Raw genomic sequence first — 143094 nt, 5'->3', positions numbered from 1 at the left:
TAGCTTGATTTGGTTATGCATTCTTCATTTATCTACCTTATTTTGTAATTTTGTAGAAGGAGCTTAGGCCATCTCCAATAAGGAGGGCTACATGTGACCTTAAGCCCTTTTTGCTAAAAAATGGACTCCTACAAGGGAAGGTCCAAAGGGCTAGAGGTGGAGAGGTGGGTGGCGAGAGTTAAATTTAGCCCTCTAGCCCTTTAGCCCTTGGTGGGACCCACGGAAAATCAGCCCAATCTTGCTCTTTGTGATGCAATACATTAATCCAATGGCTTCATAATTTTTTATTTTTTTTAGTATATATGTATTCTAGCCGTTGGCTTCGGTAAATGACTCTATAATAATTAATCTTAGACACTATATCTAATCGGGAATCTACATATTTGCTTCCAAAGTGGCACGTGGCACTTAAAAAACTTATCAGAAAATGTTATCAACAATACCACATAAATACCTCATCCAAATATACACCTTAAAAATTATTTTTTTCCTCATAATTAATTTTAGTCTAAATTAAAATATTATTAAAATAAAATAAAATCATAAAAATTAAAAAACATAATATAAAATCATAAAATACTTGATAGGGCTAAAATTTAGCCCTCCCTTACTGGAGATGGTTAACTTGTTCATGAATAAAGAATAATATTTCTGGAGACTAAATTATAGCCCTGACCCCAATATAGCCCTCCCTTACTGGAGATGGCCTTAGGTTGGCTCTGTTCAAAATTCAAGCAAGTGAAAATCATTTTCTCGATAGGGTAAGTTCATTGAGAAATTTTTTGCCTAATTCTATATTGAATAATTGATTTATGGTAAACTTTTCTATTTGACATGCATTCTAGCTCATCTTGATTGTTTCAAGGAATTTAGGATTTATGGGTAGTTGAAGTTATAGTCTTTTATAACATAACCATCTCTTTGATGCTGCTATTTTTGTTTGTCTAACTTGAAAGGGGAGGCAAATCTTCATGATGGGAGAATCCCTCAGAAAGGGAAATAATGGTTTTATAGGAACACACGGTAAATCCATGTGCACTAAGATGATTAAAGAATCTGATAATTTCTTTAATACACACCTAGATGTGCACACCCCGTAAAATTAATTCATGATATGTACTCAATTCATTGCTTTCTTATCTGTAACTATGTGATTAAGTGACCATGTGGTCTTTAACTCCGAGTGAGTTATTTGAAGAAATATTCAAAAGCCAAGGGGTAGGTACACCACTGAGGTGGAAGGATAGTGTGTATTCCAGATTGCTGCATTTCATTTCCCTTGTTTTAGTTGATGATATTTTTTTTGTTCTTTGTAATGTATTAAGTTGGTTTGGCATCTCACTCACCTTCATTGCATACCTTTGTATGCAGGTTTATTTGGAGGTTCCAAATGGCGAAGAATTAGCAGTGGCACTTCTACCATTGTGCTTCAGATCACTAGATGGTGACGTCACCTTTTTTGTGCAGATATATGATGCAAGTTATCATGATTTTGTTGGATCATCGTCCTACTTATTATTAATTCTACCATCAGTTTTATAGAGGAGAACAATGCAGGCAATGTTGCTGCTGCTCTTATGGCTCAGTTGGCTCCAAAAGCAAATGTCATTCTCTTCAAACATAACTTTTAAATAATGTAGTCTAGTGCAGGTTTACATAAGAAGATGCAGCTAGATTGGTTCCTGGAGACATATGCAGCTAGATTGGTTCTTAGAGATATTCTCTCTATCACTTGTAGTTTGCTCTATCACTTGTAGGATATACATGCAAACAAGGAGAACTTTAAGGAGTTGTTATTGCAACTGGTATCCATACTTTCTCTGGAAAGTCAGCTGATCTTGTGGAGAAAACGATACATGTTAACCATTTCCAGCAGGTTTATTTCACATTCTCCACCTTGTATTAATCATAGATGAGCTAATCTTATGGGTTAATAGATGGGAACAATTTCTATACATTGTATTAATGACCAATTCGAACGTGTATAAATGTTAACAAAAAGTAATGTTTGTTACTTTGTTTGATGGTTGCAGCTTTTAACATCAATTGGAAACTTCTGCATCTATTCAATTGCATGTTGTTGGAATGGTTATTGGGATATCAGTTGGAACTCAGAGAAGGGCTTCCCATTCTTATTGGTGCCAACGCCACGCTAAGCAACATGGCAAGTATCAAGGATGTGTCCCAAGGATCACAGACAGTAGCTCGACTTGTAGACATGGAGCTGCAAGGTACTCGACCATTATATGATGTTGAAAATAGCAAAAGTTGACAGAAACAGAGAAAGAAGACAAATGTACAAATGACCCTCTTAAATTTGTGTATGAATATTTGGGAAATACTCCCTATTTGATATCAATTTACTGAATTCATTTTACATATGGTGGGATTTGAATTAATTTGATTGTTATATATTTTGTCCAACATGTTATAGCACAATTGTAAAAGCTCAATGTGTCATCTTAAAGCACAAATACATTTAATTGTTAGTCTTCATACCACACTTTTTGTCAAAAGAACTGTCGAATGTATACAATAGTCATGACGACTACAAAATAAAAACTGTCATTTGAATAGAAGTCACATAACAGTTTCTAAAGTCGCCTGTTGTCTGAATAACAGTCACACAACAACTAATGCTGTCGACAGGCTGCCAACAAGTTATCGACAGGCTGCCAGCATGCTGCCGAGCCCTTTACACGACGGTTCCCTACAATCGACTTTCATCAGATGGCGCCTCGATATATGACGGTTAACCTTCATATCAGACGATAGTTTTTACCCGTCGTTTGTTTCAATTTCTGTAGTAGTGAAGTCAGCAGACAACAAGTCAACGTTTCTTCATGATCAAGTTTTTCTCATCGGCTAGAGCAACATGTATCACAATTCTGGAAATTAGTTGTGCAGTTTGTTATTTTCTCAGTTTTTTAATTTTTTCTTAAGCTAATATTAGAGATTCTCTCTCTCTCTCTCTCTCTCTCTCTCTCTCTCTCTCTCTCTCTCTCTCTCTCTCTCTCTCTCTCTCTCTCTCTCTCTCTCTCTCTCTCTCTCTCTCTCTCTCTCTCTCTCTCTCTCTCAGAACTCTTACAAATCACATGTAAACATAGAGTTGTTAATATGGAGACTGATGACTAAGAAGCTAGCTACTTTGTTACTCATTATCAAGCCTCTAGTTTATATAGTTTCCTTTTCCCATTCACTTTCTGTTAGCAGAGAAAGATTTGCTAAACAAATAGAAAGGAGTTCTATCAAATTATTAGTTAGATGGACTAATCAGTTTATTCTATTCATTATACATAGGATGCAACTAAATGAAGCAGTAAGAACATAATAAAAATACAGAATAAAGCAGAAACATTATGTGGTTACAATATATTATCCATGTTGTTGGTTTTACTATGCATCAATTAGTAGTACCAAGAAGACCCTTAAGTTTCTTAATCTCAGCAATGTCAAGGAGAGTAGTCTGTGCTATCAATTCAGTATGTAAATCGTTTTGAAACAGTGCAGTCTCCAAAACATGCACACCTGGGTCATTACTACTGAAGCTAGCAAATATAAGGGCTGGAGTATCACCTGCATTTACTTGGAAGTGAAGCAAACCTTGAGGTAAAACCATAATATCACATTTCTTCAGTGTTTTAACATAAGCTTCGTTATCAAATATAACTTTGCCTTTTGCAACAAGTATGGCCTCTGAAGCTCCACGGTGAGAGTGCATTGAAGAAACTCTACCAACCTCCAAATCGCCATGAGCCGGTGAAATACCAAGGCCATTGAGACCAGGAAATTGAGCAACAAATGTAGTTTAGATTCTAAATTTGTTTATATTTGAGCTGTTACTAGGAACTCCTAGGCCAGAGTACACGAAATAGTCTACCTTAACATCTGAGGGGTTTTTGCAAAAGTATCATGCAGGGCTTGGAGGAGCTGTATAGTCTACAACACAGAAATCGCCTACATCAACATCTGAGGGGTTTTTGCAAGAGTATCCTGCAGGGCTTGGAGGAGCTGTGTAGTCTGCAACATAGAAATCTTGGACAGTAGCATAGGAAGAGGAGAGAATGAGAAAAAAAAATATGAAGAAGCTAGAGGAAATCATTGTGATATGTGAGGAGATTATAGTGAAGATGAATTACCAAAACAGTAGGATTTTATTCAAGATTGATTACAAAGCAAGATTAGGTACAAAACAAACTATTTAATTTAGGAACACTCCTTTATGCAAGATTTCTTACCAAAAAGATGTTACCTGAGCTGCAGCACACAAATCTTGACAAAGTGCAGCCTTATAATAGCTCTATATCCACCGATCTTGACAAAGCTATCCATACTATATTTATGCTTTGACAAAGATGTATTTGTACACTTCCCAACTATAATATTGGTAGAATAGTTATGGTAACAGCTCCCTACTTCCCAACTGTAATATTGGTAGGATAGTTATGGTAGCAGCTCTATAAGGGGACCTGGTGGGGAAGTGGGAAGCTACTACCATAACTAGAGTTGCTACCTTAACTGTCCTACCAATATTTCAGTTGGTTTCACTACACCAATAACTTGAACACACCACACTTTTTGCACAAAGAAAAAAAAAAGTGTTGTGTGATGAAGAAAAGTGAATCATACAACACGTTTACAAAACTTGCGTTGTATAAGGTGGTTAAAATTCTGAACTTTTTAGCTAGTAGGTCATTGCACAATAGTTATAAGAATAGTTTGTTATGTGAATGAAAAAAAAAATAGCGGCAAATTTCCCTCTTAGCCTAACTCAAATTTGGCTCTAAATTGGTACTCCAAAGGACAACAGAATAGTTATATCTGTTGTATGAGTGTAGCTTACAAAATATCATACAACAATTTTTTACTTTGTGTTGTCCAAGTAATGAAGATATATACTGGCAAGATTTCAATGCATCCAAAATGTCATTCATTCCCCCAAAATGAACAAACTTTGATCAAAATATAGGTTACATATATGTACTCCTACAACGTAATTTCTTATTTGTGTTGTCTAAATGAGAGATACCTATTCCTAGTGCCAAAACTGGTACTATGACTGCATATAGGCAGGAACTATCCCTCCTTGCTCCCTCAGCTCAGATTTAAACTATGTATAATCAGACAACATAACTTTATATATGTGTTGTCTGATTCATGAATACAAAACAAAACAAAAAAAACAAACCCCCGCGCCTTTATAGCTATTATCTCCCACTTGCACAAAATAACACTTCAACAAAATAACAAATGACCTTTTCTTCGAGCATCTCTCCTCAAAACATCATCTCCTCTCGCATTTTACTATCCTTTTTCCTAGATCGCTCCTCTCCCTATTGTCTCCGCAATCCCTTCCTCCATCTACATCATGATCTTCTCCTACACACATCACCGCTGAGATTAGGGTTCTATTATCTCGACTCAGCCATCACTCAATTTCATTTGTGAAGAAATAGGGTTCTGCGTATTAGGAACTGGAAAGAAGGAGGAGGTTCTTCAATCCGCTGAAGATTAGTGTTCTTCGATCTCTAGGTTTACAACGTCAATTTGGGGATTTGTGGGCTACTCGATTTGGGGGTTTAACAGCTACTCGATTGGGGTTTTTACGGCTCTTCGTCCTCTCTCCGATTTAGGATTTCTAGGCTTGTGTTGGTCTTCGAATGAGAAAGGTAATGGAATTTGAGTCGCTGGGTTTTCGGTGTTTTGGGTTTGTTGCTATGGTTCTTGGGGAAGTGAAGGTCGCTTCATTACCTATAGTAGTGCTTCCATTGTTTATGATTCATTGTACTTGAAGGTAGTTCAAAACCCCTACATATTCCATCCTCATACCTATTTATTGTCTTTTCCTGATGTCTTATGTTTATGAAACAGGGCAAGAAGAAGACCACTTAGCTCTCCTCTCCTCTCCGCGTCCCACATTCCCTCTTCTCCCCAAGTCGTTGGAGATTGACTCCGCTGTCCTCGAAGCCGAGTTTCAAGCTCCCGGGCCTAACGCCGAACCTCTTGCTTCGGAGGAGCCTGCACCTGCCGCCTTAGAACTTACTAAATCCTTCATGACGGAGCTAGCTCAAAAATGCAAGGAGATTTTCGCTGTTGTACTAGCTTTCTTCCTTCCTTTTCGAAATTTATGCTTTTTGGTCAAATTTTAATTGATGTTAGATGGTGCAGCAGCTGCTTCATCAACTTAAGGCCTTGGTTGATGACTACAAGAGGACCTTCCAGGTTATTTTCTTTAGGAATCTATTTGATTACTTCTACTGTTAGCTTGCCATTAAATTGTTCTATGCTCTGTTTTCAAATTTGAAATGGAAAAGTTAGGTTTGTGTCATGGTGAAGCTTAAAGAAGGCTAGAACTTATTAACAATTTGATAAAGTGGTTCAACCCCAATACATAAACATAAAATGAGTTGAGAGAAGGTAAGAGGACTTGCTTATCTTCATGAGGAGTCAAGCCCAAGGACTGTGCATAGAGATGTCAATGCCAATAATATTTTGCTCGATGCAAAACTCTGCCTAAAAATATCATATTTTGGATTAGTAAATAAGCTCTATGATGATGACAAAACCCATACCAGTACCCGAGTTGCAGGGAAAATGTAAGCACTATTATTTTTCTAGTCACCTATTGGCATTGCATATATAATGTACACTGAACGGTTTTATGCCTTATATGTAGTTGATCAGAAAAAATACAGTGAGGTGAGTGAATATAGTCATCGTTACGTGTGGGTCTTGTAGTTTAAAAATAAACTGGGAGCATTTGTGTTTGTAATAACATTTGGGTTGTGGTCTTGTGGGCTAAAGCTTGTGCCATAGCTGGCATTGCTTGACTAAAGAACATGTACTTGAGAACTATTGATGTCCTGACATCAAGGCTTTACTTCTATTATTCTCTTAGCTATGAATATACTGGTGATCTGGCAGAAATTAGAGGGTGAGTTGTATCTTATGATTCTTTTTTATGTACAATTGTCTCGATGTTAAGAACAAGGTCAAATTCAATGGTTTGTAGTAGAAGAGATTGAATTTGAACTGCATAAGAATAATGAAGGTACCTTCAATCTGAGTCAGATGGAGCCTCACCTCTCTGAATATATGGGTTTGTAGTATACCAATTTTCCATGAATTGGGTGTAAATATGCCATGTTGTTGTTAGTATTTCTTTTCTCTGTTGATACAAACACTAGTTACTAAGGTGTTGTAGTGTACTTGCGTTTCCAAATCATATCAATGATAATTCCTATCTCTATCTCTTTCTGCCTATTTATTGATTTTTCCATTGTGTGGAGTCCAATATTTGAAGCTATAAACTTTTGGGTTGATGTAAGACATCTAATTTAAGATGCATTCATACAAAAATGGTAGGCTTGGTCGCCAACAGTTGTGGTATACATTACTGAAAAATGACCCTAAACCTTGTTAGGAGTTATTATACCATTTCCAGAATTTATATTATTCAGAATTGGGTTATGAGACTGAATTGGGTTTTGATCAGGTGGGCATGCTCCAGGATGGCAAGATGTGCAACCTCATGATCCTCAAGTTCAAGATGCAGCCAACCATGCTGTGAAGAGCCTTCAGCAAAGGTCCAATTCATTGTTCCCTTATGAGCTTCAAGAGATTGTCCATGCTAAGGCAGAGGTCGATCAATAGTGATTTCCTTCAATGTGTTTTTTTTTTTTGGCTTATCTATCATTGATATGTTGAGCTCGATAGTTGGGGTAGCTATTGGTTATGTTTAATTAGCTGTCAGCTTCATTGAGTATTGGGTGATATTTTGTACACTTGTTCCTTTCTCTTCTCCCAGGTATATATTTCCTCTATCTATAATATCTGCTTTTCGTCTAATTTATATAATCCAACCATGTTTTTTTTAGGGTTTAATCTTGTAAGAGGGTGATCCTAGGGGCCTGGTCATTTCTGTTTTCTGCATGATTTTAGGAATTGTTAATTTGCTGAGCATTTTTCTTCTAGTATTACTGATAATGGCTTAACATCTCTAGGTTCAAGTATCTACAAGCATTTGATATGAGTGGCTTAGCCTGTTTTGATATTCTTACTCTTCCCGTGTTTGACACCCAAGCTGAACCAGTGGGGGCATTTCATGATTTTTGAAAAACCTATACTTCTTGTTTTACTCTCAATTTTTGATATCTTAAAGGAGACTCTTCAATGATCATTTTGAACATGGTTTCGTGAAAAAATGAGTTAAAAGGAGATACTTATGCTATTTTGAAGGTACTGCACTGTTTTAGGATTTCTACAGAATTCAGCATTTCAGTCACTTTGGATTCTTGTTTGACCATCCATTTGAACTGCAAATAGCATGAAACTATGTAAAATAGTAGCTTTGCATGTCTACTTGAAATCTGGAAAGTTGTTCTTAAAATCACTGAAAGAATAGTTGTTGATGAATTTTTCTTTCATGTTACCAGTTTTCTGAAACTGTCTCAAGCTTATTGTTACTCATAGAATGCTTATGAGTATGTTTGTAGGATTTTGGGTATTTCCGGCAATTTTTATGGTTTTAGTTCGTGTTTTTTCGACTTGAAAATCAAACCCTTTTGATTATTCTATATAACTGTTTTAGATTTGAAAGGGGTTTTCTTGGTCTTCATAGATGCAGTGTAGTTCTGTTTTGGACTGGTTTTGGGGTATGTCTTGCGCTTATGATCGATCTCTATTTTTTTTACAGGGTTTGCGGAAGCGACACAGCTGGGTTTTTAGGAAGCTGTTTTCGTGTGCTTTTAAGGTAGTATTTTTTTTTTTTGGGCCGTGACCACTTACCTAATTTTAGCCCAAAAATTGTCCACTTACTCCACCAAGAGTTTTTTTAACCCCATTTACCCAATCTAACAGTGTTTGACAGTATTGCCCTCATTTTAATTAACAAATTACACTCATATATATCTCTCTCCTCCCCCTCATCTCTCTCTCTCTCTCTCTCTCTCTCTCTCTCTCTCTGCCACCACGCCCACCACTCCACAGTCGATGTCGGCCTCCACCGTCACCGCTCTATCCCACCGTCGGACCACCAGAGGATGATGCCATCCAACTCCACGATCCCAACCCCTCTGGGCTTCGCCGGTTTTGTTCGTCAGATGTCCGGGAAGCTCCGAAGCTCCATGCCAGAATCGAGTCTGAGCTTCGCTTGCAAGTCTGGGACAACGTCAAAACTGTGGTCTATTGGGGGACAATAGACAGATTATTGCATTCCAATAATTTCTTAACTGTAGTTAATTAATCACTGAAATTAGAGTTTTGATAAGTCTTATGTTGTTTTGAGTTTATTAAAGTACAATAATCTGTCAATGATAGAAACTGGTGATTTTTGGGGTGGTCTATTGGGAGGCAATAGACAGATTATTGCCCCGCAATAATGTCTTAACTGTGGTTCATTTATTACAGGTCATTTAAACAAAATGCTGCTAGATTCATTAACCAAAATAATTAGGTTTATTGGGGTCATAAATGGTTTATTGCCCCCCAATAATTTTTTTATAGATGGTCAGAAGTAACTCAGTTTGGTTTTAAATTAGTTTACAAAAGTACAGGTATTCAAATTCAATACTTGGTGAATTTAAGTCCACAACGAATTGGCTTTTTTTTTTCACACTCTCCACTTCACTTGAACCGCTTCACCCTAGGCCTCCCGGGTGGCCTCTTAACAAGAATAAATGCACCTAACAACAAAAGGATCACCCATATTCCTGCAAAAAATAACAAAACAAATATATTATTGCCCCGTAATAAACAGATTATTGCCCCCCAATAATATATCAGAAATACCAAAACACATTAGAAGCAGTCTTTAAACTCAAAGAAAAATATCACTGAACACAATTATAGAGACTTTATAACAATTAAGACACATTATTGCTCCCAATAGGAAGATTATTGCCCCCCAATAATATTGCCCCCCCAATAATCTCGACTCCGGTTGACGATTTTGCCCACAATTCCAGTCATTTTGCAACAATTTCGGTTGACCATTTGCCTTCACACTGATTTGACTCCGATTGGCGGCGGCGTTGGAGATGCCACTTGATGCAAGAAAAAAAAAAGTTTATTTGTGTTACCACTAAAGGTGGGTGTGGTGCTGGATGTAACGAAGTAAGTCCGCTACCCTAGGAGCTGATGATATCCAAGAAGATTTAATCATCATTAAAGAAGTTGGGTGCTCAGTGAGCGACGAAATTAGAACTCAAAGAGGGAAAAAAATTTCTTTGAGCTTTGTTAAGTTCACTTAACGCATGGTAATTAACGAAGCCTTTGTTTCGGCTTCTCAAAGACGGCGCCAATGTTAACGTTAGAATCAAAGGCTCTAGTTAGCTTTAGAGAAAAAGAGAGAGAGAGAGAGAGAGAGAGAGAGAGAGAGAGAGAGAGAGAGAGAGTGTGTGTGTGTGTGTGTGTGACGCGAGATGTATAGTGGTTCGTCTCTTGCCTTAGCGGGAGACTACGTCCACTTAAAATATTTAACTATATGTGTTTGGGCCTTGCGGCCCAAGTTGATTACATGAGTAGAGTATGTAATGGAGTGGCTTCTAAGTGTGAGGAGGGGTCCCTTTTATAGGCAATTAGGGAATGTAGACCCCCTTACTTTTCTTGTTTATTTTAATTTGTCGCATAACATATGAAACTACGTATTCGTAAGGTACACAAGTATCGAGGCTTAGGACAAGCCCGGAAAATTTTCCCGAAAGGATTCGGTGAAGTGTCGGAGAAATAAGGATGTTTGAAGATGTATTTTCGGAGTGAGTTTAAGGGAAATTAAGAGAAAAAGAAAATTGAAGCAGCCCAAGCTCACTTGGCCCAAAAGGAGGGGCAGATTGGACATTTCACACTCATTAAAGGGGAGAGGTATTTAACGAATACACTCTCTCAAACCCTAGCCTCTACCCTTATTTTCTCACTTCTCACTCTCTCTCTTCAGCTCTCCCTCTCTCTCATCTGTCCCCTTCTCTCTCCGGAAGCCGTCAGACCACCGTCGTGCCGCTGCAGTCACCGGAACCCCATTCTTCACCAAAATTTCCAGATTTTCTCCTCTCCATTCCCTCTTTCTATTTCTCCAACCAAAATCATGAAATTTAGCCATTTAATCCTCCAAAAACACTAGAACCCGAAGCTAAAATTGGGGGTTTTTGTGATTTCTTCTTTCCAAGCTCGAATCAAGGTAATGTTCCTCCTAATCTAGCCTCTATTCATCCAATCTATACCTATTTCTTCCTAAATCCGAGTTTTTTTGTTTTGATTTGTAATTTTGATTGCATGAACCCGATTTCCCCTAAACCAAGAGGCTAGGCTACGAGTTTGGCAAGGATTTGTGGTAAGGATCTATCCATGCAACCTTGTTTCGAGTTTTGGTTGTGATATTGATGATTGGACGGATTTGTAGGTGAAGAAGGCCAAGGAGGAGGAATAGGTTGTGGGTTTTGAAGAAGAAAGGGTAAGGAATGGGTTTTGGACAAACCCTAGAAGTTTTGGAATTTATTTGGTTGATTTTGATTTTGTTGAGCCATTGTTGTTGTTGGAAAAATTGTGAAAATTAGATCTTTGAGAAGGGTTTAATTAGTAGGATTTTATTAGCCTAATTTTGGAAAGTGTTGGAATTTTGTGTTGAGGATTTTGGTGATTGTTGTTGTGTAATTTTGGCCAAAAGAAAAATAAGTGGCTGAAGAAGAAAAGAAGTAGCTTTGTTTTTGGAAGAAAAACAAAATAAAGAAAATGAGTAAAAGTTGGATTAAATGAGTTTTTACCGTGGTAAAGTGGTAAAAAGTGAAGAATGTGAAAGTAAAGGTAAATTCGGTAAAAATGAGGTAAAAAAAGGTAAAAGTGAAAGTGTGGAGGTGAAAATCACGGTAAAAATAAAAAGGTGAAAAAGGAGTACGTAAATGGGTAAAAGTAAAAGTAAAACTTTATTTATAATTATTTACTTATTTATTTTTAAATAAATAAGAAATAATGCTAAATAAAGGAATACTTGGTCAAAAGTCAAAGTCGAATGTCAAAAGTCAACTTAGAGAGTTGACCAGGGTTGACCGACCTCGTAAAACGTGAGAATCGACTCGACTTTGGTCGCTCGGATTGGCGAAAGTTTAGCGGAGTGATAAGGATGTTTTCCTTTTTAAGAAAGCAGTTAGTTTCCCAAATTGGTAAAGGTTGAAAGAAATAATTAATGACCTTATTGAAATAAAAAGGATTTAATGTGCGCGATTACTTAAAGTTGATCATGATGTTTACCTGGATAATTACGTACAAACTAAGTAATGGTTCAGGGAACACGATCGTTAAGGAAGCTTAAGCGGAAAGCATCAGTGTGGAATACGCCGGCATTTTCTAGGTAGGGTGAGCTGTCCCTTCCTTGTTAGAGGCTTTTCGATATATGTGGAATGCTATAGTATAATATTATGTTGCCTGCAAGTACGTTTTTGGTTGTTCATTAGTCGATGCCTAGTGATACCTGTGTTTTCATAACTGATAATTATTGATTACGAAAACCGAGGCTAGACTTGCATGTTGAGATACTGTACCCTTTGTATGTTTGTACTTGTGACCTGAAAAGTGAATGGGACCTAGACGCGTTGATTCCTAGGGATCCTACAGTGTCGATAACCGTGAACTCCGGAGGGGGCTGTGCTCCTATGTTTGTCAAGGAAATGTGAGTACAGACAGTGAACTAATCATAGGAGACTCATGGCCAGGAAATGGACACTTTCGCTACTTGTAGTCACAAGGACTACAGAGTAGTTGGCTGGTTCTCAAAGGATGAAGAACCAGGTCGGTCACCGATTAATTTTAGTTTAGCCAGCAGGTAAGTATCTCAGAGCTCCAAGTTGTGTGAAGCATGCTGCATATGATTTCTTGAAAAGAAACAACCATGATTGTTTTTGTTTGCATTTGTTTTACTCGATTTTACAAATGCGCGCAATCTATGTTCTAGTAGCTATGTTTTACCTATTAGTTTTCAAATATAACTAAGGTTGGGTCGGCCCCTATTGGGCTAGCGAGGATGAAATGCTCACCCCTACATTTCAGGTTACAACGAGGTCATTCAGGACGATTTGGATTAGAAGTGGGTCATTGGCCGAGTCCGTGTGTTGTTGATCTTGTTGCTTGAAGTTCTTCCTTGTTGGTACTTTAAATATTTATTCGCTTCTCTTTCAATGTTGAACTCTGTGAGGTCTACCTACCTGAGAGTGCGCCTCACCCCTTTGTTTTATTGTTGTTGCTGAACTCTGTCGATTCAGTTATGATGTAAGCCCTAAGGCGTCACAGTGCACTTGCCCACTTTATTTTTAAGCATTTCCAGACTTGTTGATTTGAATGTTGGGTTGTTGATTTAAAGTCTTTCCTTAAAAGTTTTCTTGGTATCCTATTTTCTAAAATTTGCATTTTCAAAAGGACTTGTAGTATTAAGTTGGTAGGTCTACAGTACGTCTACGATGTATCAAGCTCCTATTGGCTTAATATTACGGCGCTGTGGTATACCCCTTCAAGTCGCCACAGGGAACCCTCTCCTTTACATTTTCTTCCATGTGAGATGCTAAAACCACTATTCTAGTCTTAGAAAGCATGTTTGTGAAGGTAACTTGGCAAGACCGGGAAGGTAGTTTCCCGGCAAGGTCTTGGCTGCTTCCGACTACCACAGGTTAAGTTGGATGTTAGGTTACAGGATGTATATCGAGGTTGGGTCCCACCATGGCTTGTGGCCCCACAAAGAGGGTGTTACTTATGCTTGGTGATGTAGTAAATCCTTCATTTGTTGGAGGTATGTACACCCCCAATAAAAATTTATTGGGTTTCATTGGGGGTAATAAAAGTCTCTGGCAACCTTTGGTCAATGACCGGAGTCCGGCAACTGGATTCCGACAAAGTCTAAAATAACTTTTTAATTATTTGGAAGGCAAACTTGTCTTTTTATATTTAAATGAGGTAAGTGGGTACACAAATTTTTTAGTGGAGTAAGTGGGCATTTGTTGGGTCCAAATTGGATAAGGGTGCGGCTATTGTCACCCAACCATTTTCTTTGTTCACCCTACTTGCTCATTACACCCTACATTTTAATTTTAATTATTATATTTACTTATTTAACCCATTTCTCTTTCCAAGAATATCCTTATATGATATATCCAATTAAAAAATAAATATTTTAAATGAAAATCTCTCATTTAATTTATACTCATAAAAAAATTAAAATTTATTAAAGTTTCCTAATAAAATCATAATCTGATTTACTCCCTTTTTTTTTTCTTTCAATTTCAATGTTCTCTATTTCAATCTATGTAAAAATATTAGTAAATTTACAACTATGATCAATGAAGAAGAGATTGATTTTTTTTTCTTCGTGTTTTAAATTTTTACTTTCGGTGTTCACAAAGAATAATGCAAAGAATTTGATGAAGATAAAGGTAATGGTTTTGTGAATTGAATAACGAATTAACGATGAGGAGACAACAAAAAGATAAAAAAAAATAGTAATAAATTCAAATTTGGGTGGAGAAGATAAAGATTAATGTTATCCAATGAGAATTTACGTAGTCTTTGTATTTAATTAATTATTTATATATATATTTTTTTTCTTTCATATTTGAATTTTAGAAAATTAGTGTACTTATTAATCATTTTGCACTTGGGTAATATAGTCTTTCAATAATTCAAATGTTTGTAGGGTGAACTAAGAAAATGGTAGGGTGACAATAGCTGCACCCGTTGGATAAATGGTCCAGAGCCTTTAAATCAATTGCTAGTAACATAAGTCATAGTTGCTGGTGAATATATATATATATATATATATATATATATATATAGGATTTTTCTCATGTAAAGATATCTGTACCTAAGCTTATGGAACGGATTTCCAGTTTTTGGCCACTTTTCAATCACATATTCATATCTTAACCGTTCAGTTTTTAGGTCCTGATGTATAGATCACGTACTTTAATTAATTTTGAATCCATTCATTAATTTTGAATCCATTTGATAATAGTGTATTATCAAATTTCTCATGCCATTACTTGGGAGCTTGTTTAAGTCCGTAAAGTGACTTAACCAATTTACAAACTTTATTTTCTTGACCTTTAACAAAAAACCCTTTGGGTTGTTTCATGTAGATTTCTTCATCTAGTTCGCCATTTAGAAATGCGGTTTTCACATCCATTTGGTGTATTTCTAAATTGTGTATAGCCGCTATAGCAATTAACTTTCTTATTGATGTAATTCTTGTCACCGGCGAATATGTATCAAAAAATCTACACTTTCTTTTTGACGATACCCTTTAGCTACTATACGAGCTTTGTATTTTTCTGTGGTACCATTGGGTCTCATCTTTCTTTTGAAAATGCATTTATGGCCTATTGATTTATGTCCCGGAGGTAAATCAACCAATGTCTAAGTATTATTTTGTATAATGGATTCCATTTCACTTTGAATAGCCTCTTTCCAATAAGGTGCTTCCGATGATTCCATGACAGCCTTATATGTTTGAGGTTCTCCTTCAAGATTAAAGGTCATGAATTCGGGTCCAAAATCTTTGGCAATTTTTCCACGTTTACTTCTTCTTGGTTCTAGAATTTTTTCTTGAACTGTAGAAGTATTATCTCCACCAATTTCAGTACTTTTGTTTAATTCAATTTGAGGCAACGTATCTCCATACATTCTCTTCCTTGGATTAGACTTATCCTTGTAAGGAAAAATATCCTCAAACAATTCTGCTTCGGCAGATTCTAAGACTGTGTTTATGTTTATATCTGCAACATCAGATTTGTAAACCAAAAATCTATAGGCAGTACTATTATTGGCAGGGCCAATGTATATGCAATCTATTGTTTTTAGTCTAAGTTTAGTTCTCTTTGGAAAGGGAACTTGAACTTTGGCAAGACAACCCCACACTTTCATCGTTTTATAAGTAGGCATTCTTCCTTTCCATAGTTCATAAGGAGATTGATCACTTAGTTTATGAGGAATACTATTTAATATCATATTTGCAGTAAGCAAGGCTTCTCCCCACAGATTATGTGGTGCTCCCGAACTAATTAACATTAAATTTATCATATTCTTCAATGTTCTATTCTTTCGTTTGGCAACTCCATTTTGTTGTGGAGTATATGGCGCTGTAATTTGATGCACAATTCCATGAGAAGAACAAAATTCTGCAAAGTCTTTGGATTCATGCTCTCCACGTCTATTAGACCTTAGAATCTTTATAGTTTTCTCAAGTTGATTCTCAACTTCTGCTTTGTATGTTTTGAACATATTTAAAGCCTCATCTTTGCTATGTATCAAATATACATAACAATACTTACTGCAATCATCTATGAATGATATGTAATAGTTCATTCCTCCACGAGTTGGAGTTGATTTAAAATTACACAAATCACTATGAATTAAACTAAGTACTTCATTGGATTTCTCTACAGATTTATGAGAACGATCTGCATATTTTGATTCAATACAGATTTCACACTTAGTCATTTTGTTCATTGAACACTTTGGCAGCATGCCTAAATTTACCATTCCTTGTAAAGAGCAAAAATTAACATGGCCTAACCTAGAATGCCATAAAGAAGAGGACTCAATCATGTACATAGAAGCAGTGCTAGTGCCTGCATTATTATTATTAATAATAGCATCCATAATAGGTACAACATTTAGTTTAAAAAGCCCTTCACTAAGGTAACCCTTCCCTACATACACCTGACCTTTGGTGAGTCTAAATTTGTCAGATTCGAACACTAGTTTGATTCCCATGTTGCTTAGAACAGGACCAGACACTAGGTTCTTACAGATTTTAGGCACATGAAGTACATTAGTGAGTACAAGATCTTTTCCCGAAGTAAATTTGAGAATCACTTTCCCTTTTCCTTCAACTTTGGCAGTTGTGGCATTCCCCATGAACAGAGGTTCTCTTTCCTTGATTGGTTGGTATGAAGTGAACATCTCCTTTGCAGAGCATACGTGCCTTGTAGCACCCATATCAATCCACCAATCGGTTGAATTAGTCACTAGATTTGCCTCAGCAATGAATTGATCTTCAGCAAGGTTTGCTAGGTTGTTGGAACTTCCAAAACCTCCACCTCCTTGATCTTTCTTGAAGCGACACTCTTTTGCTCTATGCCCTAGTTTGCCACACACCCAACAACCTCCAGTTTGTGGCTTTTTGAAGGCCTTGTTCTTTTGTGGGGTGAGTGGCTTCTTTGCAGCAACATCAAGAGTTGATTTGGCAGCAGCGTTCTTGCCCTTGTTTTTATGAAACTTAGCCTTTGATGGACTCCTTCCAATCATGTTAGCAGTTGGCTCCATAGAAGTAGCATCAACCCTTTCATTTTTCCGGTGGTCCTCTTCAACACGAAGTTTCAGAACCAATTGCTCAAAATTCATGTCCTCAGTTAGGTGTTTCAGATAAACTTTGAAATCTTTCCATGAAGGAGGTAACTTTTCAATAACAGAACCAACAAGAAAATTCGAGTTTAGTCCCATACCTTCTTCATCTAACTCATGAACAATGACTTGGAGTTCCTCCACTTGCTTAACAACAGACCTGGCATCGACCATCTTGTAGTTCAGAAACTTGCCAATGACAAACTTCTTTGAACATGCAACTTCAGTCTTGTACTTGTTGTCCAACAACTCCCACAATTCCCTTGCTGTTTTGAAGGATAAGTAAATGTCATACAAGGAATCGTCTAAGGCATTGAGAATATAGTTCCTGCACAGAAACTCATTGCTTGCCCAAGCAACAATGGCCCTCTGATTTTCGGCCTTTTGAGCAACAGTTGAAACATTCTCTCCATCTCATTCGGGAAGAGCCTTTGGAGCCTCGGTTGTGAAAACATCTGCTACATGAAGAGTTGTCAAATAGAACAACATCTTCTGTTGCCAGCGTTTGAAATCCAAACCCTTGAATTTCTCAGGTTTCTCCACATGATTTTTCACAGTAGATCCTGATTGATCCATCTTGAATTTCTGTCTTAGATTGTTAGAACAAATCAGTATATGCTTGTAACGAACAATATAATTATATATATGAATAAAAAAAAAAATCTATATAACAACTAATAAACAAAATTGAGATCAAATAGTTTTGAACAGAAATTTAATTCACTAACTTGATCAGATAGAGGCTTGCAACGCAGTGACCTAAGACAGAAATTCGCCCCCACTTGTGCTGTAGTTTTCCGACGTCTATCTAGAGGATACAACTATCTGGTCAAGTTCTTGCACAAGAACTTAATCCTGGCGAATTTTACTTTATGTTTATCTTAGAAAAGATTTAGGAGGAAGAAGAAGAAGAGGATTTTCGATGATGAATGACGACCTTGGTTCGTCCATATATAGAAGCCAAAGCGAATAGTTGCGTCGGCAGTTTCATCGTTGTTTGATTTCATCCGATTGCAACTGTTCGATTTTATCTGAATAATTGAATAAAAATTCAAAAAATAAAATCATATTTAGTCAAAAGAGCCCCAAGGCCTAAGGCCCATCTTTGACTTATATATATATATATATACTATTCCTATTGGAAACCCAATAGGAAAAGCCCACCAAAGCCACCAAAGCCCACTTCTAGGCTTTGTCATCTATTTATTTGTTTGGAATGATGTGGTCTTATAAAGGCCATAACCCTCAAAATTTTCTTCCATGTGGGACTAAAGTCCCACAAGTTCCAACAATACCCCACATTTTCTATTCAAACTCAAACCAATAGCCCACATTTGAATAGAAAATAAGAGAGTTAGGAACCTATCGTTACGTTGGAGAACTTGGATAGGAGATGCATCAGAAAAGGTGTCTTGTGGACTTGAACCTTTCGTAGTGAATACTTATCGGATTCACTTTGTGAAGTAGTGAACGCAAATCTTGAACTATTCACGTTTTGTTGTAAACCGAGACAATAAGTATCACACATATCATATCTATACATATTTCAAATTCTTACGGTTGTGTTCATTTTGGTCCTGAACAAATCCTTACTTCATAAGAGTTTTAGAGAACTTAGCCATGTCGATTCTCATTGATGCGACCCCACATCAGTCTCATATAGGTAATGCCAATTAAGAATAGTCTGTACTATCCCACTTAAAAACTATTAGCATTATTAAGAATATATTAATATTCACCCCTTAATCGTCAACGGAATACACACTTTGTTTCATCTTAGGAATGAGCATATTAGTGTGTGTTATGCATCGTGAGTCTTCCCCAACTAGTTTGCCTATTGAACCTAGACCATGGGATCTCCAATGTTGCTAGGTTAGGTTTCCGCCAAGTAGTGACTCATTGTATTGGCTTTAAGCTCATTCCCCTCGATGTAAATAGTACTTGCTCTCTATTAAGGCCTTTAGTCAAAGGATCCACTATATTTTCCTTTGATTTTACATAGTCAATGGAAATGATTCCATTTTTGAGCAAGTCTCGTATTGTTTTGTGACGTCGCTTTATATGCCTTGATTTGCCATTGTAGATTTGGTTATTTGCTCTTGTAAGAGCAGCCATACTATCACAATGTATGCAAATGACCGTGACAGGCATTGGCCATAATGGAATACCTTCTAGGAAATTTTTAAGCCATTCCGCTTCTTCGGCGGCTTTATCTAAGGCTACAAATTCTGCTTCCATTGTTGAATGTGTATTCACAGTTTGTTTCGATGATTTCCAAGATACGGCAGCACTTCCAAGTGTAAATACATACCCACTTGTGGACTTACTATCTGAATTATTGGAAATCCAATTTGCGTTACAGTACCCTTCTAATACGGTAGGATATTTGGTATAATGCAACCCATAGTCTATTGTATGCTTTAGATATCGTAAGATTCTTACTAAGGCAATCCAATGTTCTTTTCCCGAATTGCTTGAGTACCTACTAAGTCGACTTAAACTATATGCCAAATTCAGTCTTGTACAATTCATTAAGTACATTAAGCTTCCAAGAACTTGTGTATACTCCAATTGAGACACACCATCACCTTGATTTTTCTGAAGATGACTAGAAGGATCAAATGGAGAAACAACCGGCCTATCATCATAGTGTCCAAATTTTCTAAGGACCTTTTCTATATAATGATATTGAGTAAGTATGTAACCATCTGAATTCCTTTTAATTCGAATACCAAGAATTCCCATATCTTTCATATCAAAGGAGGAATGCAACATTTTCTTTGTTTGATTAATTACATCCTTACTTGTTCCCATAATGAGCATGTCGTCCACATATAAGCATACAATGACAAATGCGTTTCTACATTCTTTAACATAGACACATTTGTCATATTCATTAATTTTGAATCCATTTGATAATAGTGTATTATCAAATTTCAAATGCCATTGCTTGGGAGCTTGTTTAAGTCCGTAAAGTGACTTAACCAATTTACACACTTTATTTTCTTGACCTTTAACAATAAACCCTTCGGGTTGTTCCATGTAGATTTCTTCATCTAGTTCGCTCAAGACCCATCTTTAACTTTTATATATATGCTATTCCTATGGGAAACCCAATAGGAAAAGCCCACCAAAGCCACCAAAGCTCACTTCTAGGCTTTGTCATCCATTTACTTGTTTGGAATGATGTGGTCTTATAAAAGCCATAATCCTCAAAATTTTCTTCCATGTGGGGGAAATCCGTAGCGCCTTTCAGAGCGTGCTACAACTCAAAGAGGATTGGCAGCACATGTGTCGGCCCGAGTGTGCCTGCAATTAGTCCCACAAGTTCCAACAATACCGACTAACAAACTCTTTTCTCACTTGGATTGTGCTGACCTCGCCGACCACACCGTCTCCAAGTTTAAAAAGGTCATGTCCTTTCCGACCGCCGTCGATTCATGTGCGGAGCTGGCGCAGTTCCAGCTCATAATTAGTTCTCTTCTCAGCCGTCCACCTTTTCCTTTGCATCTCTCCCCTTCCTTCCCTTGCAGACCTTGAGCTTGGCTCCAATACTGGTTGCTTCGGCAATCGTGCCTTTGGCTCCGGTCAAGATTTCGGAGACTAATTTCGCTCATTTCATGACGCTCGACTTCATCAGGCACCGATATCGAGTTCAGCGTCTCGTCTAGCTCATTGTTTATGTTGTCGACCATCACCATTTCATGAAGAAGAACGTGCAACGACCTCTGTTGGACTTCGCCACCGACGAGAACGCATCGTAGCTCTTGAACACATTGCATGAACCCCACAAGTTCAACATACTCGGGGATATCTGGCAGAAAGCTTCTGCAGCTTCAATGGGACCTTTGGGCTAGGCCTTGTATTGACCAAAAAGTAGGTACTTCGAGGGACGAAATTCGTTAACCTGACCCAGTGGATGAAAAGGCCTTGAAAATAGGTCTTTGGAGAACTGAGGGTCTGAAAACCAACAACGCCAAGTTTGCGCGCACAAACCGTGATCAAGAGTGTTCTAGTAGACAATTTGCAAAAGATCTCCACCATTACGTGTTCTAATACCTTAATGCGTAAAATAAACGAGACCACAGCCCTCAAGTTTTTATTTTTAAGGCATTCGTTATGGGCTTCCAACTCTAATTGCCAGAAGCCCATGTTGTAACAAGCTGGGCCATTGCTCCCTCTTCTGAAAACAAAAGGGGTTTCAGGGTCGCATTTCCACGCTTTGTTTTCCGTCTGGAAATAACAGAATACTGAACGCGAGCTGCTCAGAGATAGAAAATGGCGATGGCGATGCTCCGATCTGGTGCGCTCCGAACCGCCCTGCGCGGTGGCTCTCGGTCTTCTGCGCCTCCCAAGCGCTCCTTCTCCTCCTCCGCCGGTCACGACGATGCTTGTAATCTCCAATCTCTCTCTCTCTCTCTCTCTCTCTCTCTCTCTCTCTCTCCAATAGTCACAGCTCCACGCGCACATATTCATGCTTATTCGAATTTGATATTGGGCTAGTTTTTATTTTTATTTGAATCCTGAAATTTTGTGAATCTGAGAGTTCGATTAACATGATTAGGGTTTTCTGTTTGATAATATTTTGTTCGATATGGATAGTGTGGAAATGTTTGATAATTATATGAAAATTTGGGGATCCTATCAACGCATTGATTGAATTGAAAGCTCCTTTTTCTCTTTAGCTTGAATTTGAGTTGCGTATTGATATTGACAAAGACATATGAAACTTTGAGGTGCATTAGGGTTTGTAGAAAAAAAATATATATCAATGGGCTGCCGAATTGTTTTGTTTTTGCAATTTTGTTTGATCTGATTGTTTAACTTTTTCAGATGAGACGGCCAAGTGGGAGAAGATAACATATTTAGGCATTATTTCATGCACTGGGCTAGCCGTTTACATTCTGTCGAAGGGCCATCATCACTATGAAACACCTCCTGTGAGCTCTCTTCTCGAGCTTTGTGAATAATTCTTTGTATTTTTAGAGTGTTATGCCATGCTGTCTATGTTTAGATTGTTGTATTCTAATTTATTGTCGCAATTTAGATTCTTTGGTATGCTTTACACCTTCACCTTTAGGTTTTGGTAATAATTCGCATCCTGTATTGTGTATGTTTGCAGCCGTACCCATATTTGCGCATTCGCAACAAGGAGTTCCCATGGGGTATGCTTCTGAACATTATCATTTCCCTGTATTTATAGTTATCTTCTATTGACCAAGTGGACTCTCTCTGTGTTTTTCTTTACTGTTAACATTGGTTAGATTTAAATTGTTGACTCATGTAATAAACAACATCCAAAATTTCAATCTTCTCCTAAGATGGATTCTGTGTTTAAAGTAACTGGGGTTTTCAGGGGTACTTGTTTTGTTTGAAGTTTCTTTTAAACTATGTGTGACAACTATATGGCATTTCCTTTAGCTATCAGTTGTTGCTTTAGGTTTTCACTAACCATTGGTCCGTTTGTCTAATGAAGAACACGAAGTCTCTATGTGGGTTAGGTTGGCATTGGAATGAAATGTCTGAACTGTTTTCCTTTCTATGAATTTATGTTGTTGAATGGAGGCCAGTGTGTGATGTGGCCCCTATTGCTGAGGTTTTCAAATAGATTCAGGGTTGGTGAATTGGTAGAATTGGCAATAAAAATAATATGACATATTCCATTTTAACCATTAGGATGACTCGGATATCACATATTTCTGTATTAATCTCAAATAGATGAACAATATATGAGCCCTATACCAAAACCAACAATAAGTTTTTTTTTTTTGATCAAAAAACCAACAATAAGTTAAATTGCTCCTGTGGTCAGTAGTACTGCTTGCGAAACTGGCGCACTTTTCTCTCTACAATTTTTGTGATGTTGGTTGTGTTTCAAAATCTCAATATCCTCAGAGACAAACAGCTTATAAAAAAGGAAAAGGATTGTGAAATCTACACTCATTCTTACCTGCACTCCCACTCATATTTTGAAACTTGAATTTCCAAAGTTGCCCCTTAAATCAATAACATTAAACACTCTGCTCTCCAAATTTAATGCAGAGAAAGTAAAAAATTTATCCTTTTAAGCAATGTTCATGTCCTAAAAGGTTCATGAGAAAAATTTCTGTTCTACATGTTCTTTAGTTTTTCTGTTTCTTTCTATTCTTCTACCTAAGATTGTCTGAAGCAATGTACTGATATCTAATGTGTCTTCTCTGTGGTATACAGGTCCTGATGGCCTATTTGAAGCCAAGCACGAAGACCACCATTAAGCTGGATTGTGGCACATTTCAGTGAGATACCATTTGGAATAATTCTCGTTCTTTTTCATGTCAAAACAGAGTCAGGCTGGCTCTCTTGGAATTGTTGGATATCAATGCCTGCTCTTATTTTGCATTATGAAATCTGGATCAAGACCTTTTGTCAAATTGTTCAGTCTCTTGCTTGTAATCATTAGCACACAAAAATAAGATGGTTTTGATGGGTTGTCTCCTTTTAGTTGACTGATTATATCACTTGATGGGAATGTTTTGTGACTAGCTTGGGCAATTCATTTATTAATATGTTCCACATACCCTGCATTGGTCACCCAGTCATGCCCAGCACAAATTCCACCATTAACAATTTTGAAGCCAAAATCATGTACCAGACCAGACCAGAATTTTAATTATAAATTTATTAGTGGTGAAAGAGGATGAAAATCAGGCAAATATGCAAAATTGCTCAACCACCAAGAACGGAAAAGGAAGGAGAAGTGTACATGTTTGGATTTCTTTTCCTTTTGAGATCTAATGTCCACAATCAAGTAATTTCTCCTTCCCTATCTCAGTATTTTGTCTTACAATCCAAGTAATTTCTCCTTCCCTAACTCGGTTCAGACATTATTTTCATGTCAAGTTGAATATGCTCGAGTGTCAATTTTCTCAAGTCTCTGCTTAGATAGGGGTCAGTCGGTTCCACTGCGCATCTGTCAAACAAAGATCTTGAGAGAGAGAGCACCCTTTAGGCTATGAAGCAAGACTTTGATGACGCATTGAACATCTTGAAAAGCATATGCGATGATTTAGAGCATTAGCACCAAACAGAGGAATCAAATATTGAAATGAAAGATTGAAGACAAACTTCAGAAGATAGAAAAAGAAAAACAGCATCCAAATTGTGCATTCTCAAAACGTAGAATTTACAACTCAAACAGCACCTTGAAAGTTGATTGATATTTAATCTTTAGCACTATAATCACAATGAAATATAATGAACAAAGAACATTACAATTATCCCTAATTACCTTGGAAGAAAAAGACGAAAAACAAATTGACATACAGGCGTGTTCAATAAACAGTGACCAAGTGTGTCACACTGCAGCATCAACTTTGCTTTCTGGCAAAGTGTCCAGGTCTATACGAGCCTTTTTCTCTTCTTCAGGGATCGAAGAATTTGAAGAATCAACATTGACATTCTGTGCCTCAGTGTTGTCATTTGTGCTTGTTGAAGCTTCATTGCTCTGAACGACATTCTCATTTGTGTTGCTCTGGACCACATTCTCATTTGCGTTGCTCTGAACGACATTCTCATTTGTGTTGCTCTGAACGACATTCTCATTTGTGTTGCTCTGGACCACATTCTCATTTGCATTGCTCTGAGCGACATTCTCCTTTTGACTATCCCCCGTCTCAGCATTGGTGTCTGAGAATACTGAAGTATTAACTGATTCCTTTTGGCCCGCATCTGCATTGTCATCAGTATTGCTTTGAACAACATTCTCATTCTCTTTCTGTTCTGAATCAGCATTACTATCTGTGTTTTGAGATGCCTCTTTCTCTTGTGATACAGAAGAATTGGAAGAGTCACCTGATTCTCCATGGTTTGCATCCGTATTGCCATTGCTATTTGCATTGTCGTTTGTGTTGTTCTGAACAGCACTGTCATTTTCATTCTGGCCTGCATCAGATTTGTTATCTGTGCTTGAGGATGCATCTTTCTCTTGCTGTTCTGTAGAATTAGAAGAATCAACTTGTTGCCCTGCACCATTATCTACATTGTCATTTGTTTTCTGCGTAAGTATACTTTCTTGTGTTCCTTCTTCCACAGTGTCACTATTTGTCTTTTGAACAATGTTCATGTCTGAAGATGCAGAACCACTCTCTTTTTCTGTAGATGTATTGGAGTTGACAATCTGATTATCTGTCACAACTGATTCAGAATTAGTAGAAGTATCTGTGGATTCTCCATTAGTTGTATCTCCCTTCTGAGTTGTGGTGGAAGCTGTTGTGCCAGAGTCTTGTTGCTCACTGTTAGCAGCTACATCAGATCTCTCGGTTTGCTCTGTGACAACATTTTGCTGAGCGGAGTCATCTTTTTTGGATTCTCCATTAGTTGTATCTCCCTTCTCAGTTGTGGAGTCTTGTTGCCCACTGTTAGCAGCTACATCAGATCTCTCAGTGTACTCTGTGACAACAGTTTGCTGAGCAGACTCATCTTTTTTGGTGTCCACTTGCTGCTGCTCTAATGATTCTGTGGCCAGTGTTGAACTGGATTTAGAACCATTCTCTGTTTCAGAAGGATTACCCTCAGAAACCACTTTGGTTACGGTAGCATTATTAGTATCATTCTTTTCACCGCTTTCCACTGCTTCCCCATTTGAGACCGACTTGTTTTGGTCTGTATCCACTACAGTGCTATTTGCATTGTTCTCCCGCTCAAACTCCTGCTTTTCTTTGTCAACTGACTGCTCTGATTCATTAGTGTTTTCTGAACCACCTTGTTCATTATTGGCTGATACATTTTGAGTTTCATGAGCCACAGCACTGGAAGCATCATCAGCCTTGTAATGCTCTTCTCTTGCCTCCTCATTATGTTTTTCACCTCCATCTTGAAGCCGGTCATCAGCTAAAATCACCTGTTCAATCTTATCACCTTCCTTCTCTTCTGCCTCCTTTTCTTTATCTGTCTCATTGTGCTCTTCCCCCTCCTCCTTATTGACCTCCCCTTGACTCTCCTCCGATGTTCCTTCCTCCTTGGTCTCTTCATTCTCCTTCACCTCTTCACCTTCTTTTTCTTTGGTCACTTCAGTCTCCTTCACCTCTTCACTTTCTTTCTCTTTGACCTCTTCAGTTACCCTTTCATTGCTCTCCTCAGTCTCATTCTCTTTGACATCTTCATTCTTTGTGTTTCCATCCACATCATCCTTGATCTGTTCATCTTCATTCACAGTGCCCTCCTCATTAATAGTCTCTCTTGTCACTTCCGTTTCTTTATCTCCTTCTACTGAATCAACATGATCATCCCTCGTTTCTTCAACTTTAGGCTGATCATTTTCATTTATCTGGTCTTCTCCACTGCCTCCTCCAACATTATCGATCTCTACAGGCTTGTTTGGCTCTTCCACATTCCTGTTTTCTTCTTCTTCCTCCTCCTCCTTGTGCCTTGCATCTTCAACAACAGTTTCCTCCCGAAGAGGGTTGAGGGCCTTTCTTCCTAAATTTACAATTCCATTGCCATCTTTTATGCTTGCAGCCAACTGTGATTTCTTGACTTGAGACTGCTTGACTTGGTAAACTAGCCAGATGCAGACACCCGCCAAAAGACATATTTGTAGTACATGCTTCACCTTGAAACCTTTAGATCTCGGGTTCCTGCGAGGAGATAGCTTGAACATCCTGAATATCTTCAAGGTTCAACCTATATATCCTCTTTATAACACCTGCTAAAAGTTCAATGCTTGTAATCAGAAAAGGGAAACAAAAATACAATTTTCCCTTCAACTCAAAGAAACACATACATTGTACATTTCTTAGTTTCAAAAATCAAGAATCAGCGAACCAAATACATGTTCACTTAAGCTTATCTACATATCATGGCAGAAGAAAAGCGTAAGAGAATTTAGCATAAACTGTGCACATCAAACTTTAGCCAAGCACCATGATTCAACTAGACCATAACCGAAACCCAACTAGCAACCCCATAAACAACATCCCATCCACCTTGTTTGACATTGTTCTCACCAATGAGAATTTTCAAAATCCTTAATAAAATCCACTTGAGTTCACCCACAAACATACACTCTCCAACTAAATCAATCCAAAACAAAGTCCCACTTCTAGTAATTGCAATTACAGCACTAAATAACAGTTACAGCAAGCAGAGCAAAACTCAGATCTAAACATGCACAACACCAAATCCAATTGCAGCAATTCCAATTCCAGCAACATTTGGCAAAATCTCACAATGTCAAAGGGAAGAGTGAAATATTAGTACGGAAAAGACATACCAGAAGAACCTCCAGGCCCTTGGATTCTGCCAAGCCTAAAAAGTAAACCCTTTTTTGGTTTTGGTAAGGGAAGTTACGAAAACTGAAAATATTTGGAAGTACGCGAACAATGGCGGTAGTTAAACTATAAAGACTCCACCTTTTGTACTAAACACAAGGTGGGTTTTTGAAGAGATGAAGGATTGGAAGCAATGGGTTCTGGTTAGTGTATCTTCTTCAATCTCCTTCTTCCCACACCTAAATTTTGGATCTGAAATCTGGGTGTGCAAAAAGGTGTAGAAAAGAAGTGAAAAAGATCGAGTCTTTGGTGTTATTTAAAGCAAAGCGAGACGTGTCCCAGAGGGACCAAATCTATAAAACGTTACCGTTTTAGTAACCCAGGGTTCACAACCTCCCACGTGTTCACTTTCATCTTGAACAAAGTCGGTGAAGCTTTCTATACTGAAACCCCTTTGCCGCACAGAGACGGAAACCAAACCCCCCAAAAAACCCAAACATGGCTTCGAAGCTTCTAGCTTCAGCTCTCCGCAAAACCCTAACTCCCCATGCCCCCATTTCCAAACCCTCCTCCTTCTTCCGCGCCGCCTCCACCGCCGCGGCCGCCGTCGAGCCGTACGAGGAGGCCGCCGATGGGGTTTATATGAAGGGGGTCAAAATCTCCGGCCGGCCGCTCTACCTTGACATGCAGGCCACGTCGCCGGTGGACCCCAGAGTCGTCGACGCCATGCTCCCCTACTACCTCACCCGCTACGGCAACCCCCACTCCCGGACCCACATGTACGGCTGGGAATCCGACTCCGCCGTCGAAGCCGCCCGCGCCCAGGTCGCCGACTTAATCGGCGCGTCCCCCAAGGAGATCGTCTTCACCTCCGGCGCCACCGAGTGCAACAACATCTCCGTCAAGGGCGTCATGCACTTCTACAAGGACAAGAAGCGCCACGTCATCACCACCCAGACGGAGCACAAGTGCGTCCTCGACTCCTGCCGCCATCTCCAGCAGGAGGGTTTCGACATCACCTACCTTCCGGTGAAGCCCGACGGGCTCATCGACCTGGACCAGCTCCGGGCCGCGATCCGGCCCGATACCGGACTGGTCTCAGTTATGGCAGTGAACAATGAAATCGGTGTGATTCAACCTATGGAGGAAATCGGAGAAATTTGCAAGGAGTTCAAGATTCCGTTTCACACTGATGCTGCTCAGGCGTTGGGGAAGATTCCGATTGATGTGGATAAGTGGAATGTGAGCTTGATGTCGTTGAGTGGGCACAAGGTGTATGGGCCTAAGGGAGTTGGGGCATTGTACATGAGGCGGCGGCCGAGGATTCGGGTGGAGCCTCAGATGAATGGGGGTGGGCAGGAGAGGGGGATAAGGAGCGGGACGGTTCCGACGCCGTTGGTTGTGGGGATGGGGACTGCTTGCGAGATTGCGAAGAAGGAGATGGAGTATGATCAGAAGAGGATTAGTCAGCTGCAGGAGAGGATGCTGAGTGGGATTAGGGAGCAGCTGGATGAGGTGGTGGTGAATGGCAGTATCGAGAGAAGGTACCCGGGGAATTTGAACTTGTCGTTTGCTTATGTGGAGGGGGAGAGCTTGCTGATGGGGTTGAAGGAGGTGGCCGTGTCGAGTGGGAGTGCTTGCACCAGTGCTAGTTTGGAGCCGTCGTATGTGTTGAGGGCGTTGGGGGTGGATGAGGACATGGCACACACTTCGATTAGGTTTGGGATTGGGAGGTTTACTACCGAGGAGGAGATTGACAGGGCGGTGCAGCTTACAGTGCAGCAGGTGAAGAAGCTGAGGGAGTTGAGTCCACTTTATGAAATGGTGAAGGAAGGGATTAATATTAAGGATATTCAGTGGTCACAGCATTGAGCAGTTGTGTGAGAGGAAGTTAGTGGAGCAGTTAGTATACATATATACTGGTGAGCTGCAGCTGATCAAATGGAGATGGAGAATTCAAGGTTCAGTTTGCTAGCCTTGTTTGTAAATGCCTTTTCACACCTCTCCGTAGTTACTCTTATCACTAAATTTTGCAGACACAGTAGTTTTTTCTACATTTGCCCGCAGCTGTTTCAGTTCCTTGGTATGGAATATGAGCAAGATAGGTGAAGATGGAGATTTAGGTCTGATGTTTTATTTTCATAATTTGTGTTTACGTTTCATGTTGGATAGAATACTTTTTACTGCATAAGTTATCGTTTGTCACAATGATAATGTGGTGAATAAGTAATGATTGAATAAAGGTTGGTAGTTGAATTTTTTCCTTTCATAATCATTCATATGTGTTTGGATTTGTTGGATTTGTGTGGATTAACATTTTTCTTCGGATGCTAGTAAGCTACTTTCTTATACAAAATATTCTTCATATCAAAGTCGGCCTCCTTACATATTGTGGGAAGACTTAAGTAACCAATCTACTCACTGTTTACGGATCTATTTCAAATCAGAACATGCATATTTGAAGTTCTGAGCACCTTCCATTGTTCAACCAAGACATTTTTTTAGAAATTGAAATGATTGATCCAGGTATCATTACCAAGTTTTTCTGGTCTAGTACCACGACCAGATCTTTGGGGTTTTGCTCTTGTAGCCCTGATTTTCGTTTAAAAGAAAAAGGGATGCTACAACTTGCAACCTATGATAGCATTGGAAACAACCTAAAAATGCTCTGGGTTCTTTGACTAGCATATGTGTTCATCTCAGTATTGATTTCAAAATGCTAGATTTTGCAAAGTAAATGAGTCTTTGTATTCCCATTTAATATGCATTTTGCATTTTGTATTTCTACAAACTTGAATCTGTGGCATTTCCGATTCTGTATCCTATTGGAAATGATCATCTTGAGCTTTGTGCTGGCATGCTAGATAGTTGGGCAATTAAGAGCAGCATCAGTTGATGTTATAGTCTCTGAGTCTATGGAGGTTCGGTGATCCTTAGGCCTCTTCTTGAATCATGGTCCAAATAAGCTTCTTCATAGAGTATAAATAGTAAAATTCGTCCTCAAGTACTATCCACTCATTCAAACTTGGAAATTACCTATGCTCTTTCCTAACAACTCGGAATCTTTATCTGCTGAAACTTGTGAAAAATTGATGTGTAAAAAAGTCAAGGTCCATTTTGCAATCCTTGTTGTAAATGCTTTTGCCACCTCTTCATAGTTACTCTATTACTAAATCTGCAAGCAATCTTTGTTTTCTAAAGTTGCTGATGTGATTTGGGAAATATAGGTAATGACGGAGTTCTAACTGAGATACTTTATGTCCATTATTTGGGTTCTTTATATCCTGTAGATTAGATTTTGTGCGGCATAAGTTATCCTATGTGACATGTGAAAGTGTGGTGAAGGAGTAAAACAAATAGGTAGTGATACATTACATATGTGTGGATAACAAAATAGAAAAGTATTCATATTGTCCTTGTAGTCTGGTTTAGTACTCAGTTTGAAGTGGAGTAGAGAACCACAAACAACACGTACATGAAACTATCTTCATAGTGAAGTAGCCTCTTTACTCATCCTTTCTTAGTCACTCTGAATTGTCTCTGCTGGCACTATTATATAGTGTACAAAGCAGGTACCTTGTTGCTTAAATACCTGAGAAATAATATGATAAGAGGTGATTTGGATTCTCCCATTAACTTCAGTAGTTCAAGCTTTAATCCTAAAGATTGCTCTACATGTTTGGATCATAGGAAATGAGGCAGAGGTTTTTATAGTTTCTGCATTGCTCACTTAATACCTCAGTGAATTGGCAAGGGTCTGCTTGAGACATCTCCCCTTTCTTGGATCACGCTGTTGCAGTTGTTGAGCTGAGCTTAGATATCATATACTTGACTACTTGAGTGTTTCTGTATTGGTATTATATGCATGCTCTTGTTGTGCAGTATTGTTTCGGTAAACTTAATTATTGGTGTGTCTGGAACTGGTACAATGTGTTTTCCTTTCCAAAACCAATTATTCTGCTCAATATAAGCTGCAACCCTATGTTGGACATGCCTTTCCTTTGCCTTTTTTATATATTGTGTTTTCTTTGTTGTGTACTTTTAGAAATACCACTATATGACTTCCTAACAGCTTTTAAATTGTATTGTGTTGCTCAGAAGGATGTGCTGATTCAGATTTTCTTCCATGTTTTCTTTTTATTTCATTATTTTTGAGCTTTGTTGGAGTGGGGTTGTACTTCCAACTCAGACATGAGACAATAATATATTGGGAATTAGTTTAACGAGAAGACTACTTGGAAAATTATAGATAGAAGAAAGATCGTACATGATCTTTGGACATTGTCCGATACTGGGTACCCAGGACATAATGTTGTATCCGTGTACACATGTTGAGTTTAGAAAAGAAAGCACCAAAATAGAGTTGTTGGTGGAACTTCCCACCATCAAATTATGCGCTTACGGAGCCAATTGCGTGTCCTCTTTTCGCGCCTGGTTGGCAGAGCGGCAAACCTGATCTGTGCGATGAGCATGAAGCATAAAACGCAGCATATTAGAATAACCAAAATGCCGAGTAGACTATGCTCTGGTAGCACTACAAACACACCCGAAGCAAATGCTAACACCATTGTTACAACGGAATAGCGAATGAAAACTGAAGGTGTGTCTCTAATGATTCGCGACTTATTCGACACCATAAAATGATTATACACCACAAGGAGGGACAAGAAGAAGGAGATGGTGTCAAATAACACGAACCCTGTGAAAAATATCCTTCGGTGTAAAACTGCCATGCCGTCCTTATCAAATCCCCCAGGCATGGTGAAAGGGGCTGAAAAAGTGACAGTAGCAATAAGCACCGCAACTAGTAGACTTGTGTCAAATCTTTTCGAGTCATCCAGCAAAACTTTGACTGATTTTTCATTTGCAATGGTCGCTGTGGTGGATATAGTCTTGTTCTCCTCCGATGATTCTGCAATGGTCGCTCTGGTGGATATAGCCTTGTTCTCCTCCGATGATTCTAATTTCATGAAGCCATTCTTCTCCTCCAATAATTCCAATTTCATGAAGTCATTCTTCTCGTCCGATGATTCGAAGTCACGGCGCACATATCGCTGGAAAATTGGCACACCGATGGACCTCCCCAAAATGCACAAGACCCTTTGTTTACCAATGGTGTTCTACAATACATGTGATGTACCCAGGTTAAGGGGTAAAGGAATAAACTAATGTCTCCAAAAGGACCAAAACAAAAAAATACAAGAGTTTTCTTAAAAGCTTAAAAACTAATTTCTCATTTTCTTTGTTTATGAAAACTTTCAAAAAAAAAAAATTCAAAAGAAAATGCATTCAAAATTACTTTGTAAATTATACAAGAACAAAACTATGATGCAATTGGACAAAATTAGATAAAAGATTTTCTCATTAGTATAATAAGATCATGAAACGATGGATAGAGAATTATTGTGTAAACTAAACTGAATCATCCTGTGAAGCGATATATAAGATAAAGTTAATATATATATGGCCCTTTCCACTAAGGGAGAATTTATTTTTATTTTTCTAGGGATAGGGCATTAAACCAACTTTTTGATCACATTTCGACATCTCAACCATTCAGCTTTTAAGTCCTAATGTAAAGATCACTTCTGCAAATTTTCAGCTAAATTGGTGATCGTTAAGGTATCAAACTAGATTAAATCAACGGACGAACCAAATCTGTCAAACTTGAACCGTTCATATTTATAATTTTAAATCGTCATTTTGAATGCCTTAACGATCACCGATTTCGCTGAAAATTTGCAGAAGTGATCTACACATTAGGACCTAAAAACTGAACGGTTGAGATGCAAAAATATTATAGGAAAGTTGGTTTAATGCTCTATCCCTAGAAAAGACCAAAAAAATGGATCCCTCACTAGAAGGGCCTTGTATATGTATGTGTGTGTGTGTGTGTGTGTGTGTGTAAATATGGTCGTTTCACGAAGAGATCCCTTGTAGGACTCACTTTTTGATCGCATTTTGGAATGTCGTCCATTCAGTTTTTAAGTTCTAATGTACAGATCACTTCTGTAAATTTTCAACTAAATTGATGATCGTTAAGGTATCGAACTAGATTAAATCAATGGACGAAATGAGCCTATGGAGATCCGACATGGCGGTTGAAGGAGCCTACGGAGATTTCATTTTGAATCATTCTAGACTAAAGAGGATGGGTGTGCACAAGCAATTGAAGAGTGTTGGGAGCAAGAAAATGGAAACCAATCTGTCAGGGACAAACTTCGAAGGCTAGCTGTAGCTCTCAAGCGTTGGAATGCCGACACAATTGGCTGTATTCTGAGGAAAATTAAGCAGCTGAATGCAGCATTGCAAGGTTATCCAATGGACAGTACTAATGATGTTATTGTGGCAGGCAGGAAATGAACTCTTACTGATTTATAGAAATACCTGGAATTTGAGGAAGAAGTATGGAAACAGAAGTCCAGAGTGAATTGGCTGCAAGAAGGAGACCAAAATACCAAGTTCTTTCATGGGTTTGCAAAGAGCAGAGGAAGAAGAAACAAGGTTATAGGGATCACAGATATGAATGGGCGTTGGATCGATAGTGAGGTGGAGATACAATCGGCCTTCCTAACTTATTTTCAACAGCTGTTTACCACGGAGGGGTGCAGACATATGGAGTTGGTCCTAGACGCTATACCGCGTAAGGTAACTGATAAGATGAACGAGAAACTGGCACGGCCTTTTGTGAGGAGTGATATTGAGGAGGCTTTAAAGCAAATGGCTCCAGATAAGTCACCGGGTGAAGATGGTTTTCCAGCCAGGTTTTATCAGATGTACTGGCACGTTGTTGGTAATGAGGTATGTAATATTTGTCTGCAAGTGCTTAATGAACGGGCCCCTGTGAAGGAATTTAACCACACCTTATTGGCTCTTATCCCAAAGGTTGATCATCCATAGCAGGTAACTGATTTCCGGCCAATAAGTTTATGCAATGTGGTTTATAAATTAATCTCTAAAGTAATTGCGAATAGAATGAAGTCTATATTGCCGAATGTCATTTCAAAATTCCAAAGTGCATTTGTGCCGGGCCGTTGTATCCATGATAATGTCATCTCAGCCTTCGAGTCTATTCATTCTATGAGAGCAAGGCTAACAGGGGAGGCACCATAGTGTGTATTGAAACTCGACATAAGCAAGGCTTATGATCGAGTTGAATGGGAGTTTTTGGAGAATGTCATGCTGAGGTTGGGCTTCAGGGTGGACTGGGTGGAGCTCATCATGAGGTGTGTATGATCGGTTACTTTCAGTGTGTTGTGGAATGGGGAGGCAGCGGGTTTGTTTAAGCCAACAAGGGGCCTTCGACAGGGGGACCCGATATCACCGTATCTCTTTCTGCTATGCTCTGAGGGTTTGTCTGGTTTGTTCCTACAAGCTGATCGGGAGGGTTATATTCATGGAGTTAGCTATGCAGAAGGGGCCCCAACAGTCTCCCATTTGCTTTTTGCAGATGACAGTTTAATTTTTGGAATAGCAGAGCTACAGGAGGTTACACATATCAAGCAATGCCTGCTTTTGTATGAAAGTGCAGCCGGGCAGAGAATAAATTTCCAAAAGTCGGCTTTGGCATTTGGGCCAGGAACGAGCGAAGATCAGCAAGATGCGATTATGCAGATGTTGGGTGTGCCAGCTGTGCCGTCCCACGAAAGATATTTGGGCCTGCCTACGATGGCAAGGAAAAACAAGAAGGATATGTTCAAGAAAATTAACGACAGATTGGACTTCCATTTAAAAGGGTGGCAATCAAAGCTTCTGTCGAAAGTAGGGAAGACAGTCCTCATTAAAGCGGTGGCGCAGGCGATTCCATCATATTCCATGTCAGTTTTTTGGCTTCCCAAAGGAGTTTGTCGTTCCTACCAAAGCAAGGTATCCAAGTACTGGTGGGGAAAAGGAGGCATTAAGCGGGGGGTCCATTGGTGTAGCTGAGAGACGCTGTGCAAAAATAAGAAGGCATGAGGGTTGGGTTTGAGAGATCTGGAATGTTTCAACCAAGCTTTGCTAGCAAAGAAGGTATGGAGATTAGTTTTTAATCCAGGGTCTCTCGTTAGTCAAATTATCTCTGCTAAAGACTTTCCACAAAGCAATTGGGCAGGAGCTACGGTGGGGGAGAAGTCTTCTTTCATATGGAGGAGTTTAATTTGGGGAAGGGACCTATTAAGTATGGGTGTGAGATGGCGGATTGGATCTGGTAGTCGGGTTCGAATTTGGGAGGACAAGTGGGTACCGGTGTCGTGGACGTTCAAGATTGCTACTCCACGTTTTCTTCATGCTAACACAACAGTGAATCAGCTCATGGACCAAACAGGTGATTGGAATGTCAGGTTTGTGAAAGATAATTTTCTCCTTTTGGATGCTGAAAAGATTCTTTCTATTCCACTTTGTGGTGGGGGAGCAGAGGATGTAACCATTTGGCACTTTTGCTCAGATGGTTATTACATAGTAAAATCAGGTTATTGGCTGGGTAGGGAGATCAAACAACGTGAGTTGGGAACAAGTAGTGATGGAAGGGGGAGTGTTTCAAACTCCAAAAATCACTGGAGTCTTATATGGAGTATTAATATTTCAAACAAAGTCAAGCTTTTCTTGTGAAGGGCTTGCCATTCCTTCCTTCCTTGTGCTGAGCGTTTGTTTAAACACAAGATTGTTCCTCAGTCGGCCTGCGGAAGGTGTGGTGGAGCTAGAGAATCAGTGTTGCACAGTTTATGGGAGTGCCCTTCAACAAAGAAGGTATGGAAACTTATTTGGTTAAGTGAGGTATATAAGAGCTGGGCTGAACCAAGTTTCACCGATCTATTCTGCCATATTGCTGCTACTTGTCAAAATCATGAGCTTGAGTTGTTTGTGTTATTGGCTTGGTGGTTGTGGAAGGATAGGAATAACGTCCTTCATGGGAAAATGGGAGTTGAACCTTCCCAATTATACCAATTATGTATTGATTGGCACAAGGAGTTTGTTGATGCAGGGGTGGCCAGGAAACAGAGGCTAGCTTTATGTTCTATTGGGGATAATGAAGATCAACAGTGGCATCCACCACCCCATGGATGGGCCAAGTTGAATTTTGATGGAGCTTGCAATAAAGAAAATGGCAGAGTAGGCCTGGGGGCAGTCATTAGAGATGCATCGGGTGATTTGTTGGGTGCAATGGCAGTGCCAATGGAGGTTGCCTTACCCCTGCTGCGACGGAAGCTAAGGCATTGTGGTATGGATTGGGATATTGCAAGTAGCTGGGAGCCAGTAAAGTGGAGATTGAAGGGGATGCTCTTAATGTACTGAGAGCTCTAGATGTAAGGGATCAGGATTTAAGTGATATTGGTGCAGTCCTTGATGGAGTCTGATCTTTGATGCTGGAGTTTGAATGTGTCTCCTGGGAACATGTTCGGAAGAAGTGCAATACTGTGGCCCATCGGTTAGCCCGAGAAGCCCTGAGTTTGCTGCAGTCTATGTTCTATCTGGAGGTTGGCCCTCCATGGTTGCATGAGTTAATTGATAGAAACTAATAGGGTTTTGATTGGGGGTTCCTTTCGGGAACAGCTTATCCCCATAATTGATGTAACTTTCATCATTTGAATAAAATTCATTTGAATAAAAAAAAAAACAATATATATATAGGGCCCTTCCACTAAGGGATCCATTTTTTTTATTTTTCTAAGGATAGGGCATTAGACCAACTTTTTGATAACATTTCGACATCTCAACCGTTCATCTTTTAGGTCCTAATGTATAGATCACTTTTGCAAATTTTCAGCTAAATCGGTGATCGTTAAGGTATCAAACTAGATTAAATCAACGGACGAACTAAATCTGTCAAACTTGAACCGTTCATACTTATAATTTTAAATCGTCATTTTGAATGTCTTAACGATCACCGATTTCGCTGAAAATTTGCAGAAGTGATCTACACATTAGGACCTAAGAACTGAACGGTTGAGATGTAAAAATATTATCAGAAAGTTGGTCTAATGCCCTATCCTTAGAAAAGACCAAAAAAATGGATCCCTCACTAGAAGGGCCCTGTATATGTATGTGTGTGTGTGTGTGGTCGTTTCACTAAGGGATCCCTTATAGGACTCACTTTTTGATCGCATTTTAGAATGTCGAACATTCAGTTTTTAGGTCCTAATGTACAGATCACTTCTGTAAATTTTCAACTAAATTGATGATTGTTAAGGTATCGAACTAGATTAAATCAATGGATGAAGTGAATTTGTCCAACCTGAATCGTTCATGTTTATAATTGTAAATCGTAGTTATGAATGTCTTAATGATTACCAATTTAGCTGAAAATTTGCAGAGGTGATCTAATCTTATAGATCTAAAAACTGAAAAGTTGAGATGTGAATATGTGATTGAAAAGTAGGTCTAATAAAAGATCCATTAAAATGACTAAAAAATTGATCCTTACTACAAGGGGGTTGTGTGTGTGTGTGTGTGTGTAGACACACACACACGTAACCCCATTGTAGTAAGGATCAATTTAGGAGAGCGGAGCTCCGCTTTAAAATTAACGTGTGAAATTCGAGTTTTTGGTCACTTTTCAGTCGCATATCCACATCTCGACCGTTCAGTTTTTAGGTCCTACTGTATAGATCATCTCTGCAAATTTTCAGCCAAATTGATAATTGTTAAGGCATTGATAACTGCTTTAAAGCTAGTATGGTTCAGGTTGACATATTCAGTCCGTCCATTGGTTTAAGCGAGTTAGATGTCTTAACGATCATTAATTTGGCTGAAAATTTGCAAAGATGATCTATACAATAGTACCTAAAAACTGAACGGTCGAGATATAGATATGCGACCGAAAAGTGATCGAAAACTTGAACTTCACAAGTTAATTTCAAAGTGGAGCTCCGCTTTGGATAAAATCTATATATATATATATAGACACACACACACACACTAGTATTTCCCACAAATTTTTTTTTTTTTTTCAGAAAATGAAAAAGAAAAGAGTCAGTTATTGTAGAGAAAAGATAACGGGGAGAGAAAAGTGGATTATGGATATTTTTTATGTTCATTTTTTTAATAAAAATATATTTTGTAAATGTCTTGATTATCCTTTTGATTTAATTAATTCTCAAAGTTTATTAATTCTTTAGAGTCATTTCTGTCAAAATTTTAGATTTTGACTAACAAAGGCTCTTCTCTTAATAATAATATAAATATAAGCCAATAACATATAGAACTCATTTCATAACATTTTTTCTCTATTGCAAAGGACCTAATTAATGTGTTGACTTTTTGAATAATCTTTTCGTTACGAAAATGTAGAGAACCATTGAGTATGGACATTTCAGAACTTCGTTTGGTGATGCCATAATTAAAGGAGTCACGTCTAGAAAACATGGAAAAAGTTATAAGCCCTTCATGCTATGCATTTCATTTTCAGACCCCAATACTGATTTTTTTTTACCTTTTCAACACTTAAAGATTAAAATATCATGGATAACATTTTATTCATCAGGGACAAAAGTGTCAAAACATAATAAACAAAATAAAAAACTAATTAAAATAATTTTCCTTAAACTACCCACTACTCCCACACTCTCTCCCCTCCTCTCCCGCTAGGGTTTCTTCACAAAAATTTCTTCCTCCGTCCGACGGCGCGTCCCGGTGACGCTGTCATCGGACGGGCTTGTTTTCAAAAGCCTTTATGGCTGATTGGCTTAGAGTGATGTCCTCAGCCCTAACTCAGATCAAGATGATGGCAAGGAAGTTGGCGGAGTTGGGGTTGCAGTGGCGGTTTGATGGGGTCGACTGGGTTGAGATCTTCGCGAAGGCTGATTCGATGTGACGTGCAATGGTGGGTTGTGGATGGATCGAATGGCGCCGTCCCCAGCCTCCTCTCTGGCTATGCGGTCGTGTGACTGTGGAAGGGAGACGAGGTCTGTGGATGACCGAGATCAATGGGCAACAGAAGCTAGTATCACAGATCGGAAGAATTCGGATCTGGTATTTCTTTGGTCTGCGAAGGAATGAAGCTGGATGGGTCGCGTGGTTCGGCGACGGTCTAAGCTTTCGTACGAGAGATGGGCTGGGTAGTCGAGTTAAACCTTGGGTAGTGGTGCGATGTTGGAGGCACGTCGGAGGAGGCCTTATGGGGGTGGGAAGAACAGTGCGACGGTGGTGGTTGGTGTGTAGAGGCAACTGTGGATCTGGGTTATGGGCCTCAACCTTCTCCTTGCAGTTTTGATTTTTGGTTGGGCTTGGACCAAACTTTTGGGCTCTTGCTTGTTGGTTTTCTATTTTCAGTGTTGCTTTTATTTTCTAGTTGTTGTTGGCTTTATGCCATTAATAAGTCACTATCAATTTTTGGTAGGACGAGGTAGGCTTTGTCCCGATCTGCGCACCTTGAGTGCCATGTCTGGTCTAGGACGGCGGCGAGTTCCTTGCATTGTCAAATGGTCGCAGCCTCCTAGTGGCAGGATGAAATTAAGTGTCACCGAATTTATTTTTCGGTGGCAACATAGTGGGAAAGTGGATATTACTGTATTATGGCTCCGCGTGAGCATTATCTTTCCGGTATGTAGCCAAAATTGTAAAGCAACTGGAGTAGCCAATGATGCACTCTTTGCTAATTGGTGCGTGTTAGAATACACAGGATTATTGGAGAATCCTGATATTATTTCGGGACTTTCTTTCAAGGTTTATTGTCATACGGGGTTTAGGCACGATGTCCCCCCCTTGTATTCTATGATTTCATCAATGGTTATGGCTTAAGGGCAGCCGTTTTGGCCCTACCTCAAAAAAAAAAAAAAAATACTAGCCCCTTAACATGTGCTCTGCTGCCTCCGCACATGTCAATTAATTTTATTTTTATTTTTTAAAATTTAAAAAGTTACAACAGTTTCTCTCCTGATGTTAGAAAAATTTCTCTTTTTTTTATGAGAAGTATTGCAATTTTTTGAAATATGATATAGTCAAATTGACTATCTTATCCTCGTATAGAAATAATTTATTTATTAATATCTATATTATGTGAGGGCATATATGGGTAGTTCAATAATTTAACCATTCCCTCAAGAATTAGCTTAATTATATAAGTAGAAGAGATAGTCCTTACCAGTTCAATATTGTTACCCAGGTATATATCAATGGCTTTCGAGTGATGACCATTGGTTGCAGTCTTGTCAAGTTTGGGGTCACTTGCCAAGGCTTTCATAAGGATAGAATTCGATTTAGAGGCAGCCAGATGCAAAGGAGTATTTCCCTCATTGTCTGCTTCGTTTACAAGTCCTGCTAGCTCAGGCGTCTTCAAAATGTACTTAATAACCGCCGGCATCTCACCCAAAACTGCAGCATGTACAGCCGTTTGGCCTTTGTGGTTGAGCAGATCACAAGTATCAGGCCGCAATTGAATCAACTCTTTCATTACTTCTATGCGGCCTCCGTACGCAGCAACATGAAGAGCAGACATTCCACAATTGTCTAATATGTAAGCTACAGAACTGTCACGTTTTATCAGCGATCTAATTGCTGATACATTCCCTCTGAATGCTGCATAGTGTAAGGGAGTCCAACCAAGTTCATCAACTTCTTTGATTATTTCAGGATTTTTGGTCACCATCATCTTCACGATGTCTAACATGTATGGACAAAATAGTTCAGGTACTGAGAATCCTTCAACAACATTTTTTTCTCATTGTATGCATAGAGTTTAGTTTACCAGAAATATGAGACAGAAAACATTTATTATTCAGCAATTTTAATTAAAATTTAGAAGTACTAAGGCCCAATTTGACTCCGCGGTTTTAAGCTAGATGACCTGTTTGGTAAAAGTCTTAGAATCAGCCTTTAGGAAAAGTTCACAATACCCAATGGAACTTATAGAAATTGTTCCTTAGCTGCTTCTATAATCATAAAGCTTATGTGCTTCATTGAAACACAGAGATGTTCCACCAATAAAAACCAAACTTAAACCCAGCCATATTTTTCATGCAGCTCCTACATTAACAATCGACTAAAAATATCCATCGAAGAAAGAAAACAATTGACTAGAAGTCAAATTGAATGTATTATGGATTGAAATCCAAGATTCTCATTCAAAATTTCAAGAATATAACAAACTTGGTATGTGTAAGAATTAGAAAGCGAAGTATAAAATACATAGACATGGAAAAGAATATTTTCATTTTAATGATTTTTGTATTTTTGCCTAAAAAATGGTTTTAACGTACAGTCTACTTCAGTCATTTTATGTAGTCACAACAATTTTACATTATAATTTACCTAACACATTCACAATGATTTTTAAACTCACATCAATTTAATAATATATTTTACCAAACACTTAAAAACCTTTTTTTTTTTTCCTTTTTCATTTTTTAAAGATGATCAAAGGATTTCACTCTTACCCCCATGGTGACTCGAACTCATAACCTCGATCTTAGGTAGTGGGTGGTCTAAAACGTAATTTTACAGCCGCTTATTTTCATAGCACAACATAAACATCTTGTTTTTAAAGCACAACAATCCCAATTTAGGCTTAAGAAAAGTTCAGCAGCGACTAATTTCTTAGAGCATATAGTGCAAGTCCCTACAAATATTCTAGTATATATATGTAAATAAGAGGTCGTGTAATTTACCTTTGCAGGTTGAATTGCGGGTTACTGCTGCATGCAAAGCTGTGACACCTTTAACCCCCTCGAAAGAAAGAGATGCTGGAGACTTGTCCAAGATACAAGAACCAATTTTTGGAAACCCCTTGCAGACAGCTAAGAACAAAGGAGATTCGTTGGCGTTATTGGTATAACAGCACAATTCAGGATCAGCATCCATTAACAGAATCACAACATCATGGTGCCCGCATCTAACAGCAACATGCAAAGCTGTATCTCTTTCCGAATTAGCCATTCGAAGTAACTCGTTATGAGCTTCAGCATCGGCTGGTCCGGTCTCCACATCTGCTGCATTAGTTTGTGACTTTCTCGCGTGATCGATGAGGAACTCAATTAGTTTAACACAACCAACCCTAGCAGCAATGTGCATGGGAGTGTCACCCTTGGTGTTGGTGGCCCAAAACAACGGAGATTGGATCTGATTTGGGAATTCCTCGAAGAACTGTATTTGCTTGAACTGAGCAGCTATGTGAAGAACGTTGTTGTTTTTAGGGGTCTTCTGAAAGAGAATATCAACTGATCTGTCTCCATCTCTAACTTCTTTGAGAAAACGAAGATCACCTGATGCTGCCGCCTTATAAACCGGAGGATCCATGGAATTAAACCCCATATCTCGACCTCGGTTGGGGAGAGTGTGAACAATGTTCAATAGTAGAGGAGTTGACTAAATCTTGTTAGCAAGATTCGGTAGAAATTGCCAGTTAAGTGTAAACACGACTGTGATTTGAATAATTTAATTTTGTGAGGTTAAGGAGAAAGTGTGTCGCATTGGGTATTGGGGATTGTGTAAACATTTTTTATTTTTTTTTTGCAATTCGATGATCAACAAGCTGCTGACTCGAAATATTTGAAGGCCTCGAACCCGAGTCCACCAAGTGTTCGACATAATGCCTGAGAGAGGAAGCAACCAAGAAATTGAAGAGGGTAGTGTCAGTTGTGCTGGAATCTACTCGGAAGTGTGATCGCAGAGGAGGTAAAGCCTGAGAAGAATCAACCAAGAAATTGAAGAGGGTAGTGTCAGTTGTGCTGGAATCAACTTGGAAATGTGATCGCAGAGGAGTTAATGCCTGAGAGGAAGCAACCAAGAAATTGAAGAGGGTACTATCGGTTGTGCTGGAATCTACTTGGAAATGTAATCGCAGAGGAGGTAAAGCCAGAGAGGAAGCAACCAAGAAATTGAAGAGGGTAGTGTCGGTTATGCTGGAATCTACTTGGAAATGTGATCGCAGAGGAGGTAAAGCCAGAGAGGAAGCAACCAAGAAATTGAACAGGGTAGTGTCGGTTGTGCTGGAATCTACTTGGAAATGTGATCGCAGAGGAGGTAAAGCCTGAGAGCAAGCAACCAAGAAATTGAAGAGGGTAGTGTCGGTTGTGCTGGAATCTACTTGGAAATGTGATAACAGAGGAGGTAAATCTTGAGAGGAAGCAACCAAGAAATTGAAGAGGGTACTGTCGGTTGTACGGGAATCTACTAGGAAATGTGATCGCAGAGGAGGCAAAGCCCTAGATGAAGCAACCAAGAAATTGAAGAGGGTAGCGTCGGTTGTGCTGGAATCTACTTGGAAATGTGATCGCAGAGGAGGTAAAGCCTGAGAGGAAGCAACCAAGAAATTGAAGAAGGTAGTGCCGGTTCAGCTGGAATCTACTTGGAAATGTGATGGCAGAAGAGGTAAAGCCCTAGAGGAAGCAGCCAAAAAATTGAAAAGGGTAGTGTCGGTTGTGCTGGAATCTACTTGGAAATGAGATCGCAGAGGAGGTAAAGCCTGAGAGGAAGCAACCAAGAAATTGAAGAGGGTAGTGTCGGTTGTGCTGAAATCTGCTTGGAAATGTCATCGCAGAGGAGGTAAAGCCTGAGTGGAAGCAACCAAGAAATTGAAGAGGGTAGTGTCAGTTGTGCTGGAATCTACTTGGAAATGTAATGGCAGAGGAGGTAAAGCCTGAGAGGAAGCAACCAAGAAATTGAAGAGGGTAGTGTTGGTTGTGCTGGAATCTACTTGGAAATGTGATCACAGAGTAGGTAAAGCCTGAGACGAAGCAACCAAGAAATTGAAGGGGGTAGTGTCGATTGTGCTGGAATCTACTTGGAAATGTTATCGCAGAGGAGGTAAAGCCCTTGAGGAAGCAACCAAGAAATTGAATAGGGTAGCGTCGGTTGTGCTGAAATCTACTTGGAAATGTGATCGCAGAGGAGGTAAAGCTTGAGAGGAAGCAACCAAGAAATTGAAGAGGGTAGTGTCGGTTGTGCTGGAAACTACTTGGAAATGTGATAACAGAGGAGGTAAATCTTGAGAGGAAGCAACCAAGAAATTGAAGAGGGTACTGTCGGTTGTACGGGAATCTACTAGGAAATGTGATCGCAGAGGAGGCAAAGCCCTAGATGAAGCAACCAAGAAATTGAAGAGGGTAGCGTCGGTTGTGCTGGAATCTACTTGGAAATGTGATCGCAGAGGAGGTAAAGCCTGAGAGGAAGCAACCAAGAAATTGAAGAAGGTAGTGCCGGTTCAGCTGGAATCTACTTGGAAATGTGATGGCAGAGGAGGTAAAGCCCTAGAGGAAGCAGCCAAAAAATTGAAAAGGGTAGTGTCGGTTGTGCTGGAATCTACTTGGAAATGTGATCGCAGAGGAGGTAAAGCCTGAGAGGAAGCAACCAAGAAATTGAAGAGGGTAGTGTCGGTTGTGCTGGAATCTACTTGGAAATGTGATCGCAGATGAGGTAAAGCCTGAGAGGAAGCAACCAAGAAATTGAAGACGGTAGTGTCGGTTGTGCTGGAATCTATTTGGAAATGTGATCGCAGAGGAGGTAAATCTTTAGAGGAAGCAACCAAGAAATTGAAGAGGGTACTGTCGGTTGTGCTGGAATCTACTTGGAAATGTGATCGCAGAGGAGGCAAAGCCCTTGAGGAAGCAACCAAGAAATGGAAGAGGGTAGCGTCGGTTGTGCTGGAATCTACTTGGAAATGTGATCGCAGAGGAGGTAAAGCTTGAGAGGAAGCAACCAAGAAATTGCAGAGGGTAGCGTCGGTTGTGCTGGAATCTACTTGGAAATTTGATCACAGAGGAGGTAAAGCCTGAGAGGAAGCAACCAAGAAATTGAAGATGGTAGTGTCGGTTGTGCTGGAATCTACTTGGAAATATGATCACAGAAGAGGTAAAGCCTGAGAGGAAGCAACCAAGAAATTGAAGAGGGTAGTGTCGGTTGTGCTGGAATCTACTTGGAAATATGATCGCAGAAGAGTTTAAGCCTGAGAGAAGCAACCAAGAAATTGAAGAGGGTAGTGTCAGTTGTGCTGGAATCTACTTGGAAATGTGATCGCAGAGGAGGTAAAGCCCTAGAGGAAGTAACCAAGAAATTGAATAGTGTAGTGTCGGTTGTGCTGGAATCTACATGGAAATGTGATCGCAGAGGAGGTAAAGCTTAAGAGGAAGCAACCAGAAATTGAAGAGGGTAGTGTCATTTGTGCTAGAATCTACTTGGAAATGTGATCGCAGAGGAGGTAAAGCCTGAGAGGAAGCAACCAAGAAATTGAAGAGGGTAGTGTTGGTTGTGCTGGAATCTACTTGGAAATGTGATCGCATAGGAGGTAAAGCACTAGAGGAAGCAACCAAGAAATTGAAGAGGGTAGCGTCGGTTGTGCTGGAATCTACTTGGAAATGTGATCGCAGAGGAGGTAAAGCCTGAGAGGAAGCAACCAAGAAATTGAAGAGGGTAGTGTCGGTTGTGCTGGAATCTACTTGGAAATATGATCGCAGAAGAGTTTAAGCCTGAGAGGAAGCAACCAAGAAATTGAAGAGGGTAGTGTCGGTTGTGCTGGAATCTACTTGGAAATGTGATCGCAGAGGAGGTAACGCCCTAGAGGAAGCAACCAAGAAATTGCAGAGGGTAGCGTCGGTTGTGCTGGAATCTACTTGGAAATGTGATCGCAGAGGAGGTAAAGCCTGAGAGGAAGCAACCAAGAAATTGAAGAGGGTAGTGTCGGTTGTGCTGGAATCTACTTGGAAATGTGATCGCAGATGAGGTAAAGCCTGAGAGGAAGCAACCAAGAAATTGAAGACGGTAGTGTCGGTTGTGCTGGAATCTATTTGGAAATGTGATCGCAGAGGAGGTAAATCTTTAGAGGAAGCAACCAAGAAATTGAAGAGGGTACTGTCGGTTGTGCTGGAATCTACTTGGAAATGTGATCGCAGAGGAGGCAAAGCCCTTGAGGAAGCAACCAAGAAATGGAAGAGGGTAGCGTCGGTTGTGCTGGAATCTACTTGGAAATGTGATCGCAGAGGAGGTAAAGCTTGAGAGGAAGCAACCAAGAAATTGCAGAGGGTAGCGTCGGTTGTGCTGGAATCTACTTGGAAATTTGATCACAGAGGAGGTAAAGCCTGAGAGGAAGCAACCAAGAAATTGAAGATGGTAGTGTCGGTTGTGCTGGAATCTACTTGGAAATATGATCACAGAAGAGGTAAAGCCTGAGAGGAAGCAACCAAGGAATTGAAGAGGGTAGTGTCGGTTGTTCTGGAATCTACTTGGAAATGTGATCGCAGAGGAGGTAAAGCCCTAGAGGGAGCAACCAAGAAATTGAAGGGGGTAGTGTTGGTTGTGCTGGAATCTACTTGGAAAAGTGATCGCAGAGTAGGTAAAGCCTGAGATGAAGCAACCAAGAAATTGAAGGGGGTAGTATTAGTTGTGTTGGAATCTACTTGGAAATGTGATCGCAGAGGAGGTAAAGCCTGAGTGGAAGCAACCGAGAAATTGAAGAGGGTAGCGTCTGTTGTGCTGGAATCTACTTGGAAATGTGATCGCAGAGGAGGTAAAGCCCTAGAGGAAGTAACCAAGAAATTGAATAGTGTAGTGTCGGTTGTGCTGGAATCTACATGGAAATGTGATCGCCGAGGAGGTAAAGCTTGAGAGGAAGCAACCAAGAAATTGAAGAGGGTAGTGTCGTTTGTGCTAGAATCTACTTGGAAATGTGATCGCAGAGGAGGTAAAGCCAGAGAGGAAGCAACCAAGAAATTGAAGAGGGTAGTGTCGGTTGTGCTGGAATCTACTTGGAAATGTGATCGCAGAGGAGGTAAAGCCAGAGAGGAAGCAACCAAGAAATTGAAGAGGGTAGTATCGGTTGTGCTGGAATCTACTTGGAAATGTTATTGCAGAGGAGGTAATGCCTGAGAGGAAGTAACCAAGAAATTGAAGAGGGTAGTGTCGGTTGTGCTGGAATCTACTTGGAAATGTAATCGCAGACGAGGTAAAGCCTGAGAGGAAGCAACCAAGAAATTGAAGAGGGTAGTGTCAGTTGTGTTGGAATCTACTTGAAAATGTGATCGCAGAGGAGGTAATGCCTTAGAAGAAGCAATCAAGAAATTGAAGAGGGTAGTATCGGTTGTGCTGGAATCTCCTTGGAAATGTAATCGCAGAGGAGATAAAGATTTTCCTTTGTCTCTATCATTAGGACCAAGTCTATAAATGCATTGAAAATTGAAAAGAAAGCATTTTTCTATACAAATTGTTTGAGTGGAAGTGGTAGTTATTTTGGAAAAAGTTTTTAAAAGCAGGATTGTTGACTGGTGGTTTGTGGCATAGGTATTTTGGATATGATTAGCATAATTTAATCACGGCATATAAAATAATCTGTAAAGATTAGTCTTCATATTCAAACTTGTTTGAGTATACGGAAAGCTGCCTATTATTCAGCTAATTAAGGATGTATTCTAAACACTTGAGTTTGATTAGCGGGTCGTAAATGTAATGAAGCCTCAACAACATGGAAGGAGGAAATTAGGGCCCATTGTTGCAAGCCACGGTGCTTTAGTCAATTACCTGAATCACTTTCTTTTTGCATGATTGAAAGGTATATCCCCGAAAGTGCTAAGAAATTGTCTCTGTGCTTTTACCTCTTAACTATTTTCCTGGAGAATGTGTGCATAGTTTCTTACGTAGCTGGGTTGCACCAGTACTCCGGAATGATGGTTTCCTCTTCAGCAAATGGTCTTACTCGGGTACCCTCTCTTTTTCCTCTCGCCTGCTCTATCCTTTTCACTATCGGGGGAATAACGGACCGGTGCAGCGAGATCTTTGGCTTCTCTCTCTTTTCGTGGAGAAAAAAAACAACAGACACGTAGAAACCACTTGGTGCCACAGGAGAGGCCCAGGTCTCAGGGGCAAGCAGGTAAAAAGCCATAGAAAATGCGGGGCAAAAAAGTCATCTCACTATTGAATGAATCTGTTCAGTGTAATTATAATTAAGTAGAGTGAAATTTGTACATCCATAATTGTAAATTACACATTCTTTTATTTTTATAATAATATTTCATCTCACATCTTTTTATACTTTTTAAAATAGATTCAGATCCTCTCTTAACCCAACGATTTACCTAAGCTACCTAAACTTTTAATGATGTAATGCCACGTGACTATTATGAGATCTAATGGTCCACAACTCTACAACAAACTCACATGATTTTTGTCCCTTATTTTTAAGTATTATTTTGTCTTTTTCCAACCTTATTTCTTCTCTCTGTTCTTCTTTTCCTCCGTACCCAAAATCTCAGGCATATATTCTATCACTCACCCCTGTTCTTAAGTAGAGGATCTGGGTTCATCTATGAATCTGAATGCAATATCAACGAAATCAATAACTTCAAAATGGAATCTCAAAATGGAGCACAATCACCACTGCCACTTCTCTAGGACATCATCGAAACCCACTTGAGAGTGTTGTAAAGGGTGTTGAATGAACTGGTATACAATCAATTGTGTTTCTTCTGGGTTTGATGGTATCAGAGTCTCCATGGTTCACGCTGATGCGTTATGTGGGCTGCTTCTTGGATGGGTTTTGGGCGATTTCCAGTGCAAGATTCGAGCTCCTTCAATTATTTAGGGAAGCAGTTCGTATACATATGTACGGGTGAGCTGCAGCTGATCAAGTGGAGATGGAGAATTCGAGGTTCAGTTTGCTATCCTTATTTGTAAATGCCTTTGACACCTCTCGATAGTTACTCTTATCACTAAATTTTGCAGACAGAGTAGTTTTTCTGTATTTGCCCGCAGATGTTTCATTTCCTTGGTATGGAATATGGGCAAGATAGGTGACGATGGAGATTTAGGTCTGATGTTTTATTTTCATAATTTGGGTTTACGTATCGTGTTGGATAGAATACTTTTCACTGCATAAGTTATCGTATGTGACAATGATAGTGTGGTGAATAAGTAATGTTTGAATAATGATTGGTAGTTGAATTTTTTCCTTTCATAATCATTCATATGTGTTTGGATTTGTTGGATATGTGTGGATTAACATTTTTCCTGGGATGCTAGTAAGCTACTTTCTTATACAAAATATTCTTCATATCAAAATCAGCCTCCTTACATATTGTGGGAAGACTCAAGTAACCAATCTACTCACTGTTGTCATCACGGATCTATTTCATATCAGAACATGCATATTTAAAGTTTTGAGCACCTTACATTGTTCGACCAAGACATGAAGGGATATTTCTTTAGAAATTGAAATTATTTTTGGATGACCAGGTATTATTACCAAGTTTTTCTGGTCTAATATCACGACCAAATCTTTGAGGTTTTGCTCCTGTAGCCCTGATTTTCGTGGAAAAGAAAAAGGGATGCTACAACTTGCAACCTATGATAGCACTGGAAACAACCTAGAAAATACTCTGGGTTCTTTGAGTAGCTTTAATGTTCATTGCAGTATTGATTTCAAAATGCTAGCTTCTGCAAACTAAATGAGTCTTTGCAATCGCATTTAATATGCATTTTGTGTTTCTACAAACTTGAATCTTGTGACATTTTGGATTCTGCATCCTATTGGAAATGATCATCTTGAGGTCTCTGCTTGCATGCTAGATAGTTGAGCAATTAAGAGCAGCACCAGTTGATGTTAGTATCCGAGTTTATGCAGGGTCAGTGATCCTTAGGCCTCTTCTTAAATCATGGTCTAAATCAGCTTCTTCATTAGTATGAATATTGAAATTCGTCCTCAAATCCCATTCACTCATTCAAACTTGGAAATTACTTAAGCTATTTGCTAGCAACCTAGTATCTTTACCTGCTGAAGCTTGTGAAAAATTCAAGGTTCATTTAGCAATCCCTGTTGTAAATGCTTTCGCTACCTCTTCGTAGTTGCTTTATTACTAAATTTGCAAGCAGTCTTTGTTTTCCTAAATTTGCTAATGTGATAGGGAATATAGAGGTAATGATGGAGTTCTAACTCTGACGCTATGTCCTTTATTTTTTTTCTTTGTGTCCTGTGGATTAGATTTTGTGCGGCATAAGTTATCCTCTGTGACATGTGATAAGTGTGGAGAAAGAGTAATGCAATAGGTAGTTGAAATTTTTCCTTGCATCATTATTCATGTGTGTGTGGATAACAAAATAGCACAGAACATTGGAGTGAATTCTCACCATTCAATCAAACTATCTTCCTAGTAAAGTGGCCTTTTTACTCATCCTTTCTTAGTCACTTTGAATTGTCTCTGTATGCTCAGTACAAAGCAGGTACCTTGTTGCTTGAATACCTGAGAAATAATATGATAGAGGTGATTTGGATTTTTACTTTAACTCGAGTAGTTCAAGCTTTAATCCTAAAGATTTCTCTACGCATTTGGATCGTAGGAAGTGAGGCAGAGGTTTTTGTACTTTTCTGCATGGATTGCTCACTTCATAGCTTAGTGAATCAGCAAGGATCTTCTTGAGACATCTGCCTTTTCTTGCATCAGGCTGTTGCAGTTGTTGAGCTGAGCTGAGATATATATAATTTAGGTATCTCTGTATTGGTATGATATGCATGCTCTCGGTGTGAAGTATTGTTTCGGTCAACTTCATTATTGGTGTGTGGGGAACTGATACATTGTGTTTTCCCTTCCAGAACCCAGGAAATATAATTCAATCATTCTGTCCTAGTGATGTGGTTGGAAAACGCCTTTGCCTTTTTGATACGTTGTGTTTTCTGCAGTGTTCCACTCGTAGTAGTATCTTTGTTTGATGCCTTCTTGCTCTCTACATACCACTATATGCGACTTCCTAACAGCTTTTAACTTGTGTTGCTCAGAAGCATGTGCTGATTCCGATTGTCTTTCATCTTTAATTTTTATTTTTATGGGAGTGGGTTATACTTCCAACTCAGATATGAAACAGAGGTATTGAGAATCCAATTCAAATTTAGTTTAATGAGAAGACTACTTCGAAAGTTACACATAGAAGAAAGATCGTTCATGATCCTTGGACATTGTTTCCAATACAGGGTACCCATGTTGTAATGTGGTATCGTTGTATATGCCGAGCTTAGAAAAGAAACCACCAAGATAGAGTTGTTGGCGGAACTGCTGACCATTAAATTATGCGGGAACGGATCCAGTAACGAGTCCTGATTTGGCGCTTGGTTCGTAGAGCGGCATAATAACTCTTTCCAATGATGCAGCAGCATATTACAGCAGCGACCAAAATGTCGGGTGGACTATTTCGGTACCACCACAAGGATACCAGAAGCAAATGCTACCACCATTGCTGCAATGGAATAGCGAATGAAAACTGGAGGTGTGGCTAGAATGATTAGTGACAGAGTGGGCACCATAAAATGATTAAACACCCACTAAGAGAGATGAAAGGAAGGAGATGGTATCAAATAACACAAACACTACGAAAAATATCCATCGGTGTAAAATCACCATGCCATTGCTATTAATTAGATAGCAACCTATGGTGTTTGGGATCGATTCCTGAGGTGCTTTTGGAGCAGTTTCTGCTTTTGGGCCAAGAACATGGTGTTTGGTAAAATCTCTAAAAGCTGTTTTTGAGTGAAATTGCTTCTCCGTAAAGCTGAATTTAGGAAGCTACAATTTGTAGCTTTTGAAGACCTGCTTTGGGAAAACACGGAGCATGAACAGTAGAGTTTAATGAAAATTTGGAGAACTGCCAATTCTGTCCTCCTCCTTTTCTGAAAATTACATCGAAACAGCAAACCCATCGCGGTAGACGTCTCATTCCACACCTCCTCCTTCCTCTTTGCCGTCACTGCCATTCCACATCTCCTCCTTCCTCTTCTTTAGTGTCTGGTTCTCCCTAGTCTTCTCTCAGATCGCCTTCTTCTTCTGCTCGTCGCTGGTGACCTCATTCAATTGGTGGATTGTCGCCACCTTCCTCGGCGCCGATTCCGCCTTCCTGCTACGCTATTCCTTTTGTCCTCCATGTTCTCAATTGTGTTCCTCTGATTAGCCGCTCGCTGAGAACTGCACAACCGTTGTTTTACCCATATCTGAGGACTCTTGGCAACATCAGCTCCTCTGGTGGAACTGATTTGAGGGTAATTCCTTTTATGCTCGGATTTATTCTTCGCCAAATTTTTGTTCTTCGTCCTCAGTTTTTATTATGAATTTGGATGATGGGTTTTGTTGTTCCCCCGACAAAGAGGAGGTGAGAGTAAAAAAGAAAGAGATAGAAGAGAACAGGAAATAAGAGAAAGAAGAATAAGAAGAAGGAGACGAAAAGCTCTCTGGGTTTTCTTTGATTTGTTGGCATTTATGGGAATCTGATGTTGTTTTTGTCTCAATTTTCTGATTGAACTTCTTTCTAGGATTTCTTATGGTTCCTGTATTTGTCTTCAGCTGACCAAGCCTGTTACTTAGCCTCCATTGGTATGGGGAGTTTGCGGAGCTACTGCCTCTGGTATGCTTCTTGCTTCTTCCTGATGGTGCCGTCTTTGCATGTTTATAATTACGTTGTAGTTTAGTGTGACAACTGCAAACAAATCAAGCATAACTGGATGATAAGTGAATTGGTTAGTGTAGGCAATATTATTCTGATAATTATGTTGTAGTTTAGTTCTCAGCAATGTTAAAAAGATTGCTTGTGAATTGATTTGAAATTTCCTATTCTTTAAATTGATTAACAATGCATGTTGCTATATTCTGCTATCTTTATATTCATCAATATGCACCAAAGAATTTCTCATGAAAATCATCTTCATATCTCTGTAACAGAACTCGCTGAATTGGGATCCTTATATTCAATGTCTTTTCAATAGTGGATGTGGAATAGTTCTAATTTCATGTGTTTCTAAAACATGAGCAAGCTAATTCTGATATAAAGCTAATGTCTTTACATTATTTGGGTTATTATTATTATTATAAAAATATTAGTTTTGTGATTCTTTTGTGAATTTCAGTACAGGAACTGCAGAAAATAAAGGAAGAGTTGTTGGAGTTGAAAAGGAAGAGACTAAGGAACTTCACGAACAAAGGTCAGGATTAATGGTTAACCTCTACCACACTTCTGGCCTTTTTTGTTGTCGAACATCTCCATTTCCTTTATTAATAGTTAGGACCATTGTTCCAAAGTGTTCTAAAATGCTATGTTTTTTTTTTTTGGACAAAAACCCTTTTTTAGTTGCCGAGCATTTGCATTTTGTGCTGCTATGGTAAGATAGCTTTTATTGGTTTTCATGATTTTCATGTTCATTTGTTAATGCCTACTGCCTGCAATAGTTCTTGATCAATTAATTTTGATCTGGTCATGATAGATGATGATAACATTGTGCCGGTTACACAGTAAAAGTCTCACATACAAGACAATTGGCATAGGAGTTCAGAGGAGGTCAGTAAACTTATCTAATTAGTCGGTAATACCTTCTGTTTCAAACTTCCAATGCCTTTGTATAGAGAGATATTAAACTTGGAGAAAAGAAAATATCTGTCAATATTACCTTGCTGCAATATTAAATAGAAATAATAAGTTATTATAATAAGTTCTCTTGATTAACCTCTATATAGTTTAAACCAATTCAGCTCGGCTTATGCACATTGTGCGTGGATTCTAAAGTACAATAGAAATAGCTGTATTTTGTGCCTGTTTGCCGCATTTAATTTTTTTTTTCCTTTCTCAACAGTCTATTCATATTCCTAAATATATCAACACTGTGTATACCTTGCTTTACATTTTAGGACAAGCTGGTATTTTGCAGAGCTAAAATAACCAGATTTGTGCCTGAAGATGCATGGTTCTATGCAGCCGTCCTTCAAAGCAAATGAAGAAAAAGCCAGAGTCAGCTACTAATCTGCCCAGATCATGAAATGCAGCAACCACTTTACATGTAAAACGCAATCCAAAATTTAGATTAGCGCCTTCAATTTTAAAACTATCATGAAAGATGGAATATGATAGCCTAAGCAAACTGTGTAACATTGTTCCTTTCCAGTTTGTTTCAACATCTATATCAATAAATAAGCAAAACTGTATTTCCAGTCCGTTTGCTTTTTAAAGTTATGTTTTACGATACCATGAGGGAATCCTGTAACTACATAGACCATGAATTTTGATACCTCAGAGTACAATTCATTGAGCTCTTTTAGGTCTCAATGGTTTAGTTGCAATGCTGCATAGAAAATTGAAGGTACATTCTAATTCATGGTTTTGTAATAACCATCTTACATTGAAAGTATATAGGAATTGAAGTTGATGGTTCCATATGGTTTTGTAATAACCATCGGTCGGGATTCTTTTTCTCATCGGTTTTTGGTCGATGTCTGAGGGCATAATTCTAGTAGTGGTCTGGGAAGACAAGAAATGGAGGTGTTAAGAAATGCAATTGCACAAAATCTAATGAATGCATCTACTAGTTCCATTTAGTTGCAAATTTCAAGTGACTTTAATTTATTTTGTGTAATGGTTCACGTTGAACTATGGTCGGGAAATTAATCTAAATATTCTATATTTATTTTGTGTAATAGTAAAACATAATATGCATATTGAAGGGTTTAATTTATTCGGTCCAACCAAGGGTAAAAGAATAATACATGGGAAATTTTTTCATTTGGTATGGTTACATAATCAAAAAATAAAATTATGTATTTTAGTAGCATATCTTACTATGTATGCCCATTTTGGTAATTATACACAGCTAAAGCACTTTTGCCTTGCAACTTACTAAACACTTAGAAATTACTTTTCGTTTGCACAGCACTTTTCAAAACAGTTTACCAAACACCTCAGCTGCTTCTTCTCACAGCAAGTTCGGAAGTGCTTTCTCTTACACCAAGTTCGAAAGTGTTTCCTCTCACAGCACAGTAATCCCAAACTAAGCCTAAATTCCCCGGACATAGTCCAAGACTCCAAGCTGCTGAAAAAGTGACAGTAGCAATAAGCACGGCAACTAATAGATTTGTGTCAAATTTTTTCGAGTCATCCAACAAAGCTTCCAAAGAGTCGTCGTTCTTCTCCTCTGATGGTTCCAATTTCATGAAGTCACGGCGGATTGTCCTCCCCAAAAAGCGCAAAATATTTTTCCTGCCAAAGGTTACCTACAATATACTCAATGTACTAAGGTTAATGGGTAAATGAAAACGTACAAATGACGGCTTTTAGTGATGATTATATCTGGGAATGTATGTGTTTTCACCAGCTCAATATCGTCACCGAGGAAAATATCAACGGCTTTTGAGTGATGATCATTGGTTGCAGTCTTGTCAACCTTGGAATCCCTCGCCAAGGCTCTCATAATTCTAGTATTCTTTTTAAAGGCAGCCAGATGCAAAGGAGTATTTCCATCACTGTCCTGCTAGTTCAGGCATCTTCAAAATGTACTGGATAACAGGCGGCTTTGTTAGCGTGAGTCATAGCGTAACGTTAGGAATAGAATATATTGTAATTATTTCGTAGTTAATACTTACCTATTGTACTCTTGTAATCTTCTTTATATACCTCCACAGTGAGATGAATAGAATATCAGATAATTCATTCTCTCAATCTTCTTATATTTGACTTGGTATCAGAGCAAAGATCCGAAAGGACTTTGTCTCGTTAGTTTTCTTTTTTTTTCGAGACACTTATACATAACTAAACCCCTTTGTTTGGGTTTTGTTTTGCCTTTTTTTTTTTTTCCGGTCTTCATCAAATACTGGTCTTCGTCTCCTTAGAGACCGACCTGGTGCTGTTTCCCGATCAATCCAAACCAGGTCCGCTCCGTCCACCCGGCCACACCGGCGCTACTTCTAGCTTGGTCCTGTCGTCTAGATCGCAGGCTCCCTCTGTTCAGACCGCCTCCCTCTGTTCAGATCGCGGGCTCCGTCTCCCTTCCAGATTGGCTTCATCCTCGTCCAGCTCGGCTTCATCTTCAGTTCACGATCGCCGGCGCTCATCTTCAATCGGCTTCGTCTTCAGGGACGGCCGTCACTCTTCTCCGTCCAATTCGTCGCAGCCCAGTCCAGTTGCAGTCCACCCAACATCGTTCTTCAGCCAACGTCGTCCAGATTGTCAGCGTTCTCCGTCGCTCTATCAGACCGGGTTTGCTCCTCAGTGAGTCAACTCGTCAACTCGCCCCAACTCGTCAACTTGCCCCAACTCGGTCAGTGAGTCAACTCATCTCAAACTCGGTCAACCCAGTCAATTCTAACAGGTTCCACCAAAAAAAAAAAAAAAAAATCTGTTACTATTATTTTTTGGAGCCTTCTGTTTGTCTTATTTCCGCTGCCTACTTTGAGATTTGTCTGCATTGTTGTTGCTTATTTCAATGGGAGAAACGAAAGATGATCAGAGTTCCAATTCTAAGACCAGTGAGGTCCAGAAGGTTGAAGTTTCTGTAAAAAGCTCAGAAGGTGGATCTTTTGGGGGTACCAAACTTACCAGTACCAATTTCCAAACATGGAAGAAGATTATGTCTGTTTATCTCCGTGGGATACACAAGATGGGGCATGTGACTGGAACAATCAAGGCTCCTAGTGAAGATGATGTGGAAGCTTATGCTAAGTGGGAAGACGATGATGGGTTTGTAATGTCAATTCTATTTCGAGCCATGACTGAGGATGTGCTACAGATGGTGGAGGAGTGTGAAACCGCTGAGGCAATATGGAAGACACTGGGAGATCTCTATACAAATGAGTCTGATTTTATACAGGTTCATGAACTGATGTGCAAAGTTGCAGGAATGCAACAGCATGGGCAACCAGTGTCAGTGTTTTTTACCAAGCTGAAGAATGTGTGGGCTGAAATTGATCAGAAGCGTCCTTGTAAGATCAAGAATCAGGAGGATATTGCATGGTACCAGAAAGAGAAGGAACTTGAGCGGGTTCATGCATTCTTGAGAGGACTTGATGCAACACATAATAGTGCCAAGGGAGAGTTGCTTAGAATGCTAGACCCTCCTAGCTTGACCACAGCTTTTACCTATATTCGTAAGGATGAATCTCAGCAGGACAGTCTCAAACATGCATAAGTTGAAGTTTCTAGCCTCGCCATTCAAGCACCAATACCTTTCCTCCAACAGCAGCCTTCGGTCCTACTTCATCAACAAGGACCTCCACCAGCTTTTGCCCACCGCCCTCGTCCTCAGTGTTCTTATTGCAATGATATTGGCCATGTTAGAGAGACTTGTTGGAAACTGCACCCGCATCTTAAACCTAAAAAGCAAGGTTATCGTCCTAAGGCGAGAGCAGCTGCTGTTCAATTGGTTCAAAAATCAGATTTCTATGGAGTGGCTGGACAAGATCATCATACGGCAGGAGGGGCTCTTCCTACAGCCTCTATAGCTGGTCGTGGTAAGATTGGTATGGCTTTAAAGGTTTCTAACTTTGTTGGTTCTGATACATGGATTATTGATTCTGGTGCCTCTGACCATATGACTTATGATAAATCATATCTTACTGAATTGTCTTCCCCACCAGTGTCCTATGTCACCAATGCCAATGGTGAGGCTTTTCCTGTGTTAGGGTCAGGGTCAGTGCGTATTACTCCCACTTTAGAACTTCATAATGTGTTATATGTGCCTGACTTGTCTCATCACTTGATATCTGTTCCACAGTTGAATACTGAGTCTAAATGCTCCATAACCTTTTATCCTATGTATGTGATTTTTCAGGATCTTCTCACCAGGGAGTTAATTGGTCGGGGGTATCTGAGGGGCAGGTTGTTCCATCTGGATCAGACATACGCAGGGGAGAAACCAGGAGCACAGTCCCGCACCGCTTTGACTTCGAATTCTGATAAGCTAAGTGAAATTTGGTTGTGGCATCGCCGTTTAGGGCATCCATCTTTTAGTCTTATGAGAAAAACCATGCCTACCCTGTTTATTGGTGTGGATGAGTCTGCTTTACATTGTGAAACATGTGTCTTGGCCAAGAGTCATCGTGCTACTTATTCTCCTAGTGTTTCTAATAAAAGTATTATTCTTTTTGAGTTGATTTATTCTGATGTTTGGGGACCTTCTAGAGAACCCACTGTGTTTGGTATGAGATATTTTGTGTTGTTTATTGATGATTGTACGAGATTGTCATGGGTTGCTCTTCTTAAAACCAAAGATGAAGTCTTTCCAGCTTTTCAAACTTTTCGTACTCTTGTTCAAACACAATACCATAGCACCATTAAAGTTCTTCGTTCTGACAATGGGGGAGAATATGTTAATCATGTTTTCCAAGAGTTTTTCAAAACCCATGGGATTGTTCACCAAACCACATGTCCACAAACACCAGAACAAAATGGAGTGTCTGAAAGGAAAAACCGTCATTTACTTGATATGGCTTGTGCCCTTCTCTTTAGTGCTCATATGCCTAAGTATCTTTGGGGCGATGCCATTCATGCTTCCTCTCATCTTATCAATCGTGTTCCATCTAGTGTCCTTCAGGGACGAATTCCATTTGAGGTTCTTGCATCTCATGTTTCCTTACCTTCCTTTCATAATCTTCCAGCTCGTGTCTTTGGTTGTGTTGTTTTTGTCCATATTCCTAAAAAGCAGCGGTCTAAATTGGATGCCCGAGCACTGAAGTGTGTGTTTGTGGGCTACGGCGGTTATCAGAAAGGGTACAAGTGTTATCATCCACCCACCAGAAAGTACTATGTCACTATGGATGTTACTTTCTTTGAGGACATGAGTTATTTTTCCTCCTCAACTACAGCTCTTCAAGGGGAGACTTCATATTTTGAAGAGCTGTATCATGGAGAGGGGGAGGAATCAGAAAGTGGAGAAGTCGCACAGGCAGGAGGCACTTTGCCGGATCCAGTTGAGAGCATCAGCTCCTCACCTCCCGAAGCAGAGGCTCCAGACGTCCAGACACTAGTCTCAAGCATTGAAACTGCAGTTGAAGACACAACTGCCCCTCCTGCCATCACTTCTACTCCTGACCCACAACTTCCTGGTACTGAAGATCACCCATTTGAGGTATGTCAACCCACTGGTACTAGCAATAGTGAGTCTAATGTTGAGCAATATGTGTTACCAAATAGGACCACTCGAGGTCAATCAGCCAAAAGATATGAACCTACTCTTACTGCCAAATCAAAATACCCAGTAGCCAATTATATGTCCACTAGGAGGTTGTTTAAGTCATATGAATCATTTGTGAATCAAATATCTGCTGTATTAGTACCTAACAGAGTGCAGGATGCATTGGGGGATCCAAAGTGGAGGACGGCAATGGAGGAAGAGTTGGAGGCATTGCAGAAGAACAATACTTGGCAACTTGTGTCTCCACCACACGGCAAGAAGGCTGTAGGTTGTCGATGGGTGTTTACTGTGAAACATAATCCAGATGGATCAGTGAATCGGTATAAAGCACGCCTTGTAGCAAAGGGGTTTACTCAGACGTATGGTATAGACTACGATGAAACATTTGCTCCTGTTGCCAAGATGAACACTATTCGGGTTCTGCTCTCGTTTGCTGCTAGTTTAAACTGGCCACTCCGACAGTTTGATGTCAAGAATGCATTTCTTCATGGAGAGTTAGCCAAGGAAGTGTACATGAGCCTTCCACCTGGGTATGTAGTTGCTTCTCCTGGTGATTTTGTATGCAAATTGAGAAAGTCTCTGTATGGTCTCAAACAGTCGCCTCGTGCTTGGTTTGGACGATTTTCACAGTTCATGCGGAAGGTTGGTTACAAACAGAGCAACTCAGATCATACCTTATTCCTCAAGCATCAACAAGGGAAGGTAACAGCTCTAATTATTTATGTGGATGATATGGTAATCACCGGCAATGATACTGTTGAGATGGATAGGCTGCATAGACAGCTAGCCTCTGAGTTTGAGATGAAGGACTTGGGTGAACTTAAGTACTTCTTAGGAATTGAGGTAGCCAGGGGGAGAGAAGGGATCTATCTGTGCCAGAGGAAGTACGTTCTTGACTTGCTAACGGAGACAGGTTTGTTAGATTGCAGACCTATTGATACTCCTATTGAGCAGAATCATTGTTTAGCTGAGTATCCTGATCAGGTACCTACTGATCGTGCTCGCTATCAGAGGTTAGTTGGGCGCTTGATTTATTTGGCTCATACTAGACCAGATGTTGCATATGCAGTGAGTGTGGTGAGTCAGTTCATGCATAACCCGAGTGAGAGTCACATGGATGCTGTTATGCGAATTTTGAAGTACCTGAAGTCAGCTCCAGGAAGGGGAGTATTGTTTTCTAAACACAACAACATCCTTGAGGTTTGTGGCTTTACAGATGCAGATTGGGCTAAAAATATTACAGATAGAAGGTCAACATCAGGTTACGATACCTTTGTGGGAGGTAATTTGGTTACGTGGAAGAGTAAGAAACAGAAAGTTGTGGCACGATCTAGTGCTGAGGCCGAGTACAGAGGTATGGCTCACGGAGTATGTGAATTGTTGTGGCTGAGAAATCTGTTACGTGATCTGGGTTTCAAACTCAAAGGTACTATGCAGTTGTATTGTGACAATAAGGCAGCCATTGACATATCACAGAATCCAGTACAACATGATCGTACTAAACATGTCGAGGTTGATCGTTACTTTATAAAGGAGAAGCTAGATGCCAAAATTATTAGCTTTCCTTTTGTTCCAACCGAAGAGCAACTTGCAGATATGCTTACCAAAGGAGTTTCCAGAAAGGCGTTTTATGACTCACTAAGCAAGTTGGATATGGTTGATGTGTATGCGCCAACTTGAGGGGGAGTGTTAGCATGAGTCATAGCGTAACGTTAGGAATAGAATATATTGTAATTATTTCGTAGTTAATACTTACCTATTGTACTCTTGTAATCTTCTTTATATACCTCCACAGTGAGATGAATAGAATATCAGACAATTCATTCTCTCAATCTTCTTATATTTGACTGATACCATGTTAAACAGCGACAAGCGTGGCCCGTGGCCCACCATTGTACTGATACTGTCCCAACTTAACCACCTGTTAGGTGTTGGGTTTTAATCACAAAAGGCCTCGGTACAATTGGGTGAGATCCACTCACTTATAAGTTATATTTTATTTGTCACTTTTCCAATGTGGGATCTTTCCTCTCCAACACGCCCCCTCACGTGCAACCTAACTTTAGGTCTGCACGTGAAATTAATTAACAATCCAATTCCCACATTGGAAATTGGGACACAAGTCACATATTGGAGACTTGGCCAATATAACAATCCAAGGCCCACACCGGACACTTGGTAACAATCCAATCGGAATTTTCCGATGGCAATATAAGGAACCCAAATTCGGGCCCATGACAATTGGAGACGCAATTGGAGAGAGACCCGCTCTGATACCATGTTAAACATCGACAAGCGTGGCCCGTGGCCCCACCATTGTACCGATACTGTCCCAACTTAACCACCCGTTAGGTGTTGAGTTTTAATCACAAAAGGCATCGGTACAATTGGGTGAGATCCACCCACTTATAAGTTATATTTTATTTGTCACTTTTCCAATGTGGGATCTTTCCTCTCCAACAGGCTTCTCACCCAAAACTGCAACATGTACAGCCATTTGGCCTTTGTGGTTGAGCAGATCGCAAGTATCAGTCCGCAATCGAATTAACTCTTTCATTAATTTTATGCGGCATGCGTGAGCCGCAATACGAAGAGCAGACATTCCACATTTGTCAGATGTAAGCCACGGAACTGTCGCATTTTATCAGCGTTCTAATTGCATCAACATTCCCTCTGAATGCTGCATAGTGTAGGGGAGCCCAACCAAGTTCATCGACTTCTTGGATCATTTTAGGATTTTCGGACACCATGATCTCCATGCCACAATATCTATGTTTGGACAAAATAGTGCAGGTAGTGAGAAAATATCCATCAATAACAATTTTGCATTTTTGCCCATTTTAATTATGCATAGAATTTTAATTAATTAGAAATATATGAGACAGAAAAAATACATGTATTATTCGGTAATTTCACTTAAAGTACTAAGAGAAGTTCATCAGCCACTAAATTCTTAAAACATATAATGCAAGTTCCTACAGATCGATATTAATATATACAAGAGGTTATGTAATTTACCTTTGCCGATTGAATTGCGGGTTACTGCTACATGCAAAGCTGTGACACCTTTAACCCCCTCGAAAGAAAGAGATGCTGGAGACTTGTCCAAAATGCAAGAACCAATTTTTGGAAACCCCTTGCAGACAGCTAACGAAAATACCCATTTAAATAATTTTATTCACTAAAAAAATTGTAAATAATATTTTGGTCAATTAATATGTTAATAAAATAGAAGTTCAATTAAAAATAGAAATTAAAATGTATCTCTACCCTTTTATGAAAATAAAAATTTAAAACAAGATCTCATCAAAATTAATTTGTTTTATGAATACAGACAAAACATTTCAAATAAAACTATAAAACTTTTTTTTTCAGACAAACTATAAAACATTATCATTCATATTTTTAATTGAAGTTGAAATTTTTTCTTTTTGATAGCCACAATATAAGTGAAAATGAGTGATATTACAAAAAAAAATAAGGGAAAAGAAAAGTAATTTTACAAGCTTATCCTTGAAAAATGAGTCGCATGATAGTTTTCAACGGAACATTAACTGAAATTAGTGATAGGTACCATTTGAAATGAAATCGAAAAATTCAGGTACTGTTTGTGATTAAAATTGAAATTCAGGTACCATGGATAAGATAAAGGATAAGTTCAAATACTATTTGTGATATCATGTGACTAAATTAAAATTTTCTGCAATTAGATGATGTGATAATATTCCTTTATTCTCACAAGGGGACATAGATAGGGTTTCTTTTGTACAAGTAGTTAGTGTCACATGGGTTTTGTGTAAATTAATATTTTCTGCAATTATATGATGAGATGGTCTTTGTTTATATTCTTTTTGAATCAATCCATAAATTATTGTCATTACTCAAGCCAAAATGACAATTACATATCCCTCTGCTACTATTAACTAGACAGACAACAGGTTGTAATGGTGTTTATAAGTATAGATCACTCATTATACATTCAATGCTCACAAAAAAAAAAAAAAAAAAAAGCGAGTCTATAAACTATGGTGACAAATAGGCAAAGTAAAACTATACTCATTACCGCTTATTAAGAACTAGCAAGTATAGGTCCCTAAAAAAGTAAGGAATTATTAAAAAGAAAACAAGCTAACTAAATTAGGAGCCCCCAATGGCCCAAAGAAAAGGATAGAGCCCAAAGAATAAGGCTCAGTTTGGCATTGCTGTGCTGTGAGAAGAAGCGCTTCTAGTATTGCTGTGAGAGAAAGCGCTTATGATATTGCTGTGAGAAGAAGCAGCTGAGTATTCGGTAAACTGTTTTTAAAATGGAAAATGATCATTTACCCAATTTTGGGGTTAATTAACCCCACTTACCCAAACACTCTAAGAGATTGCCCACTTACTCAATATTTAATATATATTTTGCCCTAATACCCAATTAAATATTTTTTTTATTCCTTTTTATTTATTTTTGGGACAATTTTGCCCTCTCCTTCTTTGTCACTTAGAGAGAGAAGTCATCAGAAACCTCGCCGGACTCCGGCGACCGGTGACCGGATTCAGGTGTCCGATTTTATTGCCCTCGAATAATACCCAGTAATCATATTATTGCCCCCAAATAAACATATTATTGCCCCCAATAATATTATTATTGTCCCCAATAAAAACATTATTGCCCCCAATAATATGATTATTGCCCTGGCCATGAGAGACGTGGAACCTGACGATGGGCTCACGATCGTCATGATACTTTATGTTAGGTGATGCTTTAAAAAGTGAAAACTGCAGAGTACTTTATCAATTAATATCGGCCATGAGTATTGCATGCGCACTACTTTTCCATTATATTTGGTTGGATACAATATATTCACCCATCACTGAGAAAAGTGATTCACTATAAAACAAGAAGCTATTGCCTATTGGTGCTCAGAACCTTCATTCTAAAATGGCAGCCATTGATGCAACATCAGGATATGACCGAGTGAAGGAAGTGAAAGAATTCGACGAGTCTAAGATTGGAGTTAAAGGCCTCTTCGATTCCGGCATCACTTCCATCCTTCAGTTCTTCGTCCACGACCAGAAACCCTCTCCGACCTCAAACCCGCATCTAAACACACTGCCGCCACCCTCCCACTGTCGATCTTTCAGACATCAACTCGGTTACTCACCGTGGCGAAATTGTTGAGCACAGACCTAACCAACAATCCGGATCGAGAAACATAGCCGAGATGGCCCAAAAGCTGCCGGAAAGGCTACGTCACTGTCATCGACTTGCCAAGCCACATGACTTCTGCAGGCGAAGTCTTCACTGCCGTGAATCGGACTCCGTTGCTCCAACGAGGAGGAGGGAGGGAGGGAGGGAGAGAGAGAGAGAGAGAGAGAGAGAGAGAGAGAGAGAGAGAGAGAGAGAGAGAGAGAGAGAGAGAGAGAGAGAGAGAGAGAGAGAGAGAGAGAGAGAGAGAGAGAGAGAGAGAGAGAGAGAGAGAGAGAGAGAGAGAGAGAGAGAGAGAGAGAGAGAGAGGAGGAGGAGTTAGTTTCGGTTTAATTGATAGGGCAAAACGGCAAAACTTTCATTAAATGTTAAATTAGGTAAATGGGAGTAAAAAAGTCTTAGTGGAGTAAGTGGGAGTATATTGACCCAAATTTGGGTATTTGGTCAATACCCCTTTTTAAAAGTGTTGTGAGAACGAAAAACAATTTCTGAGTGTTTGGTAAGTTATAAGTAAAAAGTGTTGTGGCTGGATATAATTACCAAAATGGTCATAAATGTTAAAAATGCTACAAAAATACATAATTTTGTTCTCTGAATATATAACCATACCAAATTAAAATTTCTCTTACGTGTTATCCTTGTACACTAGTTCAAATAATCAATGCATCACTTTTATCTCATCTTCTATATTAATTATACAAATTATATAAGCATTTTAAGTTTTTTTTTTTTTTTTTCTAGTTTTCAGAAAGAGTGTTAGAAAATTTCCCAAGATCAGTCCTAGATTAAATCTTACCTAGTTGCACCAAAACAAGATAATTGGGTACTTGTTACTATATTTCATGAACAAAACAAGAAAATGTACACTTTGTAAACAAGTTCCAACTTCTCAGTAAATGCAATTGGAGTTTAGCATCACCTCCTAACCCTCCATACCAACTTTTAGTTACATTTCAGAGGGTATTTAAAAATAGACTATAAAGAATTGAATGACGATTACAAAGAAATATACAGCGTAAGGTCCATAACTATGATTTGGTATCATTTGTGGATTCTGCTAATGCAAGAGGCCTTTATGAGTCTGGGGGGTGCTGGACATACAAGTCATGTATCATTTTAATGTATTCATCAAATTTGTTAGTTGTCCAATCATCAGTTCTTATTGGAGAAAGATCCATTTATAGTCAGAGGTGTTGGTTTAGGGAGGCCTGTTTGTAATACCAGATGAACAAAGCCCAACAATGCCAAAGTGATTAGATTGATATTATGCTTTGATGTAGCGCACTAGTAAAGAGGGGAAAGAAATGAACCAGAACCAAGATGTCATCATCTAATGACGAGCAAGACTAACTAAGGAGTATGACTATTGCTTTATAAGACTGATTGCAGAACACACTATGAGGGTTACCCATGTATCTCTCATTCATAAGCAATTGCCTAACTAACCAGGTTAGTATGAAGTGACGCCAAAATCATTCAACTGCATGATATATGTTTCGAACGTCAATAAATTCACATGGTTCTGCAAGTTTTCTTAGCACGATATGTAACATGGTATCCTAATAACATGACATAATCATCATATATCGAGTTACCTGATCAAACTTTAGAGGATCTCCTTCAAGAAGAAGACGTGCATAAGCTAGAACATTATCACCAAGTTTGATGCTAATTATGTCTCCAGGAACCAATATAGCACCATCTTCTTGCTCCATTTTCCATCACACAAGACCTGGTAAGAAATCATAAGTCAGAAGACAATACAAACCAAAGTTAACGTCTTTGTTTTACTGCAAGTCAATGTGCCCAAAAATCTTATCAGTTATTTAGTTAGATCTACTTACATTGCCATCTCTCCTAGCCTTGAAGTACACATAAATATGAGCTATTCACAAATCACAACACTCAAACTTGTTTTGGCATTTCATTGAACATCTTGCATGCACAACCCATTATCCCAAACTTCACATACAAAATCATTATCTACCAAAGAGTCGACATATACAAACACAACCTAGTGATGAGAATGCCAAATTAAGCAAGGCAGAAACTTCAATAATGCTTAAAAGCACAAATCCAACTCACAAAACAATACCAATTACATGAGCAGGAATATGAAATTGAAAATAAGATTGAACCTGAAAGAGTATGGTGAGGAGAGCAAGATTGAACCTTTCAGTGACAGCAAAGAGAGAAGGTCAGAAGCAGAGACTTTCCCCTAATTTGTTTCGATGTATTTTTGACGGTAAAGAGGGAAGGGGAAGAATGAATTTGTAGATCAATCTTTGATTAGCTGTTTCAATGTAATTTTCATAAAAGAAGGATGACAGAATTGTCAAACTACCAAATTTCATTAACTATCTACTGTTGCTCCGTGCTTTTCCCCGAAGCAGCTCCAAAAGCTACGAATCGGTAGCTTCTCAAAATCATCTTTTGGGATAAGCTATTTGGACCAAAAGCAGCTTTAGAAAATTTTACCAAACACTCTCCTCTAGACCCAAAAGTAGAAGCAGCCCCAAAAGCAACTCAGGAATCAATCCCAAACTCGGCCTAAGACTGGCCCAGACCAATTCTGGCTTCTGCTCCCCTAAGCAAGGCTGTTGCATGTTCCATGGCAAAACCCTCCACCCCCATGAACGAAATCTCCACCACGTTGCTTCGATGTCACCACCACCATAGCACTTGTGCAACAGTTATAAATCTAAACGGATTAAACCCCGTTACCAGCCACTGGCCTGCTCTGACGCCGCGTCCATATCGCTGCGCCTCTTGGAAAGATTGGAACAAGCCAAACTCACCACGCTGCCAGCCACAATCCAGTTACTTATATTAAAGCAAAACGACCTGCCTTAACACTGGGTTGCTTCATATCAGAATCGATTCCCGACCATTCACCATCATATTTGAGTTCACCGATACCCGACCAAGAGCAATAGCACAATTGTCGTTCGGCAACAATACAACGACAACAAGGCCACCACCACGCAGATGTCAATCACCATCGGATGAGATTATATAGATCTTGTGAAGTTCGCTCTCTAGTAGTGTACTCGCTGTTGAAAAAAAAAATAGAGATTGTTGCGTTGGTACAAAGAAAAGACCCCATCTTGGATAGAATTCTTGCATGGGGCACTTACTGACCGTGCAGTTCAAACTTGATGATCAGCTCTACGGGATTTAGTATGCAAATTCAAATACATATGCAAAAGATTTCTTATGCTTCACGTGGACATTCAAATTTCAAAACAAGAGTGTTTGGTACTCTTCACCTCCTGCAAATGGAAGACCAAGTCAAGATAAAGGAAGTTTGAAATTCACAAAAGCCACCAGAAGCTTCAACATGAAAGTTGGTTGCAGCTATATTCATTTCAAATTGACAAATGTGATTATAACTGCAATTTGAATTTGAATTTGAATTGATAACTATCCTATCTTAAGCTGATCCATTGTTGCCTATAAAAAGGCACACTCTCTACAACAAAAGACACACAAGAATTACATCAAGAAAGTGGCGAAGCCTTGCTTCAGAGGAGAGAACAAGTGTTCAACAATTTTGATCAAAGCAAGGAGACAACACAAAAGTTAGGGCCTCTATGACCCACAAGTGCTACTTCCTTTCTCCTGTGCAGCATCCCTTTTACTTGTGTCACCATGGAGCTATGAAGGTCCCCGGAGCGGTCGCAATCTCGTTTACGATACATGTGTATCAACGGGTGTATGACGAATCCGGTGGAATTTTTTTTAAGCCTTGTTGAGTACCAACAAGTGCTTTGCAGCAGCAAACAGAGTGTCAACGGAGCTTTAATGAAAACAAGCTCCATCAAAGCTCTTGCCTGCACTCGCACCCGCACCACATACGAAAGCTCTGTCAAATGAGTACAAGCTGATGACAGGGAAAAGAAGACGACACAATTGATTACAAACACAATTGTTTCCGGTGCAAGTTGCGACTGCTGCTGACAAAGCACACAGCTCTCCTTTCGGATGTGCCATGACCATTGTCCATGAAGCAAATAAGAAGAGAAATGACTCCTTCTAGAAGCCTTAACCGAAACCTGCAACAAATCCATAAGATAATATACGATCTTTTATATCATAAAATAGCGTTTCGGCTCTCCCCAAACCCTAACTCCCAGAGCCCCGCATTCCAGTTATGGCGGTCGGTAATGCTCTCCCTCCTAAGCCACATGCAAATGGCCCCAAGGTGCCAATCCCGTACGGCGACCACTAGATCGGGTAAAGCGTTTTGCCCCAGAACTTTAATCACCCGATCTGTTCCTCACAGGAGTCGACTGATTGATGAGAATAAAATTGATCGGTGGTCAGATCCATGGAGACCCAACACTAGATGGCTGCAAGAATTGGTTCGATTTCATCCACTGAGGGCTCGGCTCAAGGCTACTATCAACTGGATCTGGGAGCCAAAACCATGGGGTGGTGGGTTCCTAAACGACTTGATTGTAATGACAGTGCTGAAAGATCAACCATGGCAAAGGAGGATCAGAATCCGTCCTAAGGGCTGTGTGACTAGCGTGGCAATGGCCTTGAGGCAAGATATCAGCAACGTGAGTGCTGGGCAAGTGCTCTCGTCTGTGGTCTCCAAGGCAAGAGCGAGGGCAGTAGGCAGTCAGAACGCAGCAGCGGCGGGCTTGGTGGTCAGCGGTGATGAGCTGCCCTCTCATGCAAAGGTGTCCACATCGATTCGGGGGCCCAACGCAAGATGGAGGCCCAACTTGGTTTGGTACCCTAGCTGGTCTTGGACCTATCTAGTCCCGAGCTCTAGTGGGCTGACTAAGGCTGCAGATATTGGAAGTTGGAATTAGGCCCTTTCTAGGTTGTTTTTCACTGCTGCCATGTGGGCTAATGTGGGGCACACACACTTCGAGTTTCACATTTGGGATCCCGGAGAATTATTCCAAATAACTACGCTTATGTGGTTTTTTAGCTGGCAGATTATGATATTTCTTTTACATCTTGATAATGGAAGCTTTTGGAGCACCGCAATTGAGCGCATTGGCAAAGAAAGTTTTCAGACAAAATTATCTTTTGTAGGGTAATGTTATAGTTTGTTAGGCTCCTTAATTAAGTGAGCTTCAATGTCTTAAGTGAATGATGCATGATTCTCGTTTCTGGGAAATTTGTAAGTGTCGTTATGGCCTGCAAATATCAATGAAATCTTCATTTACTTAAAAAAAAAAAAATACCCATAAGATAATTGATATTCTCTATAATACTCAATTAAACTCTTTTTTTTTTTTGGGACAATTAACCTCTTATTTATTGTTTTTCTGTTTATTTTTACTGAGAATTAGCCGGAACCTCTCTGGATTTTACTGGAACTTTGGCGGAGGTCGCCGGTACTTTGCTGCAGGTCACCGGAGGTCCACGGAGAGATCATCGGAATCTCATAAAAGTTTTAGAAGGTTTTATGAGGTTTATTGACCCCAATAAGAGGTCTTATTAAAGATGAAGGAGTTCAAGATTCCGTTTCATACTGATGCTGCTCAGGCATTGGGGAAGATTCCGATTGATGTGGATAAATGGGATGTGAGCTTGATGTCGTTGAGTGGCCACAAGGTGTATGGGCCTAAGGGAGTTGGAGCATTGTACATGAGGCGGCAGCCGAGGATTCGGGTGGAGCCTCGGATGAATGGAGGTGGCCAGGAGAGGGGGATAAGGAGCGGGACGGTTCCGACGTCGTTTGTGTTGGGGATGGGGACTGCTTGCGAGATTGCGAAGAAGCTTTATGAAACGGTGAAGGAAGGGATCAATATTAAGGATAATGTGGTCACAGCATTGAGCAGTGTGTGAGGGGAAGTTAGTGGAGCAGTTAGTATAAATATATACTGGTGAGCTGCAGCTGATCAAGTGGAGATAGAGAATTCAAGGTTCAGTTTGCTATCCTTGTTTGTAAATGCCTTTGACACCTCTCCGTAGTTACTCTTATCACTAAATTTTGCAGACACTGTAGTTTTTCTATATTTGCCCGCAGCTGTTTCATTTCCTTGGTATGGAATATGGGTAAGATAGGTGAAGATATATGGAGTATAGGTCTGATGTTTTATTTTCATAATTTGGGTTTGCGTATCATGTTGGATAGAATACTTCTTACTGCATAAGTTATCGTATGGGACGATGATAATGTGGTGAATAAGTAATGTTTGAAGAAAGGTTGGTAGTTAATTGAATTTTTTCCTTTCATAATCATTCATGTGTTTGGATGTACTGAATATATGCGGATCAATTTTTTTTCCTGGGATGCTAGCAAGCTACTTTCTTATACAATATACTCTTCATATCAAAGTCGGTCTCCTTAATATTGTGGGAAGACTCCGAGTAACCAATCCACTCACTGTTCTCATTACGGATCTATTTCAAATCAGAACATGCATATTTGAAGTTCTGAGCACCTTCCATTGTTCAACCAAGACATTTCTTTAGAAATTGAAATGATTTTTGGATGACCAGGTATCATTACCAAGTTTTTCTGGTGTAATACCACGACCAAAACTTTTAAGGTTTTCCTCCTCCAGCCTTCATTTTCGTTGAAACGAAAAAGGGATGTTACAACTTGCAACCCGTGATAGCACTGGAAACAACCTAGAAAGTACTCCGGGTTTTTTGAATAGCATAATATGTTCATCTCAGTATTGATGTCAAAATGCTAGATGCCTAGATTATGCAAACTAAATGCATTTAATTTCCATTTTGCATTTTGTGTTTCTACAAACTTGAATCTTGTGGCCTTTCGGGTTCTGTATACTATTAAAAACTTGAGGTTTGTGCTGGAATTCTAGATAGTTGAGCAATTAAGAGCAGCACCAATTAATGTTATAGTCTCCGAGTCTATGCAGGTTGTGTGATCCTTAGGCCTCTTCTTGAATCATGGTCTAAATCAGCTTCTTCATTAGCATCTATACTATTATTAAGAGAAGAGGCTTTGTTAGCCAAAATTGAAAAAATGTACCATAATGACCCTGGATTATTAAAAAACTTTAACACTCATAAAACAGATAGTAGGGCTGTCAATTCCGACACGACCCGATAACACGACTCGAAACCGGCACGAAATAAAGCGGGTTGAACCCGCACGATTAAAAAGCGGGTCGGCCGTGGGTCAACCCGCCATGACTCATTTAATAAATGGGTTGGCCACGGGTCAACCCGCCAACACGAAGTGAACCCATATAACCTGATTATGTTATACTTCTTCTTGAAATTTTGGAAGTTGGGAGTATTTGATCCTACGATTGGACAATTTGAAATATTTTACTTCATCATTATTTGATTTAATTATTTATGAATTATATATAATTATTTATATTTTTCGTCTTGTGGATTTTTTAGTGAATTTAATGAATTTATGAATTTTTTTTTTTAGTTTATGGGTCGCAATGTATCCTTAAATGAGTCATTTGATCTAACATGACACGACCTATTTATTAAATGGGTTAAACGGGTTGGAAATGGGTAACCCGTTTAGTAAATAGGTTGGGTTTGGGTTTAAATTTTCGACACGATTATTAAATGGGTTGGGTTTGGGTTTGTCTCTTGTGACATGACAAATACATTGACCTGACACGAACCCAACCCGACACGACCCATTGACAGCCCTAACAGATAGGGGTAAAATAGTCAATTTATAAAATAAACAGAAAATAGAAAAAGAAAAAAAAATATAAAAGTGGGAAGCAGATAAATACTGGAAAAAAAACCACAAACTTCTAAAAAAAACTACCAATTCCTATAAAAAAAAAACTACCTACTCTCTATTTTAAAAAAAATATCAATTTTCACACACATAGTGTGTGGAGCCCGTCTAGTATATATTAAAATATTCGACTCATTCAAACTTGGAAATTACTTGTGCTCTATGCTAGCAACTTGGTATTTATTTGCTCAAGCTTGTGAAAAATTGATGTGTAAAAAAAACAAAAGGTTTATTTTGCAATACTTGTTGTCAATGCTTTTGCCACCTCTTCATAGTTACTCTATTACTAAATCTGCAAGCAATCTTTGTTTTCTAAAGTCGCTGATGTGATTTGCGAAATATAGCTAATGACGGACGTCTAACTCTGACATTTTATGTCCTTTATTTGGGTTTCTTTGTATCGTATGGATTAGATTTTGTGCGGCATAAGTTATCCTCTGTGACATGTGAGATTGTGGTGGAGAATAATACAAATAGGTAGTTACATTATATGTGTGTGGATAACAAAATAGCAGAGCACACGCATTGGAGTGAATTCTCACCATTCTATCAGAGTATTCATATTGTCCTTGTAGTCTGATGTAATACTCGATTTGAAGTGGAGTAGAGAACCACGTACAACACATAAAACTAATTTCATAGTGAAGTAGCCTTTTTACTCATCCTTTCTTAGTCACTCTGAATTGTCTCTGTATGCTGGCACTATTATATAGTGTACAAAGCAGGTACCTTGTTGCCTAAATACCTGAGAAATAATATGATGAGATGATTTGGATTCTCCCATTAACTTGAGTTGTCCAAGCTCTAATCCTAAAGATTTCTCTACGTGTTTGGATCATAGAAAATGAGACAGAAGTTTTTATATTTTTCTGCATTGCTCTCTTAATTCGTTAGTGAATTGGCGAGGGTCTTCCCGATACATCTTCATTTTCTTGGATCAGGCTGTTGCAGTCGTTTAACTGAGCTTAGATATCATACACTTTAAGTGTCTCTGTATTGTTATTATATGCATGCTTTTGGTGTGAAGTATTGTTTCAGTAAACTTAATTATTGGTGTGTCTGGAACGGGTACAATGTGTTTTCCTTTCCAAAACCCAGGAAATATAATTAAATTATTCTGCTCTGGAGATACTGCAACCCTATGTTGGACATGCCTATCCTTTGCCTTTTTGATACATTATGTTATAATGTATTGTGTTCCACTCGTAGTATTATCGTTGTCTGCTGCCTTCTTTGATCGAGTTCTTTCTATCGAAATACTACTGTATATGACTTGCTAACAGCTTCTATATTGTGTTGCTCAGAAGCATATGCCGATTCAGATTGTCTTTCATGTTTTCTTTTTATTTCATTATTTTTTAGATTTGTTAGAGTGGGTTACACTTCCAACTCAGACATGAAACAATAATATATTGGGAACTAGTTTAATGAGAAGACTACTTGGAAAGTTATTCTATAAGAAACATCGTACATGATCCTGGGACATTGTCTCTGATACTGGCGATACAGGGTACCGAGGACGTACTGTGGTATGCGTACACATATGTTTAAGCTTAGAAAAGAAAGCACCAAAATAGAGTTGTTGGAGGAACTTCCCCCCATTAAAATTATGCGGGAACGGATCCAATCGCGTGTCCTCATTTCGCGCACCGTTGGCAGAACGGCCAACCTGGTCTTTCTGATGATCATGTAGCATAAAGCGATGCATATTAGAATAACCAAAATGCCGAGTGGACTATACTTGGGTAGCACTACAAACATACCCGAAGCAAATGCCAACACCATTGCTACAATGGAATAGCGAATGAAAACTGCAGGTGTGTCTCTAATGATTCGTGACTTATTCGACACCATAAAATGATTATACACCACAAGGAGGGACAAGAAGTAGGAGATGGTGTCAAACAACACGAACCCTATGAAAAATATCCTTTGGTGTAATACTGACATGCCGTCGCTATTAAATCCCCCAGGCATGGTGAAAGCGGCTGAAAAACTGACGGTAGCAATAAGCACCGCAACTAGTAGATTTGTGTCAAATCTTTTCGAGTCATCCAGCGAAGCTTTGACTGATTTTTCGTTTGCAATGGTCACTGTGGTGGATGTAGCCTTCTTCTCCTTCGATGATTCTAATTTCATGAAGTCATTCTTCTCCTCCGATGATTCCAATTTCATGAAATCACGGCGCACATATCGCTGGAAAATTGGCACACCGATGGACCTCCCCAAATTATGCAAGACGCTTCGTCTACCAATGGTGTACTATAATACATGTGACTATGTGAGGTACCAAGGTTAAGGGGTAAAGGAAAGCAAATAAACTAGATCAAAAGGACCAAAACAGAAAAATACATCAAACCAAGACACTATAATGCCTTTATATGATTATTTCTGTGCGCATGCATGCATATATATATATATATATATATATATATATGCAAATAAACTAGATCAAAAGGACCAAAACAGAAAAATACATCAAACCAAGACATTACAATGCCTTTATATGATTATTTCTGTGCACATGCATATATACGACCGCGTTCTGAAGAGGACGTCCGCACTTTAACGAAAGTGCGGACTGCGCTGCTGCAGCTCGGCTCGGGGTGCGACGGAGCGGCGGAGCTTGCCGGACGGACGCCACGGGTCAGACGGACGGGTCTGCAGTCGGTGGAGTCGCCGGCGACGTGGTTGCAGCCTTGCCCAGAAACCTGCTGTTGCAGGTGAGCTCGCTGCCCAGAAACCTACAACTCCGACCTCCTCCGACCTCGAACGCTGCCTAGAACCGTCCGCCAAGCCTCCGGCCTCCGTCCGCCAAGCCCCGAGCCGCCGGCCAAGCCTGGAACGCCGCCGCTGCGTTGCGTTCCGCACTTTAGCCAAGTGCGGACGTCCGCTTCAGAACCCGCCCGTGCATATATATATATATATATATATATATATATTAAGGGATCCTTTGTGGGACCCACTTTGTGATCACATTTCGGTATCTCTACCCTTCAGTTTTTAGATCTTAATGCATAAATCATTTCTGCAAATTTTTAACCAAATTGATAATCGTTAAGGTATCAAACAGAATTAAATCAATGAACGAATCGAATCTGTCCAACCTAAACGATTCATGTTTATAATTGTAAATCGCAATTACGAATGCCTTAACGATTACCAATTTAACTGAAAATTTGCAGAGGTGATCTAATCATATAGACCTAAAAACTGAACAGTTGAGATATGGATACGTGATCGAAAAGTGGGTCTAATAATCGATCCCTGAAAATAACTAAAAAATGAATCTCTCACTACAAGGGCCCTGTGTGTGTTATATATATCTATGGTCCTTACCAGTTCAATATTGTTACCAAGGTATATATCAACCGCTTTGGAGTGGTGAACATTGGTTGCAGTCTTGTCAACTTTGCAATCCCTTGCCAAGGCTTTCATAATTGCAGAATTCGGTATAGAGGCAGCCAGATGTAAAGGAGTATTTCCATCATCGTCTGCTTCGTTTACAAGTCCTGCTAGAGTAGGCGTCTTCAAAATATACCTAATAACAGCCGGCTTCTCACCCAAAACTGCAGCATGTACAGCCGTTTGGTCTTTGTGGTTGAGCAGATCACAAGTATCAGGCCGCAATCGAATCAATTCTTTCATTACTTTTATGTGGCCTCCGTACGCTGCAACATGAAGAGCAGACATTCCACAGTTGTCTAATATGTAAGCTACAGAACTGTTACGTTTTATCAGCGATCTAATTGCCGATACATTCCCTCTGAATGCTGCATAGTGTAAGGGAGTCCAACCAAGTTCATCAACTTCTTTGATTATTTCAGGATTTTTGGACACCATCATCGTCACGATGTCTAACATGTATGGACAAAATAGCTCAGGTACTGAGAATCCTTCCATAACATTTTTTCTCATTATATGCATACAGTTTAATTTACCAGAAATATGAGAGAAAACATGTATTATTTAGCAATTTTATTTAAAATTTAGAAATACTAAGGCCCAATTTGGCTCCGCTGTTTAAGCTAGATGACCTGTTTGGTAAAAGTCTTAGAATCAGCCTTTAGAAAAAGTTCACGATACCCAATTGAACTTATAGAAATTGTTTCTTAGCTGCTTCTATAATCATAAAGCTTATGTGCTTCCTTGAAACACAGAGATGTTCCACCAATAAAAACCAAACTTAAACCCAGTCATATTTATTCATGCAGCTCCTACATTAACAATCGACCAAAAATATCCATCGAAGAAAGAAAACAATTGACTAGAAGTCTAATTGAATGTATTATGGAAAATCCAAGACTCTCATTCAAAATTTCAAGAATATAACAAACTGTCAAACTTGGTATGTGTAAGAATTAGAAAGTGAAGTATAACATACATAGACATGGAAAAGAATATTTTCATCTTAATGATTTTTGTATTTTTGCCTAAAGAATGGTTTTAACGTAAGGTCTACTTCAGTCATTTTATGTAGTCACAACTTTTGAGATAGTATGTAATAGTAACAAAACTTTTAATACATTCAATCAACCGTAATAAGAAAAACTGGAAGTCGGCTTTTTGCTCTGCTAGGGTTTCTCTGCCCTAGCCGTCCAATTTGATCGAGTTTGCGAGATGATGAAGGAGGAGCCGATATCCTCCTGCACTTTCTGAGGAGGCCGTTGTGGGCCTTGTTGGAGGAGAGGAAGCGATCCACGACTCATTTTTCTACTTATGTGGTCGGCTCTTGTCCAAAAAGGAGGTAGTGATCCCGTCGTTCTCGACGGCGATCTCCAACGTTTAGGAATTGAGAGAGAGAGTTCTGATCCGGCAGGAGGAGGAGGATATCTTCGTTTTTCAATTCATAGATAGGGAGGTGAAGAACCGGGTTCTTTCAGGAGGTCCATGGTTCTACAACAACTCTATGTTGCTGCTGGCAGATTATGACGTCGTTTCAGCTCTTGGGGAGGTGCCGCTGCATCTTCTTGAAGTTTGGGTGGCGGTGAAGGGGTTGCACATAGCTATGCGCAATGAGAAGGCGCTGTCTTTGATCGGCCGTGCACTGGGGACTTTTGTTCGGGTTGATCAGGGGGCAGTGCAGCGGAAGGACACGATTCAAAGGATTCATGTCATCCATGATGTTCGTCGGCGGATCTGGGCGCGGCGGCAATTCGATTTTTCGCCAACGGTCTCCGTGTTGGTAGAACTTCAATACGAGAAGTGTCATGGGCTTTGCATGGCATGTGGTTTCTTCAAGCATGGAAGTGGTGTTTGTGATCGGAGGCTCGAAACGGAGGCGTGGTCACTGATGTTGTCTGGCCAAGTCGGTCTGGATGTGGATTGTGGGTTGGTTTTGGCGCCAAATTCACCGGCTTCTGTGGCGGCGGTCAGTGGATTGGGAATGACCTATACGGCGTCGGTGGGGTTGTCGGTGCCGGAGGTTGTAGTGACGGTGGATACGGACCATACAGTGGAGGGATCAGTGTCTGCTACGAATGCAGTGTTAATTCGTCCGGAAAATCTGGCGGGAAAACCTGACTTTGAATTAGAGTTGACCGCTGGGTTGACTGGGCCAGGGCTGCAGGTGCTTGGGCCAGGCCTCAATGCTGATGGGACAAAGGAGGATTCTGTTACTGGGCCAGGGTTGAAGAGGTTTGGGCCGGCTTTAAGGTTTTGGGTGTGAGAAAGAGGCAATTCAAACCTAGTTTGGCGATTATACCTTGAAAGTTTCAGCTGGGTGAGTTGGTAGAGGTTCCGATTTCTGTGAGGCCAGCTCTAAAGAAAAAGGGTCGTCCTCGCAAACATATTCAAATAAGAGATGAAGGTATTCATGTTGGTGTGGATAAGAGCTCCAACTCGTCAGGGAAGGAGCTGTTTATTGTTTAATGGTTATGATTAGGGATTAAGCCCGTGTGAGTATGCTTAAGTTTCTATGAGCCTTCTATGACGTTTCTAGTTTCTTGCTTATACTACAATTACGTGATTGGCAAGTGAGGGCTGGTTGAATGATTTCTTTCCGTAGGAGGCGAAACTTTATCATTCTTGGATAGGCTTGCTTAAATGTGAGCTACCCAATGATGCCTAATTAGTTTGCTATAGCTTAGATAGGTTTTACCGGATTTTCTTGCCGAAATTCTTATGTAAGTTTTGTAAGCTGTGGCTTTTTGGCTGTTGGTTATTAAATAACAATCAACTTATTCTATTCAAAAAAAAAAAAACACTTTTAGATTATAATTTACCTAAAATTGTTATAAGTTGTTTAAACCCTAGCTCTAGTTTTCTACGCGTGCCGCATGCGCTAATACTTGGATCCCGATCCGGGGAGTCTACCCCTCGTCTGGCGATGCCCCATCGTCGGTGATGGCCTTCAGCCATGCTAATGGTGTGCGGCTTTGGTGCCTGACGAGTTCCGAAGGAGGGTCGGCATCAGGTTTTGGATCTCAACTCTGAGACTATGGTGGTCGCAGGCACAATGGTTTGGGATGGATTTGGTTTCCTCCGGTTCCAAACTTTGCGGCTGCATCATAGAGGCTTTATCGACTGCTTGGGGCGCTGCGGATCCGCATCCAGTGGGATTTGGGTTCATTTCGATACTCCTAGTTTCGCTTGACCCTCTTGGAGTGTCGTCAAGTGGTGCAACGCCGGGGGTGCTAGGATGGGTGGTGGTGGTCGCTGCAAGGGTGGTGGTCGCGGTGTTGCAGCTGTGCGTGCGTCTACACTAGCAGAGGAGGTGATGTTTGGGCCTGAAATGGGCCATTCCTGTTTGGACCTACGGCTAGATTTTTCTTTTTGGGCTCTAAGGTTGCTTTGATGATTATGTTTTTACTTTTCAAATAACTCCATTGTTTTTGGAGAACCTAGTGGGTTTCGGCCCAATTTAGGCTGACTGGCTAGTTTAGCGAGCGGAAGTTTACACTGTTATAATTCCTTTTTACACCAAGTTAATGAATCTCCTGGAGTACCATAATTGAGTGCATTGACGAAGGGAGATTCGAGATAGGTTTCTTTGTGTAATCTGAGAGATGTAGTAGTGTAGGCTCTTGATGAATATATAAGTGAGCGACAATGTACTAGTGGATGGTACACGTTTTCTCTTACCTGCTTGACCACTGATGTAGGGTACAAGTATATGGGGATTATTTGTAAGTGTCATTCTGGCTTTGGAATTAAATGAAATTTTTATTACCGTGTCAAAAAAAAAAAAAAAGATTAAATTTACCGAACACATTCACAATGATTTTTAAACTCAAATCAGTTTAATAATATATTTTATCAAACACTTAACAACTTAATTTTACAGCCGATTATTTTCACAACACAATATAAACGGCTTATTTTTAAAGCACAACTATTCCAATTTAGGCTCAAGAGAAGTTCAGCAGCGACTAATTTCTTAAAACATATAGTGCAAGTCCCTACAAATCTAGTACATGTAAATAAGAGGTCATGTAATTTACCTTTGCAGGTTGAATTGCGGGTTTGCTGTGACACCTTTAACCCCCTCGAAAGAAAGAGATGCTGAAGACCTGTCCAAAATACAAGAACCAATTTCTGGAAACCCCTTGCTAACAGCTAAGAACAAAGGAGATTCTTTGGCGTTATTGGTATAACAGCACAATTCAGGATCAGCATCCATTAACAGAATGACAACACCATGGTACCCGCTTTTAACAGCAACATGCAAAGCTGTATCTTTTTCCGAATTAGTCATTCGAAGTGACTCTTTATAAGCTTCAGCATCGGCTGGTCCGGTCTCCTCATCTGCTGCATCAGTTTGTAACTTTTTTGCGTGATCGATGAGGAACTCAACTAGTTCAACACAACCTACCCTAGCAGCAATGTGCATGGGAGTGTCACCCCTGGTGTTGGTGGCCCAAAACAACGGAGATTGAATCTGATTTGGGAATTCCTTGAAGAATTGTGTTTGCATGAACTGAGCAGCTATGTGAAGAACATTGTTATTTTTAGGGGTCTTCTGAAAGAGAATATCAACTGATCTATCTCCATCTCCAACTTCTTTGAGAAAACGAAGATCACCTGATGCTGCTGCCTCATACAGCGAAGGATCCATGGCATTGAACTTTATATCTCAACTTTAGTAGAGGACTGCGTGAACAATTTTCAATTGTTGATCTCGAATTTGAATAATTTCTCTGAAGTTGGGGGGGGGGGGGGGGGGGGGGTTGGGGTTGGGATTGGGGAGTGTACGTATCACATGGTTTTTGTGCATATTAACATTTTTTGCATTTAGAGCCTTCTTCAACTTACTTTAGGCCTCATCAAAAAGCCCGCGGATCAAGTGGGCCGATGGAGGCCCGCCGGCCCGCAGGGCTTTTGGCCCGGCCGGCCCGTTAAAAAACCCGCAAAAGCCCGCCTTGGTGGGCCGATGGAGGCCTGCAAAAAAGCCCGCAAAAACCCGGCCCGGCCCGTAAAAGCCCGTTAGGCCCGGCCCATAAAAGCCCGCAAAATATTATATATATATATATATATGTGTGTGTGTGTGTGTGTGTGTTTATATATATAGACATATAGATATATATTTTTGTGTGTGTTTATATAGATATATATATATATATAGTCATATAGATATATATATATATGTGTGTGTGTGTGTTTTTATATATATATATATATATGTGTGTGTGTGTGTGTGTGTGTGTTTATATATATATATATATATATATATATATATATATATAGAGAGAGAGAGAGAGAGAGATATATATATAGATATATATATATATATAGATATGTATATATATATATATATATCAATATATCATATGTGTGTGTGTGTTTATATATATATATAGAGATATATATATATATATGTGTGTGTGTGTGTGTGTGTTTATATATATATATATATATATATATATATATTAATATATATGTGTGTGTGTGGAAGTTCTTATACTATTATACTTCTATATAAAATATGTGCATATATATATTCTACATATCGGTTGACCAATCCGATCGGATTCGAAAATATGGTGAAATTGGCTAAATTTTTTACCACACTCATAATTTATTGTAATAAACTCATCCAATGGTCGGTTTTTCCATTCTCTTTGAATTGATAGGGGTTGCTCTTTGGAGTGTATGATATATAAATATAGGTTTATAAGAGTAACTACGTTTGACCTAGTTGATCGAATTCGAAACGAGAACCAAATTGGCTGGATTTTCTACAACCACCATAAAACATTACAATCTCTCCATCGAGCGGTTGGTTTCTCCGAATTCATTTTCTACTTCATGGTTGCTTTAGAATGAACCTAAATAATTTAAATGCAATGTATAAGTCATACAACTATAGGAATAAAATTGGTATAGACCAATGTGTTTGTAATTAAAATTAATTTTTTTTATCTTATGTCCACGCACATCCATTGATGGAATATATACAAACGTGATGTGAAAAAATAAGCACGTTTCGCAGTTGTCACGGCATCGGTCAACCAATAAAACATATAAGTGACTACGGTTGACCAATCCGATCGGATTCGAAAATATGGTGAAATTGGCTAAATTTTTTACCACACTCATAATTTATTGTAATAAACTCATCCAACGGTCGGTTTTTCCATTTTCTTTGAATTGATAGGGGTTGCTCTTTGGAGTGTATGATATATAAATATAGATTTATATGAGTAACTACGTTTGATCTAGTTGATCGAATTCGAAACGATAACCAAATTGGCTGGATTTTCTACAACCACCATAAAACATTACAATCTCTCCATCGAGCGGTTGGTTTCTCCGAATTCATTTTCTACTTCATGGTTGCTTTAGAATGAACCTAAATAATTTAAATGCAATGTATAAGTCATACAACTTTAGGAATAAAATTGGTATAGACCAATGTGTTTGTAATTAAAATTAATTTTTTTTATCTTATGTCCACGCACATCCATTGATGGAATATATACAAACGTGATGTGAAAAAATAAGCACGTTTCGCGGTTGTCACGGCATCGGTCAACCAATAAAACATATAAGTGACTACGGTTGACCAATCCGATCGGATTCGAAAATATGGTGAAATTGGCTAAATTTTTTACCACACTCATAATTTATTGTAATAAACTCATCCAACGGTCGGTTTTTCCATTTTCTTTGAATTGATAGGGGTTGCTCTTTGGAGTGTATGATATATAAATATAGGTTTATAAAAGTAACTACGTTTGACCTAGTTGATCGAATTCGAAACGTGAACCAAATTGGCTGGATTTTCTACAACCACCATAAAACATTACAATCTCTCCATCAAGCGGTTGGTGTCTCCGAATTCATTTTCCACTTCATGGTTGCTTTAGAAAGAACCTAAACAATTTAAATGCAATGTATAAGTCATATAACTTTAGGAATAAAATTGGTATAGTCCAATGTGTTTGTAATTAAAATTAATTTTTTTTTATCTTATGTCTACGCACATCCATCGATGGAATATATACAAACGTGATGTGAAAAAATAAGCACGTTTCGCGGTTGCCACGCCATCGGTCAACCAATAAAACATATAAGTGACTACAGTTGACCAATCCGATCGGATTCAAAAATATGGTGAAATTGGCTAAATTTTTTACCACACTCATAATTTATTGTAATAAACTCATCCAACAGTCGGTTTCTCATTTTCTTTGAATTGCTATATGTAGCTCTTTGGAGTGTATGATGTATAAATATAGATTTATAAAAAATTAGTGTCTTTAAAAATTTATTTATCAACAAATTAGTATCTATATATAAATATATATTTTTTTGGTACAATATTGTTATATAGATTGTTATCTTTGGTTGTATTTGATCATTATCCATTGAATTTCCAAAGCTTGATTAAAAAAAAAAATACTTGTGTCTTTAAATATTTATTTATAAATAAAGCCCGCAAGGCCCGGCCCAAAAAAGCCCGCAAAGCCAAGCCCGGCCCGGCCCGAAAAAGCCCGCAAGGCCCGCTTTATATGGACGGGCTTGGATCCTTTGATTTTTAATAAAGCCCGGCCCGGCCCGGCCCGCAATTATTTAAAAATATAGCAAGGCCCGGCCCAAGCCCGCTATCAATGGGCCGGGCCCGGCCCGTTGACGACCCCTAACTTACTTCATGCAGTTGCACTTCATATTCGAAACTTCCGATACATGTACGTAGTATCACATACATTTAAGACTAGTTTTGAATTAATTCTGGTGATGCTCACTCAATACTTTTCTGAATTGGCAAGCATCACCTGGAAACATCTGCAGAGAATAGTAGCTCTTATTTCACATTGTTGCTTATAGTTGAGCTATCTCTTTAAAAAATAAAACTAAAAACAAAATAAATTGAAGGGAGATTTTTATTGATCAAATTATTCGTCGGCGTCCTTTTTTGTATTTTTGCAGGAGAATTTTACCAACAAATAATTATTCCGCAAACACGTTTTTCTTTTTAATTCATTTTTTATGAAAAGTTTTACCAACAAACAATTTCTCGGTAAAGATGTGACCTTTTTCATTTTACTTTTTGGGAAATTATTCTATGTACAAACGGTATAAGTGAATCAGAAGATTCTACAGATCTCAACCATTGATATTTATATGCAATCTTTTTTTGCAATAATAATAAAATGTACTTAATGTTTTCTAACCGTCTATTCTCGTTGGTGTAAATGCACGTCGGTGCACTGAATACTCTCTCTTAATTCTTTACTAGAGACTTTTAGCAATGAAAATTCTTCGCGATGTATTTATTGCAGGGTCTTCGCACATAAATTAATATATTTAACTAATTAGTTGGAGAGAGCCTTTCTAATGAGGACCACTAAAATGGGGACTAGTTGATAACTTTATAATCAACAGTTTGGAAGACCCACTTTTTGATTACATTACAACAAATCTACCGTTGGATGTTTATGTATACATAAATAGATCACTTCTGAAAATTTTCTTCCAAATTGCTAGATCAAATCAATGGACAAACTAAATCTGTCAAACTTGAACTGTTCATGTTCATAACTGATAAATCACGATTATGAATGTTTTAACATTAATTTTCAATTTGGTTGAAAAATTACATAAATAATCTACACATAAATATATAAACTTTTTTTTTTTTTAGAAGAGACGACAATTTTATTGAAGCAAAGGGATTAAGTACATTCTCTAGAAATAATCTCCTCTAGAAAAGGAGGTGTAGAAGTAAAAACAACATTGGACAGCCTATTACATAATGCCCAACAAGCAAGAGAATGAGCAGCAGTATTCCCTTTCGATACAAATGTGAGAAAGTACTTCCAGGCAGCTGAGAAAAGAGAGCCAAAACATTCTCATAAACAACTCGGAGCTGAATAAAAGAATATTGGATAGAATGCATAGCTTGTACTAACAATAAGGAGTCCGATTCTAGACGAACTGGACCCAAACCATGGTCAAGAACCAGCCTGCAAGCTACTCTACCAGTTAGTGCCTCCACTTGAGCAGGAGAAAAAACCTAATCAAAACTAATGGCCATCCCACAAATAAAAGAACCATTTGAATCATGTACCACAATTCCTGCACCACCAGAATGAGAGTGCACATCAAAAGTTCCATCCATGCAAACAGTGAACCAACCAACAGGAGGCTTCGTCCAGGCATGCTTATTGCGTGGGACCTTGGGGGGTTAAATATATAAACATTTAACAGTTGATTTGCACAAATGTGATCAAAAAGTAAGTCTAATACAAAAATCATCAATTAGTTCTCATTTTAGTAATTCTCATTAGAATGCCGCACATTAGTTGAATTTGCTCTAGATTGCTTGCACATTAATATCTAGCAAGTATAAAAACTACTAACACTACTATAAAAAATCATCACACAACGGTAGAAATCTATTGTGTGATTTGGACCATGTCTGTCGTCTATCTCGGTGTTGTGTGATGAGCACACTCCAACAACGGTATTTCACCGTTGTGTATATACGATAGACACAACGCATAAGTTAAAACCGTGCACCGAGTCTGCACATTCCAATGCCAGATTTTGGATGTTGCGCATTCAATTGTTGTTTCGATGGTGATCAGACAACAGAAGTAAGTTCATGCTGTTGTTGGTTAACTTTTCAGACAACAGAAAAATGACACTCAGACAACGAAAGTAATACCATACTATTGTTGGTTAACTTATCATACAACAGAAAAATATGGCAACTGTTGTTGGTTGTTCCTTCACACAACAGATATCATAAAGTAACTTGTATGTGTGAGGCTCAGTGTTGAATTCTTCACAAGTTATACAACATATTGTTTGTATACCGTTATGTGATTTAACATGGGACAACTGATATCAATTATTTCTGTTGTGTGAGTACTAATGAGACAACAAAATTTTATAGGGACCGTTGTGTGATTTAACATTGGACAACTGATAGTTATTTGTTCTGTTGTGTGAATCTTAATGAGACGACAAAATTTCCTTGGTGCAGTTGTGTGATTAAAATTGATTTGTTGTGTGATTATGCGTATTCATACAACGTAATGTAATTGACTCTTGTTTGATTATTTTCAATTCTTTACCTGAAATATTTGCACCAAAATAATTCGCAACATATAAGATTTAGGCATTGAAATACTCTAATTCAACAATCTAATGTACCAAAATAGATAGTATTCATGTATCCATCCATCCCATAAAACCAAAAAAGAAGGCATTCTAGCTAATTACATTGAAAGAAAGCAAAAGCTGATACAACTTGATTGTTCCAAAAACATGCACATATGCTGCATGTGAATATATGTATCAGCATATATAACTGAACAAACTGCCCTCTCCTTCAACCAACTTGATGGCTCCTACATATCTGACTTGACGACAAATTTTGCCCACTCATTCCGATTACATCTATGTCCTCTTGGCTATACATGTAGTTGCTTCTCCTCTTCCACTAAAACAGTTTTAAGTTAAGAACCCAACATTACCATACAGCTCATTCAAACACACAGAATATCAACTTTAGTAACACAAGTATATATCATTATATCTAGCATGTACCTTATGAACAAACGATAGATCCTTATCTTCAATTATATCTCGCATGTATCACATCACGAAATAGCCACACTCAGTAGAGCTAGGTTGGGGAGGAATACCCTAAGCAAGACAGATACAAAGTTAGACAACAGAACATGTATAATTGTGTTGTGTGATAGAACTTTGGAGACAAAGTTATCAATTTAGTAGCATTCGCACAACAGAACTTCATTAATAGCGTTGTACAATGGAGTTCATGTTATCAGACGACGGTAAACTTTTAATCTCTTAGACTGATGGGTGTTGTGTGATGCACTTTTTGTAATAGACTAAATTACGATGGGTAAAGACATTGCTTATTAAAAATGAGAGCGTCTGCTGACCACCCGAGGTGGAAATCCAACCGGAGTTTAACAGTTCGTCTCTTACACGCTCTGTTAATGTTAAGGTCAGTAAAATTATATTTATTGCAATCACATGCACTGCACGTGCTGCCTAACTTCATCAAATTGGATGATGAAACTATGATTTACCTGTCATTTTCCTCTTCTTCTCTTTTTCTTTAATCTCTGCTGTCTCTCTGTCTCCTCACCTTCTGAAACACCTCAAAACCATCACCCTTCCAAGTATTTTTTGTTTGGTCTCTTTCCTTTGTCTGCATACTCTTTCTGCATGGAGATTATTTATGCCAATCAAATTTCTCTATTGATCGAGATTAATATGGACATCTATGATATTGATTTGGATTTTGGTTTATTAAGGTTTTAGAAGTTTTAATTAACAGGTGAGGTTTCCTCGATATGTCAAGAATATTTCAAATCTTTCCTTAGAGAATTTCAGTTGTAACTGGGATTTTGGGATCTTCAAAGATTTAAGAGAGAGAGAGAGAGAGAGAGAGAGAGAGAGAGAGAGAGAGAGAGAGAGAGAGAGAGAGGGAGAGGGAGAGAGAGAGATTCACAGTAGCTATGAACAACTGAAGTATGTTTGTTACTTATCTCATAGATGGCAGAAACATGGACTCTGTAAATGCTAGATGGAAAAACAAAAGGCAGATAATATAATGAATCGGTTTCAGAAGAAAAATTGGAGGAGAATAATCGGAATTTCTAGAAGAATCATCGGACAAACTCGAAGCTTTTGAACTCTAAATTTCCTCCTCCAATAGACAGTTGGACAACTGGTGTAGAGGTCTTCTTCGTACTATCAATGCGAGCCAATTTCCGCCGGGCCAACATCAAGAAGCTGCCGAAGGGAGAAATTTCAGGTCGGGTCGGGTTCTTCGGGGTTCCTAGAAATTTCAAATCACACTATTTTAAAATTCTTTTTCATTTAGTAATTTTTATGATTCTAAAACTTCCGAAAATCATAATAAATAGCTCAAGTTTCCGAAAAATTTTCCAAGAATTCCCAGAGACTCGTGGTGATTAGGTGTATCAACCTATGTAAAAATTTTGAGACATTTATCTCCCTGTGATTCGGCTCCCCTTAAGAAAAAAGTTGACTCATTTGATTAATATGAAAATGAAGCCTGATCGGGCTAATTTTTACGCATGGTACCTATTAATCGACATTGCATACATAGATATCAAATCTATCAATTTTCAATTTTGATTATTTGGATCGTAAAAAATCCTTATTTGCCTACTAATGTTGTCTAGCACGTTTATTGGTTGCAGGGAAAAGTATACCTTCCAAAACGAACAAGGTGGAAGAAATAAAATTCAGAAAATTCGACCATCAGATGTGATCAAGGTGCGGATATATGACTGTGGTAAAAAAAATTACATGTTTTCGTCATCATTTCGGCATCGATCTGCGTGGTCAACCCTAAACCATAATTACCCATCAAACTAAAATGCTCATAACCACTCCCTCACAACTTATTTTCTTGATCCGTTAGCGCTCACACTCTCGTGGGGACGAGGTGTATCAGCTTATGTAAAAAATTCGGAATGTTTATCTTTCCATAATTCAGCTCTCCTTAGAGAAGCATAATCCTATATTGGGTTTACCCCTTTGATTTATAAGAAAATGAAGGTCGATTTTTTTACACGGTACCTATTAATACACTTTAAATTCATTGGTAATATCAAATCTATTGATTTTAAATTCTAGATTTGCGGATCACTAGAAATATCTGTGTGTACTAGTGTTGTATAACTTTTACATTGCTTATACATTGACGCGGACTTTTAAAAAATAACAAGGAAGAGTAAATTGAATTTTTTCAAACCAACCGTTGGATGAGATGATTAAAATATTATATGTTTATTGTAAAAAAAATCAATCAATTTCATCATCTTTTGACTTCGATCCATATGGTCAACCGATGACACCTTAATAACACTATATTCATTAATTACATTCCTCTAAGGGTAACTCCATCAAGACATAAGATTTTAGGAAAACCGACCGTTGGATGCAATGGTTGAAATATTTTATGCTCATTTTTAAAATATTATCTATTTTCAACTTTATTTCAACAACAATCTAGTCGGTCAACCACAATGTCTCACTAACCCTAAACACTAAAACACAATTTGTCAATCCATCATGAATACTATAAGAGCACTTTTCATGACCAATTCTCATATGGTATACCCTATTACTCATGTACAACAACCGGAGAGATTTAACTTTGATGGTTAGTTTTTCTAAACACTTAAAATGTTAAATTATGAATAACATTTAATCAAATCAACCTTAACTAGAAAATTTATTTATTTATTTAAAAAAATTTCTTTCCATTTTATTTTTATTTACTAATGTCGTCGAAACGAAAAAAATATCTAACAAATTTTTAGTAGCAAATTCAATTTATTATATTTTGTGAAAAGGAAAAAAGGACAACAAAAAAAAAAAAGCAAATTCCGTAATACTATGTGCCTTCAGCCACTGCACCGTTGTAAATGGCATTTAATTGTCTTCTGTTTAGTTTAATTGGGTTGGGTAATTTTATTATCAAGGAAACCCTGTTCTGGGTTCAACATACAAATCAAGGCCCAATGGACTAGTTTATCTGAGCTTCTTCGACCTCCTCCATAAACCCCGTGAAATCGTTGTCGATCTACTACACACTTGTCCAACTGTTCACCCATCAAATCCGCTCGAAATTTAACTCCGAAGTTCATATATTCTAAAGGGGGTGTATTGTATATGGAATTACTGGCACTTTTAAAGAAATCCATGGAATTTAAAAGTCTGGGTGTATTCAATAGAGACTTTTAACAGTCTATAAAAGTCTGGGTGTATTCAATTAGGATTTTAAAAAATCTTTATGAATTCCACCAAAGTCTAGGGGTATTCAATTAGGACTTTTAAAAATGAATAGAAGTTTAGGGGTATTCAAAATATCATTCATACATACGGAATTAGAAAATCATGGAAAATCATGGACTTTGTAGTGTTAAGTATAAATACCAAATTCCAATATTTTTCCAGCCACCAGAGCAAAGATTTTGAGCGTGGAAAAGTCTGTCAAAGTTCTTCTCTCTGCGCGTTCAAGGTTGGTCCTCCATCATCTCTCTTTCATGATTTCTTTTTTCTTTTCTCTATTATTTTGTGATATCAACCTCTAATACCTAACATGTTCATTGTTGTTGTTGAGTTTGAATTTTTTTTTTTTCAATTGTGATGCTTGGAACCCTAATATTATCATCAACTCCTAAAACAAAGCCAAATAATGTATATGCCTAATGCTTTTACGGTTCGATCATAGTCCTGCATACTATTGCGGTTATTGCTATTGTCGTCACTTGTTTGCTGCGTATGTTTCTTCTTCTTTGTTTTTCTCGCTAGGTTTTCTGTTTCTTTTGTATTTGTTGCTGTCCTATATGGCATGGTTCTCTTTTTTTTTGCTACTGCTTTGCCCTTGTGGCTCTTAAGTTCGGGTAGATTAGCCAAACGGTGGGTGGTTTTTTTTTTTTTTTCCTTCATGCCAGAACTTCTTTTCTATACCTAATAGTGTGTGTGATTTTACCCTGCATTGAGATGGGACTTATGTTGACAATCTCATGTCAACTTTCTTAAAATGATAGTAATGTCAGAGGTGCGATTTGGTTCAAGCTTTGGGTGAATCTATACAGAGTTATTAATTTTCATTCAAATTTTGCTTTAACCCTTAATTTGAAGCCAATGTTGGCCACCACTAAAGTCGGCAATGGCTGATAAAATTATGTCAGGTTATTTATTTTCTTTTTCTAAAATTTTAGTGTTCTTTTTTATGCTCTGAGAATATTATGTGTATGTTGAGCAGCAAGATCAGCAAAGAGAGAATGCTAATGAATGGAGAATGAGTATTGCTACTCATATGTGGACAGATGCCCAACCAAATGCCAACAATGAAAACAATGACAATCAAGAAAGTGAAAATGAGGGAGAAGAATAAATCATATCATTATTTCAAAGACGTCTGCTTATTTGGCATGAAACTTCATCAATGTGTTTTTTTTTCCCTTCTCTTTTTTGGATATCTTTTGGTTTGGTTGATTATATTTGGAGGCTTTTCCTTTATTTTCTTATATGTTTGTTTCATGACATTATTTGAGCTTCTCTGATTCCTACGCTAATGGTCATTAGTTAACATAGCTATGGCATCGTATTTTATTCTCTGACTAATAAACTAGCTTGGTTTTTCTTTTTTATAAGTATTGTGAAATCTACATAAGTCATTCATATAAAGTCTGTAGATTTTTACAAATCAGTAAAAATCTGTGCTAAAAATCAGTAAAAGTCAATGGTTTTTAAAAAATCAATAAAAGTCTATGAACTTTTTATAGAATCCATAGACTTTTGAAAAAGTCTATCATTTAAAAAAACTCCACACAAATCCAAATACAATACACCCCCCTAAATCAAACACGATCTGGCTTCACCCTCGACTCGAGTCCTTGCACGGGTACTTCTTGATTCCGGTGACGGGGAGACGACTGATTGCGAGGGATATGGATTTGTTGCCGGAATCGGATAGGATCTCGGCGGGGTTGGTGATGGTTTGGGCGGAGGAGAGATGTGAGATTTGATCTGTGCGAATTGCGAAACTGTTGTTGAAGTCTTTGAACTCGATTTTCATGGTAATAAACTTTTGATCAATTGGAGGAGGAGATCATGAGTTTGCCATCGATGGATGCTTACCCCTCCATATCTATTCCTACCTCTCAAGCTCGGTCCCACTTCTTGTTTCACAAACTCACACTACGTTAACTCTAAACCCACACTAGCAGAAAATGGACGGCCAAATTTGCTCCAGATCTACTCAGCCATAGATCAACGGCAAAGAGACTCAGTTGCATAGCCACCCGAGGTGGATGGCAGAAGTTTCAGGCATATAATAGCTTCGCTTAATTTTTGTTGAAAATGTAGCTTTGCTTAATTTAGCAAACCTTTGATTGATAAGAATAATCAGTCACCAGGTTCAATAACATCAAACCACAGTGTTGGTGACACCTGACAACATTGACGTCTGTTGCCGAATACACGGCTTTTTACACAAAGTTGCTTTGGATTTGATCACTCAGCTGGTGCAAACTTCGAGAAGACCTTAACGGTGGCTGTTAACCCTGTTATACTCTTATCAGATTCCGACTCACAGACTCTCCCCATCTCTATCAAACAGCGCCCATACAAACCAGTACTGTTTGTCCTTGGCCAAGGGATGGAGAAGTTTCAATGCTATTTGTTATTAGTGGCTGAGGAAAAAGAAAATAGAATGCACAAAAAACTGGAGAGAAATATGCATGGAGAATCAGAATCTGTTGCTTTCACTGTCCCCAGCCTCTGCTTATTTCAGTTTTGCAGGTCCTGGACTTTCGAACCAACATTCCCACTTTAGACTCCGGAATTTAGCTTCACTCCCGCACGTGACTTCTTTACTCAAGTGAGAAAGTACAGAGGCTCCAATGGTTTAGAGTGGTGTAAAATTCAATCGTTATCCAGTTATAGTTATCCACAGCACATAACGGTTCGCATCGAGCTTCATTGAACTCTAAACATTTCCAGGGCTATCAATTCAACAGAAAGCTAATTCGCCGCCCAAAATTTGTATTGAACATTTGAACATGATGAAAAACTTGAGCAGTGACGTAAAAGTTGTTAAGATAAAGAAGGGATAGAGTAGCTAGCTAGCCTTCTATTGGTAACTGTAAAATGGTTATTTGGTTACGTTATCTATCTTTCTCAATGCAAATGCAAACGCAAACGGATTCTCGTCTTGGGAAAACGGAACGGTGGCGTGGTGAACAGGTTATAAGTCTCACAGACTACAAGATTTCATACCAAGTATTGTCCGTCATCTACTTTCTCAGTGAGCTGTGAAATCCCTTCATCACAAAAACAAAGGCTAATAATTGTCACTTTCCAAAACACACAGATCAAGAAATAGATGACATCAAAAAGGAATCCAAACAAAATCAGGTTCCAAGCAAATAAGCAATAATATTTGCTCTAGTATATTATACATGCTAATCACACATATTACAGAAGAAGCATTAGAGGTTAATAGGCTAGCTAGCTGGATTGCATGGATTCAAATTCAAGAACCAAAATTTGATTAATCTTAGCTACTAGTATCATCCATTTACAATTAATATCCAATAATGGGTATGCTCCAAATCCACCCTAAAATCAAGTGGTAATAGTGAAGATGATGAATCAATCTTGATCAGGGGTTGAAGATGACGGTGCCACATTTGCATTTCCAACTCATGGGCTTGTAGTTGCTTGAATACTCGCCTCCTCTAGCATATGCAATGTTGGATACAACTGATGAAGAGTTCCTTTTACCTGGTTTGGCTTGAAAATTGTTAGGAACTTGAATTGCCTCACAAGGGCCACATGAGCTGCACCTTCCTTCACACCTTGGAGGCCTTGAACCAATTTGTGCTCTCAGTCTTGCCTTACTGTCTTCATTCACTGTCTATTGAAAACATACAAACACAAAATAAATACACATTATCCGAAAAGTTCGCCAATTCCATGATGTTGTTGAATATGAGTGTTAAACGCATTTTCAATCTCGATTTGGTTTGGTATTCAAGTGATTTCCAATTCTATGGTTTATAAATGCATTCAACACCGATGTTTGCATAACATAGTAGACAAAGTCTAGAAGTTGAATGCAAAACAGAAACTAAAGAGTAGAGTAGTAGGAAGATTGACATTAATAAACACACACCTGGGAAGTGTCATCCTTCTTGAGAAGTACTCTGCTTTCAGCCATGAATCTTATCTGGGTAGAGCTCAAAATCAGCAGAAAGATGATAGAACTGGTGGTGTAGCGAAAACCCATTTGAGAGAATTGAGAGATGGACTAAGTGGAAGCGTGTCTGTGTTGCCAAATATAACTGGGGATTGAATTATATAGTATTGTAAAGAAACCAAGAGAGGGAGTCAAATCAGTAACAGAATGATTGACATATATATACAGTTTGATTTTTCTTCAGTGGGATTTTTGAGGTGATGGAACGTGGACAAATGAGAAATGCAGAGGCAAAAGCAAAAGGAGGGAGGTATTTTCAAAAAAGGAACAACTCGAACCTCGATTAGAGAATTAGAGAGAGAGTAGAGTCCCAAACAGCAAAACAAGAGATGGGATAAAAAGGACAAGGAACCCCAAACAGCAAAAGGCCACAGAGGAAAATTAACCCCACAAGACATGGGGATGATGATGGGGATCAGTTCCAAGGCTAAAAGACATGCATTTACAGCTGTGGAGTTTTGGTTTTTCGCTTTCCCTTTGAGATCTTTATAATTTCTGGAAAAATATTTGAATTTGGTGTTTTGGGATTTCTTGTGGAGTTTGGTCTGAGCAGTCCTGCAGTCCTGCATAATCAGACGCCATATCCATATGTCTATATGGTCGGTGAGGAAAAAGATAGGACATACATTGTACTCTCAATCATGATAGTGTAATCACATTCACATGTCATGCAACCAGATCGAAAAAAGAGTTGTGTTTTCATTCGTATCATGTATTTATTGTAATAGAATACTTCCTGACTAGGGCAATTTTTGGGATTGTTTTGTTTTTGGCCACTAAAAAAAATAGAGTAAAACCCACCACTAGGGTCAAAACTTTTTTTCACCGGATAAAATGATACCCAACTTTCAAAAGTGATCAAAATGATACCTAAATTTTTAAAAGTGATCAAAATGATACCTAAATTTTTAAAAACAAATCAACTTGATACTCAACTTTCAAAAGTGATCAAAATGATACCTAAAGTTTTAAAAACAAATCAATTTGATACCTCAGTTTATTTTTTAGGGCTAAATACTAGTTACTACTCTGTGGTTTAGGTCCAAAATCAATTCAGTCCCTGGACTTCTAATTTCAATAAAAACACCCCTGTATTTTCAATTTTGATCTAATAGGTCCAATTCATTAATATTCTGTTATGAGTTCAAGTTATAGTTGGATTATTTGTTGAAAAACTATTTATTTAATAGATTTCTAATAGTAGGACTCACTCCAAAATTGACTATGCAGGCCACCTCAACACCTCATCATAAAACATAGGTCATATATGAGCCACGTCAACAAGTTAAATGACTCAATTGTCTGAAGACTAACAAATTGGACCTATTAGTTCAAAATTGAAAGTGCAGCAGTGTTCTTGATGAAATTAGAAGTTTAGAGATTGAATTGATTTTGGACCCAAACTACGTAGTAGTCAGTATTTAGCCCTTTTTTTTAACTTCTTTGTTAAATCAAATGCAAAATCAAGCACAAAAATTGAAGTGATTTGTGGTCAGAGGGCCATCAATCATCTATAACCCAATCTTCTTCTTCTATAGAATTAAAAAAATATATCTTCCATTCAATTTCAATTCTACCATCAATCGTAGAAACAAATAAAGTTCGGATGTTTCCCAACTTCTAAAGAAACAAAGAAAAATGGGAAGAGAGAGAGAGGCAGAGATAGAAGAAGAAGAAGAGAATTAACAAAGTAAAATAAAAAATAATTGAAAAATAGTTTTTTGTGTAAAATATTATTATAACCCCATAAAATACTGCACCACACGTGATCAATTTTAACAAAAAGTTACAAAAAATTAAACTGAGGTATCAAATTGATTTGTTTTTAAAACTTTAGGTATCATTTTGATCACTTTTGAAAATTTGGTATCAAGTTGATTTGTTTTTAAAAATTTAGGTATCATTTTGATCACTTTTAAAAATTTAGGTATCATTTTGATCACTTTTGAAAGTTGGGTATCATTTTGTCCGGTGAAGAAAAGTTTTGACCCTATTGGTGGGTTTTACTCAAAAAAATAACATGATCACATATTGGATCTCGTATTAAAAGTCACTCACATTTCATCCACTTAGTGAAGTTAGGTGTTGCGTATTTTATATGGAAAGTCTAAACATTAGATTGAGGGTTACACAAAAATTAAGTACAATTCTGAGAGAGAAGATAATCCACGATGCTTAACAAAAGAAGGAAAGTTGATATTTAGAAAAGCAAAAATATATAAAGAACATAAGAGTAAGTCTCATGTATACTACTCAGGAGCCTTGATTTAGAATTGAGACATTTGCTTTAAAAAATGGTAATATTTAAACATCCTTTTGTCTTTCCAGTCTCACGATGCACTTTAAGCCTTTTAGATTAGGCTAAGTGGTGAGGGACGGTGGAGAGCAAGTTGAGCTAATTAGTGAATCGATCACCTCTATTGTAACAAAAAAAAAATCTTACAAACTAATGTACACAACTACACATAATGGTTGCAGTAAATTTAAATTTTTCTATCAAATTTATAGTGCAAAAAGTTTATTCCTACATCCAATCATAATTACGATTGAAAAAGTTTTAAAATTCGATATAATTATGAACACTATACATTTATAGAAAAAAAAAATTTCTTTAAGGTGCATATATGCATGAGTTAAATGTAAAGACAGTGATAATATATATTATATATAGAATATATAAAATATATATTAGAAAAAAAGTTAGGTGCTCAAATGAATAATAGGGATTATGTTCCATTAATTCTTACGAGCATAATAAGAAAATGATTGTTGGCCTCAATAAGGTCTAAGATTTGTGGCCTCAATTCTAGGTGTCATATCATGTTACCTACATATTAACATACAACACCTATTTGTCAAATCATGTCATGTAATTCTTGAGAAAAAGACTATCTTATCATTTCAAAATCTAATAGCTCTAAATTATTTTGGCTTTCTTTTAAAAAGAAAATCTAATGGCTCTACATATTAACATACAACACCTATTTGTCAAATCATGTCATGTAATTCTTGAGAAAAAGACTATCTTATCATTCCAAAATCTAATGGCTCTAAATTATTTTGGCTTTCTTCTAAAAAGAAAATTTATTTTGATTTTTTTTTCTCATTTTTTTTAAATGGAAATTGATAGCATTAAGATCAATAGCCGGAAAACTACCCAATGGCCAGAGTCTAATTGTACTTATAACTAGATAGCTGGCAAGAAAATCCGGAAACTCTATTCTAAGCAAAACAGACTCATTACAACTTGATGGTAAGCTCGCTAAACTTAGCGAATTTATAAACAAAGAAACCGTGTCTTCTATGGCAAAATCATTGACCAGCATCCCCATTGGTCAGATGCGCAATTGCTGTACAAAAAAAAAAAACCACTTCCTAGCAAACAAATAGGAGCACCTCCTTATTCATAAGCCACTATAAAATACAACGTTAATATTATTCCAGATAATTACTAACTTCCGTAGCAGCCATGATTCGAAATTGATTGGTCCTGGACCATATATCGAACAAATTACCCAAGAAGGTCCACATCTTAGGCTAGGCCCTCCCTCATCATTAAGTGATTTATGAGGGTGGCAAGACACCCTCCTTGAAGGCCTACAAAATAGAGCCCATCATCCCAAGTTGGAGCCCAAGCCCAAGCCCAAACCCAAGCAAAGTGGGTAAAAGTCCTAAACATCTTCTGCCATGCCATCGCCGCCACCGGCCAACTTTCTGGTGGCCGACCATTCCAGTTAGACATCAGGTCATCAATGCCGCCTCTTTGCTCACCAACCACCGAAGCTAGCCCACCGGCCAAAGCCTTGCAGACCAGAACCTTGACTCAAACAAAGCACCCAGAGAACACCGCCGCTGATGCTTCAAACAAAACCCGATTCACAGCCCGCTAGACCAAGGAGTCAAGCCTAGCCCCGCCTCCAAACCTGCTGCAGCTTCTATTCCAGGTCCTATTCAAAAAGGACGCACCTGCACCTGTTCTACTGCCCGATCAATCAATCTCTCTCTAGTAACCGGAAAAAGACTCTGATCCAGTTTCTGCTACCACAATACCCGTGACGACATGAACCTCACCACACTAGGTCCTTTGGTCTAACAAAGGTCGCCGCCGCACTCTTCTATGCTCAAACCCTAGAGCGGGTTTGCTCTTCTCTGCTCAAACCCTAAAGCGGGTTTGCTCCTTTTTTTATTGTTATCTGGGATGAAAATTTCATTTTTTCTTTTCATTACACTCATGCTTAGATTTAAACAACATTTTTTTTTTCTTCAATCAACAATAGGAACATTTTCATGTAATTCAGTCAATAGATTTGCACATACATTCTATCAATAGATTTGAATAAGACATGTACGTATATGAATTCGAACTTTCTTGGGTTCCTATAAATTTTGAAAATATAATTTGAAAAAGGCAGTGTTATTCACACACCCATTTTCTCTATTCACACACCCCTTTTATTTTTCTATTACTTTAATTCAATTTTTTTTTTACAAATTACCTTGACTACCCTCCTTTGCAATTATGTTCCCTTTTCTTTTTTCTTTTTTCTATTTGGCAAGTCAATCATCCTCAAATCCTAAACCTTAATTTTCCTGCTTAGGACTCCAAAACTCTTTTTGATTCCCTATTTTCTTTTCCATCAAAATCTTCTCTAGCATAGTCATTATATCTCTCTCTAATGTGATGCTTTGATGTTCAATCATGGCAGAACAAGCAAAGTTAGACCCATCTTTGGAGAAAATGTTAAATCTGATTTGCAATGGAGACATGAAATAAACTATAGTCTTATTTATTTGTAACTTTTTGTATTTGCAAGATTGTTGTATAGTTTTGCAGTCAACAATAATCTGTATTATTTTTCCATGTTCTTTTAAGATTGGAAACAAAGGTTCCAAAGTCTTTTTTTAGATTCCTCAGGATATCGCAAACTAGAGTAACTATAGTGTTGTAATATAAAGTACTAATGCTATCATGAAATTTTACTGAGGTTATCATTCTACATGATTTAGAAAAGGACTAAATATTGTTTAGTTCTTGAGCTTTTGACCATAAAATACTTCAGTCCCTGACCTTCTAATTTCACACGTTTAGTCCCTGTACTTCAAAATTTCAGACCAATAGGACCTTGCAGTCTAAAAGTCGCGGCGAAATATCTATTATGCCCTCAGTTTTTTTTTAATTAATTAATTTTTTTTTAAATGAAATTTTTTTTTCCCTTTCTTTATGTTTGAAAAAAAAAGAAAAAGAAAAAGGAATAAATTTATTTTTTTAAAAAGAACTGAGGGCATAATAGACATTTCGCCACGACTTTTAGACGCTAAGGACCTATTGGTCTGAAATTTTGAAGTACAGAGACTAAACGTGTGAAATTAGAAGGTCAGGGACTGAAGTGTTTTATGGTCAAAATCTCAAGGACTAAACAATATTTAGTCCTTTAGAAAATGTTGACTAACATTGTTGACAATTGTATATTCTATCATATTTTAATTATTCTGACCTTTGCACAATACATTCTTATTATTTTTTTATTACAAGATTAGCAATCACATACACATCACTACGACACTGTATATATGGCTATGAATTTTTGGCTAGTTGACTATAAGATGCATTGATTTCATGCTGATTTGTGCTATTTTGCAACATTTGATATATAAATATATAATTGCATATGATCTACTTGTTACATATTTTGAACCAATCAATCATTTCATTCAACTCAAGCCAGAATGGCACGGACACATCCCTTCCCTTGTCATACCAAGGACAAGTTTAGGACATAGTATGCTAGCACCACCCATTAGACAACCAGTGCTCACTTATTCAAAAGCGAGCCTAAGAACTATGCAAATAAAACATAGCAATTAGGCAAAGTTTAGAAAGACAAAACTTAAATGACGCCCAAGAGGGCAGCCTCAAGGAAGGTCAACTCCAAGCCCAACAAATCTGGCTTGACCCAGGCCCAGTCTTCATCTCTTCTACCCTGTAATTGAACGAAGCCGCAGCTCTAGTGCCAGCACACCTCCATGTCGTGCACCACTCGTGCCGCCTTGATTCCTACCGCCACGACCTTCGCCGTCACCAGAATCACACGACCCGACCAATGTCACCATTGATTCATGAGAGCCAAAAACTGGGCAGCCCGACCGCAGCGTATCGGAGATGGCACACCAGAATCCACCACCAAAACCACCTTGCCAAGATTTGGAGCCAAACCTCCCAAGAAGAACCGTCCCCAAGCAAATAGTCCTCGTCTGGCAGGCGACCACACATGTCAGAGAGGCCAGAGGCCAGCCCAGACGGCTGCCGCCACTGGACGAGGTTAATCTTACCGAATTAGAAGAGTCGGCCTTTAGATGCCGCCAAGGCTTAGGGTTTTCTATTACGGCTTAAGTGAAGTGTAAATTTACTTCTCTAAAATCACGTAGATCCATATTTTTTGAATTATCTAATTGTTACATATTGGAAGTAATGTTCCAAAGTTTAGTGTGTTTTTTTTTTCAGCTTAATGTTAAAAACAAAAAATGCAAGGGAGGGTAGTTAGGATAATTTGTAAAGAAAAATTGAATTAAAGTATTAAAAAAGTAAATGGGGTGTGTGAATATAACACCACCCATGCATGTGAAAAATACATTTTCATATGATTATATATATTCTTTTGTTCATTTTTTTCTCCTTCTATTAATTTTCCCCCCCTTATATTTAGATTATAGATTATCGTAATGGCTGCTCCTAATTAACATGAAATATTTTCTTATCTCTTAATTTGGACATATGAATTTTCCAAATTCAATTTATTAGTGCTATTTATTTGGATGACATTAATCAATATTTGGAAGGAAAAGTTAATGCCTATTTCTTGACACAAACCTAATTCAATATATTAATGCTATTTGGAATGAAAATTATAGTAAAAAATTTCATTAAATGAAGAAAAATAATGGTCAAAGAACCTATAGACATATCCCTTAAATTAATACATAATTAATAGCTGATATTTTTTCTCATCAACTAATTAAATTCATTAATCTTTTACATATGAAATAAATGCCAACATAGTTCCAAATCCAAACTGAAGCCTAATCGTTCAGTTGTTTATACATAATAGACCTTATGGAATCCCACAGAGCCCCAGATTTGTTCTTCTGGGAGATGAGCTCAACCTGCAGGGCTTGAGACATAATAACATCGTTTCTAATAGCCACCAGTTGATCTTGTAAAGGGTCTAGCTGTTTGAGGTTGTCGTCCAGCTCTTGATCCAACTTAGCTTTAGCCTCTTCTTCAAGCAACAGTTCTTGCTAGAGCAACATAATCCTCTCTGCATGTTGATGTGAACTTTGTTCTTGCTGAATGCATATCTTGACAAGAGACTCCAATGAGTTGGCAATAGAGGCTTCTTGATCAGGTTTATCTTTCTGTGCAACCAAATATGCAGTTATGGTACAACAACGCAGATTAGAGCCACAAAGTTCTACCAATAGCGCATCAAGTCCCTGGATAACCCCAGCAGAAAGCACTTGCTGCTTGACTAAGAGTGTACAAGCATAATGAAATCTGGACTCTAGATCATGATCATGGTCAACCACTTCATCTATAGGCTTCTTTATCAATTCCAGGAGGGTGGCCTTAGCTGCTGCAACCTCTGGTGAGTGTGGACTAGAACTGGAAGGGGACCTGAGCAGCTCAAGTGCAGCTTGCAGCCTTTGTTGAGTAGCGGTCACAAGAAGTACCGCCTGAATTGCAAAACAAGAAGCTATTAAGGATTGATCGGAAATGGCAAGTGGTACATAACTTTTGATAGTGGATTATTTTTTTAAGTGGCAAACTCACTTCCGGAAGAACAGTAATGGGATTTGAGGGTTCTCGCAAGTCTCCCTCTTTCTAAGATATCTCTCTTTGCTTAAATGCAACATTTGGCTCCATTTGAGGGACCGCGAGTGGAAATTTACTTTGCAGAAAAATAAGGAGGTGGTTAACTGGTTCATAAATGCATGGAGGACAATGAACTTGAGGATGCTGAAAATTACCAGACCAAACTGAACTTCATTCTCCATCTCCTTCTCCTCTGGATCTTTAGCCTGTTCCTCATGGATGGGACTGCCTGGAAAATCATCTCTAATCTCTGAAGCCTGATCCTCTCTCAATTCTGAAATTTGAATTTCAGGAGCAGTAGTTTCAGTGATTTGAGGTTCATAGGCATCCTCTGGATACTTTTGCTTTCCCTGCATGAACAGGAAAAGGATGCGTGATTGTTAGTAATAAATATAAAATAAATAATATAAAAAACAAAGCCGTAAATGGAATAGAAGTTATCTCAACCCCCTTCTGAGGGGCTCAGAGGGGTCTGATTCTGTGTCCCTGGCTTGACTCTACAAAGTATCAAAATTGGGCCTGCTAAACGACAAAAGGAAAAATAAGAGTGGAGAAGCTTCAAAGGTCCAAACTATTACCTGAACTGTTTCAACTTGCTCAAAACGCTCAGGAGGAGGCATGTCCACAAAAGTAGCAGACTGCCAAAAGTAGTAGTAGGTAAGTAACAGGTGGTAGGTATACAGGAAAACTCAAAAGATTGGGGATTAAGAGAGCTTTTTGGTCAATCAGAACTTACCATTCCATCATGGTTGTTGTTGTCATCATCATCTTCACCCTTCTCCTCGACTTTTATTGTAACTACTCTTTATGGTTTTGATTCGCTTCGGAGTACCCCATCAGGAGAACATAACCTGCATGCACAATCCATCTTTAGGAAATTAATATCAAAGTAAATGTAAAGTGTTAATATTAGACTAGTTAGCTATATATGTTCCAAATATAGCCATAATTTCATTTAATTATGGTGGAAATCATCTAATAAGTTGTAGATCAATTAAGGCATAGACTTATAAGCATTGATATGTCAGTTTAGAAGGAACAACTAAATATATTTCACTGATCAGTAGAATCTCACAACATACACAACCAATGACCCGAATGAATGCTACAGAAACTATAACTATGGGTAACAATTTATGATGACAAAAATGCAACTCAAAAGTGAACCGAAGAACATACCTTCCCATTCATGAAGTGTTGCACCACACTATCCACCTGGTTCTCCAAAATGATTTCTTTGGACCGGCCATAAGCACTGTTTTGGACATGCAGATGTTTGAGTTGTTGAAAATCCTCATTATCAAATTGATTGACAATATCACCAACACCCTCTAACAAATCCAAGTGCCAATTATCAGATCTCTTCAGCAGCATTCCTAGATCCTGGTGCAATTGGTTATTGTTTGGAGTGAGCTTGAGTTTCAAAGTGTTGAAGGTTTCCTCCACATTGTGCCATGTCCACTCATCACCAACTATTATGTGGTACCTTTCTAACTTGCTGGAGAAGATGTTCGCTAGAAGCATGTTGCCATCTGGAATATGTATGTCCAATGCGGTTAGATGAGACAAGTACTTCAGCTCAAAAAGGCTTGCGTTACTTCTTTCCCCAATCACTTGTTCAGCCTCCCATTGGTTAAAACTGTTTCGCATCCTCAAGTCTTCTAGTCTTGTCAAGCTGGATATAACATTAGGTGGAACAGTTTCAAGTTCAGAGCAATCCGTCAAATCCAACAATCGTAGATGAATCAATTCCGCTATTTCTCTTGGCAATTGCTTAAATTGGGAATTTAAAAAACTAAGAACTTCCAAATTTTTTAGTTGTCCAACCATAGCTATGTCTTCCAACACACAGTGATCCAAACACAATGTTCGAAGATTGTATAGGAACCTAAGAGATTGTAGTGACCAAATACATAGATTGGTTAAATCCAACACTTTGAGTACTTTCATCTCTTTAAAAAACTCGATCGGGATTTCCAACAAGTCATGATCAATACCCCTCAAAGTAAACATTTTTAGTTCAGGGCATTCCCAAGGCACTGATGGAAACCTAGGGATTTTGCAGGAAGGCAAAGTTATCACAGTGCACCTTTCAAAGAAATCCTTATTTGGCCATTCTTTCAACTCATCTCCATATGCTACTGATAAGATATGGTGATCTCTGCATGCAATCCTAATAGCAACACCCTGGACAAGATCATGCATTCTCATTAGTGTATTATCATAACCGTCTAGTAATAGACAAGAATCCTTAAGTTTTCTAACCAGTGAATGCAATGCATTATATGCTTCTTCCACTGTATCAACCTCTTTAAACAAACCCAAACCCATACCATACTTCAACAAGTTTCCCAGAACAACAGAGTTTGTCGACCATGCAGTAATTCCACAAATCATCAACAATTGCTATAGCTTCTCATCAACCAACTGATTATAACTCCACTCCAACACCAAGTATGCTTTTTCTATCAACCCCTCTTTGTCAAACTGTTTCAAGCGTCTCAAGGCATCTTTCCACACCTGTAAAGCACTTCTACCTTTCAAAGCCCCTGCAACTGTGACAATTAAAACCGGCAACCCTTCACATTTTTTGGCTATTTGAGTTGCTAAGATTTGTACTCTAGGATCTTGTTTGACAACATCACCAGCAATCTTCTTCAATAAGCTTCAACTTTCTTCTTCGCTTAAAACTGTAAGACCAAATTCTTTTTGCATACGCATATCACTTGAAAATGCTCTTCTTGTTCTAGATGTAAGCAGTATTTTACAATTTGCCACGCGGTGAAGTCCGATGGCCTCCAAATCAATGCTTTCCCATACATCATCTAAAATTACCAATATCTTCTTGTCTCTTATCCTCTTAGATAGACGATGCGCTCTTCCAACCATAGTCTCATCACCAAGTACGTCCATACCTAACTTCTCAAGAATTTCTTTTTGAATTCTTCCCAAATCTGGATTTTGCCTCACATCCAGTACCATAACTACATCATCAAACCACTTGTCTTCTGTAGCCTTCCTAAACACCTCTTTGATAAGTGTGGTCTTCCCCACACCACCAACGCCGTACACCAAAATCATGTTGGTATCAGGATTTCTCAGCTGATCCATGATTCTCTCCAGAATAGAAATCATTGAATCAGATACCTCTTGTGGGGAAACACAAGTAAAATCCCTTTTTGCATATAGTTCAACCACCTCCTGCTCCAATTTTGTTGCTTTATTGCTCAGCGGATTAACAAGAGTCTTAGTCTTAGCCAACCATCCCTGCAGACCCTTCGTCTTTGTTTGATACTCACCCATCAAAAATGTGTTTACTCTTTCGCTAGCCTCATCCACACTATTTAGCCAGTTGACGACATAAGGTTCGATTCTTTTACCATGCCTTTCTTCTAACGCAATCATGTGATGCACCCTGTCTCTTGCAGCAACTAACTCTTCCGTCTGCCTCCTCAGTTTTTCAAAGTTGCTTTTGTTCTGTCCAACAGGTTGATTCTGGTCCCCACTTTTCTTCGTTACAATGGCAACCGTCACTTCATCACCAACACCAACCCCATATGAAGGTGCTGCCAAAGTTTCTGGGAGTCTAGGGGCCAACCTCACTTTTTCGACGACACCCATATCTGCTATCTGTTTAATGAAAAGAAACTAAAATCTTGTCAATGAGATTCAACTCAGAGACAAAAATAGCAATTACATTAAGACCCACATGCAGAAAACAGTGGAGGGTGCTGGCTGATCGAGTTCAGTTGGCCGGTAAATCTGAGATATGCAACTTCAAGGTCAGGGCAGCGCCTCACATTTCACGGCACCAGCAAAATAATTAAAACAGATTCCTTAGCGGCTTAGCATGGTGACATGGTCTAATTAACATAATATATATATATATATATATATATATATATATATATATTACCCAGTGATTTTTCTAACAATTCAAGAAACAACTTTTGTACCCAATGTCTTCTATTCTCAAGAAGATTCTTCAGTTTACCAATTGATTGACTTATTCTCTTAGTTCTTTTTTGATTTGGACAAGAAAAATTTATGGTTTGAAGACATTGAGTTGAATATAACAAAATGAAATGAAGCATATATCATCATCATTTAGACTTTAGACAATACCTGTATTGCTTGGCTTTTTCAATTTGAGACGCAGAGAAGAAGACAACGTAAATCAAACCAAAAGAAGTCTTTGTGCATGTGGAGTAGGGGAGACTCAAATAATCATAGGACAGTTGATAAACAATCAAACAACGCGACTCTGTTTCAGCATATATCAAATCAACGGCATGTGGGAGCTTGTTAGTTCACCTACTTCATTTGGTTTAGATCACAGGTAGCAACTGACAATGCATAGATGAGAAATGGTAATGTTGTAGAGTTCCTAGATCTAGAAGACTAAGGGAGTCGACCCCCAAGTCTTTTTGTATTTTATAATTTTAAAAAGAAAAAAAAAGTAACTTTTAAGTTTTAACACAGTTAGGCTAAAAGCTAAGAAGATAGCTAACAAATTTAGGCCGGTGGTGCATCGGGTCAGACTGGTTATGGTGGTGTATTTCGTGGTTATCAAGATAATTTTCTTAAAGGAGAAGTCAATTTTAACATCCTTGATAGTTAAAACCCTAGAGAGTGAGCGCCGTGCGCGAGTGAGTTCTACATGGGTTTCCTTCCCCGTCCGGCGGCCCCTTCCAGAGACGTTGTAGTCGGACGGGTCTGTCAGACTGTGGGGCTTGGTGAGACCTCTAGGCTTGGACGGAGACGGGGTTGAAATGGTATGTGGCTGGCATCACTACAAAAAAGAATTCAAATTGCCACGGCGCAATGCCGTCGCGGAAAGCCAATTTGCCGTCGCAAAAGACCAATGGCCACGGCAATTTGGCCGATGTTGTTGGTGGCGTCGCCATTGATATTTGCGACGGCAAATTGCCGTCGCAAAATGTGAATTATTAATTAAAAAAAAATCTAGCATACAAAATTTGCATGCTAGAATTTTTTAAAATTTTTATTTTAGGGAAGAAAGTGATACAAAGGAAAAGTTCCACTAAATTACTTTTTAACATCAATTTTATATATCTTCACCAATGTTCAAATACATAAATTTACAAAATTAAATTACATATAGTTAATGTACTGGAAAACTGGTAATCAGAACACTTCATTTCCTCCATCTTCACTAGATTCTGAAGATGACATCAAACCCTTCATCACAAAATGTTCATAAAAAGTTAATAAATAAATAACAATGCAGAATGTATAATTTGGTGTTTGACAAAAACGAATACAAAAGTGAGTCTATGTTCGAATAGATTACCTGAGCAAATGCATAAGGCAACTCTGAATACATTCCTGCTTCTCTTTCTCGGTAGAAAACTGTTCTCTCAATCGCAACCACAGATTGCACAGCAGAAGCATTTCCAGCTCCAAGGAAAAGAACAACAGAATAGGTTGCTCCCAGAAGGTTAACAATATCTTGTTGTTTCCCTCTGTTGACAAATCATATGTGTGAGAACTCTAGGAGACAATATTTACAGAAAAAGGAATGGGATCCTCTACAACTTTGTTCAAAACAAAAACAATTTTATGGAGGTCTAAACTCAGATTGGAGAAAACTTGTAACTAGGTCGCATATTAAAAGAACACAAAAAAGAAATTGACAAATGGAGTTTATAGTAAGTTAAAGTTCTTAAACTTACAACACGTTTCCTTTCTTCCAGAAGATGACACCAAAAAGTACGCCGATGAGTATTGTGGTGAAAAACCTGATGGCATTGCACTACAAACAGAAATATATATATTTTTATCCAATCCAATTGACCAAACATTTCCATGACCAAACATAATTATCCAATCCAATTGACCAATTCCATTTGACCATTTGTGTCTTTCATACACTGATACACAGAGACACAGACTCATATAAATATATAATCATTATTCATTAATCAAACAAGCCACAAGGCCACAAAGCAATTTCCATCCCTCTCTGTCTTTCAACGAAGCAGCCAAGCAATCAAGCATATAAATTATAATTAAAAAAAACTGATCAAGCTGCTTAGCTGCATATAAATATATAATCAATTAACCAAAGAAGCCACAACCCACAAAGCAATTTCAATTTTCAAATGAAGACTCACAGATTCACAGTCCGCACGTTCTCAGTTTCTCACCTCCTTCCTCCTGTCTACTCCGACTGCTCGTCTTCCTGAGTTCCGGCCTCCGCTCTCCCCAAGACTCCAACTCTCCAAGAGTAAGATTTAAGACTATTTAATCAAAAATAGAGAGTTAGTTACTGAGATTGGTTGAAAATTGAAATAATTGGTTACTTGACTTACTGGGTTCATGAAATTTCAGATGAGGGACTGAGGGAGATTGAGAGTTGTGAGATGAAATTTCAAATAATCAAATCTATTAACTGGAGATCGATGGGTCGGAGACCAACATCCCAACAATGAAGTATAGAGAGAAGGTTTACTTACAGTGGGTCGAAGCAAAGCCGTGGGTCGGCGGTTCAGCGGTTCGAGATTACGAATAGGAAGACTGAGACTGAGAGGCTGAGGGAGTGAGATGACTGACTGAGAGGTTAGAGCTAGCTTAGAGATAAGGCCGAACCGTCGAACTTTGGGGTGGGTCGGCGGCGACTGAAACTGAGGGACAAAGGGAGTGAGTCGAAGAGAGGCTGAGGGTCAGGGTCAGTCGAAATCTCGAATAGAGCCTGAGGGAATGAGGGATTAGGGTTAGCGACTAGATTTAGGTGGGATCCGAAGTAAACCATTGGGTTTGCCACGCCCAGTGGCAACGGCAGTTGTTACCATGGCAAATATTTTGCACAATCGCCACCCCTCAGTTTTTGCCGTCGCAAAAGAGGAGGCATTGGCGACGGCAATTGAAGGCTGACGCAAATTGGTGAAGCTAATACAATTTTTTTTTGTAGTGCATGTTGTAATCCAGATCCGAATTGATCTGGTTACTAGGAGGTTCCGGTGGTTGGCTGGCTTGCAGATGCTTATGATAAGTGTGATCCTGGGTTCGGAGAAAGGGTAGCATGGGGATCTGATGGGGATGAGGCGGGTTGTCCAATTGGACTTCCCGATTATCTTCTGGGTCCGATTGGGTGGTCGGGTGTGAAGAAGGAGGCGTCTGATGGTGGCTCCGGTAATGGGTTTACGGTTTGGCCATCGGAAAGCTGCTTTCATGGTGCGCAGGCGGAGGTGTGGGCGGCTGGGGCTGGAAGGAATTCCAAATCCTATCTGGATCGGGTCTGCCTTCTGGGAGGCTTACCTGTGTACGCTGGGGTGACTGATCGGTGGTGGCAACAAGGGGCGAAGGCGACGGCGGTGCTGCTGCGTGGTTGGTGGTGCGTGTCTGCTATTGTTCTGCGTCACCTGGAGGATGGGCTTAGGGTTTTTGGGCTGCTGCTGTTTGGACCATTTTCTTGGGCTTGGGCTATGGGTCTCTACTACTTGGGCTAGATGTGGGGTTTGGGCTCAATTTTGGGCCCTGCCCTGGTTATCTTTTTATTTAATGTTGTTTTTTAAGTTGTTTTGTTGGTATTAAGATCGGGTTTGCCATGGTGGCGGGGTTGGATGTTACTAGTATTTTAGGGTTTGGTTTTATTTATTGTTGGTAATGAGACACTACTAAAGGTATGGCAGAGACAATCTTCTCTTTCACAGTCTTGGGAGTCGTTCCTGTTCTGGAGTTAGGTCAGCAGCGGTGGTGAAAAAGTCTGGCATAGACAATCATCCTTGGCCTTCTAGTGGGTCCTTCCTGTCTGGGATCGGGTCGGAGGTGATGACGTTTTGGAGCAGTGGCGGAGATGGTGTTGACAATAGGGAGGTGATGGTGTTGGTTTTTTAGTCCCAGGTCTGAGTGTCCGGTAATCCACTTGGTTGAGTTTAGGTCACAACGAGTGTTGACTTGGTCAATCAAATGCTGGTCAGAAGGACTCTGGTTGGTGAGTTTGGTGTCGACACAAGTGAGTTATCTAGTCTTAGAGTTATTACTGGTTGGACGAGAGGTGAGATGTTAAGGATTCACTGCTCCTGCGCTTTTGTCTTTGTCATACAGTTGTAGTGCAAGTTTAGAGTCAATCATTATAGAGTTCCAGTGTGAAGTCTAGAGGCCATTTTTGGGTTAGAGATGTCGCCTAAAACTCGTTGTAAGCAGTTCATTATTAATGAAGTTCTTATTTGATAAAAAAAAAAAAAAGATAATTTTCTTGGTGCCTTTTCTTTTAATTTTAATATTCCAAGTTCAATGGCAGTAGAAGTAATTAATGGCAGTGATTAAAGCAATTGAATTAGCTTGGGTTCGTGTACTGGAGACATGTGTGGTTAGAAGTGGACTCTTCTTTGGTTTTCAATTTCCTCAAATCTCCTCAGCTGATGCCTTGGCAATTGGGGGTTGAGTGGGGTAATTGTTTACACCGTATAGGCATATATCTCAAATGCATTTCCGCTCCTCACACATTTTTCGGGAAGGAAACCAAGTTGCAGATGGTTTAATAAATTTTGGCCTTTCTTCGGCAAGTTTGGTTTGGTGAGATTTGCCTCTGGATTTTGTTTCATTGTTGTGTAATAGAGATTATTTGGATCTTCCCAATTTCCGTTTTCGTTAATTGGTGTTTGAGTTAACTTTGATTTTTTTGTTGGCTTTTGAGAGGTAAGGTTTTATGTCCCCCTCCCCTCTCCTATGTGTATTTTTTTCCTTCCTTCCTTTTACACAGCGTCTCCCAATTACACCAATGGATTCCTTTTTTTCCTCTACCCTTCCCCCACCAGAACTGAGAAACTTTCAATTGAAACTTCTTGCACACACCAATTGGCAATTGGAACACACTCATAGAATAAGTGGGAATATCTTGAGCAACTGCTTTAATTAAAACAAGTTTACCTGCTTTTGAGAGGAACTTCCCTTGCCAACCTTGCATGTGAAAGTCAAGTTGTTCATTCATCTTCCGAAATACATCCAAAACTAAAAATTAAAGAAAGTGATGGCGAGGGAAGGAATTGATTAGAAATCCAAATAAAAAAAGTGAAAATCCATTACAAATACAACAACAAGAGTTTCAAATGAAAATTGAAGATCGAATAAGAGATTGGAAATAATTGATTAGAGGAATGACTTTGAACTTGGAAATTATAGGGTGGCCCTCAAGTATTTGCAGAACATAGACACATAGCAGTGATGATGAACAAAGTCAATTGAAAAGAGAGGGACAATGAAAGGGTATAAAAGGGAAAATGGGGGGGAAAAGATATAAATAGGGGATGTGTATTAATAAAGTAAAGGTGTATTTAGAATTACTCCTATAATAATAGAATCATGTTTAAGGAAAACTGAATTGGGAGAGAATTGAATCGTACTTTCATTGATAATATGGGTCTCTTTATATAGAGAATTACAAGCATAGAGATAAAATTGTACATGGAAATATAATCGTACATTAATTGGATATCTCCTAAGATTCTCCAAGAATATCTCTAATCTAAACCCTATTTCAACTAGAGCAAGTAACCTCGAGTTTGGGCTAGACACATATTCTAGATTTACTTGAACAAATCACAATTTATAGTATTTCTATTATTCATTAAATTCTCATTTCACACTTCTCATTTTCTTTTTTTATGACTACCCCATTTGTAGTTTGACTCGATACTGGAGGTTTGCTCATTATAATAGTGCCTCTTAACTTTCCTAATTAATTTTTTGGCATCACCAATTTACCTTTCAATATGTAATGGAAGATTCATAGGACAATAGGACAAAACAAAACCCCCATAAACTTTTTTTTTTTTTTGAATAACGGGTATTTGGATCGGGAAGGCAGTCCACCGATCCAAGAACATTATGAGTCATCCGTGGCCTATAGAAATCCAACTAACATATGGGTCTCCAAATAACATTTACCAGGTGAGAGCAGTTAGACCCCGCATGCCCAAGATTTTTCAACTTTAATGCCCGTAGGCATCTGGCAATCAGGCTTCGTGATGACCCAAACTCTCATAAAACTTATAGATTCACTAGCATCACATGAGCCCCACAAGACCCCTATACTCAACAACCTACCAATGAAAAATTTGTAAATGTTGGCGCTCAAACTTGGGTGGGAGTTTCATTCAAGCAAGTGCTTGATCATCCTGCCAACTTTCATTGGCACCTATGAACTTGTTAATATCAACTAATCGAGTCTACTTACAAAGAGGTTTCAAAAGGAACTTTCAATATATGGTTTGATTTTATTACAAGCTAAAAGTAAATGGAAACACATACAAACACAGTCTTGCTAAGGAATAGTTATAACTTATAAACAACTATGAGGCTAAAATGCATCTCAGCCACATATACTGAATTTATGGCACGTTTACTTCCTTGAAATGGAAAATAATCATGAATTGGAGACAATTGGAATGAGAGAATAAAGGAATAAGTATTGATTCAGGAGGAGTTGATTCCTAAACACATCTCCCCCCCTTCGTAATACTCAGGAATTTCAGGAATCGATTCTTTATAAGGAGGTGTGACCTACATCCATTCTGATTTCTTTATGTGTTAGTAAACGTATGAATACTTTTACTCGGAATCATTCTGATTCCTTTTATGTGTTAGTAAACGTAGGAATAGTTTTACCCCGTAATCATTCCCTCTCATTTTAAGTAAGTAAACGTGCCCTTAAAAGCTAAGATTATAACAAAGAGCAGGTCGTTACGAAAAACATAAACGTGGTAGAAAATTAGAAATTCATGGGATTTGACCTGATTCGTCAATTGTTTTTTTCTTTCTTCAGCAAACGGGTATAGAATTGAATTCGTGGTCAGATGACTGGGTTGTCAGCCAGCCCAGCTTAAATTATTTAGGCCCAAACCCAGTAAATTCAGTTGCTAATACTAGCCCAAATGGCCATATACCACATGCTAAAAAAACAAAGGCCATATACCAGGTCTGTACTAACACTATGAATTTTTTTACCGCCAAAACCGCAAGCATTTACCCACCAAAACCCAAACCAGGGGGCTCAAAACACAAAGAGCCCACAGCCAAGGTTGACTCCACCAGCAAACAAATCTGGAAAAGGAATAGAATTTTACAGGTAGCAAAAGAAACACAGAGACAAACAGAGTCGGGTTTCCATTCCTTCCTTTCTTCTTTGTCAGATTTCAGCCAAAACGGGTTTCAGATTCCAAACCCCTTTCGTTCTCATCCACCACGACCACCACTCACCCATTCCCACCTTTTAAACTATAAACCAAAAAGAAAAAGCCAAAATCCAAATCCGCGTCTTCTTCGCTCTTTGGCTTTATTATATATACTCCGCCAGGTTGGTTTTGGGTTTCCAGAACAACAAGATCAACAACTCATCGAGCCTCTCTCTGCTATTATGGGATCGTCCTCTGCTCAGCTCCGGCTCATGTCCGATCTCAAAACCATCATAAACGAGCCTCCGGAGGTAAACAAGCAATACCCTTTTCGTATCGGATTCAAATTCACGAGAAACTTCGATCTGAAGTTTCATTGATTTGGTTATTAGGGTTGCAGCGCAAGTCCTACGTCCGATGATAACCTGTTCGTGTGGAGCGCGACCATATTTGGGCCCGATGAGACCCCTTGGGAAGGTAGATCTGTTCCATGTTTTGTTCTTTCTTTAACTTTAACTGAAAAGATTTGGTTTTTGATGTGGGATTGGAAATTCAATTCAGGTGGTGTTTTCAGTTTGCGATTGACCTTCAGTGAGCGCTATCCCGAAAAGCCGCCGCGTGTCCGGTTCACGTCCGAGATGTTCCATCCAAATGGTTAGTTTCGTTTGATCACTCATCTATTAACGAGTTCTTTGCTGTGTGTGTGTGTTTCCAGTTTCCAGTTGAGTTTGAGATTTGATGCGGATGGAATTGTGTTAGTGTTGTTAGTTTTAGAGTTCACCATTAGCAACTTAGCAGCATATGATTGTCGGAGAATCTATCTGCCTCTAGAGTTTGAAGTGGTGAAGTGTTAGTGTTGCTAGTTAACTGATGTGTGGGAATGGGTATCGAAGGTTTCATATGAGTATTAACCTAGAGTCTCTTACAAACAAAGCTTTGATATCATGTTAGGTAAACCATCACATCCCAAAAACACTTAGAGCTGTAAGGGTACGAGCCAAATATATATTAAACTAACACTAGTTAGGAACCTAGTTTGATTGAATTGGAGTTGATTAAAGTTGAAATCATAGTCCTTTTCAGGAGACAAGCTATTCTTCAAGGCATTTCAAGTACTCGTTTTGAAATTACATGTTAGAAAACAGGATCTTGATTTACATATGTATGCTTAATGTAGGCTGAGATCATATTATCAGTTCATCACCAGTCCAATTGTCCAAAGACCATTGGAATTTGTTACTCTTGATTTCCTATGAAGTCCTTGGAGATGCTGTTAAAATTAGTGTACTTAGTATTGTTAAGATGAAGTATACGGCTAGTCTTTCCAGTTTTAATCTAGATTTGATATACAGCTTCTACTGCATTAATATCATTTCCACCCTCTTATCTAGTTATGTACATTTTCATAGATGCTTAGGGAGATGAGGCCTAATTTTATGAATTGAAACTGCATAACTTCCTAAAAACAGGCATAATGATGTTGCTGTTTGAGTTGTTTGCAGTAATATACCCACGCATTTCTATCAGTAAATTGTGATAAGTACTTTCTGTAGGCAGTATTTTTAGTTAGTTTGTGGCAAAGTATTGCTCGTGTCACTGTAGCCAGCAGAATGGTTGTAGTAGGGTAGAAATATGATATATAGCTGTATTTTTTAACAATTCAATCTATACTTTAGAATTTGTTTTTGGTTGTAAATGGGGAAGGTGTGGACTGAGTGGAAAAAAGTGTTCTTCCGACTGTCCTGCTGCAGTTCATTCTATTGTAAACTTTTCATCTGAAAAGAAGGGATTCAGGGTTTTGTGCTGTAAATGTGATGGGAATGGGGGTTGGAAGAGAAAAGGATTGGAGTGATTGAGAGGACAGTGGGTTGATTGTGAGTGGAAAGGTAAGAGAAAATATAAACCAATTTGAAGTTCAACTATTGAACTATGATCATGTGTAATGACCACATCATCTTGGCTTTTCAAAATTTTGTTAAACATGGTTACAAATAGTTGAAAGTCTTTCTAATAAATTTGTTCATGTAATATGAAGTCTCGACTTCAAAGTTTGTACTCTGCTTGCAGTTGTGGCTGACAGAAATACTTATCATTTTTTTTTCTTTTATTTGTTCCAAAAACAGAAGAAACAATTACTCATCACTTATGTGGCTTGTGCAGTTTACCATGATGGTGCACTGTGCATGGATATAATTCAGGATGCATGGTCACCCTGCCACAACGTATCAACAATTTTAACATCTGTTCAAGTAATTTTCTAACTTCAAACCCCTTTTCTCCACCATTCATTGTTGATTTGCTGAGTTAACAAATTGCTGCAGTCACTTCTCACTGATCCAAATCCTTCAAGTCCTGCAAACCCTGAGGCTGCTCAAATGTATCAGCATGACATAAAAGCTTACAACAAGTGTGTACACTAATTAATATCATTAGGCCTTTTTATTTGTTTTTCTGAAAGTATTATCTATCCACTTTTGTCTATTAAGCTGACTTCTCTCTGGGAATTTGTAGGAGGGTACGCCGCTGTGCTCGTGATTCCATCGAGTCTTAGTATCTGTTTGCAATTTGCCTATGATATTTTATTACTTTTTAACTCCTGGTTTAGGAGAAGGCTTTAGTTTGGCTTTATGCCCATCTGCAGCTAGTGTATCTCCCTCTTCTTCTGAAATGTAATCACATAGACAAGTTATGTCAATATTACACACAAAAACATGATTCGATTTCATTTGTGGAACTCAAAGAGTTCCAAACATAATAATGCAATCACTAATGTTGGGGTACGAAGAAAGTACTTCTCAGCTTATAAATCGTACCAGGACCAAACTTCTGATTTGCATGATTCCACAAATCAGTAATTACAAATTTATAGAAAGGTTTATTCTACTGGGATAATTACACCTTTGTAATGATAGGAAGCGCCGTCCCTTTAGATCTATATTTAAGAGTGTGTTTTAGAGAAATGGGAATTGAGATAAAATCGTTGTGTATTCTTATTGATAATAGGGGCATCTTTATATAAAAGATTACAATACATAGAATCTAAATCATATAAGGAAAGATAATCATACATTGAATAGGAATCTGTAGATTTTTCTAATTAAATCATATTACCATTAGGTCAAGTAACCTAGAGTTTGGGTCAAACACAAAATAGAGATTTACTTGAACACTCCCCCTTGTGTCGCCCAAACGCGGTGTTTCTCTCGTTGCCTTGTTAAAAATCTTACTGAGTAACAAAGACCCAGTGGGACAAAAATAATATCGGTCGAAGAGGAAAAAGAGCACAACACACCCTTCACGTTTTGAGATGAATACGTAGACATCTCCCCTTCATGTATGTGCCTCCCCTTGATGACTACGATCATGGGAGTTCAGATAACCTTTGCAAGCCAATTGTTGCCACATATTTCTCGAACGTGGATTTGGGCAATGACTTAGTAAACAAGTCTGCCACATTGTCCTCAGATCGAACCTGGTTCACTTTGATCTTAAGGAGCTTCTATTGTTACTGATTGTAGAAGAACTTAGGCGATATCTGTTTGGTGTTGTCGCCTTTGATGTAGCCTTGCTTCATTTGTTCAATGCAAGCAGCATTATCCTCATAAATGCTCGTGGGCTCATCTGTGGTAGACTTCAGACCACAATTACTTCGAACATGCATCATTATGGATCGAAGCCATATACATTCACGAACTGCTTCGTGAAGAGCAATAATCTCTGCATGATTTGAAGAGGTAGCGACTAAGGTCTGCTTTGTAGACCTCCAAGATATCGCAGTCTTTCCCATGGTGAATACATATCCAGTTTGGGAACGACATTTGTGCTGGTCAGAGAGGTACGCAGCATCAGCAAAACCTTCCAAAACATTTATATCATTTTGGGATGGGGATAGGGGACGTGAAACACTATGTATGGCGTCCCTGGCGTTTGATGGGACCGAATCCATCGTCTCTTTGTAGGGATAGAACAAGCCCATATCGATCGTGCCACTTAGGTATCGAAAGATATCTTTAACACCAGTCTAATGGCGTCGTGTTGGCGCAAAACTATATCTAGCTAGTAAGTTCACAGTGAATGAAATGTCCGGTCTTGTGCATTGTGCTAAGTACAATAATGCGCCTATTGCACTTAGGTATGGCACTTCTACCTCTTTGGATCAAGACTACAGACGACCATTGGGGTGCTTGAAGGCTTAATCTTGTCAGTGTTGAAACGCCTAAGCATCTTTTGGGTATAAGCTGATTGATGAATCAGAATACCATCTTTACGGTGCTCAAGTTTCAAACCGAGGCAAAACCGTGTTTTCCCAAGATCTTTCATCTCAAACTCGGATTTCAAGTGTTTAACGGTTTCCCTTAACTCTTTAAGGGTGCCAATTATATTCATATCATCGACATAAACCGCTACTATTGCAATCCGAAACTTGTCCTTTTTATGAACACATATGAGCATAGTTCATTGTTGACATATTCCTTACCAATCAAGTAGTCGCTTAGACGGTTATACCACATCCATCTGGATTGTTTCAATCCATATAGTGAGCATTTCAACCTTATAGCAAATGTGCTCCGTGGTTTAGAGCCACTTGATTTGGGTAACTGAAGACCATCTGAAACCTTCATGCATATCTCTGTATCTAGATCCCCATATAGATACGCAGTAACCACACCACATTCATAAGCTGCATATTCAGTTTTTCAGAAACTACCAAACTGACAAGGTAGCGGAACGTAATGACGTCCATTACGGGAGAATAGGTCTTCTCGTAGTCGATTCCAGGGCGTTATGAGAAGCCTTGTGCCACAAGTCGAGCTTTGTACCGTACAATCTCTTTTTTCTCATTACTATTTCTAACGAATACCCATTTATGACTAATTGGTTTGGTATTGGTACAACCTTTCTAAATACCTTTCTTTTCACTAGAGAATCAAGTTTTGCCTGGATCGCATCTTTCCATTTTGGCCAATCAGCTCTACGTTGGCATTCATCAAAGGAGCGTGGTTCGATGTCATCGATCTCAATAATCTCACACACTACTGAATACGCGAATACATCATCAATGATGATGGAGTTTCTTTCCCACGCCCAATGTACACTAGTGTAATTTACCGAGATCTCTACGTTCTCAGGAATAGGTTTTGACATTGAGGCCTCCCCCAATGATGTCTCTTGGACATAACCATAATCCGGAACATTCTTATGAGACGGATTTTGAGTATCTATGATCAAAGGATTTGTTTGTACCTCATTCGCTCTCTTTCTAGGGTGAGTATCTTTCGAACCAATCGGTCTACCACGCTTCTTTGCTGGACCTGCAGCCATAGATGCCACATCACTGCCATCCTGGGCAGTGGCGCCATCTCCTGGTGTAACAAGAGTGGCGTTATATCCAGTAATTGGGACGTCAATCCTTGCAGGCAAGTTTACAGTAGGTATGCGTGATCTTGTCACTTTGGCAACATCACAAAACGCATCAGGCAGAGTATCTGCTACATTCTGGAGCTCGATTATTTATCACACTTCAAGTTTGGATTGTGCAGTACAGGGATCGAGATGAGACATAGTGGGGATAGACCACGACAATTCATGTCATTCCTGTTGAACATCTGTGTTCTTATCTCTCCCTAATGATGGGAAGACTGTCTCATCAAAGTGACAATCCGCAAATCTAGCGGTAAAAAGATCGCCTATCAAGGGTTCAAGATAGCGGACGATAGTTAGAGATTCAAGCCAACCTAGATACCCATTCGTCGTTGTGGACCCATCTTAGTACGTTGTGGCAGCTTAATAGGCACATAAATGGCACACCCAAAAATGCGTAAGTGCGAGATATCAGGCTCGTACCCAGTCACTAGTTGTAACGCAGAGTAAGATTGGGTGGCAGTGGGTCATAGACGAATTAGCGTCGCTGCATGCAATATTGCAAATCCGCAAGAAGAAACAGGGAGACTGGTGCGCATAACCAATGTCCGTGCTATCATCTGTAGTGTTTTGATGGCAGCTTCTGCGAGACCATTTTGGGTATGAACATGGGGAACTGGATGTTCTACATCAATCCCCAATGACATGCAATAGTCATCGAAAGTTTTCAATGTAAACTCCCCAGCATTATCCAGTCGAATTGACTTAATGGGATGATAAGGGTAGTGAGCCCGTAGACGGATAATCTGGGCGAGGAGTTTAGCATAAGCAGCATTTCGAGTGGACAACAGTGCGACATGTGACCCGTGCGTCGACGCATTAACCAATACCATAAAGAATTTAAAAGGTCTGCATGATGGTTGAATTGGTCAACATATATCCCACTGGATTCTCTGTAAGAACGAAATGAGTATTTTAGGATCCTTTGCGTAGGACGGTCTCGGTCCTAATTTCCCGAATGAATAGGCTTTGCAAAATGAGTGAGGGGCCTTAGAAGCAACCAATGAGGATTTTTGTTGGGCCTGAGCATCAGTAGTGCTATTAGAAGAAAAATGTGAAACTACATCACCCATCATAGCGTTGGAACCATGAAAAGTGGCATCCATGGCATCTTGGCCATGGGGAATATCCATGGCGTCATGGCCATGGTTTGCGCCATTTATGGCATCGTCACATGGGACTTGGGAGGCCCTAGGGCGGCTTAGGATAGCTGCAGCTCCAGAAGCAGCAGTGGCAGCGGTCATACTAAGTTCAGGAATCAATTTTGGATTCTTGCTTCGTCCCACTCTAAAGAATGGATGTCCGTGTGAAGTCTTTAGTATACAGATCATCATATCACAACCAGGATATCCAAGTCTATCATGCCAAAGCCAGTCTGTGTCAGAATCCAAGAGATCTTCTCTTATCACATTATGGATTCAATTGGTCGAATTGTAGTGACATAAAATCCACTAGTTTGACACATAAGCTTCTCTAAGATGCGCTTCCGTCTGCAATCATTAGAGGTGATGCAAAGGAACTCTTTTCCGTTCTCAGTGTGCGTTTCTGCATGGAATCCGTTGACTCTTATGTCTTTAAATCTCAATAAGGTTCGATTTGCCTTAGGAGCGTAGAGAGCTTCTGCAACTTTTATCAAGGTGCCATTAGGCAATAGGAATTAGGTCATTCCATGTCCTTGAACTAAACCTGATGGCCTAGCCATCGTAGTCACAGAGGAATATGTAGGCAACATCTCTAAGAATAATTGCCTATGGCATAGAATGGTGTGCGTAATCGCACAATCAGCAAGACATTGTAGTTCTCCAAAATTCATTCCTAAAAGAAAAGCTAGTAATTAAAAAAGGAGTGATAAAGAAAAGAACTCAACTTTTATTAATAAGTCAAACGGAATTACATCATTGTTTCTTAACCAAAGGAAAATCTAATCCAATAAACTAGCTAATGCAAAATAATGGCAGTCGTCTAACTTCTTTCAGTAATCCCAATGCAAATGTGACCAGGTGAGTAGAGAGATGTCGGTGGAGCGAGGCTCACTTAAGTACCACTACTCTCAAAACCTTCCTATACATCACACTTACATTGAGTACGCCTATTTTGAAGAAAGATTAAATCATTTGCATCTACTACAAAAATAATATGGCAATTGCCTACATCTCTTGGAAAACAAAAGGACTTAATCAAAATCGCCAGTTTCTTGGCCCTTGATCTTCCTGCTCCATGTAGTATGCCTCCCTTGCTTCACGATACTCCTTTTATGCATCTGCACCATTCTAGGATACTCTACATGCTTTGGCCCAATGTCCGGTTGATCCATATCGAAGACAAACATCATTATGGTCAGGCTCCCTTGATCGAGGTGCCTTTGGGGCGCGCTTTGGATGACCATTACTCTCGGTGGCGTCACCACCATGGCCGGAGGCTCCGCCTCTCTCTCTCTTCATACGTTGACCTCCACGGTTCCGTGCACGCCTCTCTTGGCTGTTTCCTTCCTCTTTGGGCGATTATATGAACCAGAACATCCAGAATTGTCCCTATTCTTAGGGTTTCGCTCCTTGCATCCTCCTTTTGGGTCGCGACTATAGTTAGACTCCAGAATAGACTTGGTTCCCACGGGTCTAGCATTATAGTGCTTCACAAGGATATTGTCGTGCTTCTCAGCTACATTCATGGCACCAATAAGCTCATGAAACCCTGTGATACGTCTTGCATTCACATCAATCTGATAATTATTAAAAATCATCAGTGCAGAGACAGGGAAGGTAGAGAGAGTTTTCTCAATCAACATCATATCAATAATGGTCTTTCCACATAACTCCATTAGAGATTTGATACGAAGAGCTTTCGAATTATAATCAAGTACAGACTTGAAATCACAAAAGCGGAGGCTATGCCATCTCACTTCTAAATCAGGAAGCAGGGAGTCACGAATGTTGCCAAATCGCTGCTCAAGTTCCACCCATATTTTTCTGGGGTCTTCCTCGTTGAGGTATTCACCTTGGAGCTCGTCATTCATGTGCCTTGTCATGAGAATGATGGCTTTAGCTTCATTTGCCTCTCTCGTAGCTCTATTTGCTTCAAAAGCAGCAGCTTATTCAGGAGTAAGCACATTCTGACTTGGTTCTTGGATGGTTTCCAGAAGTCCATCAGCCTTAAGATGTTGACGCACATCTCGGACCCACCTATGGTATCCTACGCCTGTTGTCTCCAGTGGAACAAAGTTCAACTTGTTCAGGTTGCTCATCCTGAAAAACAACACAAGATTAGGGTTAGTTTAAAAACAAAAAAAAGACTACCACGAGAAACTATAAGATTTCTTAGCGTAGTCGCTTCCAAGAAATTAGGGATTTTTTAGCGTAGTTGCTTCCAAGAAAATCCGATTCCAAGAGGGGTTTGGATTAGATCGAAACAATGATGTATGTGGTCGATCGTTTTCTTCTCAACAAACTCTAAGTTTGGAGGACTCCAAGCTAAGCTTGGAGTGAGCACGAATCCCCACAGTTCGACTTTTGGTCTCCCCTATGAAGAAGAAAGGGGGGTAGAAGAAAGGAGGTTGCAAGTCCCCGAGAAAAAGAAAAGAAAAGAATAAAAAAAACTTCAAAAAAGGGGAACTTTTAGAAAAGTTTACCTCGAAAAATGTATAAAAAAATTGCCTGAAAAGTCTGCCAGAGGTGGTCAGAAATCGGCTGTGGTCACTGGCCGGAGCTGCTGTAGGGTTGCTGCGAGGGCTGTCGGCAGATGTCTACAGCTAGCGAGGCTAGTTACCGGGAGCTGCGCGCAGAACTTGGCAGGGGCTGTAGGCAGGTGTGCGTGGGGCTGTCGAGGGCTAGGGCAAGATCTGTCGACAGATGTCGGCAGATGCGCGCAGGGCAGGCACAGGGGTGCGGCAAAGGCAGGTGAGGCTAATTTCTCGAGTTCCGTAACTTTTGACGGCCGGTTCAGGGTGATTTCGACCGGTTCTTGGGAATCCGCAGCAGGTTCTGGGCTCCTGGGGCTGAGGGCTTTTTTGTGTGCGGCGGTGGATGCTGGAATTTGAGGGCTACGAAATTAGGGTTTTCAAGGTTAGGGCTTCGTGCTAATAACATGTTAGAGAAACGGGAATTGAGAGAAAATCACTGTGTATTCTTATTGACAATAGGGACCTCTTTATATAGAGAATTACAATGTATAGAATTTGAATCATACAAGGAAAGATAATCATACCTTGAATAGGAATCTCTAGATTTTTCTAATTAAACTCTATTACCACTAGGTCAAGTAACCTAAAATTTGGGTCAGACACAAAATAGAGATTTACTTGAATATAGTGAAAATAATGAAGCAACTTGCATAATTATTCTCCACCATTCGATTTGAATCCATAGTCAGTTGAGTATAATTGAATGAGAAGTCAATCAGTACCTGAATTGGACTACATAGTTGAGCACATATAATGATTTCAATTAAGCTAAAATAGGTGGAAGCCTAAACTTGAGTAATTTGTTACTCTTATCTGTCAAAATAGGATCGCAAATGAAAGGGCCCTTGCTATCTAAGGAGCCGTATTAGCTTGTACAATTTCTCCTTTCAAGAAAAGTGAAGATGTTCTCGCCTCAACCCACTTGCAATATGAATGTATCATCAAAATCTGCATCTTTAGGTTTCATATGATTATTTTTGCAAAATATCAGCCAAATTAGAAATCATTGTATCCAAAAACTAGGATTAAAATGATGATTATAATAATCAAATGACTAAACAATCTCCAATTTGAATAATCTTTTATAGTCAAAAATGATCCCAGAACGATTTGATATGACCTCAAAGATACACACACACGTGTGTGTTAGACATGTCTATCTCGAATGGGTGATTTCATGATTCGGCTAGTTAATCTGGTTAGAGGCTTAGACCACTCTCATGAGTTAGGCTAGCTTTAGGGCAAGTGCAAGTACATACAGCTAATACTGGTGATTAATATGGAGAGCATGAACCTAACAATCCCAGTATCAAAGCCCTTTTAGAGTTAGGGTGGTTATCCCATGCACATCATAATAATTAATATGGAAAATTAATTAGAACATGTAAAGCTAGCTGCAGCTGTTTCTTTAAGGAAATGTTGATGATCGAGCTAGCTAGCGACTTGTTGCTAGCTTTCTTATCCATATTTGATATTTGTACGAACAGATGATCTAATATTAAATAGCAGACAATTAACAGAGAATATTAAGCTGCAGCCTCACAAAGCACAAATGGCTCATATCGTTCTTATCCGTGACTATATTATATGTGGGGCGTCCATGCATGCTCTTCAAAAATATCGAAAGATTTAATGAATTAGAGAGTCGTCTCTAGATATTATATGGATATACACAATGTAAATACTTCAAGTTGCAAATTCTGCAGGCTCCATCGTATTTAAGGAATCCATCACTCTCATAATGAGAAAGAACAATACTTTAAGTAGATAATTTATATTGGGTGATGTAAAATACGTTTGTTGGGTATTTGGGTACATAGCTAAACTGATTCTCATATCATAATAAAGTCATTTAGACATTCTGAACGTTCATGTAGTTGTCTGAAAGTAACACATACGTTCATCTATATTTTATTTAACTTATTTGCTTCCTTGAGCACACGATGAAAACTAATTCGATCAAAAGATGATATATAGCTAGAAAGCTCCAAATTTAGATCTCGAAAAATTTTCCCGGGATAAAGGAGATTTTCTCTCACCCTAGCTAGTTTTCTCTCCACCTAGTTTCCTCCCCCAAAACTCTAGCACGGCAACTTTGCCGCTCTCCCCTACCAGATCAGATCTATCACCTTTCTTCCTTATCCATGGCTACTATTGATGCCGTCACTGCTAGCTTTGCTGCCTCCTTGGCTGTGGCTAAGGGTGGTAAAGCCCCGGACCTTGGAAATATGGGTGGAGGCCCGGTGTGCAAATCTACCCAACGTTTTCTCCTTGGAAAACCTCTTACTCGCAAACTTGTAGACTCTGCTGCCTTCAAATCTCACTTCCTCCGAACATGGATGGTGGAAAGGGACTTTAGAGTCCATGAAAGGGAGGATAATCTTTTCTTGTTCTCTTTTGAATAAATCCAAGACCGGAATAAGGTTCTTAGAGGAGGAGTTTGGTGTTTTGATCGTGCTCCGGTCTGTCTGGAGGAGTATGATGGAGTCCTACCTATTGCTGAGGTTTCGATGAAACATGTTCATATCTGGGTTAGGGTTTCGGGCATTCCGCCTCTATATGAGGAACCTGATAATTTTACTCTCATTGGAAACCTTTTGGGAGGTTTTCTAGATTATGACAAGAAAGAATTATGGAAAGGAGTTATTCGCATATTCTTTTTGCATGATATCTCCAAACCCATTCTCTTTGAACGCATAATTTTCTTGGTGATAGGAGTTGAGCCTTTGTTGAAATTTCAGTTTGAATACCTCAAGGGTAAATGCTCTCAATGTGGCTTGATTACTCATTCTGGGGCCAAGTGTGAGGACCCTAATGCGGCAATCTCTACTCCTAGGGTATTGCACTTCAGCGGCTCCTCTACTACTGGTGGCTCTTTCTCCTTCTCAGCCCAAGCTAGTCGTGATTTACCTTTATCTTCTCCTGCTTTAATAAAGAAAAAGAAGCATGTCATTAGAAGAAAGGAAGGATCGGTTTCTGGGTTTGATTCTTCTGCTGGTACCGTGCAAAGTATGGCTGAGGAGGAGATATTACAGCCAATGAAGAATATGGATGAGGTGGTGGTCTCGAGATCGGCCTTCATGGAGGGTGTTCTGAAATCCATTCCTCCTACTGAAGATGTGCAGGTGGAACCTAAGGTGTACAGGAAGAAAGGCAGGAATGGAGGTTGTACCCCCTCCCCAAAGAACTTTAAAACTATCCTGGGGGGTAAGCTTCTTACTCTTCAAGCAGATACTTTGGGTTTGGTGGAAACTGACAAAGAGAGTGAGCAAGGCATCTTGAAGAAGAAGGTTGGCAGGCCTCTAGGGCGTAAGAATAAGAATCCTTGTCCTCAGAAGATGGTGAGTAGGATGCATCTGCGTCTTACTTACCCTATTATGGAAACTGGTCAAGAGAGTAGCCCTATAGAGAAGGGCAAAGGTAAGCTCTAAGCTTCCTTTATTCGGTACCTAGGAGTTGAATTTTGCAAGTCTGTTGCTGTTTAAGTTAGTTGCTCTAATTGCACACCAATTGTGGTCTTAAGCGATTAGAGTTACTCTAGCAACGATTTAGGTAGTGTTGGATTTGTCTTCATTGGCTATGTCAAAAGTTGTGCTTATTTTGTTCAACAGTGAGGGTTACCTGTCATCTGTTTGGCAGCTTGGACCATCTAGTTTTTTTGGTATGAGACAACATATGATGTAAGTGTTTTCTGGCCATGGATAAATGAATGAAATTATCCATTTCTCTCAAAAAAAAAAAAAAAATTGTGTTAAATGTAACTTGAGGTGGAGGTAGGAGGGAAGAAAGTATTTTGATCGAGGGCACTTTGATTAAATTCAAAACGAATAGTACATATTCCAAATAGCTATTTTTGCTTCTTATATGTATAATTCATTGCATGTAATCAAAATTCAAAAGGTGCAACATAGTTGGGGAAGACTATTTGCATGTCATTAGCAGCCCTATTAGATAAGTGTTATGTTGTTGGTTAGTCAAATCTAGACACCCCAATACCGGCAAAACTAGATCATATCGTAAGGCTGTTTCACTACCTAAAGACAAGGATCGAAATAATACAATGTTTGATGTGATTTTCTTTGAGATATATACCAAGATAGCTACTTTTAGTTGCTAATCCATTCCATTATTTAATTGACTTTGTCAGCCTCCAAAGACCATAATTATTAGCTAAAGAACTTGTTTTGGACAAAACTTGATAAATGGACTTGGTTGGAAATTTAATTGATCTTATTGTGAATAGTCTAGTTCTCGGGTATTGAAACTATATATTGTGATGCATGTTACCATTTTAATCTAGTAACCGCCAGTAACGTGCGTAATGGGATTTAAGTCTTGTAATCATCTTTTCAGATACATGTCGGTGAAAGAGATTGGACCTATTGATGAAGAAATCTGGCTAAGAAAAATTCAAACATGCCTCTTTTTGTTGAAGTTCGAATCCAACCCGAAATAAATTACTGACATGTTCAACTTCTAAAACTTCACTGAAGAATCAATCATATCAAAAATCAATAAATTACTACAGAAATAATTAATGTTATCAGTATTAATTAAGTCAATAAGACTTATGGTTAAATTTTCAAAAACCCACAATTTACCCTTTCTTGATAATAGTTTAAAAATTTATAATTTATCACATGAAGGCTAAAATAGTAAATATAATAGCAAATTGAATTGAAGAAATTACAAAAAAAAGAAAGATCTTAGACGTTTTGTTGCTTTGTTAACTACAATAACAGTTTTTGTTTTTTTTGAAGAAATAAAAAGTTATTCATAATTTCATAAAAAATAAACATTTTTTAGAGAAATTACTAAAACAAACTCTTTTTTTATACATAACATATTATAGACACAAATAAAGTATAAAAAAAAAGTAAAAAATGTCAATTGACACACGCGTGAGCGTGTGTTAAGAGGCTAGTAATATTATATGTAAATTAAAAGTGAATACCTAAAATTTGAACGGTGTGAATTATTGAAAAGAAGTTATGTAGTTTGTCTTGAATGCAATTTCTCAAATTTTTTTTAAATATATATATATATATATATATATATATATATAGTGCTTCTCTGCTAAGGATCTTCGCATATATTAAAATATGCGAATTTCCGTGATAGACTCACTTTTCGATCGCATATCCACATCTTGACCATTCAGATTTTAGGTATATATGAGTAGATCATCTCTACAAATTTTTAGCCAAATTGATAATCATTAAGGCATTCAAACTACGATTTACAATTATGAACACGAACAGTTCAAGTTGGACAGATTCGATTTGTTCATTGATTTAATATAGTTCGATACCTTAATGATATATGCGGAGGTCCTTAGCAGAGAAGCACTATATGTGTAAGTGTGTTTGTGTGTGTGTGCGTTTATGTGTGTCTGTATACAGGCCGGATCAAAAGCGAATGTCCGCATAGATGCAAAAGTGTGGACGTCCTTCCTCAGGCGGTGGTTTCAGGCGTTGCGGTTGTAGGTCGAACACTTTGGACATCCCGGACGGCGTCACAATCAAGGCGAAGGCTCAACTGATAGGAATCGAAGGTGTGCGCAGCGAGCTCGCCTAAAACCATGGAAGCCCATCAAGGTCAACTTCGAACTCTTCATCAACGACTCCAGTGGCAAGCAGAGACTCAACATCGAGACCTGGTTCGGCACCGGCAACCACAACGCCGCTTGATCGAGGCCTGAGGAGGGACGTCCGCACTTTTACTTCTGTGCAGACGTCCTCTTCTGAATGACTATGTAAAAAATATATATATATATATATATATATTTTTTTTTTTTTAATGGGTTGACCCCTTTTATATCCTAGATGGCAAAAGTTGCATGCCACAAGAAAATTACATCCCTAGGCAGGGAAAAAGAATGTAATTATTTTCTATTTGTATCCTCCTCCAAAATGATAAAGAAATTAATGCACTCTCCCATATAATTATGCAGACACTACACACCAAACTATTGTTTTCCTACACAAGCACAGGTGAAATGTCAACCATCTTATAGCCCAAAATTGTTTGGTAGCACAAGAGAGGTTGTGATTTGTGACCCATCACAGCATTCTATTCGATGTCTATCCATCTATACACTGAAAACGACCATTCACATATGCAATGGCTTTTCTCATACAGTGGCTTTCCATATAATCTGTTTTAATTTTGCTGGATGTTTACCTTCTTATTCTCATTACCTGAGATGCCAACTTGAAGTAATCGATAAATCTGTTAATTCCAAGATTACTCTCTGTCTTCAGTTTTATCTTTGATCGGATAAAATATATTAATTTTATAGTGCAGACACGAAATACAGGGGCGTATCCACGTTGGTCCAAAAAAATTATAATATATTACCGATTATATGTACAGAAATTTCACAAAGCCATGAATGGTTCAGTTGGCAAAGTGACATGTTGTATCACTTGTGACATTGGTTCAAATCCTATTAGAGACATTTTCAATTCCTCTTAGAGACATTTTGTGCCTGTTTCTTTTGCTTTTTCCTCATTTACTTCTCCTCCATTGTTTTTTTTTTTTAAATTAAATACAACAACTAGCCTATTGTGAGTCGAACTCACGACCTCCTACTTACAAAGGGGAAACTTATGCCACTAGACCAAATGGCACTAAGCCCCATTTTGTTCTTTTGTTCTTGTTATTTTTTTTCTTTCTCCATTTTTTCTCCCTTTTTCTCTTCCTTTTTTTTTTTTCTTTTGTTACCACATTTTATATTACTATTTCTTAAAATTTACTTACTTGTTTTTCCCTCTTTCCAAATTTTTCTCTCCCTGTTTTTCTTTAGCTACAACAATTTCTGTTAGTATTTCTTCAAAATTCTTGAAAGCAATATTGATAGGAAAAAAAATTCTTATAAACAAGCCTAAGATTAGCCCACCCCAAATTTACATTCTGGATCTACTGCTTAAGAGTGCAAACAACAACCATATATATAACCTTAGCCTTTTATCGAAATCATCGACCAAAAAACAAAATATATTATATACATATATATATATATATATATATATATATATTGTGTGTGTGTGTGTTGAATACGTACTTAAGAAAGTAGGTTTTGAATTTGATGCAAGTTATCTTTTTCATTATACATACTTAACAAAGTAGGTTTTGAATTTGATGTGAGTTATCTTTTTCATCATTACATTTCGTTTTCAAGTTAAAATGTAGGTCAAGATGGCTTGAATGCATGAGGGTCATACCAGTTGTGCAGCTGAACTGTGTGATATTAAAAGTTAATCAAGACAGCACCATCAAGTAGTTCTATGATCTTCTTCATCATCCTCATGTGAAGCAAGTTGCGTGATTTAGTTTTGTAAGTGATTAGCTCTGATAGGTACTCGATCTACGAAAACGATGAGCAATAATAATTATGGAAACACACGTTGGTAATCTGAGATTTGAGACCATGCATATATGCCCTCGTGAATTTTGTAGTTGTCAAATTAGGGTAAAGTTGTAGACTAGCTTGTAGCATACAATCGTTTTCGCTGACTTCCAAAACTTTACCATACTGTTTTTGCCTAGAGCTGAAACCATCTCCTCCTTTTTTCTTGTAAGAACGTTTTCCTTTTTGTTCCCATTCATATAACCAGAGTTTATATATTGAATAATCTTTTTCTTGATTGTGTCCTTGGTCACTTATTCATTAAAAATAAAAATATAAGGGATAATGAAATATCTATACTTCCAGAATTAGATATTATAAGAAAATTTTAGACCCTATCATCTAAATATCCATTAAGTTTTTCTTCTAACAACAAAACCACCTTAATTATCAGACTGGAAAGTGTGCTATACTACAGCAACGCTCTTACAAGATCTCATGTTTATAGTTGGAAGGATTAAAATTTCTCCCATTCACGTAGATTTACCCTAAACAGTAAATAATGCAAGAAAAAGAGAGAGAATCCACGATCCACCTTCATATTTGGTAGAATAGGAATTAATTAATTTCTGTAGCTCTACCACTCGTTCCCCCTGACACAGCCTGAGCACCTCATGATTATGTTTTTCATCTACATTAAATTCCGAGTTACTATTTTTCTAGAATCCGATCGACTTTTGGATAAATAGGTTTGGTTTGGAACTTGGGACTTGGGACTAAAGAGAAGACGAAGTTTTTGACGTAGGACCGCTCAGAAGAAAAGTGATTTGTGTGTCCTCTAGTGCTACAATTGTCATTCACTAATAGGAAGATTTCTGTTCAGTCCTAATCTCGCACATAATTTTCCGAAACCCTACTATTTTGGCGGTCACCACATATCCAGAACCACAAATGCTTTTCATTGGTGCTTGATTTGCCACGAGTGCACATAATCTCCAAATCGTACGTTGCATGCAGTTTCAGAAGGTCGTGATGAGGTTTAGGGATTATGTCAGTCCATCAAACTCACCTCCAACACGTCGGTGAGGTCTGATGTTGTTTGAGTACGACGCAGATTTAGATATTTTTTATGCATACGTGCCATAATCTTACCGAAGACCTTCCGATCATTACGACTCATCATGTCGATGTATACAGATTCATATAATAGGTGTTTGATCTTAGGTTGAGTTTTTTTTTTTTTTTAAAAGGCTGCTCTCAAGTCTTAATTTATGAAATTGTAGAATACAAAAGGAGGACGTAGAGATTGAACCCCAGATTACAATAAGCATAAAGAGAACATCCTGAAATAATATTACTCCACAAAAGCTATGTATTCTAACAAGCACCAATTAACAAAAAGTGCACGAATGACTACTTCATTTGCTTTGACATAGCGGTGACCTACCGGAAATTAATGTTTTAGGTTGTGGAATTCTGTCCAATTATATAGTTACTTTTTTTTAAGGGGGGTGTATTGTATTTGGATTTGTGCATATTTTTTTAAATGACATATTTTTTTAAAAGTTCACAGACTCTTTAAAAAGTTGATAGACTGTTATGGATTTCTTAAAACCATTGATTTTAGCAACAGACTTTTATTTATTCATGAAAATCTATATAGTTTATTATGAATGATTTCTACAGATTTCCTAGGATGTACAAAATATTATTAAAAAAAAAAAATGCAGCCCAAACACAAAACAAAATAATAACTTGTTGTCTCTTCAATGCTCCAATATCTTCTATTAGAAATTGACTCAAATAAATGATTGTTAGTCTGTCTAGCGAGTTTGTTCTCATTCCTAATCTCCCAACAATATAAATATACAATATAGATCACTTGATGTTTATGGTTAATTATTCTCATCAATTTTGTTTTCGCCGATTAACATATATTGTAGCAATATTGGTAAATGTCTTGATCTATAATCAATCAAATGAAATTCAATTGTTCAACCTTTTTTTGAACCATAATATAAATTCAAATTAATGAGAATAATTAATTAATAAGATAAAATTTAGTATGGTACAAGGTCTTAGGGTTAGACCACAATATTTGAGTTTTAGGGTTTCATAAATCATTTTTATTGCCATTAGGGTTCGAAGTATCACAATTGAAAAAAAAAACAAAACAAAAATCGCATTCGACTACTATAATGAACATGTTGGGTATTGGTTGATATTATAAAAGATTAGAGAAAAGACAAAAAATTAAGAAAGAGAGATGATGAAGGACAAACTTCTTCGTGGATAGAGAGAAGAATTTTGATAGACCTTTTTTTTTTTTTTTGAAGAGGAAACTTTGATAGACTTTTTGAAATCTTTGGTCTGGAGGCTGGAAAATTATTGGAGTTTGGTATGTATAGTTAACACTACAAAGTCCATGATTATCCATGATTTTCTAATTCCATAAGTATGAATGATATTTTGAATACCTCTGTACTTTTATTCATTTTTAAAAGTCCTAATTGAATATCCCTAGATTTTGGTGGAATTCATGAAGTTTTTAAAAATCCTAATTGAATACCTCAAGACTTTCATGGACGGTTAAAAGTCTATATTGAATACACCCAGACTTTTAAATTCTATAGATTTCTTTAAAAATTCTACTAATTCCATATACAATACACCCCCTAAGAGCATCTCCAACAGTTTCCCTATAATTTCTAGGGAAGCAAAAATTAAAAGCTCAAAAAAGATTTCTGCTTTAATTCCATCACTATCTCTATTTTATGGATAATTATAGGGAATCTGCTGGAGTAAAACAACTAAATTTTTTCTTAAAATAGAGAAAAATTAATATATAAAGAAACTTTTAGAATTGCTCTAAATATTTGACAAGATGATAATGAGCTTTAAATTGTGCTTAAGAACAATCACAGGCTGTAATGTGAGAGCAACATCAAATTGGGGTCCATACTAGAACAACTAGCTAGCCATCAGCAATTCAATATCAATCAGCTTCTATTGGCTGTATACACTGATATATACATATAGGACGAATTTTTGATTGGATTGCTAGCATTAACTTTAGGGCTATAGTTGACCAAGAACCTAACCGGCTAGGGCTCTATATGCAACAGTGATTGGGGATGATAGCCTAGGCCATGGAATTAGGCTTACTTACCCGCATGATCTTATAGCAATATTCCCCACCATCCTCCTGTAAAATCACAATCACCCATTCTCACAAAAAAAAATAAAAAAAAATCACAATCAGTCAATCACCAACCTTCATCACTATTCTTTTAAGAATGTCATCAGTAATATGCATCATGGATAGGGCTGTCAATGGGTCGTGTCGGGTTGGGTTCGTGTCGGGTCAAGGTATTTGTCGTGTCGCAAGATACAAACCCAAACCCAACCCATTTAATAATTGTGTCAAAAATTTAAACCCAAACCCAACCTATTTATTAAACGGGTTACCCGTTTCCAACCCGCTTAACCCATTTAATAAATAGGTTGTGTCGTGTTTGACAAAATGACTCATTTAAGGGTTAACAATGCGACCCATTTAACTAAAAAAATGCATAAATTGATTAAATTCACCAAAAACTCTACAAGACGAAGAATATAAATAATTATATATAATTCATAAATAATTAAATCCAATAATTATAAAGCAAAATATTTCAAATTGTCTAATCCTATGATCAAATACTCTCAACGTCTAAAATTTCAGGATGAAGTATAGCATAATCAGGTTATACGGGTTCACTTCGTGTTGGCGGGTTGACCCGTGGCCGACCCATTTATTAAATGGGTCATGGCGGGTTGACCCATGACTGACCCGCTTTTTAATCGTGCGGGTTCAACCCGCTTTATTTCGTGCGGGTTTCGAGTCGTGTTATCGGGTCGTGTCGGAATTGACAGCCCTAATCATGGATAACGGTTTGATATCTGAATCACCAAAGAGTTAGCCTTCAACATTCAATCACACTAATTATGGTTTGGCCACTCAAATGGATACATCAATAAGGTCTCTGAGGTTTTATCTATACAAATTAGGGAAAATGATCATTTACCTAATTTTAGGGTTAATTAACCCCACTGATTCAAACACTCTAAGAGATTGCCCACTTACTTAATATTTTATATATATTTTGCCCCAATACCCAATTAAGTTTTTTTTTTATTACTTTTTATTTATTTTTAGGACAGTTTTGCCCTCTCCTTTGTCACTTAGAGAGAGAAGTCATCAGAGATCTTGCTAGACTCCGGTGACCAGTGGCCGACGCGAACTCCGGTGACCAGTGATCGGAATCGGACAACCGGTCACTGGAATCCCTAATCTGGCTACCGGAATGGTGACCGGATTCGGGTGTCTGATTTTATTGCCATCTAATAATACCCAGTAATCATATTATTGCACCCTAATACTCATATTATTGTGTCTCAATAATCATATTATTGCCCCCAATAATCATATTATTACCCTCCAATAATCATATTATTGCCCTCCAATAATCATATTATTGCCCTCCAATGAATTGCATAACCTCCCAAAACCAAAATGAATACACTACAGGCACAATTGATCAATTTATATGTTCAATTCTACATGTTCACTTTTTTTTTCTTTTTCCCTTCCCCATTATTGGAGCTCACAGTTTACCAAAAAAAAAAAAATTGGGCCACCCAAAAAATGCTTTGGGCACCCACTGGAGTGTGAGACCGGTTCTTTCTTTCGCCGGTGCTTCCCCGATGGTGGTTGTGACTAGTCGTGACTGGAGTCTCTACTTCATCTTCTCGAAGACGACGATAAGGCCGTGACTCTCTGCCGTCTCGCCCCTCAGAAACGAACACGATCTCGGACCCAACCTAGATTCGAATTCGAACTCTAGCTGCCTCTCCAGCATTACTCTCGTTCCTCACTGATTCCGATCCCGTTCGGCCACTCAGGATATCAACTGAGCCGTGGTCTCTGGTCTATGCGGCGACGACCACTGAGCTAGCATGCTGCCAATCGGAGATTTAGGCCAACGGTGACGGCCACGTGTTCGAGTTCTTCATGCTGATTCAGGCCATGTCCACCAGCGAGACTGCTTCTGACGAGCGATTCGACTTCGCCATGAGAGAGAGAGAGAGAGAGAGAGAGAGAGAGAGAGAGAGAGAGAGAGAGAGAGAGAGAGAGAGAGAGAGAGAGAGAGAGAGAGAGAGAGAGAGAGAGAGTATTTGTTAATTAAAATGAGGGCAATACTGTCAACAGATGTTAGATTGAGTAAATGGAAGTAAAAAACTCTCAGTGAAGTGAGTGGACAATTTTTAAGCTCAAATTGGGTAAATGGTCACGGCCCTCACAAATTAAAGTCCTATTAGCAAAACACAATTATCGTACATTATCAAGACATATTCGAGGTAAGGATATATATGGACTCTAATCAATCTTTTTCTCACTACTTTTGGGCGTGATTGCGTTTTGCCTCGAGTAATGTTAAGTTCATATGAGGAATATATTGTGTTTGGTTAAGTTGTTTTAGCATCCATATGTCTATCAAGCTACACAACCCCAACAACTTATAATGTAAAGACAAGAATAATAATAATTTAGGTCTAACTAAGGTGAGTGATCGATAAAGAAAGTAGCGCGAAAGAAGAATACAAACTGTTGGGTAGGGCCTAACAAAAGCCATAGCCTAGCTTGCGATGAGCTGGATGGAAAGCAAAGCTAGTGATGATGATGGGCCCCTTCCCATTAGGAAGCAACAGTCTCAATCACTAATCTCTCCTCGATCATCACTCTCCCAACTATATGCATACATGTATAAATAGCCCACACCTTCTCATCTATATCACAAATTCATGCAAATTAATCCCATAATAACTTGGTATAAAGTAGTACTCTCATTTTCTGAGACAGAATCATAGCCATGTATCCCTCTATGAGGAGTAGTGTTACTGCTTCTATTTCCCTTTGTTTCCTTTCACTATTTTCCCTCTCAGCCTTTGCACGACCAGCCACTTTTCTTCAGGATTTCCAAGTCACATGGTCTGATTCTCATATCAGGCAAATCGATGGAGGGAGGGCCATCCAACTCGTTCTTGACCAAAACTCTGGTAAGATACTTTTCAGGTCAACTTGATATATTATTTTTTATTATTAATAATATTATTAATTTTCCCTACTAAATTTGGCAACAACATTTCAGGTTGTGGCTTTTCCTCCAAACACAAGTACTTGTTTGGCCGTGTGAGCATGAAGATCAAGCTCATTCCCGGTGACTCTGCCGGAACTGTCACCGCTTTCTATGTAAGTATATTTCCCTTATCAAGATCCAAATGAAATTCTGGGTTTTCCTGGGCTTTTTTAATCTAACTTTTCCTTATTTGTTTTCACTGTTTTTGTTATTGGCAGATGAACTCGGACACAGATACAGTACGTGATGAGCTTGATTTTGAGTTCTTGGGGAACAGGACTGGACAGCCTTACACAGTCCAGACCAATATCTATGCTCGTGGACAGGGTAACAGGGAGCAAAGGGTGAACCTCTGGTTTGACCCTGCTGCAGATTTCCACACTTACACAATTCTCTGGAACCATCACCATATTGTGTAAGCTAACAAGAACCGACAAATGGTTTCTTATTTGATATCTGACCTGTTAAATTCTAAATGAAGACCACGCAGTCTAGCAGATGTGAGAGTGCGTGGCAAGAGAAAATTACCACATTATAGATGGTAAAATTTTGTTTTTGTTTTTTTATTTCTGGTTATCTAAGTGGTCTCCACGTCATTTTTGGTGGTGCAGCTTCTATGTAGATGATGTGCCTATCAGGCTGTACAAGAACAATGAAGCGAAAGGAATCCCATACCCAAAGCTCCAACCCATGGGGGTGTTCTCAACATTGTGGGAAGCTGATGATTGGGCAACAAGAGGAGGGCTTGAGAAGATAAACTGGAGCAAAGCCCCCTTCTATGCTTATTACAAGGACTTTGACATCGAAGGATGCTCTGTGCCAGGACCAGCTAATTGTGCCTCAAGCACTAATAACTGGTGGGAAGGCACTGCTTACCAAGCACTCAATGCCCTTGAATATAGAAGATACAAGTGGGTTCGTATGAACCACATGATCTACGATTACTGCTCCGACAGATCCCGGTTCCCAAAACCCCCACCCGAGTGTGTCGCCGGCCTCTAAATTGCAGCCAGTTACCTATTATCAACCTATTCATACTGATTCTGGGTGAAGAGGTCCAGAATATTACATGTTGTCATACAAGGCCAAAAATTTCCGATGTGGGCCTCTTCTACGTTCTGAACATAAACGTACGTTTGGCGTGAATTAAAAAGTCGATGCTTAAGCGACGTAAGGCGTCCTTTTACTCTAGTAAGCAATAAGAGCCATGCATAGTAAAAGGGTGTCTAGGGGAATATGGAAATTGTTGTTGTGTGTATATGTGGATGAAGAAGGCCCAATGAGGCAATAAGTCTGTTTTACAAGTGAGCAAATGTCAATTCCTACTTGTGTCTGTATCCAGCTCCCATTATTGTACCAATAAAGCTCTCCTGCGCTATTGTGAAAAGGATATACTTTTGAACTCTATTATCAATTTTCAAATGTGAAGCAAAAGTCTCCTTGTCTTCATCTGCTAAAAAGGAAGAAATCGGTCCATTCTGACACGAGCCAAGAAAAAGGAAGAAAAGAGTGGAAGCAAACAATTTGAGGTTGATTTGATTCAGTAGCATTGTTTTTCTATACTAGTCAGTCTGGATTGAACCATAAATATGTAATGTATGGTCTCTATTTCCTTTCGTTTCTTCTCCTATCTTAACGTTTCATAAAATCATAAACAATCATAAACGGAGGTCGGTGTCAATTGTTGCATGCACTAGTGTGATTCGTATGAATTTATGCAAGATAGTTTTAGATTTGTAACCGTAATAAGAGAGGTAGAAACATGATTGTATGTTGAGGAAACATCAATTAAGAACAACGTGGTCTCGTAAACAATAAGTGAAACTCGTTGTTAATCATCTAGTCATTGTAGTGCTCCGAGTATCCAGCTCATTGCAGTCACTCACTAACAAGAATTCTCTAATGCGGGATGGAAAATGTAGACTTCATACAAGATGTGAGGCAGCATCCGAACGTTACAAATTTGAATCGTTACTAATTTTTTCAAGTATTGTCTAAATGAGTCAGTATTGCATATCCCATATATTATCTCCTGCTCTCTGTGCAAGTGAAATAGAGCAATAATATAATGAATCTGGGGTGCAAATAACTTCTGAGAAAGTGAACATCATCCTCAAGAAATAAATAAATAAAATATGATATAAATTTGTAACTGAGTGCAGTGCATTCAACTTGAAGAGCGAAACTCACAAACAGTTAAGTTTTACACCCACGGCTCTGAAAGCAATGCGCCGGGTGTGAAGGAGTTTTTTCATGTCGGGTATATTGAATGAAATCCGAGCATCTCATAATGACATTGGCATGCCCTAAATAACTAGGGACCTCCCATCCAACAGGGTCGATAAGAGCCATTAAACTGAGGGACCCTAATTACTGAGATGGTTAGACTTTGACAAAGGGCCATTCTCTGTTGCAGAGACCACCATAATTCAGAAAACCATGGAGTGAAATCTGCTTGGGAATTGGTATAGCACAGTTCACTGACTTGGTTAGCATTAGGTCCACAACAATAATTTGCCAATGTACCTCGGGAAAAATGTGGTTGGCTCCATTCTCCAATGGTTCAACTTCAACCCAATGGTTTATGGTCTACTGGTCTGCTTGTCTATACCAATATAAAGGTACTTGGGCACAAGACTTTGTGTCATACACACATTAATGCAGTGGCAACAAAAGGTCCGTATGACATATCGATTTATCACGAGGGTAAACTCCAAATCACTCTTTGGATGTAACCTCAAATGTGAATCATGCAACCATTAAAGCCACTATGCCAATGGAAGATAAGATTTAGACAGAACATAGAGTGGATTGAAAACAACTTCTCAACATTTGATAGGTCCTAGACTTATGAGGCAACAGAGTACTACAAATGATTTGTGTATGAAGCTTTGATGAGATACAGTGCTAAAATGATTTGAGGACTAGACTTAATCGGCTGTAAACTACTAATGAGCTGTAGATAGTAAAGGAACACATAAAAGAGCAGGGAGAGTGAGGAGCAGAAAAGGGTATTATTTGTAGCATTGGCAAAACCGAAGTTCAATCCTTCGATAAGAATTAAAAGTAGGATTTTCCAGGATTTAGTCTTTACATTTCCTTAGTGCTACAAAGTTTACCGTAAAAAGGACATTAATCCAAGTATGGGCAAGGAATTGACCACCTCTAGACTTTAAGGATATGCCCAGGAAAGGAGCACATCAGAAGATCCTTGATTAGCAGGTCTGGAAGACCTAGCTTACTTCTTCACACTATTGATTTTCACTGCAACTGGTTCTGAACAGTATGGACAACTTCCAAATAAAACATCAAATGACCTGTAATGCAAGTACAAAAAAATAAGTAAATAAAATAAAATCATTTAGTAACCATAAAGGAATCCTATGTTCACCACTATAGGTTATGACTTGACATGACTGACAGATGCAGTCCAACCAATTCTCAATGTCAATATTTTCAAATCATTACACTAATTGTCATGGTCACTTGAAGAGATTGTTTGAAGCAGCTAGAGGAGTAATGGAGGCAGTACTAAAGAGAACAGGTTAAGAAGCTATTCTATATGTCCCTTACAGTTCCTTTTAGGATACCTGTATGATTTTCCTTTATGATATTGTGGAAAACTGGAAATGCACCAAGTCATTGAATGTTAATGTCAGGTTCAAGCCATGACTCAAGAGTATACTAGATAATTATACATTCTAAACCTACAGTTTCTGTTACAAAATATCAAAGGCAAGTAAAGCTATAAATATTCAGTGCAATAACCAGTGGAAAGATGACAGTGATACAAGAGCCTTAACATACTGCCTTGTTGTGGTAATGGAACGCAGCCAGTCCACGAGACATATGCTATGAAAAGCCCTCTTGCAGCTGGTATTATCGCATGTATAGTCAGTCCCAGTTCCACTCTTACCTCTGAGCTCATCATCTACATGAACATTGCATATGTCAGTGACTGAAAATTTTAGTAAACATCTAAGAAAGTATTTACAGAATTACCAACTGGAAGACTCGGAGCATAACAAATTCCGCATTCCACTTGCTGATCATTCTTCTCAACATCTGCAGGCTTTGGAAGTTGAGTCTCCAGAAGAGTTTCGAGATTAACCAGAAATTTTTTGTCTTTTACCCTATGAAATGAGAGTAAGCAAATGACAGTTAAACATATATCAATTGGCTAAACATGTATCAGTTGAGCAAATGAAAAGGTTAATCATGTATCAGTGAAGCAAATGAAAAAAGTTGAGCACTCATTTAAGACCATTGCAAAATTTCTCCTCATAACTTTGAAAGAGAACAGCATTCTAACAAAGTGATCCCTAATCTAGAAAAGTTATTTTGATTCCGAACCTCTAGCCTGAAGCTGATGGACAGCTCCTTCCTGAAGAAAAATACGTAAAAATTGTACTTGAACAATAAAACCTGAGAAGCAGCTGTAAAAATCAAATGTACAAGCGCTTCTTTTTGTGCAAAAGGATGATTCTAAAGTAACAACACCAGAAAATTTATACACTACCTTGACAATACAGTACCAAAGACAGAATACATTTCCAAGGGAAACTATATTTAATTATTTTTGTTGCAAATCACAAATGAAAGGGATAATATACCATCTTTTGCTATTTCTCTGCCATCTGTCTCTCAAAAGGTTCACGATTTGACCTGTACCAATAAAACGACACCTAATACAACTTCATATCACAATGGAATGAAAAGAAAAGGCTACAGAAGGTGGCAGCACTAGTAACTGACTTGAGCTGAAATCTCACTCTGGTAAAGATCTAGGATCAGTGGCTTTAATAGACAACATGACGAAACAATCATTTCCTGAAAAGCAAATACCACAGAAGAGTTAACATCAACAGACAGAAGGAATAAGACTATCCACATTACAAACAAGATGACTCACCTATAATGACTTGGCGATTGGATACAGCAGGAGATGCTTGTTTAGGTTCAACAACACATAGGGACCTATCAATATCATCCAAAGTAGACCAAAATGTCTGAAGCTTCTCCAGATGCTGAATACAAAAGGAAATTGTGGATATCCTTTGCAGAAGCGACAATCAACTGATACAGCATCTCAAATGAATTTTCAGAGAAAAATAAATACCTTTCGAAACTGCTGAACCACATCTTTCAATCTTGAGTTCGATGACCATTTTAAATTAAACAAATAAGGTACATCCTGTGGACAAACCTTGGACATTATTTATACCTCAAATGAAAAAAAAAATTTAAACATCAAAGATATTAAAGAAGACATACTGCCGAAATTGAAGGAGGATAGGTAGGATGGGTTTTATCCAACTGAATTTCCATAACATGCACTCTGCCCTTACTATCTCTGATGATTAAATTCACAAAAGACATAGTCCATGAATTATTAAGACCGCATGACAATGTCAGCAACAGTAAAAATGTCAGCAACAATAAATGAATGCCACATTGATTTTTTTTTTTTTTTTCAAAAAGAACAAAAAGAGAAGAATGCAATGATCTAGTAATCACACAATCAAACAGAAATGTTTACAACACAAATGATTGCAACAACAGCCTTAATGGTGTTTTATCATTCTATTAAAAGGTAGACTAATAAAAGTATTAGAAATTCAAGTTGATACTTAAGTTAAACAAATTAAACTTCAGGACTTAATACTCCACAAGCACCTAGCATAGCAGTTTAGCATTTCCTGAAATTTAATATGATTTATGAATGAGGATTTAGGACTATTGAAGGACATAACTTTAGACACAATCAAGCAGGCAAAGCTTGTGGACAAAGACAAACCTAGTTCTGAACTAAGTAACCCGGGAAATTACCCAACACTTGCACCCAATCCGATAGAGAGGGTTTAGTCTAATTGATACTAACTAGATTTCCAGTCCATGACATATATACATTCTTGCAACTTCTTACAAATAGACATTAGTACAATGTGTTTACAGCATTAACAATTTATTGGGAGCATAAGGTATGTTTGTCGCAATATTTTATTTCTCACAAATAGAATTTCCACAACCTTCCGATATTCAAAATCAGTATAACTAGTCTGTCAGCAAATATCCTTGGCCATTTTAGAGGAGTTATTTTAAATACTTGAGACAAAAACTAAAATTTAAACACTAACGAATTCTTTTTTCTTTTCAACACATGATAAGTGAACCAGAAACCATTAGTAAGTATATGACAATCACAAACACTTACAAGACCCGAAAGCTGAGAGATGTTAGATCTCCACCAAATCTCACGAGATTCTCCCACCCAACTTCCTCTATCTACATTCACATAATCATCAAGTCAAGGCTCCAACCAAGCAAGTATTACTAGCTGTTGTAAAGCTGTTGTGCTAATGCTAAAAACAATGCTTAAGCTACGAGCTCCTGTAGAGTTATTAACCAATAACTAACACCTTTATGTAATTACTTTTAAATTTCTATAGATGCAAAAACTGTTTGATCCTTGGATTGAACATAATACAAACCTATAAAACTCATTTGGGGTAACAATATTTTCGAATTCTTGGACATTAAAAAAAGAGAAACCTGAAGATGCTAAAGCAGAAGTGATAGTTCTACTTCTACAGCAAAAGTAAAATCATTCTTGGTTGGGGATGATTCCAACCAAAGATGCTACATTTATAGACATTTTCAACAAAATTTAACAGACGATGATGAGTTCACATTCACCTCAGAGTAGACTGCACGGTAAAAGGTAGAGGCTTTGGCCAGCTCTCTGCATCTACTCTCTTCACTACATTCCTGCGCTTCGGCAGTTTGGTATACATCACTCCATGCATCAACATATACATAATACATAGAATAATATACCGAATATTGGGTTCAATTGACGAATACATTATCATAATTTTGGGTTTGTTACGATTATAATGCCCAATCCAAGTTCATCAACTATAATAAACAGCCACATTTCTGTAAAAAAATACTAAAAATTTACTGACAAGGAATATGATGCAAACATTTGGAGTTTCAGCAAAACTTGGTGGGCTGTTTTCTTATTCCTCTTCAGACGACTGGACATACCCGTAAACCAAAAATAGAGAAGTTGAAGTAGGATACTTACCATTTGGTTCGACCTCGGGAGGAGTCGTCGTAGAGCGGTAAAGGTTGAGTCTTCAGACAGTTCATCCGAATGACCTTTCTCACAATTCGTTGATTAAGCCTTGCCTATCAACCAGATTGATTCTGGGCCTATCGAGCTAATTCGGTTTTCCAGTGGGCTTATTTGCTAGTATGATTATACATTTATACTTTCGAGGCTAATAGGCTCATCGGCCGCAGCCCAATGACCCAGCGGACAAGGCAAATTCTCGGTTCCTAGTTGATACTGTTCTGCTCGGATAGGGTAGAGGTAGCAAACGGGCCAAGCTAGCTTATTTTAAGCGAGTTCATTCGTGCTTCGTGCTTTCCACCGTGTTCGAGCCGGCCCATTTGTTATCGTACTCGGGCTCAAGCCAATCCAATATCTTGTCTGGCCAATAAAAAGGCCATGCTCGGGCTATTTCAAAATTAGGAGTGATTTTAAAATTTTTATTTGAGTTTTTTTATTTTTTTTATTTATAATCAAAAATTAATTTTATTTAACTACTTTAAAAAAATTAAATAAATAAAACTCAAACACTTTTTCTAATCTTATTTCTTAAATTAGTTTTCTAATGATTTTTATATTCTAGTTCTTCGTGAGCGACTCTGTTAGCAATCTCCCATAATAATTATAAGTTGTGGTGTATGTTTTCACCGACTCTCATAAGAGAGGTGTTGGAACGGCGACTAGTCTCGACAGGCGGCGGCGCTATAACTGTGATCGGGAAGGATGCGGCTTCATCTCTCTCTAATCTAAACATCAGAGA

At 38.5% G+C, this 143094-nt stretch overlaps 12 protein-coding genes, 1 long non-coding RNA gene and 1 pseudogene across 15 annotated transcripts; 5 read left to right on the top strand and 9 right to left on the bottom strand.

Annotated features, from left to right (window-relative positions):
* Nucleotides 1-3148: 3148 nt before the first annotated feature.
* On the bottom strand, nucleotides 3149-4332 carry LOC112183881 (annotated as a pseudogene).
* A 17249-nt stretch (nucleotides 4333-21581) lies between these two features.
* On the top strand, nucleotides 21582-23897 carry LOC112187527 (cytochrome c oxidase subunit 6a, mitochondrial). The gene is made up of 4 exons (XM_024326368.2): nucleotides 21582-21769; nucleotides 22210-22316; nucleotides 22499-22541; nucleotides 23587-23897. The coding sequence occupies exons 1-4, from the start codon at nucleotides 21655-21657 to the stop codon at nucleotides 23628-23630; spliced, it is 309 nt and encodes a 102-aa protein (XP_024182136.1). The 5' UTR covers nucleotides 21582-21654; the 3' UTR covers nucleotides 23631-23897.
* A 590-nt stretch (nucleotides 23898-24487) lies between these two features.
* On the bottom strand, nucleotides 24488-27923 carry LOC112187525 (dentin sialophosphoprotein). Of its 2 annotated transcripts, none has more exons than XM_024326366.2 (2): nucleotides 27626-27923; nucleotides 24488-27061 (listed from the first exon to the last, which is right to left on the bottom strand). In XM_024326366.2, the coding sequence occupies exon 2, from the start codon at nucleotides 27011-27013 to the stop codon at nucleotides 24710-24712; it is 2304 nt and encodes a 767-aa protein (XP_024182134.1). In that variant the 5' UTR covers nucleotides 27014-27061; nucleotides 27626-27923; the 3' UTR covers nucleotides 24488-24709. The 2 variants fall into 2 exon arrangements, with proteins under 2 accessions (XP_024182134.1, XP_024182132.1); XM_024326364.2 differs by having other exon boundaries at nucleotides 24488-27058.
* Nucleotides 27924-28049: 126 nt separating this feature from the next.
* LOC112187526 (cysteine desulfurase, mitochondrial) lies at nucleotides 28050-29879 on the top strand. Its single transcript, XM_024326367.2, has one exon. The coding sequence runs from the start codon at nucleotides 28122-28124 to the stop codon at nucleotides 29493-29495; it is 1374 nt and encodes a 457-aa protein (XP_024182135.1). The 5' UTR covers nucleotides 28050-28121; the 3' UTR covers nucleotides 29496-29879.
* Nucleotides 29880-32008: 2129 nt separating this feature from the next.
* Nucleotides 32009-40845, bottom strand: LOC121051193. The gene is made up of 2 exons (XM_040513299.1): nucleotides 40684-40845; nucleotides 32009-32743 (listed from the first exon to the last, which is right to left on the bottom strand). Exons 1-2 carry the CDS (start codon nucleotides 40780-40782, stop codon nucleotides 32009-32011), a joined length of 834 nt encoding a protein of 277 aa, XP_040369233.1. The 5' UTR covers nucleotides 40783-40845.
* Nucleotides 40846-40847: 2 nt separating this feature from the next.
* Nucleotides 40848-42848, bottom strand: LOC112187524 (ankyrin repeat-containing protein At5g02620). The gene is made up of 3 exons (XM_040513298.1): nucleotides 42206-42848; nucleotides 40927-41201; nucleotides 40848-40856 (listed from the first exon to the last, which is right to left on the bottom strand). Exons 1-3 carry the CDS (start codon nucleotides 42846-42848, stop codon nucleotides 40848-40850), a joined length of 927 nt encoding a protein of 308 aa, XP_040369232.1.
* A 5884-nt stretch (nucleotides 42849-48732) lies between these two features.
* On the top strand, nucleotides 48733-54605 carry LOC112188706. 2 transcript variants are annotated; one of them, XR_005805910.1, is made up of 4 exons: nucleotides 48733-52904; nucleotides 53404-53478; nucleotides 53758-53831; nucleotides 54179-54605. It is a non-coding gene; the product is annotated as an uncharacterized LOC112188706 (long non-coding RNA). The 2 variants fall into 2 exon arrangements; XR_002931520.2 differs by lacking the exons at nucleotides 48733-52904; nucleotides 53404-53478 and adding an exon at nucleotides 53591-53655 and having other exon boundaries at nucleotides 54179-54604.
* Nucleotides 54606-73803: 19198 nt separating this feature from the next.
* LOC112183880 (ankyrin repeat-containing protein At5g02620) lies at nucleotides 73804-80406 on the bottom strand. The gene is made up of 4 exons (XM_024322195.2): nucleotides 79827-80406; nucleotides 75690-76207; nucleotides 74114-74546; nucleotides 73804-73874 (listed from the first exon to the last, which is right to left on the bottom strand). Exons 1-4 carry the CDS (start codon nucleotides 80404-80406, stop codon nucleotides 73804-73806), a joined length of 1602 nt encoding a protein of 533 aa, XP_024177963.2.
* A 12317-nt stretch (nucleotides 80407-92723) lies between these two features.
* LOC112184052 (EPIDERMAL PATTERNING FACTOR-like protein 2) lies at nucleotides 92724-94133 on the bottom strand. Its single transcript, XM_024322348.2, has 2 exons — nucleotides 93499-94133; nucleotides 92724-93240 (listed from the first exon to the last, which is right to left on the bottom strand). Exons 1-2 carry the CDS (start codon nucleotides 93610-93612, stop codon nucleotides 92986-92988), a joined length of 369 nt encoding a protein of 122 aa, XP_024178116.1. The 5' UTR covers nucleotides 93613-94133; the 3' UTR covers nucleotides 92724-92985.
* Nucleotides 94134-100628: 6495 nt separating this feature from the next.
* Nucleotides 100629-102238, bottom strand: LOC112190052. Its single transcript, XM_024329474.2, has 3 exons — nucleotides 102189-102238; nucleotides 102031-102090; nucleotides 100629-101802 (listed from the first exon to the last, which is right to left on the bottom strand). Exons 1-3 carry the CDS (start codon nucleotides 102189-102191, stop codon nucleotides 101407-101409), a joined length of 459 nt encoding a protein of 152 aa, XP_024185242.1. The 5' UTR covers nucleotides 102192-102238; the 3' UTR covers nucleotides 100629-101406.
* Nucleotides 102239-102288: 50 nt separating this feature from the next.
* Nucleotides 102289-103783, bottom strand: LOC112183879 (disease resistance protein At4g27190-like). Its single transcript, XM_024322194.1, has 2 exons — nucleotides 102632-103783; nucleotides 102289-102303 (listed from the first exon to the last, which is right to left on the bottom strand). The coding sequence occupies exons 1-2, from the start codon at nucleotides 103781-103783 to the stop codon at nucleotides 102289-102291; spliced, it is 1167 nt and encodes a 388-aa protein (XP_024177962.1).
* Nucleotides 103784-112474: 8691 nt separating this feature from the next.
* On the top strand, nucleotides 112475-115397 carry LOC112190280 (ubiquitin-conjugating enzyme E2 1). Its single transcript, XM_024329708.2, has 6 exons — nucleotides 112475-112901; nucleotides 112983-113067; nucleotides 113152-113244; nucleotides 114751-114839; nucleotides 114912-114997; nucleotides 115102-115397. The coding sequence occupies exons 1-6, from the start codon at nucleotides 112833-112835 to the stop codon at nucleotides 115139-115141; spliced, it is 462 nt and encodes a 153-aa protein (XP_024185476.1). The 5' UTR covers nucleotides 112475-112832; the 3' UTR covers nucleotides 115142-115397.
* A 19468-nt stretch (nucleotides 115398-134865) lies between these two features.
* On the top strand, nucleotides 134866-136631 carry LOC112189201 (probable xyloglucan endotransglucosylase/hydrolase protein 6). Its single transcript, XM_024328476.2, has 4 exons — nucleotides 134866-135137; nucleotides 135230-135330; nucleotides 135436-135632; nucleotides 135829-136631. Exons 1-4 carry the CDS (start codon nucleotides 134951-134953, stop codon nucleotides 136217-136219), a joined length of 876 nt encoding a protein of 291 aa, XP_024184244.1. The 5' UTR covers nucleotides 134866-134950; the 3' UTR covers nucleotides 136220-136631.
* Nucleotides 136632-138212: 1581 nt separating this feature from the next.
* LOC112188647 (E3 ubiquitin-protein ligase FANCL) lies at nucleotides 138213-142460 on the bottom strand. Its single transcript, XM_024327806.2, has 11 exons — nucleotides 142308-142460; nucleotides 141914-141985; nucleotides 141432-141502; nucleotides 140492-140570; nucleotides 140337-140411; nucleotides 140130-140244; nucleotides 139990-140047; nucleotides 139831-139902; nucleotides 139220-139350; nucleotides 139025-139148; nucleotides 138213-138534 (listed from the first exon to the last, which is right to left on the bottom strand). Exons 1-11 carry the CDS (start codon nucleotides 142308-142310, stop codon nucleotides 138456-138458), a joined length of 879 nt encoding a protein of 292 aa, XP_024183574.1. The 5' UTR covers nucleotides 142311-142460; the 3' UTR covers nucleotides 138213-138455.
* Nucleotides 142461-143094: the final 634 nt, after the last annotated feature.

The sequence above is a fragment of the Rosa chinensis genome, chromosome 2, assembly GCF_002994745.2.
Source record: "Rosa chinensis cultivar Old Blush chromosome 2, RchiOBHm-V2, whole genome shotgun sequence".
In the NCBI taxonomy this organism is placed as follows: Eukaryota; Viridiplantae; Streptophyta; class Magnoliopsida; order Rosales; family Rosaceae; genus Rosa; species Rosa chinensis.
The sequence above is the reverse complement of the archived record's forward strand: the minus strand, read 5'-3'. Positions and strand labels throughout refer to the sequence as shown.

Bases quoted from the DNA above. Each gene is read 5' to 3' on its own strand.
- LOC112183879 (XM_024322194.1), bottom strand. From the start codon at position 103,783: ATGGGTTTGGGTTTGTTTAAAGAGGTTGATACAGTGGAAGAAGCATAT.
- LOC121051193 (XM_040513299.1), bottom strand. From the start codon at position 40,782: ATGAAAGCCTTGGCAAGTGACCCCAAACTTGACAAGACTGCAACCAAT. The intron at 32,744-40,683 runs GTAAGGACTATC...CATGTATTGTAG, and splicing joins TGGGTAACAATATTGAACTG to AACACCATTGGTAAACAAAG.
- LOC112184052 (XM_024322348.2), bottom strand. From the start codon at position 93,612: ATGGGTTTTCGCTACACCACCAGTTCTATCATCTTTCTGCTGATTTTG. The intron at 93,241-93,498 runs GTGTGTGTTTAT...TGTTTTCAATAG, and splicing joins AGAAGGATGACACTTCCCAG to ACAGTGAATGAAGACAGTAA.
- LOC112187527 (XM_024326368.2), top strand. From the start codon at position 21,655: ATGGCGATGGCGATGCTCCGATCTGGTGCGCTCCGAACCGCCCTGCGC. The intron at 22,317-22,498 runs GTGAGCTCTCTT...GTATGTTTGCAG, and splicing joins ATCACTATGAAACACCTCCT to CCGTACCCATATTTGCGCAT. The intron at 22,542-23,586 runs GTATGCTTCTGA...TGTGGTATACAG, and splicing joins CAACAAGGAGTTCCCATGGG to GTCCTGATGGCCTATTTGAA.
- LOC112183880 (XM_024322195.2), bottom strand. From the start codon at position 80,406: ATGGATCCTTCGCTGTATGAGGCAGCAGCATCAGGTGATCTTCGTTTT. The intron at 76,208-79,826 runs GTGTCACAGCAA...CATACATGTTAG, and splicing joins TTCTTTCGAGGGGGTTAAAG to ACATCGTGACGATGATGGTG. The intron at 73,875-74,113 runs GTATGTTTGTAG...CGCATACCACAG, and splicing joins GGTGTTGGCATTTGCTTCGG to TACGTCCTCGGTACCCTGTA.
- LOC112187524 (XM_040513298.1), bottom strand. From the start codon at position 42,848: ATGGGGTTTAATTCCATGGATCCTCCGGTTTATAAGGCGGCAGCATCA. The intron at 41,202-42,205 runs GTAAATTACACG...CATACATGTTAG, and splicing joins CCGCAATTCAACCTGCAAAG to ACATCGTGAAGATGATGGTG.
- LOC112189201 (XM_024328476.2), top strand. From the start codon at position 134,951: ATGTATCCCTCTATGAGGAGTAGTGTTACTGCTTCTATTTCCCTTTGT. The intron at 135,138-135,229 runs GTAAGATACTTT...ACAACATTTCAG, and splicing joins CGTTCTTGACCAAAACTCTG to GTTGTGGCTTTTCCTCCAAA. The intron at 135,633-135,828 runs GTAAGCTAACAA...TTGGTGGTGCAG, and splicing joins TGGAACCATCACCATATTGT to CTTCTATGTAGATGATGTGC.
- LOC112187525 (XM_024326366.2), bottom strand. From the start codon at position 27,013: ATGTTCAAGCTATCTCCTCGCAGGAACCCGAGATCTAAAGGTTTCAAG.
- LOC112188647 (XM_024327806.2), bottom strand. The intron at 141,503-141,913 runs GTGAATGTGAAC...ATGTGAATGTAG, and splicing joins ACCGTGCAGTCTACTCTGAG to ATAGAGGAAGTTGGGTGGGA. The intron at 140,412-140,491 runs GTATGTCTTCTT...GTTTGTCCACAG, and splicing joins ATCCTCCTTCAATTTCGGCA to GATGTACCTTATTTGTTTAA.
- LOC112190280 (XM_024329708.2), top strand. From the start codon at position 112,833: ATGGGATCGTCCTCTGCTCAGCTCCGGCTCATGTCCGATCTCAAAACC. The intron at 112,902-112,982 runs GTAAACAAGCAA...TTTGGTTATTAG, and splicing joins TCATAAACGAGCCTCCGGAG to GGTTGCAGCGCAAGTCCTAC. The intron at 113,068-113,151 runs GTAGATCTGTTC...AATTCAATTCAG, and splicing joins CGATGAGACCCCTTGGGAAG to GTGGTGTTTTCAGTTTGCGA.
- LOC112190052 (XM_024329474.2), bottom strand. The intron at 101,803-102,030 runs GTAATAGTTTGG...CTGTTCATGCAG, and splicing joins AGCAAGTTGAAACAGTTCAG to GGAAAGCAAAAGTATCCAGA.
- LOC112187526 (XM_024326367.2), top strand. From the start codon at position 28,122: ATGGCTTCGAAGCTTCTAGCTTCAGCTCTCCGCAAAACCCTAACTCCC.